We start from the raw sequence: 144,179 nt of genomic DNA, 5'->3' as shown, positions 1-144,179 counted from the left end.
TTATGTGCATCTAGGCCAGATATCATGCTTAGTGTTTGCATGTGTGCTCGATTTCAAGTGACACCAAAGGAGTCGCATCACTTAGCTGTGAAGCGAATTCTTCGATATTTGGCTCACACCCCAACTCTAGGATTATGGTATCCAAAGGGCTCAGAGTTTGATTTGGTTGGATTTTCGGATGCTGATTATGCTGGTGACAAAGTTGATCGCAAGTCTACATCAGGCACATGTCACTTTCTGGGACGATCACTTGTATGTTGGTCTTCAAAGAAGCAGAACTGTGTATCACTCTCCACTGCTGAATCTGAATACATTGCTGCTGGATCTTGCTGCGCTCAGCTTCTGTGGATGAAGCAAACACTCAAGGATTATGGCATTCATCTGAAGCAAGTGCCACTTTACTGCGACAACGAAAGCGCCATCAAGATTGCCAACAACCCAGTTCAGCACTCGAAGACAAAGCACGTTGAAATTCGTCATCACTTTCTCAGAGATCATGTTGTGAAGGAAGACATTGATATCATACACGTCAACACTGAAGAGCAATTGGCAGATATCCTCACAAAGCCCTTGGATGTGAAGAGATTTTGCAAGTTACGGTGTGAGCTAAATATCTTGGAATCCTCAAATGTCCTGTGATCAGGCACACATCCTAACACTTAAGCATATTGATGACTTAGATGTGCAACACACGAAGTAGCGTATATCTTCAAACAATGAAGACATACATTCTAAGTGTGAATACATTAATGTGGAATTTGACTTCAGAGCGCCACGATAATTGTGCGCCGTGTCTGGGTCTAATACTTCCTATACGGTGGGTAACGCCACCACCAAACGTTCCATTTTGAAGTGTTTCTCTCATGGCGTTACCTCTCAATGTCTTCACAATTGGTTTGGTTTCATTCTCAATATGTCTTCATGATTATCTTCACTGCGTTGATTATATGGATATATATGTAATGATGTTCTGTCCTCTACAGCATTCACTTATAGCTATGTCTTCTTGGTTGAATCTTTTGAACTAAGTGAATGTGTTCGGACCCTAACCTCTCTATGCTTTCTATCTCAAACTCTATCTCTCCAAGTCATATGCATTCTGTTGAAACTGTCAAATGTCTTCACTGTGTCCTTGTCAGCTGAAGACATAGTGACAACCATAAAAGTCTGTTTTTAATGCTCATTCCTCCACATAAGATCCGGAGAAGAAGGAACGACCGCCCGACAATTTAGGCGTGCGTGGGACATGGAACAAATCCCAATCTTCCTCTAACTGGCCACGCGTGCCTCAAATGCGAACCGCCAGGGGTACCTGCGTAATAGCGCAGTGCCGCCTCTATCCCTATAAATACACGATTCACTGCGGTCATTATCTCCTTCTTCCACCCTCGCACGAACCCTAGCGCCACCGCTAGCACTCGACGACGCCGGCGACGAAGCGCTTCACTGCCGCAACCTCTCCGACGCCGTTTTCACGCCGACAGCGGACATCACTCTCTCCGCCGTCGCCGTAGGTGTCTTCCGTCGCCAAGTTAGGGCACGGAGGATCGAACTGCTCGGCCTCAACTCTCACTTCGTCTAGCAGTTCCAAGTGTGGTAAATAAAACCTCTTTTTTACAGCCTCTTTTGATCCTACAGTTTAGTCACTTTCTGCCATAAGAAGTTTCTCTTCACACCAGTTAAATCTCTCGCTGCATCTCATAACATGCCTAGTATATTCACTTGTGCTTCATAAAGTAGTTAGATTCCTCACTTGTACTGATCTATGGGTTCGTACAAATCTGGAACCAACTTCTTATCTATAAGTGAATGTCTTCGCATAATGAGGTCAATGTCTTCTAAACCGATTTATCTTCAAAATCTTCTGAGAATGCATATGACCTCTTCCCCTTCCCTCGCACCTTAATGCTGTCACAGGTACATGTCCGTGGGAGAATCCTTTGGTTCTCATAGTCTGCATTCATTTGCAGAGTACTTGCAGCATCACATCAACTCGCCTGAAGCCAGTTCTTGCAAAAGGAAGCCTTTGAAGCCTTTGAACATCTTGAAGCCTTCCAAGTTATTCATGGCTTCAGAAACAGCAAGGAAGGGAGGCAGACAGCGACGTGGTGAAACGTCCAAAGATCTGCCTGATGAATTGGCAGAGATGTACAAAACTGATCCTGAAGAAAGCTATGGTCAGCGCAAGACACGAATCCAATGGATTCGAAGATATTGGGCAGAGCAATGGTTCCACTACCGCTTCATCACTCAGGAATATGCGGAGAAGTGCGCCATCAAGAGACCGTGGGGAGATGTATTATACAAAAATCTCGTACCCAGGTCCAGAGACGAAGCCATTGCTCAAGGCTTCTATCCATGCATGGTGAGAGGACCACAGCCAACTGAGGCACATCCGTCATCACTTCTCTGGTGCCGCGATGATAATCTCTTCAAGCGCAACTTTCAGTTTGCACAACAGTCAGCGAAGATAAACAAGAAGAAATTTGGGCTTGACTTCAACCCTGGTCCCTCCTCACCAAGGGCAGATGGCACACGCAACGCCGATCCCAATATCATCGGGCCGTATGCCAATCTTGCAGGCCTCATCACTCGCATCCTAGTCCAAGGGACTGCTGTGAATGACCCTCCAGCAGATACTGAGTCAGATGACGCCCCTGCTGCTCCGAAGCCAAAGCAGAAGAAGCCAAAAGCTCCAAAAGCTTCAAAGCCAGCCGCTTCTCCCAAGATCGCAAGAGTGAAGCCTTTAGCAACTGCACCTCCTGAAGCCAGTGTGCAGTCAGAAGGCTTATCACGAGTGTCCAAGCCCCAAGAAGCCAAGAAGCCTCAGCCACACACAGGCAAAGAGCTCACTGTTGCTGACATTTTGCGCTGCGAAGCAATTGATCTCTCGAGCGATGAAGATCTTGGAGATGATGCTCTTGAGCAGCTCATCAAGAGCAAGGAGGAGGCTGAAATCTTCAACAATCTGCCTCTGTTTGATGTCGCCATCATCCACAACTTCATCGATGAATGGTTTGACACACCAGACATAAGCTTCAATGATCTGCAGCTACCCATAGGCCTCAGCGTTGCCTTTCAAGGTGCAATTGCTTCAGAACTTGCAATAGCCCAGCGAATTGTAGAACTGAAGCAGAAAATTGATCATGAAAAGGCTCAGTTCAAGAAGCACGTGGCCAAGCTCAGTGTGCAAGAAGTGAAAAACTTCAAGATCATGTTGCACGAGCTGAAAGAAAACTTCCTGAAGACGCGTGCCGAAGCTCAAGGCTCGCGAGAACGCATGAAGACTTTGGCTGATCGCTGCGTGCAAGCCTACAATGAGGCAGAAAAGCGCAAGGCACTTGGGCATCCCGGCATTGACCCCAGGATGGCCGCGAAGAAGAAAAAGAAGGCGGCTGTGCCCGAACCTGAAGCGCCAAGGTCAGAAACTGCTCCGCTTGTCTTCCCCGCTGCAATGACTGGCTCGAAGCCAAAGAGTCAATCAACCGCCTCACAGCACAAGAAGACACGGACTGCAGAGGCTGAAGCTAAGAAGAGAAAACATTCTGAAGCCTCTCCTTCTGAACCCATCATCAAGAAGCGCAAGACCAAGAAATCTCGGGCTGCTCCCACAGAGCCCCTGATAGTTGAACCCCTCTGCGTCCGCTATCCTGACACAGATCGTCAGTTGACTGTGCATGAACCCAACACTGAAGACATTCCAGCAGACGAACCCTACGCTGCTGAAGACATTGGTCTCCAAGACAATGTGCAAGGTGATGCAGCCCTTCCTCAGCTTGAGACAAGCGAACAGATCAGTATTGGTCGTCCATTGACGCCAATCACACAAAATGCGTCGTGGGCAGATCGCCCAAAGGAGGAAGATGAGCCCCAACCCACTGCAACTCCACCAGCGCCTACACTCCATAGGCTTCGCAAAGGGCCAAGGGCTCAGGCTGCTGAAGACATTCCGGCTGCATCAGCCGAAGAGCAAGCAGAAATACCACAAGCTCCAACTCCCCCGCACCAACAAGAAGCAGTTCTCAAGGAGAACGTGCCTGAAGCTGAAAATGTTGAGGCTGCCACAAACAACGCCGAAGCAAATGTGGAGCCCTCCCCAACAACAGCTTCAGAAGACACCGAAGCTACTGCTCCTGAACATTCTGTGCCTGAAGCTGCTGTCGGACCACAATTCAACTATCATATTGCGCACAGGCCCCAGGTCCAGAAGCCGATCCCATGACTACCAAGGTTCCCAGGTCCTGCATCAGCTCCTGGTTCCTTCAACATCAACGGCTTCAGGGCAGATAACACGTTTTTCGACCGCTCCAAGAACCCTTATTCAAGGGAACGGATTGTATCAGATAGGTTCTGGAGCCATCAACAGCGCAGCTATTATTCATGCATCCTTTACAACCAAGGCCGCATCTTTTCTCACAAGCGCCTTGAGGTTGAAGCTGTTGCTGGTCTGCCTGGTCTGGAAGAAGCACTGGATTGCTTCAAGCAAGTGGGTTTGCTGCCATTTATCACTGATGAAGAGCACTGGAACGAAGAGCTTCTGCTCCAGTTCTATGCCACTGTGCATATCAAAGGCTATAATAGAGATCCGAAGACATGGAGTCTGGAGTGGATGACAGGCAATATCCATCATGAAGCCAATGCTTTCGACCTAATTGAGCTTACCGGCCTTCCCACTCCTGGCGAATTCTTTGAAGAAGGGTGCCAACTCCATGCTGAAGCAATTGAGAGCATATTTCAGCGTCCTGAGCCAGATATGAGTCAGATGCTCTCAATGATGAAGCCACTGCCTCCAAATGCACCCTATCCAACTAGGTTCTTCGTTGAAGACTTAGAGTACTTGCCCAGAACAATATATCATATCATAAGGCGGACTCTATGGCCTGTCAAGGGACACTCTCGATATGCGACAATTGATGGTGCAATGAAGACTCTCATCTTCTGCATTCTTCATGGCAAATGCTTCAATGCACAGGATCTCTTCATCCGTCAATTTGCAGCGTCTGCTTCAGAACTATTTGGATTAAAGTTTTATGCTCCTTGGGTTATGAGGCTGATCAAGCTTCACTCTGCAATCTCCTATCAACCCTCAGCCCGCAATCATAGGATATTTTTGCCAGATGTGGACACATCTGCTGAAGCAATATATCCAGAGCCGGCCAAGCAACCACTAAGTCTTCAGAATGCAGAACACCAGAGCTTCACTCAAAATATTGAAGGTGTTGAAGCTCTCTCCCGAGTGTATCCAATGGCTGGCACCACACGTGCCCCTGCATCAACTGAAGCCACCAACAGCACAGCTGCAAAGAGACCCAAGAAGCGCGCTCGTGCACTCAATGACAGAGAGCTTCTTGTGGCTCTTCACCAAAAGCAAGATAGGCATCACGACTGGCTCAAGAGGCAGATGAGAAGCATCATGCAAGACGTCAATCGCATCAGAAATCTGTTAACCAAGAATGCATTTGTCACACACGAGACCTGTCGCCGCACTTGGAAGGGCCTCACCATGATATGCCCTGAAGCTGAACTGCATGAGGATGGCTTCACAGAGCACTTCAAATTTGACTCCACGCCTCCAAGAAGAGCGGTGATGCGCAGCACACCATCACTTGAAGAGTCAGAGTTCTCTTCTTCTGCTGCCACCGTGTCTGCCCGGATTATTGAAGAAGAAGACGACACGACATCATCTCCACCTGCTTCAACGCGCGTCGAATCTGCACCAAGCTCGTCTGCACCGCCGCCAAACAACTCCACCGACCCTGCTGCGCCTGGGAACGCGTAGAAACCTCTATGTCTTCAAACCTTTTTGGTCATCACTGACAAAAGGGGGAGAAGCATATGATGGTAGCATATGATGGTAGTCTTCAAGCGGGTCACTATGGGCGGGTGCCTTCATATTTTGCTACATTTTGCTTCATGCTTACAACTCCCGTTTTTTTGCTACATTTGCTTCATTGAGTTGTAACACTTAGCCTTGATGGTCGTCTGCTACCTGTTTGTCACTCCGGTTTGCGAAGATAAATTCCGCACTCATCTCATTCTGCAGATGTCCATTTTCCATTATGCATGACATTATCTTCATATACTTTCACATGCATAGTGGATTGTCATAAGTTGAAGTGGATCTCCACAAGTACAACCTGCCATGTGCATTTGCATTCAAGAAGCAAATTACTTATATGCACATCTTCAGGGGGAGCCCTTGCAACTTATGAAGACAATTCTTTTACAATTTCACAAATTATGTTTCCCGTTGAAAACTTCAACTAGTTTGTCATCAATCACCAAAAAGGGGGAGATTGTAAGTGCATCTAGTGCCACCCCTAGTTGGTTTTGGAGTATTGACGACAAACCTAGTTGAGGGACTAATGTGTTTGTGAGAATTGCAGGAAAACACAGGTAGAAGTCCCTCATTGATTCGGTTTTACTACTAGAGATGACCCCTAAAAATGTACGAAGACATTGAAGACAATGGTGGTTTATGAAGATATTCATATTGAAGACAGTGACATGAGAAGACTCCCTATGAAGCTTTTGAAACTCGAAGACCTAGATCCTTCGTAGTTTTATTTCATTCATGTTGTGTCATAGGAATCACCGTACTGTTAAGTGGGGTCGAAGAGAACCAGTCAGAATGACTGAAGTGATGCCTAATTCAAATCCTATGTCTTCGAGCGAAGCCTATGAGAGAAAATCTTGTCCAGAGTCAGACAAGTCAGCTTTACTTGTAGCCCAAGTAAAGTTGCCGTGTGAGTTCGAAATCCGACCGTTGGTACACGTGTCAGTTCCTTAGTGACCCAGGGTCATTTCGGACAGATCAGGTCGGGTTGCCAAGTGGCTATAAATAGTCCACCCCCCACAACCTTAAACGGTTGGCTGCTCAGATTTCAGGGCACGGCTTTTGTCGTTTGAGAGCAACCCACCTCGAAGCCTTTGAAAGAAAAATTCCTAGTGAGGAGAAAAGCCCTAACCACCCAGAGCCAAAGTAAATTGGGCATCACTTAAGTCTTCGTGTCTGTGTGATCCGAAGACTTATTACACTTGAGGACTGTGCATCCTCCAGACGGTTAGGCGTCGCGTTCTGAGCATCCAAGAGAAATTGTGGATTGCCGGTGAACGAAGTCTGTGAAGGTTTGGGAGTCTACCTTGAAGACTTACCAGAGTGATTGGGCGAGGTCTGTGTGACCTTAGCTCAAGGAGAAAACGGTGAGGACTGGGTGTCTTGGACTAAGTGTCCTTGACTGGGTGTCCGGGACTGTGTGTCCTTTGGTTTAAATACCTAGCCGCTCCAACCAGACGTACAGTTGTCACAGCAACTGGAACTAGTCCAACAAATCATTGTCTTCGATGTGTCACTGGTTTCATCTACACTTCCTTTTTACTTACAGTTATTCATTGTGAAGCCATTGCGTCTTTGCTTTATCTTTTGTCTTCACAACATGAATGTATGATCTGTTTGGCTTCATAACTTCTTCCTACCTGATCCTTATTACACTGAAGCTGTTTGTCATTGCGCTTTCACTCTATTGAATACATGACCATGGCTGGCCTAGTGTAATCTAACTTCCGCTGCATAGTAATAGGCATAATCTTCACTGTTTGTCTTCATAACTCTCACGTTTTGAAGACTTTCATAAAAATCGCCTATTCACCCCCCTCTAGTCGATATAACGCACTTTCACTCGTCCCACATCAACGGTGTTCCGCACCTTCGTCCATACAGGGCTTCAAACGGTGCCATCTTCAAACTGGCTTGATAGCTATTGTTGTAGGAAAACTCTGCGTATGGCAAATTGTCATCCCAACTAGATCCATAATCTAGCGCAAGGCTCTCAACATGTCCTCCAAAATTTGATTGACTCTCTCAGTCTGTCCATCCGTCTGCGGTTGAAACGCTGTACTGAACTCCAATCTCATTCCCAGAGTCTGGTGTAACTGATGCCAAAACTTTGAAGCAAACTGTGTTCCTCTATCCGATATGATGGTCCTCGGAACTCCACGCAGACATACGATCCTATACATATAGATCTTGGCCAACTTTGCACTGGTATAGGTGGTTTTCACTGGGATGAAGTGAGCTACTTTGGTCAAACGATCCACTACTACCCATATGGAATCATATCCTGCTTTAGTCCTGGGTAATCCGGTGATAAAGTCCATGCCAAGTTTATCCCACTTCCATTCGGGTATCGGCATAGGCTGTAACAGTCCTGCTGGCTTCTGATGTTCTGCCTTCACACATTGACATACATCACATACAACGACATACTCGGCAATATCCTTCTTCATACCGGTCCACCAGAAACGTTCCTTCAAATCCAAATACATCTTGGTGTTTCCGGGGTGTATCGAGTATGGTGAGTCATGGGCCTCTTGAAGTATTAATTTCCTGATCTCCTGATTATTGGGCACATAAACTCGGTCCTCAAACCATAGGGTATCATCCTCATCTTCACGAAAACCTTTGGCCTTTCCTTTGCTCATCTTCTCCTTTATCTCCGCAATCTCCTTGTCCTCTTTTTGGGCTTCCCGAATCTTGTCCAGCAATGTCGACTGGACCTCCATTGTTGCAATAAATCCTCTAGGAACAATCTCCAATCGAAGTTCCATGATGTCCTCTGCTAATTCCTTCGGCAGTCCCTTACTTTCAAGGATATTAGCATAACTCTTCCGGCTCAAAGCGTCTGCTACGACATTGGCCTTTCCTGGATGATAGTGTAGTTTCATGTCATAATCCTTTATAAGCTCCAACCATCTCCTCTGTCGAAGGTTTAGTTCCTTCTGGGTGAAAATGTACTTCAAACTCTTATGGTCCGTGTACACATCACAATGGTTTCCAATAAGGTAATGTCTCCAGGTCTTCAATGCATGCACTACGGCTGCTAACTCCAAATCATGCGTGGCATAGTTCAACTCATGAGGTTTTAGTTGTTGTGAGGCATACGAAACAACTCTCCCATCCTGCATAAGCACACATCCAAGTCCTAGGCGTGAGGCATCGCAGTACACTTGGAACTCCTTATGTATATCTGGCAGTGTTAGCACTGGCGTTGTAGTCAAACGTTTCTTCAATTCCTGGAAACTTGCCTCACAATCTTCTGTCCATTTAAACTTAGTATCCTTCTTCAATAATTCCTTGATCTGTTTCTTAATTTCTTCCAGATCATTTGCGGGCATCTGATAGGGTCTCTTGGATATTGGTCCTGTACCTGGCAACAGCTCTATCAAAAACTCAATGTCTCTATCTGGTGGCATGCCTGGTAACTCCTCTGGAAAAGCATCCGGGTAATCCTTCACTACAGGCACTTCCTCCTGAACAACTCCCGTAAGGGCATTCACTTGACTCCTCCTAGGCACATGCCTAGATACATACTTAATCCTTTTTCCTTCCGGGGTGGTGAGATAAATCGACTTACTAGCACAGTCAATGCTTCCTCCAAACTTTGACATCCAGTCCATACCCAATATCACATCCAGTCCTTGTGACTCCAAGATAATTAGATCGGACGGAAACACATGTGTACCAATGGTTAAGGGTATCTGGTCACACCATCGGCTGGCCATATACTCTGCTCCGGGTGAACTTACTAAAAGAGGGGTCCTAAGGGTTTGGGTTGGTAGTTTAAACTTATCCACGAATCCCCTTGATATGTATGAATGCAATGCACCAGTATCGAAAGGAACAAGAGCGGTAAATGACTTAACCAAAAACTTACCTATTATCGCCTCCGGCTGCTCTTCAACCTCCTCCACGTTAACATGGTTCACTTGTCCTTTGTTGAATGGATTTGGCTTCTTCCCAGCGCTCCCATTTCCATTTCCATTCTTTCCTTCAGGGCACTCCGTGGCGTAGTGTCCAGTCTTCCCACACTTGAAACACATAACATGACTTAAGTCCCTTTTGGCGGGTGTGGCTAGGTTGGGGCGGTTATGATTATTGTTGGTTCCGTTCCCATTCCCATTCTTAGAACCATTGTGGTTATGCGATCCTCCTCCAGTGTGGTTGTGACCTCCATGGTTATGAACAAGTCCTCCCAAGTTCGGGGTTAGGTGAGGTTTCTGCTGAGCTTCCGAGTTATACTTCCCTTGTCCATACTTCCTCTTGCGGCTCTCAATCTGCTGTTGCTTCCCTTCAATCATAAGAGCCTTGTCTACCAACTCCTGGTAGTTGTTGAAGGTTGCTACCATCAACTGCATACTCATCTCATCATTCAGCCCTTCCATGAACTTCTCCTGTTTCGCTGCATCTGTGGCCACATCATCAGGGGCGTAGCGAGATAACTTGCTAAACTCATCCACGTACTGAGCCACAGTATGGTTCCCTGGCGTAGGTTGCGATAACTCCCGCTTCTTCATTTGCATAGCTCCAGTGGAGACATGGGCTATGCGGAAAGCTTGTTGAAACTGGTCCCAAGTGACATTGGCTATAGGAAAAGTGGCTGTGTAATTCTCCCACCATGAGGCTGCTGGTCCATCCAATTGATGTGCGGCAAAGCGCACTCTCTCAGCATCTGTGCAACCTACGGTGGTCAACTCCCTTCCAATACGGCGTAGCCAATTGTCCGCAACTATGGGATCGGTCCTACTGGAAAACACCGGCGGCTGTAACCTTAGAAAACGGGCTAGGTTGTCCATGGGCGGCGGGTTGTTGTTGTTGTTGTTGTTGCCCTGATTCTGAACTAGCAATTGCATCAACATATTCTGCTGTTGGATCAACTGGGTGAGCTCCGGTGGGAAGGAAAAACCGGTGTCACGTCTCGTAGGCATCTGAGGGGTTTAGATGGAAGAGATTTAGAATAGAAAGGAGGTCTAATGAGAAAACACTACCCATATGCACATGAGACAAACACAATCATTTCACTCAATCAATCAAGCAAGGGCATACAAACGATCTAGAACTATCGCACAAGTGTTCAACTACTACTAAATACATGGGGGAATACTAGTGATATATGGTAGTCATCTAGAAATTTTGATCGGTGGAAGACTCCATGATGTCTGCTCTAGCTTCGTCTTCATAGTCATCATCACTAGGATCGGAATCGGTGTCGTGGATGATGATGTAGTTGTCGGGGTGTATTTCCTTGGGTTCTTCTTCTTCTTCTATTGGTGCTGGTCCTCCCATGAATACTCCGATCTTCTTGACTAAGTCATCATTCTTCTCCAATAGGGTCTTGATTTCCTCCTCATATCCATCACGTGTAAACTTGAGTTCTTCCTCCAGTTCGATGATCCTAGTCTTCGCCTTCTTCAAGTCCATCATGTCCGCGCACATCTGGTTCTCCTGGCGTCGAATGTGCTGGTTTAACTCCTGAATGAAGGCTGCAATGGATCTATCCTTCCTGGTGCTGATTACTTCCCATTGCTCGTCTCGGCGCCCACATATTTGTTAAATAGTGTCCTTAAGATCCTTGTTGTAAACTTCTCCAATGCGTCCAATGGTGATGTGAGCTGTCATACTCTTTCCTAAACTCCAGGTTGTTGCTTCGAAAGAAAACTCTATGGGTTTAGAAGTTGGCTAGAACGTCCTTCATGGAACTTGTACTTGAATCATCCAGCGCTCCTCTTCAGGTAAAGTGGCGCTGTACGTCCCAGTGAAGCTTGGTATTCCAATGTTCAAGTACCTAGTGACTTCCTTCAAGTGACGTCCAAAAGGTGTGTCTTCATCCGGTTGTGTAAACTTGTTCTTCATCTCCGTCATCCTAAAGATTAGAAAATGGAGAGGAGTCGGAAATGAGAAGAGAGGTGTGACCTAGGGTTTATCTTAGTGGTCGTGTCCTACACTCAGCGTGTGCTCTGATACCATCTTGTAGCGCTCCGACCTCAGATGGTCAAGTCTCTGTGCTTCAGTGTCATCCCTGGATCGGTAATGCTGACACACACAGTACTCGAGGATTTATAACAGAGTATCAATCACACACTTATTACATCGAAAAGTCTCCAAAGAGAACTTATTACAAAAATATGGCTTAAGGCCATCTAATATGATAACAGCGGAAGGCTTGGAAGATAAGGTGAGTCCATCAACTCCAATGGCATAACTAAGCTGAAGGAAATATGCCCTAGAGGCAATAATAAAGTTATTATTTATTTCCTTATATCATGATAAAAGTTTATTATCCATGCTAGAATTGTATTAACCGGAAACATAATACATGTGTGAATACATAGACAAACAGAGTGTCACTAGTATGCCTCTACTTGACTAGCTCGTTAATCAAAGATGGTTATGTTTCCTAACCATGGACAAAGAGTTGTTATTTGATTAACGGGATCACATCATTAGTTGAATGATCTGATTGACATGACCCATTCCATTAGCTTAGCACCCGATCGTTTAGTATGTTGCTATTGCTTTCTTCATGACTTATACATGTTCCTATGACTATGAGATTATGTAACTCCCGTGTGCCGGAGGAACACTTTGTGTGCTACCAAACGTCACAACGTAACTGGGATTATAAAGGTTCTCTACAGGTGTCTCCAAAGGTACATGTTGGGTTGACATATTTCGAGATTAGGATTTGTCACTCCGATCGTCGGAGAGGTATCTCCGGGCCCTCTCGGTAATGCACATCACTTAAAGTCTTGCAAGCATTGCAACTAATGAGTTAGTTGCGGGATGATGTATTACAGAACGAGTAAAGAGACTTGCTGGTAACGAGATTGAACTAGGTATTGGATACCGACGATCGAATCTCGGGCAAGTAACATACCGATGACAAAGGGAACAACGTATGTTGTTATGCGGTCTGACCGATAAAAGATCTTCGTAGAATATGTAGGAACCAATATGGGCATCCAGGTCCCGCTATTGGTTATTGACCGGAGACGTGTCTCGGTCATGTCTACATTGTTCTCAAACCCGTAGGGTCCGCACGCTTAAGGTTTCGATGATAGTTATATTATGAGTTTATGCGTTTTGATGTACCGAAGGTTGTTCGGAGTCCCGGATGTGATCACGGACATGACGAGGAGTCTCAAAATGGTCGAGACATAAAGATTGATATATTGGAAGCCTATGTTTGGATATCGGAAGTGTTCCGGGTGAAATCAGGATTTTACCGGAGTACCGGGAGGTTACCGGACCCCCTGGGAGATATATGGGCCTTAGTGGGCCTTAGTGGAAGATAGGAGAGGTAGCCAGAGATGGGACGCGCGCCCCTCCCCTCCCTTGGTCCGAATAGGACAAGGAGAGGGGGCCGGCCCCCCTGCCTCCTCTCTCTCTCCTCCGTGAATCCTATTCCAACTAGGAAAGGGGGGGAGTCCTACTCCCGGAGGGAGTAGGACTCCTCCTGGCGTGCCTCTCCTGGCCGGCCGCACCCCCTCTTTGAGCCTTTATATACGGAGGCAGGGGCACCCCCTAGAGACACAAGTTCATCCACATGATCATATTGTTAGCCGTGTGCGGTGCCCCCTTGCACCATAGTCCTCGATAATATTGTAGCGGTGCTTAGGCGAAGCCCTGCGACATTAGTACATCAAGATCGTCACCACGCCCGTGCTGACGGAACTCTTCCCCGACACTTTGCTGGATCGGAGTCCGGGGATCTTCATCGAGCTGAACGTGTGCTAGAACTCGGAGGTGCCGTAGTTTCGGTGCTTGATCGGTCGGGCCGTGAAGACGTACGACTACATCAACCAAGTTAACGCTTCCGTTGTCGATCTACAAGGGTACGTAGATCACACTCTCCCGTCTCATTGCTATGCATCACCATGATCTTGCGTGTGCGTAGGAATTTTTTTTGAAATTACTACGTTCCCTAACAGTGGCATCCGAGCCTAGGTTTTATGTGTTGATGTTATATGCACGAGTAGAACACAAGTGAGTTGTGGGCGATATAAGTCATACTGCTTACCAGCATGTCATACTTTGGTTCGGCGGTATTGTTGGACGAAGCGGCCCGGACCGACATTACGCGTACGCTTACGCGAGACCGGTTCTCCCGACGTGCTTTGCACATAGGTGGCTTGCGGGTGACAGTTTCTCCAACTTTAGTTGAACCGAGTGTGGCTACGCCCGGTCCTTGCGAAGGTTAAAACAGCACCAACTTGACAAACTATCGTTGTGGTTTTGATGCGTAGGTAAGATTGGTTCTTGCTTAAGCCCGTAGCAGCCACGTAAAACTTGCAACAACAAAGTAGAGGACGTCTAACTTTTTTTTGCAGGGCATGTTGTGATGTGATATGGTCAAGACATGATGCTAAATTTTATTGTATGAGATGATCATGTTTTGTAACCGAGTTATCGGCAAGTGGCAGGAGCCATATGGTTGTCGCTTTATTGTATGCAATGCAATCGCGCTGTAATGCTTTACTTTATCACTAAGTGGTAGCGATAGTCGTGGAAGCATAAGATTGGCGAGACGACAACGATGCTACGATGGAGATCAAGGTGTCGCGCCGGTGACGATGGTGATCATGACGGTGCTTCGGAGATGGAGATCACAGGCACAAGATGATGATGGCCATATCATATCACTTATATTGATTGCATGTGATGTTTATCTTTTATGCATCTTATCTTGCTTTGATTGACGGTAGCATTATAAGATGATCTCTCACTAAATTATCAAGAAGTGTTCTCCCTGAGTATGCGCCATTGCGAAAGTTCTTCGTGCTGAGACACCATGTGATGATCGGGTGTGATAGGCTCTACGTTCAAATACAACGGGTGCAAAATAGTTGCATACGCGGAATACTCAGGTTATACTTGACGAGCCAAGCATATACAGATATGGCCTCGGAACACAGACCGAAAAGTCGAGCGTGAATCATATAGTAGATATGATCAACATAGTGATGTTCACCAATGAAACTACTCCATCTCACGTGATGATCGGACATGGTTTAGTTGATTTGGATCACGTAATCACTTAGAGGATTAGAGGGATGTCTATCTAAGTGGGAGTTCTTAAGTAATATGATTAATTGAACCTAAATTTATCATGAACTTAGTACCTAATAGTATCTTGCGTATGTATGTTTGATTGTAGATAGATGGCCCGTGTTGTTGTTCCGTTGAATTTTAATGCGTTCCTTGAGAAAGCAAAGTTGAAAGATGATGGTAGCAATTACATGGACTGGGTCCGTAACTTGAGGATTATCCTCATTGCTGCACAGAAGAATTACGTCCTGGAAGCACCACTGGGTGCCAGGCCTGCTGCTGGAGCAACACCAGATGTTATGAACGTCTGGCAGAGCAAAGCTGATGACTACTCGATAGTTCAATGTGCCATGCTTTACGGCTTAGAACCGGGACTTCAACGACGTTTTGAACGTCATGGGGCATATGAGATGTTCCAGGAGTTGAAGTTAATATTTCAAGCAAATGCCCGGATTGAGAGATATGAAGTCTCCAATAAGTTCTATAACTGCAAGATGGAGGAGAACAGTTCTGTCAGTGAGCATATACTCAAAATTTCTGGGTATAATAATCACTTGATTCAAATGGGAGTTAATCTTCCAGATGATTGCGTCATTGACAGAATTCTCCAATCACTGCCACCAAGCTACAAGAGCTTCGTGATGAACTATAATATGCAAGGGATGAATAAGACTATTCCCGAGATCTTCGCAATGCTGAAAGCTGCGGAGGTAGAAATCAAGAAGGAGCATCAAGTGTTGATGGTCAACAAGACCACTAGTTTCAAGAAAAAGGGCAAAGGGAAGAAGAAGGGGAACTTCAAGAAGAACAACAAGCAAGTTTCTACTCAAGAGAAGAAACCCAAGTCTGTGTTGGGGAACATAGCAGAAATTCAAAATTTTCTACGCATCACCAAGATCAATCTATGGAGTAAACTAGCAACGATGGGAAGGAGAGTGCATCTACATACCCTTGTAGATCGCTAAGCGGAAGCGTTCAAGAGAACGGGGTTGAAGGAGTCGTACTCGTCGTGATCCAAATCACCGGAGATCCTAGTGCCGAACGGACGGCACCTCCGCGTTCAACACACGTACAGCCCGGTGACGTCTCCCATGCCTTGATCCAGCAAGGAGAGAGGGAGAGGTTGAGGAAGACTCCATCCAGCAGCAGCACAACGGCGTGGTGGTGGTGGAGGAGCATGGTACTCCAGCAGGGCTTCGCCAAGCACCGCAAGAGACGAGGAGGGAGAGGGGTAGGGCTGCGCCAAGAAGGAGAGGAACTCGTGTGTGTTGGGCAGCCCAAACCTCAAGTATATATAGGGGGAGGGGAGGGGCTGCGCCCCCACCTAGGGTTCCCTCCCTAGGGGTGGCGGCAGCCCCCAGATCCCATCTGGGTGGCGGCCAGGTGGAGGGGAGAGGGAGGCGCACCAGGCATGGGCCCTAAGGCCCATCTGCCCTTAGGGTTTGCCCCCCTTCCTCCCCTTAGGCGCCTTGGGCCCTTGTGGGGGGGCGCACCAGCCCACCTGGGGCTGGTCCCCTCACACACTTGGCCCATGCAGCCCTCCGGGGCTTGTGGCCCCACTTGGTGGACCCCCGGGACCCTCCCGGTGGTCCCGGTACGTTACCGATAAACCCCGAAACTTTTCCAGTGACCAAAAAAGGACTTCCCATATATAAATATTTACCTCCGGACCATTCCGGAACTCCTCGTGACGTCCAGGATCTCATCCGGGACTCCGAACAACATTCGGTAACCACGTATATCTATTCCTTATAACCCTAGCATCATCGAACCTTAAGTGTGTAGACCCTACGGGTTCGGGAACCATGCAGACATGACCGAGATAACTTTCCGGTCAATAACCAACAGCGGGATCTGGATACCCATGTTGGCTCCCACATGTTCCACGATGATCTCATCGGATGAACCACGATGTCAAGGACTTAATCAATCCCGTATACAATTCCCTTTGTCTAGCGGTACGATACTTGCCCGAGATTCGATCGTCGGTATCCCGATACCTTGTTCATTCTCGTTACCGGCAAGTCTCTTTACTCATTCTGTAACACATCATCCCGTGATCAACTCCTTGATCACATTGTGCACATTATGATGATGTCCTACCGAGTGGGCCCAGAGATACCTCTCCGTCACACGGAGTGACAAATCCCAGTCTCGATTCGTGCCAACCCAACAAACACTTTCGGAGATACCTGTAGTGTACCTTTATAGCCACCCAGTTACGTTGTGAAGTTTAGCACACCCAAAGCACTCCTACGGTATCCGGGAGTTGCACAATCTCATGGTCTAAGGAAATGATACTTGACATTAGAAAAGCTTTAGCAAACAAACTACACGATCTTGTGCTAGGCTTAGGATTGGGTCTTGTCCATCACATCATTCTCCTAATGATGTGATCCCGTTATCAACGACATCCAATGTCCATGGTCAGGAAACCTTAACCATCTATTGATCAACGAGCCAGTCAACTAGAGGCTTACTAGGGACATGGTGTTGTCTATGTATCCACACATGTATCTGAGTTTCCTATCAATATAATTCTAGCATGGATAATAAACGATTATCATGAACAAGGAAATATAATAATAACCAATTTATTATTGCCTCTAGGGCATATTTCCAACAGTCTCCCACTTGCACTAGAGTCAATAATCCAGTTCACATCGATATGTGATTAACACTCAAGGTCACATCCCCATGTGACTAATACCCAAGAGTTCTGGGTTTGATCATGTTATGCTTGTGAGAGATGTTTCAGTCAACGGGTCTGCAGCATTCAGATCCGTATGTACTTCGCAAATTTCTATGTCATCTTGTAGATGCAACTACTACGCTACATTTGGAGCCATTTCAAATAAGTGTTCTACTTGGAGCTATTCCATTATACGTATCTGGTATCTCTACTCAGAGCTATCCGGATAGGTGTTAAGCTTGCATCGACGTAACTCTTTACGTCGAACTCTTTATCACCTCCATAACCGTGAAACATATCCTTATTCCTCTAAGGATAATTTAGACCGCTATCTGGTGATCTACTCCTAGATTACCTTTGTACCCTCTTGCCAGATATGTGCCAAGGCGCACATCAGGTGCGGTACTCAGCGTGGCATACCGTATAGAGCCTATGACAAAAGCATAGGGGACGACCTTCGTCCTTCCTCTTTCTTCTGCCGTGGTCAAGCTTTAAGTCTTAACTTCATACCTTACAACTCAGGCAAGAACTCCTTCTTTGACTGATCCATCTTGAACACCTTCAAGATCATGTCAAGGTATGTGCTCATTTGAAAGTACCATTAAGCGTTTTGATCTATCCTTATAGATCTTGATGCTCAATGTTCAAGTAGCTTAATCCAGGCTTTCCATTGAAAAACACTTTTCAAATAACCCTATATGCTTTCCAGAAATTCTACATCATTTCCGATCAACAATATGTCAACAACATATACTCATCAGAAATTTTATAGTGCTCCCACTCACTTCTTTGGAAATACAAGTTTCTCATAAACTTTGTATACACCCAAACTCCGAGATGCTTACTCCAGTCCTTAGAAGGATTGTTGGAGCTTTTCATACTTATTAGCATCTTTCAGGATTGACAAAACCTTCCGGTTGTATCACATACAACCTTTCCTCAAGAAAATCGTCGAGGAAACAATGTTTTGACATCCTATCTGCAAGATTTCATAAATAATGCAATAATCGCTAATATAATTCCAACAGACTCTTAGCATCGCTACGAGTGAGAAAGTCTCATCATAGTCAACTCCTTGAACTTGTCGGAAAAAATCTTAACGACAAGTCGAGCTTTCTTAATGGTGATACTTACCATCATTGTCCGTCTTCCTTTTAAAATCCATCTATACTCAACAGCCTTACGACCATCGAGCCATTCTGCCAAAGTCTACACTTTGTTTTCATACATGGATCCTCTCTCGGATTTTATGGCCTCGAGCCATTTATCGGAATCCGGGCCCACCATCGCTTCTCCATAGCTCGTAGGTTCATTGTTGTCTAGCAACATGACTTCCAAGACAGGATTACGTACCACTCTGAAGTAGTACGCATCCTTGTCATCCCATGAGGTTTGGTAGTGACTTGATCTGAAGTTTCATGATCACTATCATAAGCTTCCACTTCAATTGGTGTAGGTGCCACAGGAACAACTTCCTGTGCCCTGCCACACACTAGTTGAAGAGACGGTTCAATAACCTCGTCAAGTATCCACCATCCTCCCACTCAATTCTTTCGAGAGAAACTTTTCCTCGAGAAAGGACCCGATTCTAGAAACAATCCCTTATTGCTTTCGGATCTGGGATAGGAGGTATACCCAACTGTTTTGGGTGTCCTATGAAGATGCATTTATCCGCTTTGGGTTCGAGCTTGTCAGCCTGAAACTTTTTCACATAAGCGTCGCAGCCCCAAACTTTTAAGAAATGACAGCTTAGGTTTCTCTAAACCGTAGTTCATACGGTGTCATCTCATCGGAATTACGTGGTGCCCTATTTAAAGTGAATGTGGTTGTCTCTAATGCCTAACCCATAAAATATCGTGGTAATTCGATAAGAGACAGCATGGTATGCATCATATCCAATAGGGTGCAGTTATGATGTTCGGACACACCATCACACTATGGTGTTCCAGGCTGTATTAGTTGTGAAACAATTTCCACAATGTCTTAATTCTGTGCCAAACTCGTAATTCAGATATTCATCTCTATGATCATATCATAGATAGTTTATCCTCTTGTCACGACGATCTTTCAACTTCACCCTGAAATTACTTGAACCTTTCAATAATTCAGACTCGTGATTCATCAAGTAAATATACTCAACATCTACTCAAATCATCTGTGAAGTAAGAACATAACGATATCCACTACACGCCTCAGCACTCATTGGACTGCACACATCAAAATGTATTACTTCCAACAAGTTGCTTTCTAGTTCCATTTTACTGAAAACGAGGCTTTTCAGTCATCTTGCCCATGTGGTATGATTTGCATGTCTCAAGTGATTCAAAATCAAGTGAGTCCAAACGATCCATCTGTATAGAGTTTCTTCATGCATATCTACGAACAAACATGGTTCGCATGTCTCAATCCTTTCAAAAACGTGTGAGCCCAAAGATCCATCAACATGGAGCTTCTTCATGCGTTTTATACCGATATGACTTACGTGGCAGTGCCACAAGTAGGTGGTACTATCATTACTATCTTATATCTTTTGGCATGAACATGTGTATCACTACGATCGAGATTCAATAAACCATTCATTTTAGGTGCAAGACCATTGAAGGTATTATTCAAATAAACAGAGTAACCATTATTCTCCTTAAATGAATAACCGTATTGCGATAGACATAATCCAATCATGTCTATGCTCAACGCAAACACCAATCTCGATGGTAGAGGGAGCGTGCGATGCTTGATCACATCAAGCTTGGAAAAACTTCCAACACATATTGCCAGCTCACCTTTAGCTAGTCTCCGTTTACTCCGCAGCCTTTTATTTCAAGTTTACTAACATTTAGCAACCGAACCGGTATCTAATACCATGGTGCTACTAGGAGTACTAGTAAAGTACACATTAACACAATGTATATCCAATATACTTCTATCGACCTTGCCAGCCTTCTCATCTACCAAGTATCTAGGGTAATTCTGCTCCAATGGCTGTTCCTCTTATTATAGAAGCACTCAGTCTCGGGTTTGGGTTCAACCTTGGGTTTCTTCACTAGAGCAGCAGCTGATTTGCCGTTTCATGAAGTATCCCTTCTTTCCCTTGCCCTTCTTGAAACTAGTGGTTTCACCAACCATCAACAATTGATGCTCCTTCTTGATTTCTACTTTTGTGGTGTCAAACATCGCGAATATCTCAAGGATCATCATATATGTCCCTGATATATTATAGCTCATCACGAAGCTCTAGCAGCTTGGTGGTAATGAGTTCGGAGAAACATCACTATCTCATCTAGAAGATCAACTCCCAGTCGATTCAAATGATTGTTGCACTCAGACAATCTGAGCACAAGCTCAACAACTGAGCTTTTCTCCCTTAGTTTGCAGGCTAAGAAAATCATCGAAGGTCTTATACCTCTTGACGTGGGCACGAGCCTGAAATCCCAATTTCATCCCTCGAAACATCTCATATGTTTCGCGACGTTTCAAAAACGTCTTTGGTGCCTCAATTCTAAACCGTTTAACTGAACTATCACGTAGTTATCAAAAATGTGTATGTCAGATGTTCGCAACATCCACAGACGACATTTGAGGCTCAGCACACTGAGCGGTGCATTAAGGACATAAGCCTTCTATGAAGGAATGAGGACAATCCTCAGTTTATGGACCTAGTCCGCATAATTGCTACTATCATCTTTCAACTAAATTTTCTCTAGGAACATATCTAAACAGTAGAACTGAAGCGCGAGCTACGACATAATTTGCGAAGACCTTTTGACTATGTTCAGGATAATTAAGTTCATCTTATGAACTCCCACTCAGATAGACATCCCTCTAGTCATCTAAGTGATTACATGATCCGAGTCAACTAGGCCGTGTCCGATCATCACGTGAGACGGACTAGTCAACATCGGTGAACATCTTCATGTTGATCGTATCTACCATACGACTCATGCTCGACCTTTTGGTCTCTTGTGTTCCGAGGCCATGTCTGTACATGCTAGGCTCGTCAAGTCAACCTAAGTGTTTCGCATGTGTTCCGAGGCCATGTCTGTACATGCTAGGCTCGTCAACACCCGTTGCATTCGAACGTAATAATCTATCACACCCGATCATCATGTGGTGCTTCGAAACGACGAACTTTCACAATGGTGCACAGTTAGGGGGAACACTTTCTTGAAATTTTAATGAGGGATCATCTTATTTACTACCGTCGTTCTAAGCAAATAAGATGTATAAACATGATAAACATCACATGCAATCAAATAGTGACATGATATGGCCAATATCATATTGCTCCTTTTGATCTCCATCTTCGGGGCTCCATGATCATCATCGTCACCGGCATGACACCATGATCTCCATCATCGTGTCTTCATGAAGTTGTCTCGCCAACTATTACTTCTACTACTACAGCTAACGGTTAGCAATAAAGTAAAGTAATTACATGACGTTTATCTTGACACGCAGGTCATAAATAAATTAAGACAACTCCTATGGCTCCTGCCGGTTGTCATACTCATCGACATGCAAGTCGTGATTCCTATTACAAGAACATGATCATCTCATACATCACATATATCATTCATAACATCCTTTGGTCATATCACATCACATAGCATACCCTGCAAAAACAAGTTAGACGTCCTCTAATTGTTGTTTTCATGTGTTACGTGGCTGCTATGGGTTTCTAGGAAGAACGTTTCTTACCTACGCAAAAACCACAACGTGATATGCCAATTGCTATTTACCCTTCATAAGGACCCTTTTCATCGAATCCGATCCGACTAAAGTGGGAGAGACAGACACCCGCTAGCCACCTTATGCAACTAGTGCATGTCAGTCGGTGGAACCAGTCTCACGTAAGAGTACGTGTAAGGTCGGTCCGGGCCGCTTCATCCCACAATGGCGCTGAATCAGGATTGGACTAGTAATGGTAAGCATATTGAACAAAATCAATGCCCACAACTACTTTGTGTTCTACTCGTGCATAGTAACTACGCATAGACCTAGCTCATGATGCCACTGTTGGGGAACGTAGCAGAAATTCAAAATTTTCTACGCATCACCAAGATCAATCTATGGAGTAAACTAGCAACGAGGGGAAGGAGAGTGCATCTACATACCCTTGTAGATCGCTAAGCGGAAGCATTCAAGAGAACGGGGTTGAAGGTGTCGTACTCGTCGTGATCCAAATCACCGGAGATCCTAGTGCCGAACGGACGGCACCTCCGCGTTCAACACACGTACAGCTCGGTGACGTCTCCCATGCCTTGATCCAGCAAGGAGAGAGGGAGAGGTTGAGGAAGACTCCATCCAGCAGCAGCACAATGGTGTGGTGGTGGTGGAGGAGCGTGGTACTCCAGTAGGGCTTCGCCAAGCACCGCAAGAGACAAGGAGGGAGAGGGGTAGGGCTGCGCCAAGAAGGAGAGGAACTCGTGTGTGTTGGGCAGCCCAAACCTCAAGTATATATAGGGGGAGGGGAGGGGCTGCGCCCCCACCTAGGGTTCCCTCCCTAGGGGTGGCGGCAGCCCCCAGATCCCATCTGGGTGGCGGCCAGGTGGAGGGGAGAGGGAGGCGCACCAGGCATGGGCCATAAGGCCCATCTGCCCTTAGGGTTTGCCCCCCTTCCTCCCCTTAGGCGCCTTGGGCCCTTGTGGGGGGGCACACCAGCCCACCTGGGGCTGGTCCCCTCACACACTTGGCCCATGCAGCCCTCCGGGGCTTGTGGCCCCACTTGGTGGACCCCCGGGACCCTCCCGGTGGTCCCGGTACGTTACCGATAAACCCCGAAACTTTTCCGGTGACCAAAAAAGGACTTCCCATATATAAATCTTTACCTCCGGACCATTCTGGAACTCCTCGTGACATCCGGGATCTCATCCGGGACTCCGAACAACATTCGGTAACCACGTATATCTATTCCTTATAACCCTAGCGTCATCGAACCTTAAGTGTGTAGACCCTACGGGTTCGGGAACCATGCAGACATGGCCGAGATAACTTTCCGGTCAATAACCAACAGCGGGATCTGGATACCCATGTTGGCTCCCACATGTTCCACGATGATCTCATCAGATGAACCACGATGTCAAGGATTAATCAATCCCGTATACAATTCCCTTTGTCTAGCGGTACGATACTTGCCCGAGATTCGATCGTCGGTATCCCGATACCTTGTTCATTCTCGTTACCGGCAAGTCTCTTTACTCGTTCCGTAACACATCATCCCGTGATCAACTCCTTGATCACATTGTGCACATTATGATGATGTCCTACCGAGTGGGCCCAGAGATACCTCTCCGTCACACGGAGTGACAAATCCCAGTCTCGATTCGTGCCAACCCAACAGACACTTTCGGAGATACCTGTAGTGTACCTTTATAGCCACCCAGTTACGTTGTGACGTTTAGCACACCCAAAGCACTCCTACGGTATCCGGGAGTTGCACAATCTCATGGTCTAAGGAAATGATACTTGACATTAGAAAAGCTTTAGCAAACGAACTACACGATCTTGTGCTAGGCTTAGGATTGGGTCTTGTCCATCACATCATTCTCCTAATGATGTGATCCCGTTATCAACGACATCCAATGTCCATGGTCAGTAAACCTTAACCATCTATTGATCAACGAGCCAGTCAACTAGAGGCTTACTAGGGACATGGTGTTGTCTATGTATCCACACATGTATCTGAGTTTCCTATCAATACAATTCTAGCATGGATAATAAACAATTATTATGAACAAGGAAATATAATAATAACCAATTTATTATTGCCTCTAGGGCATATTTCCAACAGTCTGGACCTAAGCCTGAAACTGAGTGCTTCTACTGCAAGCAGACTGGTCACTGGAAGCGGAACTGCCCCAAGTATTTGGCGGATAAGAAGGATGGCAAGGTGAACAAAGGTATATGTGATATACATGTTATTGATGTGTACCTTACTAATGCTCGCAGTAGCACCTGGGTATTTGATACTGGTTCTGTTGCTAATATTTGCAACTCGAAACAGGGACTACGGATTAAGCGAAGATTGGCTAAGGACGAGGTGACGATGCGCGTGGGAAATGGTTCCAAAGTCGATGTGATCGCGGTCGGCACGCTACCTCTACATCTACCTCCGGGATTAATATTAGACCTAAATAATTGTTATTTGGTGCCAGCGTTAAGCATGAACATTATATCTGGATCTTGTTTGATGCGAGACAGTTATTCATTTAAATAAGAGAATAATGGTTGTTCTATTTATATGAGTAATATCTTTTATGGTCATGCACCCTTGAAGAGTGGTCTATTCTTATTGAATCTCGATAGTAGTGACTCACATATTCATAATGTTGAAGCCAAAAGATGCAGAGTTGATAATGATGGTGCAACTTATTTGTGGCACTGCCGTTTAGGTCATATCGGTGTAAAGCGCATGAAGAAACTCCATACTGATGGACTTTTGGAACCACTTGATTATGAATCACTTGGTACTTGCGAACCGTGCCTTATGGGCAAGATGACTAAAACACCGTTCTCCGGTACTATGGAGAGAGCAACAGATTTGTTGGAAATCATACATACAGATGTATGTGGTCCGATGAATATTGAGGCTCGTGGCGGATATAGTTATTTTCTCACATTCACAGATGACTTAAGCAGATATGGGTATATCTACTTAATGAAACATAAGTCTGAAACATTTGAAAAGTTCAAAGAATTTCAGAGTGAAGTTGAAAATCATCGTAACAAGAAAATAAAGTTTCTACGATCTGATCGTGGAGGAGAATATTTGAGTTACGAGTTTGGTGTACATTTGAAACAATGCGGAATAGTTTCGCAACTCACGCCACCCGGAACACCACAGCGTAATGGTGTGTCCGAACGTCGTAATCGTACTTTACTAGATATGGTGCGATCTATGATGTCTCTTACTGATTTACCGCTATCGTTTTGGGGTTATGCTTTAGAGACGGCCGCATTCACGTTAAATAGGGCACCATCAAAATCCGTTGAGACGACGCCTTATGAACTATGGTTTGGCAAGAAACCAAAGTTGTCATTTCTGAAAGTTTGGGGCTGCGATGCTTATGTGAAAAAGCTTCAACCTGATAAGCTCGAACCCAAATCGGAGAAATGTGTCTTCATAGGATATCCAAAGGAGACTATTGGATACACCTTCTATCACAGATCCGAAGGCAAGACTTTTGTTGCTAAGTTCGGAAACTTTCTGGAGAAGGAGTTTCTCTCGAAAGATGTGAGTGGGAGGAAAGTAGAACTTGACGAGGTAACTGTACCTGCTCCCTTATTGGAAAGTAGTACATCACAGAAACCTGTTTCTGCGACACCTACACCAATTAGTGAGGAAGTTAACGATAATGATCATGAAACTTCAGGACAAGATACTACTGAACCTCGTAGATCAACCAGATTAAGATCCGCGCCAGAGTGGTACGGTAATCCTGTTCTGGAAGTCATGCTGCTAGATCATGATGAACCTACGAACTATGAAGAAGCGATGGTGAGCCCTGATTCCGCAAAATGGCTTGAAGCCATGAAATCTGAGATGGGATCCATGTATGAGAACAAAGTGTAGACTTTGGTTGACTTGCCCGATGATCGGCAAGCAATTGAGAATAAATGGATCTTCAAGAAGAAGACTGACGCAGACGGTAATATTACTGTCTACAAAGCTCGACTTGTCACAAAATGGTTTTGGCAAGTTCAAGGGGTTGACTACGATGAGACCTTCTCACCCGCATCAATGCTTAAGTCTGTCCGAATCATGTTAGCAATTACCACATTTTATGATTATGAAATTTGGCAGATGGATGTCAAAACTGCATTCCTGAATGGATTTCTGGAAGAAGAGTTGTATATGATGCAACCGGAAGGTTTTGTCGATCCAAAGGGAGCTAATAAAGTGTGCAAGCTCCAGCGATCCATTTATGGACTGGTGCAAGCCTCTCGGAGTTGGAATAAACGTTTTGATAGTGTGATCAAAGCATTTGGTTTTATACAGACTTTCGGAGAAGCCTGTATTTACAAGAAAGTGAGTGGGAGCTCTGTAGCATTCTGATATTGTATGTGGATGACATATTACTGATTGGAAATGATATAGAATTTCTAGATAGCATAAAGGGATACTTGAATAAGAGTTTTTCAATGAAAGACCTCGGTGAAGCTGCTTACATATTAGGCATAAAGATCTATAGAGATAGATCAAGACGCTTAATTGGACTTTCACAAAGCACATACCTTGACAAGATTTTGAAGAAGTTCAAAATGGATCAAGCAAAGAAAGGGTTCTTGCCTGTGTTACAAGGTGTGAAGTTGAGTCAGACTCAATGCCCGACCACTGCAGAAGATAGAGAGAAAATGAAAGATGTTCCCTATGATTCAGCCATAGGCTCTATCATGTATGCAATGCTATGTACCAGACCTGATGTGTGCCTTGCTATAAGTCTAGCAGGGAGGTACCAAAGTAATCCAGGAGTGGATCACTGGACAGCGGTCAAGAACATCCTGAAGTACCTGAAAAGGACTAAGGATATGTTTCTCGTATATGGAGGTGACAAAGAGCTCATCCTAAACGGTTACGTTGATGCAAGCTTTGACACTGATCCGGACGATTCTAAATCGCAAACCGGATACGTGTTTACATTAAACGGTGGAGCTGTCAGTTGGTGTAGTTCTAAACAAAGCGTCGTGGCGGGATTTACATGTGAAGCAGAGTACATAGCTGCTTCGGAAGCAGCAAACGAAGGAGTCTGGATGAAGGAGTTCATATCCGATCTAGGTGTCATACCTAGTGCATCAGGTCCAATGAAAATCTTTTGTGACAATACTGGTGCAATTGCCTTGGCGAAGGAATCCAGATTTCACAAAAGAACCAAGAACATCAAAAGACGCTTCAATTCCATCTGGGATCTGGTCCAGGTGGGAGACATAGAGATTTGCAAGATACATACGGATCTGAATGTAGCAGACCCGTTGACCAAGCCTCTTCCACGAGCAAAACATGATCAGCACCAAGGCTCCATGGGTGTTAGAATCATTACTATGTAATCTAGATTATTGACTCTAGTGCAAGTGGGAGACTGAAGGAAATATGCCCTAGAGGCAATAATAAAGTTATTATTTATTTCCTTATATCATGATAAAAGTTTATTATTCATGCTAGAATTGTATTAACCGGAAACATAATACATGTGTGAATACATAGACAAACAGAGTGTCACTAGTATGCCTCTACTTGACTAGCTCGTTAATCAAAGATGGTTATGTTTCCTAACCATGGACAAAGAGTTGTTATTTGATTAACGGGATCACATCATTAGTTGAATGATCTGATTGACATGACCCATTCCATTAGCTTAGCACCAGATCGTTTAGTATGTTGCTATTGCTTTCTTCATGACTTATACATGTTCCTACGACTGAGATTATGTAACTCCCGTGTGCCGGAGGAACACTTTGTGTGCTACCAAACGTCACAACGTAACTGGGCGATTATAAAGGTGCTCTACAGGTGTCTCCAAAGGTACATGTTGGGTTGACGTATTTCGAGATTAGGATTTGTCACTCCGATCGTCGGAGAGGTATCTCTGGGCCCTCTCGGTAATGCACATCACTTAAAGCCTTGCAAGCATTGCAACTAATGAGTTAGTTGCAGGATGATGTATTACAGAACGAGTAAAGAGACTTGCTGGTAACGAGATTGAACTAGGTATTGGATACGGACGATCGAATCTCGGGCAAGTAACATACCGATGACAAAGGGAACAACGTATGTTGTTATGCGGTCTAACCGATAAAAGATCTTCGTAGAATATGTAGGAACCAATATGGGCATCCAGGTCCCGCTATTGGTTATTGACCGGAGACGTGTCTCGGTCATGTCTACATTGTTCTCGAACCCGTAGGGTCCGCACGCTTAAGGTTTCGATGACAGTTATATTATGAGTTTATGCGTTTTGATGTACCGAAGGTTGTTCGGAGTCCCGGATGTGATCATGGACATGACGAGGAGTCTCGAAATGGTAGAGACATAAAGATTGATATATTGAAGCCTATGTTTGGATATCGTAAGTGTTCCGGGTGAAATCGGGATTTTACCGGCGAACCGGGAGGTTACCGAAACCCCCCTGGAGATATATGGGCCATAGTGGAAGAGAGGAGAGGTAGCCAGAGATGGGCCGTGCGCCCCTCCCCTCCCTTGGTCCGAATAGGACAAGGAGAGGGGGCCGGCCCCCCTTCCTCCTCTCTCTCCTCCGCGAATCCTATTCCAACTAGGAAAGGGGGGGAGTCCTACTCCCGGAGGGAGTAGGACTCCTCCTGGCGCGCCTTGTTGGGGAACGTAGTAATTTCAAAAAAATTCCTACGCACACGCAAGATCATGGTGATGCATAGCAACGAGAGGGAGAGTGTGATCTACGTACCCTTGTAGATCGACAACGGAAGCGTTTGGTTGATGTAGTCGTACGTCTCCACGGCCCGACCGATCAAGCACCGAAACTACGGCACCTCCGCGTTTTAGCACACGTTCAGCTCGATGACGATCCCCGGACTCCGATCCAGCAAAGTGTCGGGGAAGAGTTCCGTCAGCACGATGGCGTGGTGACGATCTTGATGTACTACTGTCGCAGGGCTTCGCCTAAGCACCGCTACAATATTATCGAGGACTATGGTGGCAGGGGCGCCGCACACGGCTAAGATTATGATCACGTGAATCAACTTGTGTCTCTTGGGGTGCCCCTGCCTCCTCATATAAAGTTTCAAGAGGGGGAGGCTAGCCGGCCACCATAGGGCGCGCCAGGAGGAGTCCTACTCCCTCCAGGAGTAGGACTTCTCCCCCAATCCTAGTTGGAATAGGATTCGTGAGGTGGAAAAGAGAGAGGGAGAGAAGGAGGGGGGCGCCGGCCCCCTCTCTCCTTGTCCTATTTGGACTAGGGGGGAGGGGCGCGCGGCCCAAGCCCTGGCCGCCTCTCCTCTTCTTCCACTAAGGCCCATTAAGGCCCATTTAGCTCCCGGGGGGTTCCGGTAACCTCCCGGTACTCCGGTAAAATCTTGATTTCACCCTGAACACTTCCGATATCCAAACATAGGCTTCCAATATATCAATCTTTATGTCTCGACCATTTCGAGACTCCTCGTCATGTCCATGATCACATCCGGGACTCCGAACAACCTTCGGTACATCAAAACGCATAAACTCATAATATAACTGTCATCGAAACCTTAAGCGTGCGGACTCTACGGGTTCGAGAACAATGTAGACATGACCGAGACATGTCTCCGGTCAATAACCAATAGCGGGACCTGGATGCCCATATTGTCTCCTACATATTCTACGAAGATCTTTATCGGTCAGACTGCATAACAACATACGTTGTTCCCTTTGTCATCGGTATGTTACTTGCCCGAGATTCGATCGTCGGTATCCAATACCTAGTTCAATCTCGTTACCGGCAAGTCTCTTTACTCGTTCCGTAATACATCATCTCGCAACTAACTCATTAGTTGTATTGCTTGCAAGGCTTAAGTGATGTGCATTACCGAGAGGGCCCAGAGATACCTCTCCGACGATCGGAGTGACAAATCCTAATCTCGAAATACGTCAACCCAACATGTACCTTTGGAGACACCTATAGAGCACCTTTATAATCACCCAGTTACGTTGTGACGTTTGGTAGCACACAAAGTGTTCCTCCGGCACACGGGAGTTACATAATCTCATAGTCATAGGAACATGTATAAGTCATGAAGAAAGCAATAGCAACATACTAAACGATCGGGTGCTAAGCTAATGGAATGGGTCATGTCAATCAGATCATTCAACTAATGATGTGATCCCATTTAATCAAATGACAACTCTTTGTCCATGGTTAGGAAACATAACCATCTTTGATTAACGAGGTAGTCAAGTAGAGGCATACTAGTGACACTCTGTTTGTCTATGTATTCACACATGTATTATGTTTCCGATTAATACAATTCTAGCATGAATAATAAACTTTTATCATGATATAAGGAAATAAATAATAACTTTATTATTGCCTCTAGGGCATATTTCCTTCAGTCTCCCACTTGCACTAGAGTCAATAATCTAGATTACACAGTAATGATTCTAACACCCATGGAGCTTTGGTGCTGATCATGTTTTGCTCAGGGAAGAGGCTTAGTCAACGGGTCTGCTACATTCAGCTCCGTATGTATCTTGCAAATCTCTATGTCTCCCACCTGGACTAGATCCCGGATGGAATTGAAGCGTCTCTTGATGTGCTTGGTTCTCTTGTGAAATCTAGATTCCTTTGCCAAGGCAATTGCACCAGTATTGTCACAAAAGATTTTCATTGGACCCGATGCACTAGGTATGACACCTAGATCGGATATGAACTCCTTCATCCAGACTCCTTCGTTTGCTGCTTCCGAAGCAGCTATGTACTCTGCTTCACATGTAGATCCCGCCACGATGCTTTGTTTAGAACTGCACCAACTGACAGCTCCACCGTTTAATGTAAACACGTATCCGGTTTGCGATTTAGAATCGTCCGGATCAGTGTCAAAGCTTGCATCAACGTAACCATTTACGATGAGCTCTTTGTCACCTCCATATACAGGAAACATATCCTTAGTCCTTTTCAAGTATTTCAGGATGTTCTTGACCGCTGTCCAGTGATCCACTCCTGGATTACTTTGGTACCTCCCTGCTAGACTTATAGCAAGGCACACATCAGGTCTGGTACATAGCATTGCATACCTGATAGAGCCTATGGCTGAAGCATAGGGAACATCTTTCATTTTCTCTCTATCTTCTGCAGTGGTCGGGCATTGAGTCTGACTCAACTTCACACCTTGTAACACAGGCAAGAACCCTTTCTTTGCTTGATCCATTTTGAACTTCTTCAAAATCTTGTCAAGGTATGTGCTTTGTGAAAGTCCAATTAAGCGTCTTGATCTATCTCTATAGATCTTTATGCCTAATATGTAAGCAGCTTCACCGAGGTCTTTCATTGAAAAACTCTTATTCAAGTATCCCTTTATGCTATCCAGAAATTCTATATCATTTCCAATCAGTAATATGTCATCCACATATAATATCAGAAATGCTACAGAGCTCCCACTCACTTTCTTGTAAATACAGGCTTCTCCGAAAGTCTGTATAAAACCAAATGCTTTGATCACACTATCAAAGCGTTTATTCCAACTCCGAGAGGCTTGCACCAGTCCATAAATGGATCGCTGGAGCTTGCACACTTTGTTAGCTCCCTTTGGATTGACAAAACCTTCCGGTTGCATCATATACAACTCTTCTTCCAGAAATTCATTCAGGAATGCAGTTTTGACATCCATCTGCCAAATTTCATAATCATAAAATGCGGCAATTGCTAACATGATTCGGACAGACTTAAGCATCGCTACGGGTGAGAAGGTCTCATCGTAGTCAACCCCTTGAACTTGTCGAAAACCTTTTGCGACAAGTCGAGCTTTGTAGACAGTAATATTACCGTCAGCGTCAGTCTTCTTCTTGAAGATCCATTTATTCTCAATTGCTTGCCGATCATCGGGCAAGTCAACCAAAGTCCATACTTTGTTCTCATACATGGATCCCATCTCAGATTTCATGGCTTCAAGCCATTTTGCGGAATCTGGGCTCACCATCGCTTCTTCATAGTTCGTAGGTTCATCATGATCTAGCAGCATGATTTCCAGAACAGGATTACCGTACCACTCTGGCGCGGATATCACTCTGGTTGATCTACGAGGTTTAGTAGTATCTTGTCCTGAAGTTTCATGATTATTATCATTAGCTTCCTCACTTATTGGTGTAGGTGTTGCAGAAACAGTTTTCTGTGATGTACTTCTTTCCAATAAGGGAGCAGGTACAGTTACCTCATCGAGTTCTACTTTCCTCCCACTCACATCTTTCGAGAGAAACTCCTTCTCCAGAAAGTTTTCGAATTTAGCAACAAAAGTCTTGCCTTCGGATCTGTGATAGAAGGTGTATCCAATAGTTTCCTTTGGATATCCTATGAAGACACATTTCTCCGATTTGGGCTCGAGCTTATCAGGTTGAAGCTTTTTCACATAAGCATCGCAGCCCCAAACTTTCAGAAACGACAACTTTGGTTTCTTGCCAAACCATAGTTCATAAGGCGTCGTCTTAACGGATTTTGATGGTGCCCTATTTAACGTGAATGCGGCCGTGTCTAAAGCATAACCCCAAAACGATAGCGGTAAATCAGTAATAGACATCATAGATCGCACCATATCTAGTAAAGTACGATTATGACGTTCGGACACACCATTACGCTGTGGTGTTCCGGGTGGCGTGGGTTGCGAAACTATTCCGCATTGTTTCAAATGTATACCAAACTCATAACTCAAATATTCTCCTCCACGATCAGATCGTAGAAACTTTATTTTCTTGTTACGATGATTTTTAACTTCACTCTGAAATTCTTTGAACTTTTCAAATGTTTCAGACTTATGTTTCATTAAGTAGATATACCCATATCTACTTAAGTCATCTGTGAAGGTGAGAAAATAACGATATCCGCCATGAGCCTCAATATTCATCGGACCACATACATCTGTATGTATGATTTCCAACAAATCTGTTGCTCTCTCCATAGTACCGGAGAACGGTGTTTTAGTCATCTTGCCCATGAGGCACGGTTCGCAAGTACCAAGTGATTCATAATCAAGTGGCTCCAAAAGTCCATCAGTATGGAGTTTCTTCATGCGCTTTACACCGATATGACCTAAACGGCAGTGCCACAAATAAGTTGCACCATCATTATCAACTCTGCATCTTTTGGCTTCAACATTATGAATATGTGTGTCACTACTATCGAGATTCAATAAGAATAGACCACTCTTCAAGGGTGCATGACCATAAAAGATATTACTCATATAAATAGAACAACCATTATTCTCTGATTTAAATGAATAACCGTCTCACATTAAACAGGATCCAGATAGAATGTTCATGCTCAACGCTGGCACCAAATAACAATTATTTAGGTCTAATACTAATCCCGAAGGTAGATGTAGAGGTAGCGTGCCGACCGCGATCACATCGACTTTGGAACCGTTTCCCACGCGCATCGTCTCCTCGTCCTTAGCCAATCTTCGCTTAATCCGTAGTCCCTGTTTCGAGTTGCAAATATTAGCAACAGAACCAATATCAAATACCCAGGTGCTACTGCGAGCATTAGTAAGGTACACATCAATAACATGTATATCACATATACCTTTGTTCACCTTGCCATCCTTCTTATCCGCCAAATACTTGGGGCAGTTCCGCTTCCAATGACCAGTCTGCTTGCAGTAGAAGCACTCAGTTTCAGGCTTAGGTCCAGACTTGGGTTTCTTCTCTTGAGCAGCAACTTGCTTGCTGTTCTTCTTGAAGTTCCCCTTCTTCTTCCCTTTGCCCTTTTTCTTGAAACTAGTGGTCTTGTTGACCATCAACACTTAATGCTCCTTTTTGATTTCTACCTCCGCAGCTTTCAGCATTGCGAAGATCTCGGGAATAGTCTTATTCATCCCTTGCATATTATAGTTCATCACGAAGCTCTTGTAGCTTGGTGGCAGTGATTGGAGAATTCTATCAATGACACAATCATCTGGAAGATTAACTCTCATCTGAATCAAGTGATTATTATACCCAGACATTTTGAGTATATACTCACTGACAGAACTGTTCTCCTCCATCTTGCAGCTATAGAACTTATTGGAGACTTCATATCTCTCAATTCGGGCATTTGCATGAAATATTAACTTCAACTCCTGGAACATCTCATATGCTCCATGACGTTCAAAACGTCGTTGAAGTCCCGATTCTAAGCCGTAAAGCATGGCACACTGAACTATCGAGTAGTCACCAGCTTTGCTCTGCCAGACGTTCATAACATCTGGTGTTGCTCCAGCAGCAGGCCTGGCACCCAGCGGTGCTTCCAGGACGTAATTCTTCTGTGCAGCAATGAGGATAATCCTCAAGTTACGGACCTAGTCCGTGTAATTGCTACCATCATCTTTCAACTTTGCTTTCTCAAGGAACGCATTAAAATTCAACGGAACAACAGCACGGGCCATCTATCTACAATCAAACATACATAAGCAAGATACTATCAGGTACTAAGTTCATGATAAATTTAAGTTCAATTAATCAAATTACTTAAAGAACTCCCACTTAGATAGACATCCCTCTAATCCTCTAAGTGATCACGTGATCCAAATCAACTAAACCATGTCCGATCATCACTTGAGATGGATTAGTTTCATTGGTGAACATCACTATGTTGATCATATCTACTATATGATTCATGCTCGACCATTCGGTCTCCGTGTTCCGAGGCCATATCTGTATATGCTTGGCTCGTCAAGTATAACCTGAGTATTCCGCGTGGGCAACTGTTTTGCACCCGTTGTATTTGAACGTAGAGCCTATCACACCCGATCATCACGTGGTGTCTCAGCACAAAGAACTTTTGCAACGGTGCATACTCAGGGAGAACACTTCTTGATAATTTAGTGAGAGATCATCTTATAATGCTACCGTCAATCAAAGCAAGATAAGATGCATAAAAGATAAACATCACATGCAATCAATATAAGTGATATGATATGGCCATCATCATCTTGTGCCTGTGATCTCCATCTCCGAAGCACCGTCATGATCACCATCGTCACCGGCGCGACACCTTGATCTCCATCGTAGCATCGTTGTCGTCTCGCCAATCTTATGCTTCCACGACTATTGCTACCGCTAAGTGATAAAGTAAAGCATTACAGCGCGATTGCATTGCATACAATAAAGCGACAACTATATCGCTCCTGACAGTTGCCGATAACTCGGTTACAAAACATGATCATCTCATACAATAAAATTCAGCATCATGTCTTGACCGTATCACATCACAACATGCCCTGCAAAAACAAGTTAGACGTCCTCTACTTTGTTGTTGCAAGTTTTACGTGGCTGCTACAAGCTTAAGCAAGAACCAATCTTACCTACGCATCAAAACCACAACGATAGTTTGTCAAGTTAGTGTTGTTTTAACCTTCGCAAGGACCGGGCGTAGCCACACTCGGTTCAACTAAAGTTGGAGAAACTGTCACCCGCAAGCCACCTATGTGCAAAGCACGTCGGGAGAACCGGTCTCGTGTAAGCGTACGCGTAATGTTGGTCCGGGCCGCTTCATCCAACAATACCGCCGAACCAAAGTATGATATGCTGGTAAGCAGTATGACTTATATTGCCCACAACTCACTTGTGTTCTACTCGTGTATATAACATCAACACATAAAACCTAGGCTCGGATGCCACTGTTGGGGAACGTAGTAATTTCAAAAAAATTCCTACGCACATGCAAGATCATGGTGATGCATAGCAACGAGAGGGGAGAGTGTGATCTACGTACCCTTGTAGATCGACAACGGAAGCGTTTGGTTGATGTAGTCGTACGTCTCCACGGCCCGACCGATCAAGCACCGAAACTACGGCACCTCCGAGTTTTAGCACACGTTCAGCTCGATGACGATCCCCGCACTCTGATCTAGCAAAGTGCCGGGGAAGAGTTCAGTCAGCACGACGGTGTGGTGACGATCTTGATGTACTACTGTCGCAGGGCTTCGCCTAAGCACCGCTACAATATTATCGAGGACTATGGTGGCAGGGGGTGCCGCACACGGCTAAGATTATGATCACGTGGATCAACTTGTGTCATTTGGGGTGCCCCTGCCTCCATATATAAAGGTTCAAGAGGGGGAGGCTGGCCGGCCACCATAGGGCGCTCCGGGAGTAGGACTTCTCCCCCAATCCTAGTTGGAATAGGATTCGTGAGGTGGAAAAGAGAGAGAGAGAAGGAGGGGGCGCCGGCCCCCTCTCTCCTTGTCCTATTCGGACTAGGGGGGAGGGGCGCGCGGCCCAAGCCCTGGCCGCCTCTCCTCTTCTTCCACTAAGGCCCATTAAGGCCCATTTAGCTCCCGGGGGGTTCCGGTAACCTCCCGGTACTCCGGTAAAATCTCGATTTCACCCGGAACACTTCCGATATCCAAACATAGGCTTCCAATATATCAATCTTTATGTCTCGACCATTTCGAGACTCCTCGTCATGTCCGTGATCACACCCGGGACTCCGAACAACCTTCGGTACATCAAAACGTATAAACTCATAATATAACTGTCATCGAAACCTTAAGCGTGCAGACCCTACGGGTTCGAGAACAATGTAGACATGACCGAGACATGTCTCCGGTCAATAACCAATAGCGGGACTGGGATGCCCATATTGGCTCCTACATATTCTACGGAGATCTTTATCGGTCAGACCGCATAACAACATACGTTGTTCCCTTTGTCATCGGTATGTTATTTGCCCGAGATTCGATCGTCGGTATCCAATACCTAGTTCCATCTCGTTACCGGCAAGTCTCTTTACTCGTTCCGTAATACATCATCTCGCAACTAACTCATTAGTTGTATTGCTTGCAAGGCTTAAGTGATGTGCATTACCGAGAGGGCCCAGAGATACCTCTCCGATGATCGGAGTGACAAATCCTAATCTCGAAATACGTCAACCCAACATGTACCTTTGGAGACACCTGTAGAGCACCTTTATAACCGCCCAGTTACGTTGTGACGTTTGGTAGCACACAAAGTGTTCCTCCGGCACACGGGAGTTACATAATCTCATAGTCATAGGAACATGTATAAGTCATGAAGAAAGCAATAGCAACATACTAAACGATCGGGTGCTAAGCTAATGGAATGGGTCATGTCAATCAGATCATTCAACTAATGATGTGATCCCGTTTAATCAAATGACAACTCTTTGTCCATGGTTAGGAAACATAACCATCTTTGATTAACGAGCTAGTCAAGTAGAGGCATACTAGTGACACTCTGTTTGTCTATGTATTCACACATGTATTATGTTTCCGGTTAATACAATTCTAGCATGAATAATAAACTTTTATCATGATATAAGGAAATAAATAATAACTTTATTATTGCCTCTAGGGCATATTTTCTTCACGCCTCTCCTGGCCGGCCGCACCCCCCCTTTGAGCCTTTATATACGGAGGCGGGGGCACCCCCTAGAGACACAAGTTGATCCACGTGATCATATTCTTAGCCGTGTGCGGTGCCCCCTTCCACCATAGTCCTTGATAATATTGTAGCGGTGCTTAGGCGAAGCCCTGCGACATTAGTACATCAAGATCGTCACCACGCCGTCGTGCTGACGGAACTCTTCCCCGACACTTTGCTGGATCGGAGTCCGGGGATCGTCATCGAGCTGAACGTGTGCTAGAACTCGGAGGTGCCGTAGTTTCGGTGCTTGATCGGTCGGGCCGTGAAGACGTACGACTACATCAACCAAGTTAACGCTTCCGTTGTCGATCTACAAGGGTACGTAGATCACACTCTCCCCTCTCGTTGCTATGCATCACCATGATCTTGCGTGTGTGTAGAATTTTTTTTGAAATTACTACATTCCCTAACATGAGCTGCACGACAACGACCTAACGAACCTTACTCCACGTCTGAAAAGTCTGCAACATAATACGTTGCATCCCAAAACGGGTCAGCACATGGAATATGCAGGCAAAGTAACACAGTAGAGCAAGAACAAAATAATGCTATCACTACATGCATATTTGGCTGGTGGAAAGCTCTATGGTTACAGTTTTGCGAAAAGCCAATTTTTCCCTACAACAAAGGAATAGATTTTAATTTTTACTATCATGGTAGTTGAAACATCATTGAGAAGGTTCCTCCAACTCAATCCCAATTAAAGTGATTAACAACCCAGCAATATTAATTAAACATGATGAGATACATGTGATAACCCAAGTACTAGATACTCAAGAATTGTCCATAACCGGGGACACGGCTAACCATGATTAGATTGTACACTCTGCAGAGGTTTGCGCATTTCCCCACAAGACTCGATCGCCTCCATTGGATTTCTCGCACTACAGGGTGTTTGAGAAACGGATGACCGAGACACAGTCTTTCAGAAACATTAACTCTCTACTCCGGACAGACCATACCAAACCTACATCCCACTACCTGCTGATCTGCCTCTTCAAGAACTTCACGTAACTTACTCAACTATGCTAGAGCCCATAATAGCTTGTGGCTGCACACCAGAAATCGCGATCAGAGAAAATCGCGGATTAAATCCGATAAAAGAAAACTGACGAACTGACTAACGAACGAGCGTTCGTTAGCTGTATCTAACGGGCGAAGAACCGTTCGTTAACACGAACGTTCGGATGAATGTCCGCTAACTAGAAGAACCGAGAAAAACCGTCGATCCAAAAAAACCGGATCTAGGGTTTAAAAAAAACCGAATGGTTTTATAAAGAAAAACCGGCGGCGGATTCGGCGACTACCTCCGGCGGGGCGGGGTGCGGGCGGCGGGACGGCGGCTCGGGGGCGGCGGGGCTCGGCTGCGGCTGCGGCGGCGGCAAGCGGCGGCGGCGGCTGCGGCTTGGGGTGGCGGGGCTGGCTGCGGTGGGGCGGCAGTTTGGGGCGGCGGGGTGGCGGTTTATAAAGGGGGCGGGGCGGCGGCTTGCTTGGGCGAGGGGGCGCCCGGGGAGGAGTCCGAGCCGGACTCTCCTCGGCGTCCGTGCCGGGCACGGCGGCGCTGGCGATGGAGGCGGTGGCGCGGGTGGGCCGGCCTGGCTCGGCTGGGCCTTAGGCCCAGTCGGGCACGAGATTTTTTTTTAAAATAATTATGCCGACGGAAATAAAATCCTAGGAAAATAAATAAAAATCTAAAAATGCCAAAGCAAATTTTTCACCGTCTAAATAAAATATTTAGAACGAGATGAACATTTTCTTGGCCCTAGAATGAAATTTTGAAAACGTGCAATTTTTCTAATGCAAATAAAATCCGAATAAAATCAACTAAAATCCAATAAATGATTTTAATATTTTTCCTCCAATATTTCAATTATTTCGGAGAAGTCATATTATCTCCACTCATTTGATTTAATATGAAATATTTTTGGAGAGAAAAATTATTAAAATCAAAATCCTTGTTTCATTATTTGATAGTAAAATCAAATATGAAAACCGGGAAATCCCCAACTCTCTCAAAGGGTCCTTGAGTTGCTTAGGATTTCGAGGATGGCGGAACGGAAAGCAATAAAACATGATATGCAATGATGATCTAATGTATAACATTCCAAATTGAAAATTTGGGATGTTACATGCATGCTACGGGACTTGCAAACCTCAACACAAGTATTTATCAATTTCACAACTACTCAACTAGCATGACTTTGATATTATTACCTCCATATCTCTAAACAATCATCACGCATCAAACTTTTCTTAGTATTCAACACACTCATATGAAAGTTTTATTATTAATCTTGCATACCAAGCATATTAGGATTTTAAGCAAATTACCATGCTATTAAGAATCTCAAAATAATCTAAGTGAAGCATGAGAGATCAATAGTTTTTATAAAACAAATCCACCACCGTGCTCTAAAAGATAAAAGTGAAGCACTAGAGCAAAACTATAAAGCTCAAAAGATATAAGTGAAGCACATAGAGTATTCTATCAAATTCCAAATCATGTATGGCTCTCTCAAAAGCTGTGTACAGCAAGGATGATTGTGGTAGACTAACAAGCATAGACTCAAATCATAAAATACGCTCCAAGCAAAACACATATCATGTGGTGAATAAAAATATAGCTCCAAGTAAAGTTACCGATAGAAGTAGACGAAAGAGGGGATGCCTTCCGGGGCATCCCCAAGATTTGGCTTTTAGGTGTCCTTAGATTATCTTGGGGGTGCCATGGGCATCCCCAAGCTTAGGCTCTTGCCACTCTTTGTCCCATAATCCATCAAATCTTTACCCAAAACTTGAAAACTTCACAACACAAAACTTAAAGTAGAAAATCTCGTGAGCTCCGTTAGCGAAAGAAAACAAAAGACCACTTCAAGGTACTGTAATGAACTCATTATTTATTTATATTGGTGTTATACCTACTGTATTCCAACTTCTCTATGGATTATAAACTATTTTACTAGCCATAGATTCATCAAAATAAGCAAACAACACACGAAAAACAGAATCTGTCAAAAACAGAACAGTCTGTAGTAATCTGTAGCTAGCGCAAGATCTGGAACCCCAAAAATTCTAAAATAAATTTTTGGACGTGAGGAATTTATCTATTAATCATCTGCAAAACGAATTAACTAAATAGAACTTTCCAAATAAAATTTACAGCAGTTCTCGTGAGCGCTAAAGTTTCTGTTTTTTACAGCAAGTTCAACTAGACTTTCCCCAAGTCTTCCCAACGGTTCTACTTGGCACAAACACTAATTAAACACAAAAAACATAACCAAAACAGAGGCTAAATAATTTATTTATTACTAAACAGGAGCAAAAAGCAAGGAATAAAAATAAAATTGGGTTGCCTCCGAACAAGCGTTATCGTTTAACGCCCCTAGCTTGGCATAACAAGCAAGAATAGATCTAGGTATTGCCATCTTTGGTTTTCAATTTTTTAGCGGAATCAAGCTCGAATCTGGGAGGTTCTTTATGTTTTCCTTCATATTCTGAAATTTTTAGGTCTAAAGAATCCAACCGCTTATTGCAAAGGGTAATCAACATATTCATGCGGTGAATATTTCACTAATGTTCTTAAGAGGTTCAAGAGATTTCTGCAAGATTTTAGTAAATTCACAATTTTTTTCACAAACTTGTGTCTCTTCCTGAGTAGGATGAGGCCCCTTTTGTTGAGGTAGTGTTCCCACTATACCTTCTATAATTTCAAGTGCAATATGGGGATCAATTTCAATAAAATTGCCTTTGGCAACGCAATCCAAGAGTTGTCTATGAGACATATTTAATCCAACATAAAAATTGCGAAGCAAAATTCTCAGATTTATTTCAGAGGTACAATTATGATGAGATTCCATTATTCTCAACCAGGCATCTTTTAGGTTTTCTCCTAACCTTTGTTTAAAGTGAAAGATTTCGAACTCAAGGGTCAACGGAGAAGATAAGGGACTAGCCATAACGACAAGCAAACAAACTAACACACAAGCAAACAAAAAGCAAATGGGCAAAAGAGGCAAATAGAGAGAGAGAGAGGGAGGATAGAGAGAGAGAGGGAGAATAAAATGGCAAGGGTGAAGTGGGGGAGAGGAAAAGGAGAGGCAAATGGCAAATAATGTAATGCAGGAGATAGGGATTGTGATGGGTACTTGGTATGTTGACTTTTGCGCAGACTCCCGGCAACGGCGCCAGAAATTCTTCTTCTTACCTATTAAGCACTGCGTTGGATTTCCTCGAAGAGGAGAGGATAATGCAACAAAGTAGCGTAAGTATTTCCCTCAGTTTTTGAGAACCAAGGTATCAATCCAGTAGGAGGCTACGCGCGAGTCCCTCGCACCTACACAAAAACAATAGCTCAACGCAACCAACGCGCTTAGGGGTTGTCAATCCCTTCACGGTCACTTACGAAAGTGAGATCTGATAGAGATGATAAATAATATTTTTGGTATTTTTGGTATAGAGATGCAAAGTAAAAAGTAAAACCAAAGCAATAATAAAGTGATGGAGATTGATATGATGAGAAAGAGACCCCGGGGCCATAGGTTTCACTAGTGGCTTCTCTCAAGAGCATAAGTATTCTACGATGGGTGAACAAATTACTGTTGAGCAATTCACAGAATTGAGCATAGTTATGAGAATATCTAGGTATGATCATGTATATAGGCATCACGTCCGAGACAAGTAGACCGACTCCTGCCTGCATCTACTACTATTACTCCACTCATCGACCGCTATCCAGCATGCATCTAGAGTATTAAGTTAAAAACAGAGTAACACCTTAAGCAAGATGACATGATGTAGAGGGATAGTTTCATGCAATATGATAAAAACCCCATCTTGTTATCCTCGATGGCAACGATACAATACGTGCCTTGCTGCCCCTTCTGTCACTGGGAAAGGACACCGCAAGATCGAACCCAAAGCTAAGCACTTCTCCCATGGCAAGAACAACCAATCTAGTAGGCCAAACCAAACTGATAATTCGAAGAGACTGAAAAGATAACCAATCATACATAAAAGAATTCAGAGAAGATTCAAATATTATTCATAGATAGACTTGATCATAAACCCACAATTCATCGGTCTCAACAAACACACCGCAAAAAGAAGATTACATCGAATAGATTTCCACGAGAGAGGGGGGGAACATTGTATTGAGATCTAAAAAGAGAGAAGAAGCCATCTAGCTACTAACTATGGACCCGTAGGTCTGAAGAAAACTACTCACACTTCATCGGAGGGGCTTGGATGATGATGTAGAAGCCCTCCGTGATCGATGCCCCCTCCGACGGAGCTCCGGAATAGGCCCCAAGATGGGATCTCGTGGATACAGAAAGTTGCGGAGGTGGAATTAGGTTTTTGGCTCCGTCCCTGATCCTTTGGGGGTACGTAGGTATATATAGGAGGAAGAAGTACGTCGGTGGAGCTTCGAGGGGCCCACGAGGCAGGGGACGTGCCCTAGGGGGGGCCCTCCACCCTCGTGACCGCCTCGTGACTTTCTTGACGGAGGGTCCAAGTCTCCTGGATCTTATCTGATGAGAAAATCACGTTTTCGAAGGTTTCATTCCGCTTGGACTCCGTTTGATATTCCTTTTCTTTGAAACCCTAAAACAGGCAAAAAACAGCAATTCTGAGTTGGGCCTCCGGTTAATAGGTTAGTCCCAAAAATAATATAAAAGTGGATAATAAAGCCCAATAATGTCTAAAACAGTTGATAATATAGCATGGATCAATCAAAAATTATAGATACGTTGGAGACGTATCACCTCCCACTCACTTCTTTCGAGAGAAACTCCTTCTCTAGAAAGGATCCATTCTTAGCAACGAATGTCTTACCTTCGGATCTATGATAGAAGGTGTACCCAACATTCTCCTTTGGGTATCCTATGAAGACACATTTCTCCGATTTGGGTTCGAGCTTATTAGGTTGAAGCTTTTTCACATAAGCATCGCACCCCCAAACTTTAAGAAATGACAACGTTGGTTTCTTGCCAAACCACAGTTCATAAGGTGTCGTCTCAACGGATTTCGATGGTGCCCTATTTAACGTGAATGCAGCCGTCTCTAAAGCATAACCCCAATACGATAGTGGTAAATAAGTAAGAGATATCATAGATCGCACCATATCTAGTAAAGTACGATTACGACGTTCGGACACACCAGTACACTGTGGTGTTCCGGGTGGCGTGAGTTGCGAAACTATTCCGCATTGTTTCAAATGTAGACCAAACTCGTAACTCAAATATTCTCCTCCATGATCTGATCGTAGAAACTTTTCTTTCTAGTTACGATGATTTTCAACTTCACTCTGAAATTCTTTGAACTTTTCAAATGTCTCAGACTTATGTTTCATTAAGTAGATATACCCATATCTGCTCAAATCATCTGTGAAGGTGAAAAAATAACGATATCCGCCACGAGCCTCAATATTCATCGGACCACATACATCTGTATGTATGATTTCCAACAAATCTGTTGCTCTCTCCATAGTTCCGGAGAATGGCATTTTAGTCATCTTGCCCATGAGGCACGGTTCGGAAGTACCAAGTGATTCATAATCAAGTGGTTCCAAAAGTCCACCAGTATGGAGTTTCTCCATGCGTTTTACACAGATATGACCTAAACGGCAGTGCCACAAATAAGTTGCACTATCACTATCAACTCTGCATCTTTTGGCTTCAACATTATGAATATGTGTATTACTACTATCGAGATTCATCAAAAATAGACCACTCTTCAAGGGTGCATGACCATAAAAGATATTACTCATATAAATAGAACAACCATTATTCTCTGATTTAAATGAATAACCGTCTCGCATCAGACAAGATCCAGATAGAATGTTCATGCTCAACATTGGCTTCACTAGTGGCTTCTCTCAAGAGCATAAGTATTCTACGGTGGGTGAACAAATTACTGTTGAACAATTGACAGAATTGAGCATAGTTATGAGAATATCTAGGCATGATCCTGTATATAGGCATCACGTCCGTGACAAGTAGATCGAAACGATTTTGCATCTACTACTATTACTCCACTCATCGACCGCTATCCAGCATGCATCTAGAGTATTAAGTTAAAACAGAGTGACGCCTTAAGCAAGATGACATGATGTAGAGAGATAATTTCATGCAATATGAAATAAACCCCATCTTGTTATCCTCGATGGAAACGATGCAATACGTACCTTGCTGCCCCTTCTGTCACTGGGTAAGGACACCACAAGATCGAACCCAAAGCTAAGCACTTTTCCCATGGCAAGAACTACCAATCTAGTTGGCCAAACCAAACGGATAATTCAAAAAGACTTGTAAGGATAACCAATCATACATAAAAGAATTCAGAGATGATTCAAATATTATTCATAGATAGACTCGATCATAAACCCACAATTCATCGGTCTCAACAAACACACCGCAAAAAGAAGATTACATCGAATAGATCTCCACAAGAGAGGGGGAGAACTTTGTATTGAGATTCAAAGAGAGAGAAGAAGCCATCTAGCTACTAACTATGGACCCGAAGGTCTGAGGTAAACTACTCACACTTCATCGGAGGGACTAGGATGATGTAGAAGCCCTCCGTGATGACAACCCTCTTCCGGCGGAGCTCCGGAACAGGCCCCAAGATGATCTCGTGGATACAGAAAATTGCGGCGGTGGAATTAGGTTTTTGGCTCCTGTTCTGATCGTTTGGGGGTACGTGTGTATATATAGGAGGAAGAAGTACGCCGGAGGAGCAACGAGGGGCCCATGAGGCCGGGGGGCGCGCCCTAGGGGGGGCGCCCCCCACCCTCGAGACCGCCTCTTTTGTTCCTTGGAGCAGGGTCCAAGTCTCCTGGATCACGTTCGGTGAGAAAATCACGTTCCCGAAGATTTTATTCCGTTTGGACTCCGTTTGATATTCCGTTTCTTCGAAACACTGAAATAGGCAAAAAAACAGCAATTCTGGGTTGGGCCTCCGGTTAATAAGTTAGTCCCAAAAATAATACAAAAGTGGAAAATAAAGCCCAATATAGTCCAAAACAGTAGATAATATAGCATGGAGCAATCAAAAATTATAGATACGTTGGAGACCTATCAGGCGCCGCCCCCCTCTCCTTGTCCTATTCGGACTAGGGGGGAGGGGCGCGCGGCCCTTGCCTTGGCCGCCTCTCCTCTTCTCCACTATGGCCAATTAACCCCTCCGGTACTCCGGTAAAATCCCGATTTCACCTGGAATACTTCCGATATCCAAATATAGGCTTCCAATATATCAATCTTCATGTCTCGACCATTTCGAGACTCCTTGTCATGTTTGTGATCATATCTGGGACTCCGAACAACCTTCTGTACATCAAAACATATAAACTCATAATATAACTGTCATCGAAACGTTAAGCGTGCGGACCCTACGGGTTCGAGAACTATGTAGACATGACCGAGACACGTCTCCGGTCAATAACCAATAGCAGAACCTGGATGCTCATATTGGCTCCCACATATTCTACGAAGATCTTTATCGGTCAAACCGCATAACAACATACGTTGTTCCCTTTGTCATCGGTATATTACTTGCCCGAGATTCGATCGTCGGTATCTCAATACCTAGTTCAATCTCGTTACCGGGAAGTCTCTTTACTCGTTCCGTAATACATCATCCCGCAACTAACTCATTAGTTGCAATGCTTGCAAGGCTTAAGTGATGTGCATTACCGAGTGGGCCCAGAGATACCTCTCCGACAATCGGAGTGACAAATCCTAATCTCGAAATACGCCAACCCAACAAGTACCTTCGGAGACACCTGTAGAGCACCTTTATAATCACCCAGTTACGTTGTGACGTTTGGTAGCACACAAAGTGTTCCTCCGGTAAACGGGAGTTGCATAATCTCATAGTCATAGGAACATGTATAAGTCATGAAGAAAGCAATAGCAACATACTAAACGATCGAGTGCTAAGCTAACGGAATGGATCAAGTCAATCACACCATTCTCCTAATGATGTGATCCCGTTAATCAAATGACAACTCATGTCAATGGCTAGGAAACATAACCATCTTTGATCAACGAGCTAGTCAAGTAGAGGCATACTAGTGACACTCTGTTTGTCTATGTATTCACACAAGTATGATGTTTCCGGTTAATACAATTCTAGCATGAATAATAAACTTTTATCATGATATAAGGAAATAAATAATAACTTTATTATTGCCTCTAGGGCATATTTCGTTCAGCGCCCGCTCCTTCCTTTTCTTCTCTCCTCTTTCCCTTCTTCTCCTTTTTGGACTAGGAAAGGGGGAAACCTACTCCTACTAGGAGTAGGATTCCTCCCCCCTTGGCGCACCCCTTGTGGCCGGCTGGCCTCCTCCTCCCCTCCTTTATATACGGGGGAGGGGGGCACCCCATAGACACACAAGTTGATCTTTAGCCGTGTGCGGTGTCCCCTCCACAGTTTTCCACATCGGTCATATTGTTGTAGTGCTTAGGCGAAGCCCTGCGTCGGTAACTTCATCATCATCGTCAACACGCCCTCGTGCTGACGGAACTCATCCTCGGCCTCAGCTGGATCAAGAGTACGAGGGACGTCACCGAGCTGAACGTGTGCAGATCGCGGAGGTGCCGTGCGTTCGGTACTTGATCGGTTGGATTGCGAAGATGTTCGACTACATCAACCACGTTACTTAACGTTTTCGCTTTCGGTCTACGAGGGTACGTAGACACACTCTCCCCTCTCGTTGCTATGCATCTCCTGGATAGATCTTGCATGATCGTAGGAATTTTTTTGTAATACTGCATTCCCCAACAAGGTAAATGCTTGGTGGCTTGGGAATATGTGTCTATGCCACGGTGCTCTGGCGGGCTGGGTGTGCGAGATGTGATTGCTCATAATCAAGCTATATTATGCAAGTTCACGGCCAAAGTTCTGCAGTACTCAGATATTCCTTGTTTCCTATGGTTCCCTTCACAATACTGTGATCGTCGTATTGCATTTGGGGCACAGAGCAGAGACATACCTATTTGGAAGGGATTCAAACGGTTTATTCCTATGGTTCTCGCTGCTTATAGATGCTCTATGGGTAATGGGTGTCGTCTCTCTTTTTGGCATGACAAATGGATTGAAGTTGGGCGTCTTAATCATGAGTTGCCGACTCTCTACACATTCGCAAAAGATAGTTCTTGCTCGATTGCTTCGCAGCTCTTTGCTGGTGGCGTTTGGGATGTTCGGCTGCACCGTAATCTTACCCGATCGGCAGCCCAAGAACTGCAGCTCTTGCACTCTCTTCTTTTGGGCATTTAGCCTGCACCTCTTGACAAGGACACTTGTTCTCCCTCCCTGCATGGAAAGGATTTGAGCACTGCATACTTTTATCACCTTCTCACCTTTCGAGGGGTGGGCAGCAAGTTCAACATGTGGGTTTGGGACCCCATAATTCCGCTTAAGTGTCGTATCTTCTTATGGCTGGATTTTTGGGGTCGTCTGAATACAAGGGATAACATGGTTAGGAAACAATGGACCTCTGTGGTTTCTCATGCTGATTGCGATGTCTGCCCATCCTGGGAGTCCATCGATCATATCATTCTACGTTGCTTTCTCGCCTCTGCTGTCTGGGACAGGTTTGACATGGCTGACTCTGCTTCACGCTTCGTCGATCTGCTGGAGTTTATGCATCACACTCAATCACGTTGCCCGTCGTCGGCTGCTTGGCATGTCCTCGTTGCTGCTGCTGCTGTCACTCTCTGGCACGCCCGAAATGACAGGGTTTTCAACAATAAGCTTTGGTCTCCATCCTATGCTCAGTTGTACACATCAAATCTTCTCATGCTCTGAAGCCACCGGACAAGGAGAGCCGAGCGCAAAGAAGTTGTTCTGCTTTGGATGGAGAGTTTACGTGCATAATGTAGATCACGCTGTTGTTTTGGCTTTTGGCTTCTGTTCTTGCTCCTTCTGCTTTTCTTCCTTTTCGCTAGGCAGCTTATGCCTACACACCATGGTGCGGAACCTAAGCTTCATGTAATGGACTTACGGGCTCCGGGCTACGGCCTGTTTTGAAATATATAAGGTAGAATGCGATCTACCATTCATTTCAAAACACTATCGTGGACAACATCCTGAAAATATAGATGATCTAGCCAAACACCACGAGCTCGGAGGCATGCAGATCTTTCATGAACGGACTCCAGAGACTACCAAGGGTCTTACCTATGCAAGTTCAAGTGCATGGCGTCCGTGGGAGGGATCGAGCGAAAAATTATGGGATCGGCTAGGGGTCAGTCGACTCAAAACTGATTATTCGCTTTCAGCCGCCAGATACAAAACCAAACGATCATCCAGTTAAACTGGAAAATCATATACTTAGGCACTCCCCCTCAAGTAACCCCCCTCGGAATTTTGGTGTGTGCCCTCTCCCTCCAACTAGATATGGCCACCTCAATCTGTAAGTTTGATTCCGTGAGATTAGCCTGTTGGTGTAACAAAACTCAAATCGTGCCGTAAACAATATCACAGTTTATACCCCTATATACTCTGACATTCGGATTGATTTTCATCGTTGCTGTGTTATCTCAACTAAAAATTCCAGATGTGTTATATAGGCTTATAATTTTCTCTCATTCTGCGAAGTGTGTCATTATGGGGTGTTAGAACCTCTCTAATAATAGACAAATAAAATGTAGCCCCTACACAGTATATTGCCTTGTCCCCGATTTTTCAGCCAAAAAAAGCATCCAAATCCAGCAATAGCCCCTTTCCCAAAAACCATATTTCACTTATGACATGTGGGTCCCGCGAGCTAGTCACTTATTTTTTAATTTCCATTTCTTTTCTCACATCTTCTTGCCCATGCTAGATCTCCCATGTCCATTTCTCACCCACCACCTCCTCCCACCTCCATCTCCTCTCCCCGCAATTCCTCCCTACCTTCGGTGTAGGACCTGCCCGAATGGTGCATGTGCAAGGAGGCCTGGCGTGAGTGTCCCCGAATGCCTCCGGCGTGCCATGCCTAACGAGCATGGAAACCCGACGACTAGGTAGAAGCATGAATGCGGTGGCATGCGCTAGAGGCACGACAGAGCTCCATGAGGTGAGTATGCGGCGAGTGGGAGGGGAGGGGGGACTCTTGACGTTGGTGGTCATGACATAGCCATCGTGGAGCCTGATTCCGGTGGCAGAGGATACCGATTTCTAAGGTTACAACATGAATGGAGGAGGCACAAGTGGGCAACAGATATGCATAGTCCGGTCAAGCTATAGGGAATGGCAGGAGGACGTCGGAGGCGGCCATCGGCATAATTAGTCAAAAGAGGTGTCCCACGGCATAATTTTTGTGACATATAGTTTATGTTTTATTAGTTAAAATTTGAACAAAAATAAGAGGAGCGTAATAAAGCCCGACAAAGGAAGTACCAAATCTAAGAAGACAATATAACCTAAACAACATTCCAATGCCCGGTTTGCAATTTAATGGCAGCAATGTGGACTTCTCTCGTTCCAGAAGTGACCATATAGCAATACAGACTACAAAGGACAATCTTGTCAAAAAGGCTTTCGCAAAAGTTTGGTAATTCTATTCTTGATTTTTTGCAATGGACAAATATAATGAAACAAGGTTTTCAAGGCTAGGAAACACATGCATACTATAAATCGCAATGTTATCAAAAAAGAAGTTCTTGCCAAAGTTTGTTAATTCCATTCTTTGATTTTGCAACGGACAAATATAATGAAACAAAGTGTTCATGGCTAGGGAACACATACAGTGAAAGAGGGAGTAAGCACTTACTACACCCTACTTGGTTGCATCGTAAACACCTAATGGCTCAGAAGTCCTCACGTACGCAAAGGTTTGGTAGTTAGAACCGTAGTTATCATCTTTCATCTTGGCAACCCGCCTCCCCTTATCCTTGTGACTAACCTTCACGACGCCGGACTTCCGTGAGTACCCCTACAACAACCTGCCCTCAAGCTTCAAGAAGTATTCGCCGTGCGCGAAGCACGGGCGTGGAATCTGCTGCCATTTGCACCTAAGCACGTACCGGCAGATCCACTTCCCCTGCTCCCGAACCCACGCCTCCCTTGTCCCGGAGGGGCTGCGGATGACGACCCCCAGCCTCCCGTCCACCTCGGTCAGGTTGTAGTCGTCAGGCTTGTCCGGCAGAGAAGGCAACTCTATGGTGGAGGCGGCGACGTGCTCATTGTCGAGGTCGAACGAGACAATCCTCGCGGTGCCACCGTCTGTGACCCAGTATGTCACGCCGTCGACACTGACGACGCCGGCCTGGAGGTTGCATCTCTTGCCATTGGTGCCCGGCGCCTCCCCCAGCGTGAGCACATGCGCGGCGTCGTAGTCGCAGACCCGGTCGAAGCTGCAGGGGACGTGCACCACCTTGTACTGCCCGGACGTCGGGTGGTAGGCGAAGCTGTACGCCCTGTCCCACCTCTGGCAGTGGTAGTCCAGCGCGAACTGGGCGGCGCCCGGTAGCGGCGGGACGGGCAGCTTCTCCCCGCTTGCCGGGTTGACGAGGGTGACGGTGCCGCCGGTCCTCTCGCCGCGGTTGTCGCATATGCAGAGGAGGCCGTTGCAGGTGCCGACCAGCTGCACCTCATCCGGGTAGTAATACGTGCGCTCGCCGGGCACGCGGGCGATTCGCCACAGCTCCGTGTAGCTCCCCGTGGAAGAGGAGGAGCGGTCGTCGACGACGTAGGCGGCGGCGGAGCCGGCGTGCCAGAGGAGGACCTTGGCGCGGCTCTGCATCTCCGTGGTGTGCTCGGCGACGAGGTCGCGCCAGAGTTTGCAGACGAGGCGGGCGCGGCGGCGGGCGCTGGGCGGGAGCCGCAGCAGGATATCCACCAGCAGGTCGCTGGGGAGGAAGCACGCCTCCATTGGATTGGGTGTGCTACCTGTCTCTGATTTGTTCTCGATCTTCCGGTTTGTATGCCCACTATTTTCGATCCTTTTAACGGGATTGGATTGGATCCTACTTGGTCGTGAAGTTCCTTTGTATCCGGAACTTACTTGGCTGCCAAGCTTGGATCCGATTTTCAGGCCACAATGGATCCGTCAATGCTTGAACTGAAATCATTCTAATACAGATCGATGCGACAAATCATTCTAATACAGATTCATGCATGAGGGCTACACCTTTTTTTTCTTGCGAGGGATGAGGGCTACACCTTGGCACAAGCTCACGTAGCAATAATAGCATTTATGTTTTATAGGCTATAAACAACCTGACTTTCTATCGGCTGGAGAAAAGAAATACTAATCTTTTTATTGGTACCATCATGATCGTATCCCTACTTCGGGAGTACATGTTACAAATGAAAGAAACTCATTTCGAGGATCACAAGTACTCTACTCCCTCTAGAACCATGCAATAAAAGGTACTCCCTTAGTGTCGAAAACGTCTTATGTCATCAGGCAGAGTGAGTATATATATTTGTATTATTTGCCTCTGTCATGGACTCTTTAATTTGTCATATATAGTTGTTACCTTCAATTTGTTATAATTGTTGGCATGGTATTTGTCGGATTTCGGGTACCGGCAGACCCTTGAGGTTCGAACACTGGGTGCGCACGGAGATCTCTTCCCTACCGATCTACGTTCAATCTCCTTGCGTGATCTAAGCTGGAAACAACGAACAACACAAGGGACATAAGGTTTATACTGGTTCGGGCCACCGTTGTGGTGTAATACCCTACTCCAGTGTGTGGTATGGTGGATTACCTCAGTGGGCTGATGACGAACAGTACAAAGGAAGAACAACCTCGCGAGAGGTGTTCTTGAGCTGGTGCGATGAACTGCTTCGGTGAGTTCAGTCGCCTCTCTCTCTCTCTGCTAGGATTCTACCAGATCTCTCGATCCACCCTACTCTGTGGTGGCTAGCTCTATTTATAGAGGCCCTGGGCCTCTCCCCAAATAATGAGCGGGAAGGGCGCCCACAATTGGCCATTTTGAAGGGGAACATATAGTACAAGTTATCCTGACCAAAGGTGGTATTCGGCTGCCAAAAGCATTAGTGATGACGCCGTCTTGGGCTCCACGGTGACCTCCGTCCTGCCGCTCTGCTGGTCTTGGTCTCGTTGCACCGGAATGGCAACCTTTGCCCGGTGCCTTGGCCTGTGCTTGCCCCCTTTGCACCAAAGGGGAAACAAGGACAGTGCGCAGGCCGGCGCCCGCCTGGTCTCGATCGTCATGACTTGCGTCACGGGTTCCTCGCGAGGTACCCCCGCCTTGATCTCTCCGCCTCCTCGCGACCCTGCCTGATGAGGTTGCCTCTGAGGAAGCTTTCTGTCGCCCGCCCCGCGACGCTTGGCCCCTCGCGAGGGTCTTGAACTTGAGCTGATGAAGACGGGCCGCGCTGGGCCCCCACTTGAGCCACGCCGCAGGCCGCAGGCAGGCAAGTTTGGGGACCCCCGTTCCCAGAACGCCGACAGTAGCCCCCGGGCCCAAGGCGCGCCCGGGCTTGGCCTAGCAGGAAAGCGAAGGGGCAAGCGCGAAACGCCGCGGGCCCTAACAGCCTGCGGCCTTGGGCGCCGCGTGGCGATTGATTGGACATGGGCGACTGCGCTTCCCCACGACGCATCGGCGACCGCACGACTTGATAAGTCCCTGCATGCAGAGAAACCGATCATGATTACCTGCGATCGTGGTGCTCGGCGGTTGGCCTCCTCCGGCTATAAGTACGGGGCCACGCGAGCCCCTTCAGCTCATCCCTTCCTGCTGCTCCTTTTCTTCTTCTTGGCTACTCACCGTCCCCATGGCTCCAAAGAGGTTCTCGACCGCAGAGAAATGAAAGGCCCCCCAGACAGGGCCTGACTTCCCCCCGACCAAGCGCGGCCGAGGCCGCCCTCGCAAGTATACCACGATCCCCGTGGTGGCCTCCCGCGGCCATGCAGGCGGTTCCCTGTGCAGTGGTGAGCGCCCGGCTGCCGACAGGGGGCACGCCGTGGGTGTGCGCCCCCCTAGGCCACGCTTTCGCTTTGCGGAGGTGCTGCCGGAGTTCGTCGTGTGGACGGCGGACCCATCCATCACCAGGCTCCAGCTCCCCTGTTTCTTCGTAGATGAACTGCCGGCCAGCGCTCGGTGCGGCTTTTGGCTCCAGGCAGACGGCTGCTGCAGCAGGGCCTCCTGGGCTTTGCTGGAGGTCTCCGTCTCTGGAAACGTTTGCCCGCGCGCGGCCTGGGCCGGTGGTGTACCCTGTACTTCAAGTTCGACGGCGACGCCACCCTCTATGTGAGGGTGTTTGGGGAAGATGGTCGCCGTGCCGGGTGCTGCCCTGAAGACGACGACCGCGGCTGCCTGCCCACCCCCGGCACTGACCAGGATGAAGATGGCGACTGGCGTACAAGCGGTGCTACTCGGGGTTCGCTGAGCTTCGGCGACCCCCTCTCAGGCAGTAGCTCCTCCAGCGGTGGCCGCGAGCAGCTCCCGCGCCGTCGCGCCCGCCTGGGTGAAGGTAGCGGGTCAGCCCGCCGTTGCGCCCCGGTGAAGCGGGAGGAGGGATCCGCCCGAGCCCCACGAGCAGCTCGAGCCTTCGCTGTGGGCTGGCGCAGGACGAATCGCGCCCGTTTTGTTTTCTTTCTTATCCTGCGTAGAAATAGAAAGTAATGTAGGACCCCGCGGGGGCGTGTTAGAACCGCTGCTGTTTAACCATCGTGCTGTTTCCGCTACTTCTGCGCTGTGTTTCCGCGCCGCGCACCCATGTGCAGAACTATTTTAGCTCGGTGGGGCTTGGCGCGGTCCTCGCCTCCTGAGGTTGTGGCCTCGTCGTGCGCTTCGTGCCCTGCAAGGATCAGTAGGAGGGGTAGCTTACGGCCTTGATTGTGGGGGCGATCGGCCTAGGTCCTGCGCTCGTGTCGCGATGCCCGTGGGGCACGGACTGGGAGGGGTGCTCCCGCAGAGGACTCGGATAGGAAAGCTCCAAATGATCGGGGCAGAAAACACTCGCGAGGGCGCCCGCGACTCCCTCGCGAGACCTGTGCGAGCGAAAACAAGGCAAGCAAGCGCGAAAGACAAAGAGTCACAAGCTATGAACGTCAGCAACTCCAATAAAACTTCAAACGGGAATAAACAAGCCAACTGCAGAAAGCAAATGGGAAAGCCGCGTCCGGCACCTATTCTAGTCTTCGACGGCTTCTCACCAGCGCGGAGCTAAGTGCTGCCACTGGGCGTGGCCGGGAGCCCCCGAGGCCCGAGGGCGGTACTCCGGAGACTCCGGGGCGTGAACAGTCGCACTCATTACGTGAGAGTGTCACGGGCGGCGAGCTTCACAGGCATTTGCCTTCTTCACAGGCACCGGGCCTTTCCAAAACGCAGCAGCTTCACAGGCATTCGCCTTCTTCACAGGCATCGGGCCTTTTCCAAAACGCAGCAGCTTCACAGGCATTCGCCTTCTTCACAGGCACCGGGCCTTTCCCAAAACGCAGCAGCTTCACAGGCATTCGCCTTCTTCACAAGCACCGGGCCTTTCCCAAAACGCAGCACCTTCACAGGCATTCGCCTTCTTCACAGGCACCGGGCCTTTCCCAAAACGCAGCGGCTTCACAGGCATTCGCCTTCTTCACAGGCATCGGGCCTTTCCCAAAATGCAGCGGCTTCACAGGCATTCGCCTTCTTCACAGGCACCGGGTCTTTCCTAGGCGCTAGGCCTCGCTCAAGGATAGAACCTCCGGAGATGTTGAATGTTCCACGCGTTCTGGATGGGTACCCCCTCCGTGGTCTCCAAGCGCGCGGAGCCAGGCCTGGAAATATGAACAACCTTGAATGGGCCCTCCCACATGGGAGAGAGCTTGTGCAGCCCCTCCCTGGAGAGAACCCGTCTGAGCACGAGATCCCCTACCTCAAGAGTTCTGGGGCAGATGTTGTGGCAGTGGTATCGTCGCAGCGCCTGTTGATACCTTGCCGCTCGCAGCATGGCTTCTCAACGGCGTTCCTCCCCCAGCATGAAATACGTCCCCCGCATGGCGTCCTGCTGTGTCTCGTCGAACGCCAGGACCCGTGCGGAGCGATGCCTGACCTCGTGAGGGAGAACAATCTCTGCTCCGTAGACGAGGAAGAACGGGGTTTTGCCAGTCGGCTTGGTCGCAGTTGTGCGGATTGACCACAGCACGGACTGGAGCTCGTCATACCAGCCCCTGCCGCAGGCTTCTAGCTTCTTCTTGAAGGTCCTGGCTTTGAGGTCCCTCAGGACCTCCGCGTTGGCCCGCTCGGCCTGGCCGTTGCTCCGGGGCCGTGCTACCGAAGCGTATCATATCTGCGTTCCAAGGTTAGCACAGTATGTTTTGAAGAGATTACTGGTGAATTGCGAACCGTTGTCGGTGATGATGCGGTTGGGCACCCCAAATCGGCTCACGAGGCCCTTGATGAATTTGACCGCTGAGCCTGCCGGGATTGTGCGGACGGCTTCCACCTCAGCCCACTTGGTGAATTTGTCCACGGCGACGTAGAGGTAGCGATAGCCCCCTGGCGCCCGAGGAAACGGGCCCAGAATGTCCAACCCCCAAACTGCGAACGGCCATGAGAGGGGTATAGTCTGTAGACCCCCCGCAGGCTGATGGATCTGCTTAGCGTGAAACTGGCAGGCCTCGCAAGCCTTCACAAGCTCAACGGCGTCGTTGAGCGCTGTGTGCCAATAGAATCCACTACGGAACGCCTTGCCGACGAGGGTCCGTGACGACGAGTGGTGCCCGCAGTCTCCGCCGTGTATGTCCGCCAGTAGCTCCTTCCCTTGCTCTCGGGAGATGCAACGTAGGGACACGTCATTTGGTTGCTTCCTGTAGAGCTCTCCATCCCTGATGCAATAAGCCGTGGCCTGCCGCGCCACCGCTTCCTCCTCATTCTCCGGCAGAGTTCCTTGTATCAGGTAGTTCTTGAGCTTCGGGATCCAACACCCTTTCTGAGGCTCTAACGCCAGGAGCAAGCATGCCCCTGGGGCTGGGCCACAGAGGCTCCTGAGGCAGGCGGCTGAGGGAGCTCCTCCCTTGGTTGCGCTGTGCTCGACAGTGATGGCACCGCCAAGGGTTTGAAGAGCCGCTCCTCAAAGACGCCAGGCTCCTGAGGCAGCCGCCTAGATGCCCTCTTGGAAATGTCATCAGCCTCCTGATTGGTGTCGCGAGGCACATGCTGCAACTCCAGCCCCCAGAACTGTTTCTCCATCTTGCGAACCTCAGCGAGGTAGGCTTCCATGTGCTCGTCCTTTCGCTCGTATATGTTATTGGAGAAGTTGACGAGGAGCTGCGAATCGCCCTTGATGATGAGACGCTTCACCCCTAAGGCAGCTGCGGCCTTCAAGCCTGCTATTAGGCCTTTGTACTTCGCTATGTTGTTGGAGACTTTTTCTCCGTGCTGGAAGCAAAGTTGTATGGCGTAGTAGAGTTTGTCCTGGGTAGGGGATACGAGCACTGCGCCAGCTCCTGCACCGTGTCGGGAGAACGCCCCATCAGACTACATGACCCAGCCATCCGGTGCTTCACTTCCCGGGGAAAGTGATCGGTCTTCGCCTGCCTCGAGACCCGGCGCTTCTGCCCATTCTGCCACGAAATCCGCAAGGGCAGCTCCCTTGATGACTCTGGTCGTACTGAATTCCAGCTGAAATGCCTGTAGCTCGATGTTCCATTCAGCAACCCTTCCAGCTGAGTTGGGGCTCTTGAGCACTCTTTCCAAGGGGTATGCTGAGACGACTTTGATGGGATGTCCTTGGAAGTAGTGGCGCAGCTCGCGTGAGGCCACTAGTAGCGCGAGGAGGAGTTTTTGAGGCATGGGATACCGTGCCCTTGCGTCCCATAGCACCATGCTGACGAAGTACACGGGATGCTCGACGAGGCTGAGGGTGCTGGCGCTTCTTGTGTCCTCCAGAGTTCGAGGCGTCTCTTGAGACGACGGAGCTCCCAGTGCTTGGTCGCCTGAAGAGGCCTCTCCTACTCCGGGTGCGTTCTCCTGCTGCGGCTATTCCTTTCCAGCTGTGGTTGCGGCCTTCGCGAGGCCCTCCTGGCTCTGCTTTGCTTCAGTTCGGACGGTCGATGTGGCCTTGGCGCAGTGCTCCTCCCTGACCGCTACCAGGGCTGCGCTAGCGGAGTAGGGGGTGGCCGCAAGGTAGAGCACCAGGGGCTCCCGAGAATGCGGAGCTACCATCACTGGTGGACTGGTAAGGTACCTCTTGAGGTCTTGGAATGCCTTGTCGGCCTCTTCAGTCCATTAGAAGGGGCCCTTTTTCTTCATCATCTTGAAGAAGGGCAGCGCTCGTTCCCCCAGCTTGGAGATGAAATGCCCCAGCGCAGTTATACGCCCGGTGAGCTTCTGCATTTCTCTGAGGGTCCTTGGGGGGCTCATGTCTTCGGCTGCCTTGACCTTCTCCGGGTTGGCCTCGATGCCCCTGTGGGATACGAGGAAACCCAGGAGCTTGCCCGAGGGGACTCCAAACACGCACTTCTCCGGGTTGAGCTGTAGGTCCACTTCGTTGAGGCTCGCGAAGGTTTCTTCCAGGTTCTGTATCAGGGTTCTTGCCTCACGAGAGTTCACCACAAAGTCATCGACGTAAGCTTCAGCGTTGCTCCCGAGCTGCGGGCCTAAGGCGATGTGCATCAGCCGCTGAAAGCTCGCGCCTACGTTGCGCAATCCAAACGGCATGCACGTATAGAAGTACACTCCACACGGGGTCAGGAAAGCCGTCTTCTCCACGTCTTCTACCGCCATCTTGATCTGGTGATAGCCCGAGAAGGCATCCAGGAAGCACAATAGGTCACACTCTGTGGTGGATTCGACTATCTGGTCAATGCGGGGGAGCGGAAATGGATCCTGCGGGCAGGCCTTGTTGAGGTTGGTGAAGTCGACGCACATGCGCTCCTTTCCTCCCTTCTTCGGCACAACGACCGAATCAGCCAGCCAATCAGGGTAGCGGACCTCGCGGATAACTCCTACCGCCTCTAGCTTCCGGGTCTCTTGAACGATGAAAGCATGTTTCTCAATAGACTGCCGCCTTGCCTTCTGCTTCACGGGGCGCACATTGGGGCACACGTTGAGGTGATGCTCAATCCCTTCCCTTGGGACCCCTACTAACTGATCAGGTTCCCACGCGAACACCTTCTTGTTCACACGTAGGAACCTGATCAGGGCCTTCTCCTGCTCGGCTTCGAGGTTGGCCCCTATGGTGAAGGTGGCGCTAGCGGACCCGTCCTCGTCGACTAGTACCTGCTTGGTTTCCGCCTTGTCTTGGGTGAACAACTGCTTCTTTTTAGCCGGTGCAGCTCCCTTGGTCTCAAGGGTGTCGGTGCTAGTGGGCTGCGCCACCGCGGCCACCCTGAAAACAAGCTGGAGCACCTGCAGCGCATCCCTTGCGTCTCCTAACACGATGACGACGCCACTCCTCTCAGGCATCTTCATGAGGTTGTACGCCGGGTGAGTTGCTGCCATGAACGGAGCCAAGGCCGGATAGCCGAGGATGGCGTTGTAGGGGAGGCCAATGGGGGCGATGTTGAAGTCGATCAGCTCCGTGTGGAAGTTGTCGCAGATGTCGAAGGTCACTGGGAGGCGGATCTGTCCCAAGGAGGCGGTGGAGCCGGCTCCGACGCCCGAGAAAGGCCTGCAGGGTTGGAGCCGCTCTAGCAGCACGTGGAGGAGGCTGAAGGCTTCCACCGAGAGCACGTTGAGGCCGGCACCACCATCGATGAGGGTCCTGGTGACGGCCACTTGGCAGATGGTGGGGGTGCACAGCATCGGGAGCGCGCCCGATCCAATGGGGTTGAAGAGGTGGTCCTCTGAGTCGAAGGTTAGATCGGCCTCGGGCGCCACCCAGCCCGGGGGGCTTCTCAGCGCTTGGAGGCGATGCTGATCCGGCGGGTGAACAGCTTGACGTGATGGCTCGAGGGTGGTGCCTGGGAGCCACCCAGGAGAGCTGCGATGACGGGCGGCGCTGGTGCGGCGAAACGGGCGAGGAAGAGGTCGCGCAGCTCCTCCGAGGAGGTGACGGAGGCCGTCGGCAGGTGGAGGAGCCACACGCGCGGGATGCCGGTGAGGTCCATGGGTAACCAGTTGGCCATCACCCGGTCGTCGTCCCCGGCTCTGAGGACGGCCTCCTCGTACGCCAGCAGGAAAATCATCGGGTCCGTCGCGCCGTCATAGCGGGGCGGCGTCTCGGGCCTAAACTTGCGCGGCCACTGCACCTATCACAAGGCGGGGGCCAAGGCCCGGAACCCCCTGGCCCCCGTGTCGACATCCGTTGCTGGAGCGGGCGGCGCGTTGTCCGTCATGAGGGCGGGATGCGATGTTGGGGGAGAGCGGGTCGTCAGGAGGGAGGACTCCGGTGCACCCCTATCTGGCGCGCCAAATGTCGGATTTCGGGTTCCGGCAGACCCTTGAGGTTCGAACACTGGGGTGCACGCGGAGATCTCTCCCCTATCGATCTACGTCCAATCTCCTTGCGTGATCTAAGCTGGAAACAACGAACAACACAAGGGACACGAGGTTTATACTGGTTCGGGCCACCGTTGTGGTGTAATACCCTACTCCAGTGTGTGCTGTGGTGGATTACCTCAGGCGGCTGATGACGAACAGTACAAAGGAAGAACAGCCTCGCGAGAGGTGTTCTTGAGCTGGTGCGATGAACTGCTTGGGTGAGTTCAGTCGCCTCTCTCTCTGCTAGGGTTCTACCAGATCTCTCGATCCCCTCCTACTGTGTGGTGGCTAGCTCTACTTATAGAGGCCCTGGGCCGCTGCCCAAATAATGAGCGGGAAGGGCGCCCACAATTGGCCATTTTGAAGGGGAACATATAGTACAAGTTATCCTGACCAAAGGTGGTCTTCGGCTATCAAAAGCACTGGTGATGACGCCGTCTTGGGCTCCAGGGTGACCTCCGTCCTGCCGCTCTGTTGGTCTTGGTCTCGTTCCACCAGAATGGCAACCTTTGCCCGGTGCCTTGGCCTGTGCTTGCCCGCTTTGCACCAAAGGGAAACAAGGACACTGCGCAGGCCGGCGCCTGCCTGGCGCCCACCTGGTCTCGATCGTCATGGCTTGCGTCACGGGTTCCTCACGAGGTACCCCCGCCTTAATCTCTCCGCCTCCTCGCGAGCCTGCCTGATGAGGTTGCCTCTGAGGAAGCTTTCTGTCGCCCGCCCCGCGAGGCTTGGCCCCTCGCGAGGGTCTTGAGCTTGAGCTGATGAAGACGGGCCGCGCTGGGCCCCCACTTGAGGCACGCCGCAGGCCGCAGGCAGGCAAGTCTGGGGACCCCCGTTACCAGAACGCCGATAGTGTTTAGCCACATGGAAAATCCTACGTTCAACATAAACCGACCTATTCTCAAACAAATAAAAACATAAGCTGACCTAAATCACCACTAGTAAACCAATTATGTAACAATAAAAACACAATCAGACATCTTTCCTTGACATAAAAATTATGGAAACACTAACGCCCATACGTGTGGGCGTTACCCAACTCGCCCACACGCCTGGATCGTCGTTCGCTGTCTTTTGCACGAATCCTGACACGAAAAGGTGGATTTAATGTGCCACGTAGGATGGGGCTGGTGTGTGGGCGTTGGAGAGTTTGCCCACATTCCCGCACCACGCTGTTTGCCAGCTGTGCTGTGTGGGCGAACTAGTTTCTGCCCACACAGCCACCACCTAGGTCATGCGCGTGTGGGCGAACTACTTTTCGTCCACACGACACTCCTACGTTGTGGATGGCAACTGCAGTTACGCGAACGTGGCAACTAGGTAAATACACATGGAAACTGTGATTCTTTGCTAGATGGCAACTGCAGTTGCGCGTATGTGGCAACCAGATAAACACACATGGCAACTGTGATTAACAATACATGACAACTATGGTTGGACCACACGTGGCAACTAGGCAAACACACATGGCAACTACTGTTTGACAATATGTGGCAAGTAGTTAATCACACACGACAACTACGGTTTGATTACATGCGGCAACTACCATAAATTAGACATGGCAACTATAGTTAATCAAAACAGATAGAGTTAACATGCTTTTACAACTAAACTTGCCATCCTGAATAACTACATCTGCCAACCAGGATGGCAACTAAATCATCATCCCGCGGGGTATCTAACGTAGATGCGCCAGGACGTGTGGGCATTTTTGCTTCGTGCCACACGCGCGGGGTGGAGATGAATAGTACTTATTGGGCGTGTGGCACGAAGTAGCCGCGCCCACACGTGTGGGCAATTCTAATGTCCACCCACACACAGCCCGTGTGGGCTGCCTCCTGCTCACACCACACACGGTGTGTGGGCGCATGTCGAATATACCACACGTGTGGCAGTTAACGGCGTCCAAAAATTAAGCCATTGCGTTTGTTTTACCCCCAGAAATTAAGCCGTTGCTACTAATAATAATCGCTACTAAGCGATCTATGAGGCTAGTCATAGTGGGGAGTAACTTATACTAGTGTCATGCATATGACACTAGTCTAAGTTACTACCTTCATAATGCAAAATAACATAATAGTAGTATCATAGATGGCTTCATTTATTATCTCGTAGACTCATCTTGTTTTGGAAAGCGCTATGTTACAGTAACATATTATGTTACCATCTCTCATTAATTACTTGCCACATAAGCAGAATTTTCTCGAAGTGCGCTATGTTACTAGCTAAGTTACTCCCACTATGACTAGCCTGAAGGAGAGGGAGATGGACATACATATTGCATTAATATGTTGTCTATTAGGACTTAATTAGATCTTCCTTGGTTGGCTTTTAAGATGAACCTAATAAGCGAAAATGATGAAATTATAACAATCCAAACTACAAAGTGCGAAAAATAAATCAATAATTGCATTCTTGATTTTTGGAAAGGACAAAACTACATTGAAATTTAGTTTCTCGAGTTACACATATCTAGTGAAATCAGAGGAGAAATATTAACTAGACTTTACTTGCCCGTGTAATAAACACCTAATGGCTCTGAGGTCTTGACATATGCAAACGTCCGGTAGTTAAATTCACGCCTCTTGCCGTTCATCTTGGCCACTAGCATTCTCTTATCCTTGTCACTAACTTTCAGGACATCATACGGCAGTCTCCGGTTGAATGACGACAATGTGCCTTTTCGTGGGTACCGATACAACAACTGCCCCTCAGTCTTCAAGAAGTAGTCGCCATACGCGAAGTGCGGCCGTGGAATATCATGCCATGAACAAGTGAGGATGTATCGGTGGGTCCACCTTTCGTCCTCTCAAACCCATGCTTCCCTCATCCCTGCCGGATTGCGGATGACGAGTCCCAACCTCCCGTGCACCTCAGCCAGGTTGTAGTCGTCGGGCCTGCCCGATTTAGAGGGCAACGGTATGGTAGACGCGGCGACTTGCTCGTTGCCGAGGTCAAATGAACCAACCCTCAGGACGACACTGTCCGTGACCCAGTGTGTCACACCGTCGACGCTGACTATGCCGGCGTCGAGGTCGCACCTTTTGCCGCCGGGGGCCGGCACCACACGCCACCCCTTCTGCCCTAGCGTGAACACGCGCAGAGTATCATGTTCACAGACCTGGTCGAAACTGCTGGGGACGTGCACCAATTTATACCACCCGGTCGTCGGGTGGTACGCAAAGTTGTACGTCTTGTCCCACCTCCATTGGTGGCTGACCCGTTCCGCGCATGGCAGCGGTGGAATTGGCAGCTTCTCCTTGGTCGCCGGGTTGATTAGGGTGATGTGGACGGCGGTCGAATAGGTGTCGTTGTCGCAGAGGCAGAGCAGGCCGTTGCAGGTGCCGCACAGCTGTAGCTCGTTATCCCTGTTGAAAAACGTTGAGGATCTACTGTTGGAGATACGAGCAAGTTACTACAAGATTTAATCCGAATAATTAGAAGATAAATCATGACTACAGTAGCAGAGATTAAACTAATCATGCGAACTAGCATAGTAGATGAACAGATCACATCAAGCGCACATACTAGAAACATGAATTCTACCACGATCTCGAACAGGAAGGATAGAATCACATACGGTGCAGCGGGAGCAGCACCGCCGGCGTTGACGTTGTCGCCCATGTCATCGAGGATGAGGTTGCTGAGGTCGGGGAAGAAGTCGTCGTTCGCAAAGTCATCGCTGCCAGCAGTCACGTGAGTGCGCTCGCCAAAAACCTGATCGCCCCTCTCCCGCACAGGATCACGAGAGGCGGGGTTCCGGAGGCCTGCTGTCCCTTCTCCCGGTGCACGCCAAAAGGAGGGATGGAGAAGACTTGCTTGGCGGCGCAATGATCTGGAACGGTGGTGAGAAGCCATACGAAGCGGCAGCGGCTAGGGTAGACGTCTGCCTGACTATATAGTGCGGGCCGGGTAGGTCGTGGGAGTAAACCCCACGTCCGAGTCGTCATGATCCAAAAGAATCAGAAACGGTTCAATAATTAATGCGTCCGTTAATTATTAATTAATGACTCATTAATTTTTCCCGAGCAGCAAAAATATAGACAACGTGCATAGCTCTGTCCTTGGCTCGGCTCGGCTCAATCACGCAACCCGCGGCGCGGCGCGGCGCGTTGTGACGAGGCATGGCGTGGTGAGGCGAGCGAGGAGGAGCAGCGCGCGTGTAGGTCTCCTCTTCTCATGCTCATACAAGTGGTAGAAGAGCTCACCTTATAAAGAGGTGCAACTCTCTCTCAACTTCCGGGGTGGGACTAAACTTTAGCCTCACTCACTCCACTCACATGTGTGCATGAATGGGCCAAGAGAATTTCAGAATTTTAGTTGGGCTTTGGTCCAAAGGCCTACTAGTAAAATTCCAACAATCCCCCACAAAGTCTCATTTGCACATCTCATCATTTAGTCCCAAAACATTGTTTATATACCGGTGCTTAGTGGAGACTGTGAAGTTGAACTTCCACTTAGAGATTTAAGCTACACTAGATCACAACTTGAATAGTGGACTATGCCTTGAACTATAAGTTTTCTGCGAGACTAGTTTCACACAAATTCTTGACTGATACTGGGCTGCCGCAAGGCTTCCCCGCGGGTGGAGCGTATACGTCATACTCCAGGGCCTTTTCATGAATTTATTAGAGAACACCCAATTCTCACAGACTGCAACGTTAACAGTCAAATTCATATAGGTGTGTTCCTCAGAAGATGTTCTGCAGCACAACATCTCTGCTTACCCGAATAAGCCACTTGGAACACATTAAGATAAGTATCAACCTGCCATGCAGATCAGGAGAGTATTGCATCTTCATGGAGTGGGATAGGTAATATAGGGATACTCTCCTCCCAGCTGACCAACAGCTTGTCTCCCACTTGTACTTCACGAGATCTCCGATCACATTGAGTGGGTTACCACTATGGACAACTCATGTGGTGGGCCTATGACCCATCTCCATCGATGCATTATCTATCACATTATTTGATAGACCCTTTGTGAAGGGATCTGCCAAATTTTTCGACGTTTGGATATAATCCAACGTAATAACTCCGGAGTTCCTCAATTTTCTGACAGATTTCAGTCTCCTCTTCACATGCCTTGAGGACTTCATATTGTCCTTTGAACTATTTATTTGGACGATTACAGTTTGATTATCACAGTTCATCAGGATAGGGGGTATTGGTTTTTCAACCATAGGTAAGTCCATCAAGAGTTCACGAAGCCACTCTGCTTCAATAGTGGCAATGTCTAATGATGTGAGTTCTGCTTCCATAGTTGACCTCGTTAAGATGGTCTGCTTGCAAGACTTCCAGGAAACAGCGCCACCACCAAGTGTGAAAACATAACCACTTGTGGCCTTAATCTCATCAGCATCAGATATCCAGTTTGAGTCACTATAACCCTCCCGTACCGTTGGATACCCAGTGTAGTGAATCCCATAGCTCGCGGTGCCTTTCAAATAGCGCATAACTCTCTCAAGCGCATGCCAATGATCATCTCCCGGTTTTGACACAAACCGACTCAGCTTGCTCACAGCAACAGAGATGTCAGGCCTCGTGGCACTCGCCAAATACATAAGCGAGCCAATAATCTGAGAATACCTCACTTGATCTCTAGCAATTCGTCGGTTCTTTCAAAGCAACACACTAGCATCATATGGAGTTGGAGAAGGCATGCAGTCGCTATACCCAAAACGACTCAAGACCTTTTGCACATAGTGAGACTGAAGCAGTGTGCTCCCACCATTCTCATCTCTCAAAAGCTTGATGTTTAAGATAACATCAGCTACTCTTAGATCCTTCATCTCAAAACAACGAGATAAGAAATCCTTAACCTCCTTGATTAAATCAAGTTTGGTTCCAAAGATCAGTATGTCATCGACATACAGACAAAGAATAACTCCTTCGCCCCCACCATAGTGATAGTACACGCACTTGTCACCATTGTTTACTACAAAGCCGGCAGCAGTTAATGTTCTTTCGAACTTCTCATGCCACTCCTTAGGAGCTTGTTTAAGGCCATATAAATACTTTAATATCTTGCACACCTTTCCTTCATGACCAGGTGTCGGTGTCAAAACCGGCGGATCTCGGGTAGGGGGTCCCGAACTGTGCGTCAAGGCCGGATGGTAACAGGAGACAAGGGACACGATGTTTTTATCCAGGTTCGGGCCCTCTCGATGGAGGTAATACCCTACTCCTGCTTGATTAATATTGATGATATGGGTAGTACAAGAGTAGATCTACCACGAGATCAAGGAGGCTAAACCCTAGAAGCTAGCCTATGGTATGATTGTTGTATATGGAGTTGATTCTGTCCTACGGACTACAACCCTCCGGTTTATATAGACACCGGATATGGTTAGGGTTACATAGAGTCGGTTACAATGGTAGGAGATCTTGAATATCCGCATCGCCAAGCTTGCCTTCCACGCCAAGGAAAGTCCCATCCGGACACGGGACGAAGTCTTCAATCTTGTATCTTCATAGTCCGGCTGAAGGTATAGTCCGGCTACCCGAACACCCCTAATCCAGGACTCCCTCAGTAGCCCCTGAACCAGGCTTGAATGACGACGAGTCCGGCGCGTAGATTGTTCGACATTGCAAGGCGGGTTCTTCTCCAAATCTTGTGTACCTATAGGAATAATGTCCGTCTTTCGTAATGTAGTGCTCCTCGGCTTCCACGCCCAATAATGGCTGTCTTCCACATGTCAAATGAATGCGAAAAGCCGGGGCGTTTTTACACCCACACCCCTAGCCATATAAACGAGCCGCCTATTTAACGGGATGGGGATTTAGGTCCAAACCACATCTCCTCCTTTCCACGAGTTATCATCAGAGCGCTTCTAGCAAAGGTCCATTCCAACATGGCCAGCCGTCCCAGCTCCTCCTCTCGCCCTTCAGTCCTAGACCTGGAGACTGGGAGAGGTGCTCCATCCCGCACAGCGAGCTAGTGTCGCTTCAGGCCAAGGGATTTCTCCCTCAGGCCTATATGGTCCCGGTCCGAGCCAGACTCGCCACCTATAATGGTGGAGAGCAAGCAGAGAGCACCCCCAATCCCTCTAAAGGAGAGCGGGTGTGCCTCGTCCCCTATCTAATAAGGGGACTGGGATTTCCAATTCATCCATTTCTCCGCGGGCTTCTGGAGTTCTACGGCCTCCAGCTGCACAATCTCACGCCCGCCTCCATATTGCATATTGCGGGTTTCGTCGCCCTTTGCGAGCTATTTTTAGGCGTTGAGGCTCATTTCGCGCTGTGGAAGAGGTTATTCTGCCTGGTGCCCCGTTCTCAAGAGGGGTCTATATACCAAGTGGGCGGAGCCGAAGTATGGCGCATCGCCGGGACCGGATACCTATCCAGAACCCCAAAGAAGGCGTCCGAGGACTAGCCTTCGGAATGGTTTTACATAGATGACGTCCCGCTACCGGACCCTATCCGGGTCGGTCTCCCTGAGTTCAACAGCGCTCCATTGAAGAAACGCTTGAGCTAGCGTCCGCGGAGCTCTCAGAGAGAAAGCGACAGAGACGTCCTTTACCTGATGGGCCGGATAAGACTGTTGGCTCATTCCGGGCTAACCATGATTGGAGTCATGGCCGCATGCATTATGCGGGGGGTGCAGCCGCTTCAATATAGAGGCCACCCCATGTGGGATTTCAACGGGGAGGACGACGCCACCCGCTACGGCCGTAAGGGGCCGGATTCGGCTGCCGCTCTACAAAAGATCTTGTCCACTTTGTATAAGGGAGAAGAGGAGGAATTCCTCCGGGTCAACCCGCGGGCCGGATTCAGTATGTACGATCCTCCAAGTTAGGTAAGTGAACAATTGCGCTTGCCCGTTTGTTTTATACTCCCATGGTTAGATAGGTAGTCTAACGACTTCAATGCAGGAACTGCGATAGGAGGTAAAGGATATAAACAGCCGCCCTCCACAGCCCGAGGACCCAGAACGGTCCCTCAATCCAGACTCCGAAGAAGATCCAGACATATCGGTGGATTTTATCGACGGGGTGTTCTATCAGCTAAGCAAGGACAATACCTTGGTAGCCATCACGGCTGATTACCCAGGGTTAATCCCGACCTCCTAGGTGACAGAAACCGGAATCTCATTCCCTTGAGAGAGATTCCACTCTCACGTATTCCGGTGTTTCTGACGGTAACCGTGTTTTGCAGGGGAGATTTCCGAGGCAGGAGGCCGAACCTGCGGCGGCTAGCCAACGAGGGGCCGCAGGGCCCCGTGGGACAAAAAGGAATGCAGTCCGGACTGAGATGCTAGCGCAAAGGTATAGTGCACCCTCTCTTTCCCTGGTGTTTATTCTGTCAGGGCATATTAACGTTCGTGCCATCTTCAGAACAAAGAGACCTCACCGGACTACATCCGGAGAGGTTGCCAATCGCGCCTCCACCAACCAGGCTCCAACGTCTGGCCAGGAAGCGGAGGCGAGCACAAGGCGCGCACCAGACGCTCCTCTGACAGAGGATGCGGACAGGCTGTCTGCCACAAATTCTGAAGTGGAGAGTGCCATGAACCACAGGCGTCGCCGGACAGTTCTACGCGACGCTTGTTTCTCCCAAGAGGCTTTAGATGCCTTTAATTCGGGAGATGCGTACCTCCGTGCCGCTCAAAATGGTTTAGCCAGAGCCACGGAGCAGTATGTAAAAGACATACGGGTAAGAAAATTTTGGTTAAACATATATATGCCAGTAGCCCCCGAGACTTGAAGCAGTTAGAGCAACTGATCTAAGGACCATTTAATATGCAGGTTCTTACAGAGAAGAATACCGTACTGTCCCAGGAGTTGGAAAAGTGCAAGGCCCAACTAGAGGCCGCACTAGCCGCAGCAGGGGAGCCCAAAAAGACCCCCTCAGGTAAGATACACTTCGAAAGATTAGTATTGTGCGGTGTGGGTGCACATCTGACAAATCATATTGCAGATGGTGCCGGACTCGATCCGGACAAGCAACAACTCTTATGCCGGCTAAAGGCCGGTGAGAGTATGTTGACAAAGGTGAGGCGAGAGTAGAATGATCTTCAGGATGCCAACACCAAGCTGGACGTCGAACTTAAAGATGTTCGCGGCCAGCTGTCGGACTCCACGAAGGAGAATCAGCGGCTTCGACGCGGCATTTTTAGTAAGTGCTTGAACGAACTTCGAAAAAAAAGTTCGGCGAGGAAGTCGACTAACAGAGTAATGTCTGTAGGTATGCTCACAGGTCGTCCTGCAGAGGAGATGCCCGGTTCTACGGGTGACATTCTTCCCGAGCTCTTGCAACTGCACGAGCGAATTCGGCAGGCTATGCGGGGTATTGCCCAAAGCCTTATGGCCTGCCCACTCCGTGCCCGAGGGCCTTGGAGAGCTTGCGGAGAAGCTGAAGGAAGCTCGGCGGCGCTTCCGGTTGTGGAAGATATCGGCCTGCCGACAAGGCGCTAGGGAGGCCTGGGCCATGGTGAAGATCTGTTTTACGAAGTCTGACCCAAACCACATGGCCGAGGTCGGACCAGTGGGGCCTGACGGGAAGGACATCCCTGTGAGCTTAGTATACGGCCAAGTAGAGTTGGTCGCGAAGTATTCCCAACAGGACTGTAAATTAGACAGCCTGTTAGATGGTATAGAAGAGGAATACAATCAGTCAGAATGACTGTGTAATTTTGAATTGACATGTATAATGCCTTCTAGCCAGATTGTAGATCGTTTGTCGTTCCCGACCTTTTCGCTTCAACCTCGGGACCTGACGGTCCGGAGTGTGTCCGAATACCCTAGCGGTTATATAAGAACCTGGGTATGCGTGGAGACCAGGCGTAGGGGTCATCAGTGATTTATCAGACAAGTGCCCAACTAGTTATGTTATATTACATGGTTAGTAAGAAACATCTTCCAGAGAGAATAGTTCCGTTAAGGGTTCCTTTCGCTGGGAGGCATGCCCTAAGGTGCATGTCCGGACTGCGTGAAGAGACGCAGAAAAAAAAGCATCTGGGGCTGCATAAAATGAGTAAAAATATCATCTTTTATTTCACCGACCGAATATTCCCTTAAGAACGCTAGCTTTCGGCTTCACCCAGTCTGAGGTACACATCCGGCTGACCCGGCAGTAACAATCGCAGAGGTGCTCCCTTTACCACCTAGCCGAACAATCGGGAATGTAGGGGTAAGCACAGGAGCCAGGCAACCTAGCTTGGCCAAAACTTAAGTCATATCGATGCATATAATGGCGAAGAAAAAGGTACATGCGGAAGTTTAACGCATGTGTTGGGCATGAAGCCCGTATGAATAAGCTTCTGTTAAAGAAGCCCCCAGGTTTAATGAGCGCGAGTGGCGCGTCACTAGATGAGCCTTTAAGGGCTATAAAAGAAAAGAAGGGAAGGAGAGAAATGTAAGACGGAAAAATGCAAAAAATGGACAGAGGAAGGAGACGAACACAGAGTCCGACGCTAGGCATAGAATCTTCGGAGGCGGGTGGCGTTCCACGGGTTCGGCTCGAGTCGGTTATCCGACGCATCTCGCAGGCGGTACGCCCCACCAGTCAGGACTTGGTCGATTATGAATGGACCTTCCCACTTGGGCTTGAGTTTGTCCTTTTTCTTATCCGGCAGGCGTAGAACTAGTTCGCCAACATTGAAATTTTTGGCCCGTACTTCTCTGCTTTGATATCTTCGGGCCTGCTGTTGATAAAACGCGGAACGGGCTTTTGCCACGTCACGCTCCTCCTCCAAGGCGTCCAAGTTGTCCTGCCGATCGAGCTCGGCTTCTCTTTCTTCGTACATGCGCACTCTAGGTGAGTCATGAATTATGTCGCAGGACAGAACTGCCTCTGCGCCGTACACCATAAAAAATGGTGTGTATCCGGTGGTGCGATTTGGCATGGTCCGCAGCCCCCATAGCACGCAGTCGAGCTCCTCTACCCAGTGCGTGTTAGATTCCTTGAGGGACCACACCAGTCTGGGTTTAATGCCGCTCATGATAAGACCATTTGCACATTCGACCTGGCCGTTGGTTTGTGGGTGATAGACGGAAGCATAATCGAGCTTGATGCCCATGTTTTTGCACCAGAGTTTTACCTCGTCGGCGGTAAAGTTTGTACCGTTATCGGTTATGATGCTGTGGGGGACGCCGTACCGGTGTACAACCCCGGATATAAAGTCTATCACAGGTCCGGATTCGGTCGTTTTGACAGGCTTGGCTTCTATCCATTTGGTGAATTTATCCACCATGACCAGTAGGTATTTTTTCCTATCGGTCCCACCTTTAAGGGGTCCGACCATGTCAAGCCCCCAGACCGCAAAAGGCCAGGTGATGGGTATAGTTTGGAGTGCGGTGGGTGGCATATGGCTTTGGTTGGCAAAAAGTTGGCAACCAACGCATCGTTGGACTAGGTCCTGAGCGTCTGCCCGGGCCGTCGGCCAATAAAAGCCTGTACGGAAAGCCTTGCTAACAAGGGACCGAGCAGCGGCGTGGTGACTACCGAGTCCGGCATGAATTTTAGCCAGAAGGTTCCGCCCTTCCTCTTTGGAGATGCACCTTTGAAGGACTCCGGTAGTGCTTTTCTTATAAAGCTCTCCCTCGTGGATTCTATAGGCTTTAGATCGCCGCAGTATGCAGCGGGCCTCGTTTTGGTCCTCCGGGAGTTCCTGCCTCGTAAGGTAGGCTAGGAATGGTTCTGTCCACGGGGCGATGACCGCCATTATTACGTGGCCTGAAGGTGTAATTTCATTGGCAGAGCCTCCAATTATGTTAGATTGTTCGGCGTCGAGTGGTGCGGCTGGGTCCGGGCTGTTATTTGCGGGTTCCCCCTCCCATGCTACGGATGGCTTGAACAATCTTTCCAAAAAGATGTTTGGGGGGACTGCATCGCGTTTTGCTCCGATGCGTGCCAGGACGTCCGCTGCTTGATTGTTTTCTCGGGCTATATGGTGAAACTCCAGCCCTTCGAACCGAGCTGACATTTTTAGGACGGCGTTGCGGTAAGCTGCCATTTTTGGGTCCTTGGCGTCGAAGTCTCCATTTATTTGGGATATCGCGAGGTTTGAATCCCCGCGTACCTCTAGGCGCTGGATACCCATGGATACTGCTATCCGGAGACCATGTAGGAGGGCCTCATATTCGGCTGCATTGTTGGAATCCGTGTACATGATCTAGAGCACATATTGGACTGTGTTTCCTGTGGGGGACGTCAGGACGACACCAGCCCCCAGTCCGGCCAACATTTTGGAGTCGTCGAAATGCATAAGCCAGTTTGAATATGTGCCGTACTCTTTAGGGAGCTCGGCCTCTGTCCATTCTGCGATGAAGTCGGCCAAAACTTGCGATTTAATAGCTCGTCGTGGCTTATAGGTTATATCGAATGGGAGAAGCTCGATGGCCCATTTTGCAATCCGGCCCATTGCATCGCAGTTGTTGATAATATCGTTGAGTGGTACTTCCAAGGCTACTGTTATGGGACACTCTTGAAAGTAGTGTCGTAGCTTCTGGGATGCCATGAATACCGCATATGCAATCTTTTGATAATGCGGGTACCGTGATTTGCATGGAGTGAGGACAGTGGATACGTAGTAGACCGGCCTTTGAAGGGGGAATTTGTGTCCATCCATTTCCCACTCGACAACGAGCACTGCGCTGACAACTTGATGTGTTGCTGCAATGTACAATAACATTGGTTCGCCGGTGTTCGGCGCGGCCAAGACTGGGTTTGTTGCCAATATGGCTTTTATTTCATCAAGTCCGGCCGTGGCGGCATCCGTCCACTCGAAGTGTTCGGTGCGCCGAAGGAGGCGATAGAGGGGTAGTGCCTTTTCTCCCAAGCGGGAGATAAAGCGGCTTACAGCCGCCACGCATCCGGTTAATTTTTGTATTTGTTTAAGGTCCTTTGGGACATCCAATTATGACAAAGCTCGGATCTTGGCTGGGTTTGCTTCAATTCCTCTACCGGATACAATGAAGCCCAAGAGCTTTCCGGCTGGAATGCCGAAGACGCATTTTTCTGGGTTGAGCTTGATGTCATATTTTCGGAGGTTATCGAATGTAAGCCTCAAGTCGTTTACTAGGGATTCGACATGTCTTGTTTTGACGACCACGTCATCCACATACGCCTCCACTGTTTTGCCGATCTGGTTTGCCAGACATGTCTGGATCATGCGCTGATATGTTGCACCGGCGTTTTTCAGCCCGAAGGGCATTGTGTTGAAGCAGAATGGGCCGTATGGTGTGATGAATGCTGTTGCAGCTTGGTCTGATTCTGCCATCTTGATTTGATGGTAACCGGACTATGCGTTGAGGAAGCACAACAAATCGTGTCCTGTAGTGGCGTCGATAATTTGATCGATACGTGGGAGGGGGAGGGGATCCTTTGGGCAAGCCTTGTTAAGGTCTTTAAAATTGACACACAGGCGCCAGGATTTGTCCTTCTTTGGTACCATCACCAGGTTTGCTAGCCAGTCCGGATGTTTTATGTCTCTAATGAATCCAGCCTCCAATAGCTTGGCTAGCTCCTCTCCCATGGCCTGTCTCTTGGGTTTGGAAAAACGCCGAAGGGCTTGTTTGACAGGTTTGAATCCTTTTAGGATATTTAAGCTGTGTTCGGCCAGCCTGCGTGGGATCCCTGGCATGTCTGAAGGGTGCCAGGCGAAAATGTCCCAGTTCTCACGTAGGAACTCTTGCAGTGCGGCGTCTACATCAGGGTTCAGTCGTGCCTCGATGGAAGCTATTTTATTGGGGTCCGTTGGATGGACCTAGAATTTGACTATTTCGTCAGCTGGCTTGAAGGATGTGGATTTGGATCTCTTGTCGAGTATCACATCATCCCTGTTAACCATGGAGCGCAGCGCAGTCAGTTCCTCGGCCGCTAAGGCTTCGGATAGTGCCTCAAGGGCTAATGCGGCCGTCTTCTTTTCGGCGCGGAGTGCTATGTCCGGATCACTAGCTAGAGTGATAATTCCATTTGGCCCGGGCATCTTAAGCTTCATGTACCCGTAATGGGGTATTGCTTGGAAGATTGTGAATGCTTCCCGCCCTAGTAAAGCGTGATATCCGCTCTTAAACGGGGCCACCTGAAACGTGACTTCTTCGGACCTGTAATTATCCGGCGTGCCGAACACCACATCTAGTGTGATTTTTCCTGTGCAACGCGCTTCCCGACTGGGGATTATTCCTCTAAAGGTTGTGCTGCTTCGCTCGACGCGGTTCCAGTCTATTTCCATTTTTGAAGGGTTTCCTCATAAATGAGGTTCAGTCCGCTGCCTCCATCCATGAGCACCTTGGTGAGGCGAAAGCCATCCACTATGGGACTGAGGACCAATGCGGCTGGTACTCGGGCTGTTCGGAATATAGGTTCATCACTTGCGTTGAAGGTAATGGCAGTGTCGCTCCATGGATTTATTGTTGCAACTTGATAGACTTCGGCGAGGCTGCGGAGTGTTCTTTTTCGCACATTGTTTGATGCAAAAGTCTCGAAGACTGTGAGAATGGTACTGGTGTCCTTGGGCTGGCTTTCTACGGCTTCCGGAATTAAGAGGTGTTCGCCGATTTTGGCCACCTGCCGGAGTATCCAACATGTTCTAAGGCTGTGAGTTGGTGTGGCGTCCTCTGTACAGGGTCCATCAAGCCATCTTTCCAGTACGGTTCCATGCCCTGTAGAGGGTTTTGGCTTTTTGGTGTTTATCCCGGGTGTCCTGTGATAATGCACCCTCTTAGTTCGGACGGGATTACTATTCAAGGCCGGATTATCCCAAAAATTTATTTCGGTTTTCCAGGCGCTTTCCATCGCACAGTATTTTTGTACTATGGATGCCAAGTCAGCGAAGCGTGTGATATCACGACGACTTACGGCGTTAAGGATTCCCTTGTCCGTGCAATTACTGCAGAAAATTGAGATTGCGTCTTCCTCGCGGCAATCCTTTATCCTATTCATAACCAGGAGGAATCTGGCCCAGTAATGATGTACTGTTTCCTCGGGACTTTGCCTGATTTGGGAGAGATCGCTTATGATCGGGTGGGCGGTGTCGTTGAATCTGAAACCTCGCCCAATCCAAGATTCGGAGGCCGAAGAGTTTCCGAACTCTGAAGTTCGGATTCTTGGATGTTGTCCAGTGAATCTGGCCCGTTGCCTGATCCTAAGCTCAGGTCTTGAGTTACATCTCCCCCTCCGCAGGTATCCGGCTTGGAGGGGTCGGTAATTCGGACGTAGCTAGTCCTTAAAATAGATGAAGGGTCGCCGCACTGCGTCTCTACCACGGCAACGTGGTGGGTGACTTGGGGAGAGTTAATTTCTCTTAGATCGGGTTTAAGCCCAACCTGGTCGTAATCCGTAGCGACCCCCAGGGCGGCAATGCGATCCAAGAGCTCGTTTACAGAAGAGAGCTCCGTTGGATCTAGCTGCTCGACAAGCTCCGAGCTGACGTGTAGGTTGCTATTGATGACCCGAGAGGTCACCATCGGCGCAACAGCCGAACATGCGGTCATGAGGAAACCACCTAGCCGAAGGGTTTGGCCGACAGCCAAGGCTCCCTTAGCAACGGCGCCGTCTTTAAAGACGGGAGGAGGCATCCTTCCTGATTGTGACGCCATAGAGGAACTCTCAATGAAAGCACCAATGTCGGTGTCAAAACCGGCGGATCTCGGGTAGGGGGTCCCAAACTGTGCGTCAAGGCCGGATGGTAACAGGAGACAAGGGACACGATGTTTTTACCCAGGTTCGGGCCCTCTCGATGGAGGTAATACCCTACTCCTGCTTGATTAATATTGATGATATGGGTAGTACAAGAGTAGATCTACCACGAGATCAAGGAGGCTAAACCCTAGAAGCTAGCCTATGGTATGATTGTTGATATTGTTGTATATAGAGTATATTGATGGTATGGTTTATATAGACACCGGATAGGGTTAGGGTTACATAGAGTCGGTTACAATGGTAGGAGATCTTGAATATCCGCATCGCCAAGCTTGCCTTCCACGCCAAGGAAAGTCCCATCCGGACACGGGACGAAATCTTCAATCTTGTATCTTCATAGTCCAGGAGTCCGGCTGAAGGTATAGTCCGGCTACCCGAACACCCCCTAATTCAGGACTCCCTCACCAGGTACTACAAAACCATCTGGCTGATCCATGTAAAATTCCTCCTTCAACTCTCCATTCAGGAGAGCTGTCTTAACGTCCATTTGATGAACGAGAAGACCATGTGAGGCAGCCAGTGATAGTAGCACCTGAATTGTGGTCAGTCTGGCCACGGGTGTGTAATTGTCAAAGAAGTCTTCACCTTCTTTCTGGGTATAACCCTTGGCCACAAGCCGTGCCTTGTACTTTTCAATCGTACCATCAGGTCTAAGCTTCTTCTTGAACACCCACTTACATCCGACAGGTCTGCACCCATAAGGACGGTCAGTGATCTCCCAGGTACCGTTAGCTAAGATGGAATCCATCTCGCTACGTACAGTTTCCTTCCAGTACTCAGCATCAGGAGATGCATAGGCTTCTGAAATAGTCTTGGGTGTGTCATCCACGAGGTACACAATGAAATCATCACCAAAGGACTTTGCAGTCCTCTGTCTCTTACTCCTCACAGGAGTTCTATTGTCACCCTCAACAAGATTCTCAACGTGTTCCATCACAATGGTGGGTTCAGGAATTACAGTGAATTCCTCACTAGATGGAGTAGGTATCTCCTGATTTGATGAACTCGACATATCCTTCATAGGAAAAATGTCCTCAAAGAAAGTTGCATCATTCGACTCCATCATCGTACCAACATGCATGTCGGATACCTCAGATTTTATTATCAAAAATCTATAGCCGATGCTATGAAAAGCATAGCCCCGAAGAATACAATCCACGGTTTTTGGTCCAAGCTTGCGCTTCTTGGGAATTGGTATATTGACTTTCGCCAAACAACCCCAAGTACGTTGGTAAGAGAGTTTCAATCTTTTCCTTTCCCATTCCTCAAACGGAGTCATGGTCTTATGCTTTGTGGGAACTCGGTTTAGGACATGACACGCAGTCATTAGCGCCTCCCCCCACCATTCCTTGGAAAGACCCGATGTGTCTAACATGGTGTTAACTATATCAGTTAGAGTTCGGTTCTTTCTTTCGGCTACCCCATTTGACTGAGGTGAGTAGGGAGGCATCCTCTCATGGATTATACCATGTTCCACACAAAACAGATCAAATTCATTGGGAAAATACTCTCCACCACGATCGGACCTAAGCCGTTTAATTTTTCGATCAAGTTGGTTCTCTGCCTCAGCTTTATAGTTTTTGAAGAAAGTTAAAGCCTCATCTTTTGATTTCAGGGGATACACATAACAATATCTAGTGGAGTCATCAATCAATGTCATGAAGTATCTCTTTCCACCTTTTGTCAACATGCCATTCATCTCACAAAGATCAGAATGTATAAGCTCTAGTGGCGCCAAGTCTCTTGCCTCTACAGTCTTATGGGACTTGCGAGGTTGCTTAGCTTGCACACATACTTGGCACTTAGAGCCTTTGATAGTAGAGATTTTCGGAATTAAATTCATATTGGCTAGCCACGTCATGCAACCAAAGTTAATGTGACAAAGTCATGAATGCCAAATATCAGACTCATTGTTGTGGCAAACATTATTAATAACTTTAGTGCAAATATCTGACAAAGACAGGCGGAACAAGCCTCCGCTCTCATAGCCTTTTCCAACAAATTGTCCATACTTAGAAATTACAACTTTATTGGATTTGAAAACCAACTTAAAACCATCTCGACATAAACGGGAACCGCTAACGAGATTTTCATTTATGGACGGCACATGATGAACGTTCTTCAGACGCACAGTCTTCCCCGAAGTAAACTTCAAATCGACCGTACCAACACCTCGAACGATGGCATGTGACCCGTTCCCCATCAGCACGGGTGAAGTCCCTGTTGCCTGGTAAGAAGAAAACATGGAGGCATCAGCACAAACATGTACATTGGCACCGGTGTCAATTAACCAATCAGGGGATTGAAATACTGAAAGGATGGTAGGAAAAATACCGTACCCTGATTCCTTCATATCAATACCACCAATGACAACATTAGCGGACTTGCCGCTCTTCTCATGTTCGCGCTCCTCAAAGCGGTTAGGACACTTCGGAGCCCAGTGATTAGGATCACCGCAGACATGGCAAAGTCCCTTCCATTTCTTATGAGAATTCTTCTTGAAGTTGGTAGAATGTGATGGCTTGTTCTTTGTATCAAACTTTCCTTTGCCCTGAGTTTTGTTCTTATTGTTTTTGAACTTGTTGGGCTGGGAGTTCTTCTTCTGTACCATTTGGGCACTAGAACCTCCCTCGGCAACTCGAGCACGTGTGTCCTTTGCTCTCGCCTTCTCTTCAACATCAAGAGTACCAATGAGATCCGCAACGGAAAACTCCTGTCTCTTTTGTTTCAGGGAAGTAGCAAAATTGTTCCACGAAGGTGGAAGCTTGGCAATGATGCCTCCGGCAACAAATTTGTCTGGCAACACACACTTGAAGTACTCAAGTTCTTTTACGAGCAACTGTATCTCACGCGCCTGCTGTACAACAGGGTGCTCATCAGTCATCTTGTAGTCATAGAATTGCTCCATGACATACAACTCGCTGCCGGCGTCCGAGGCACCAAACTTGGCCTTGAGCGCAGCCCACATGTCCTTGCCGTTGTCAAATGACATATATGAATCCACAATGGAGTCATCAAGAACACTCAGAAGAGCGCCTTTAAAGAGGGTATCGATCTTCTCGAAAGCTTCCAGCTGTGCTGGATTAAGATCGCCCTCAGGCTTGCCCTTGGTGGTGTCATAGCAGCCCATGGTCTGAAACCAATAGACTGCTCTCGTGCGCCAACTCTTATATTGCGCCCTGTCGGTGTCAAAACCGACGGATCTCGGGTAGGGGGTCCTGAACTGTGCGTCAAGGCCGGATGGTAACAGGAGACAAGGGACACGATGTTTTTACCCAGGTTCGGGCCCTCTTGATGGAGGTAATACCCTACTCCTGCTTGATTAATATTGAGGATATGGGTAGTACAAGAGTAGATCTACCACGAGATCAAGGAGGCTAAACCCTAGAAGCTATCCTATGGTATGATTGTTGTATATGGAGTTGATTCCCCCCTACGGACTACAACCCTCCGGTTTATATAGACATCGGATAGGGTTAGGGTTACATAGAGTCCGTTACAATGGTAGGAGATCTTGAACATCCGCATCGCCAAGCTTGCCTTCCACGCCAAGGAAAGTCCCATCCGGACACGGGACGAAGTCTTCAATCTTGTATCTTCATAGTCCAGGAGTCCTGCTGAAGGTATAGTCCGGCTACCCAAACACCCCCTAATCCAGGACTCCCTCAGTAGCCCCTGAACCAGGCTTCAATGAGGACGAGTCCGGCGCGCAAATTGTCTTCGGCATTGCAAGGTGGGTTCCTCCTCCGAATTCTTCATAAAAGTTTGTAAACACCAAGAGTAGTGTCCGGCTCTGCAAAATAAGCTTCCACATATTGCCGTAGAGAGAATATTATTAACACAAATCAAATCTGCTGACGTATTCCGCAGTGCGTCATCACACTACAGCCAAGTCCTTTACTCAAATCGATTTCATCTTTCCACCTCAGTGTGTTTTGCAAGGCAGTTTCCTTGGCACGTCTTGTCAAAGCAGAGATCGTGTACCCCCCCTTTTACGGGATTCTCATCAATACGAACGTGGGTAACCCAATCGTGCCCGTTAGCATGTTTTCTCGATTAAAGGCGAGCCCCAAACGGTTACGGGGAGGGCTCCTGGTATTCAACCTCTTATAAAGAGACCAGGGCCTTACTCCTTTTTTTCAATCTCAAGCGAGTTCGCCTGTCGCCTCGAGTTCCAACACCCTAGGCTCCAGATTCCAGGCACTTCGGACCTTCGACAATGTCCGGTTCTGACCTTCAAGGCCGATGGATGCCCTCCTCCGTCACGGAGGAGGACGTGCTAAAGTTGAGAGAGGCTAAGTTCTTGACCGCCGAAATTTCGCACAGGTTGCCTGCCCAAGGGCAGGCTATCCCCAGTCACCAGTACGGTGAGAGCGTAGTGTTCGTGTCTCACTTCCTTCGGGAGTTGGGCTTCCTGATGGATCCCTTTGTGAGGGGACTGCTTTTTTATTACTGGCTGGAATTTCACGACTTAGCTCCGGAGTCCATCCTCCATATCTCCTCGTTTATCGTTGTATGCGAAGCATTCCTCCGTGTTACCCCTCAGTTCGGATTGTGGCTCAAGACTTTCAAAGTGGAGCCGAAGATGATCAAGGGACGACACGCAGAGTGCGGAGGCGCTGTTATAAGCAAAAATGCTGATGCTCCATGGCCCGAGGGCTCTTTTCAAGAGGAGCTAGGCTTGTTGCAACGAGAGTGGTTTTATATCACTGCTCCCCGGAGCGCCAAGTGGGTGGCGCTTCCTGCCTTTCGCTCGGGTCCCCCACCACGGCTAGCGTCATGGGTTAACAGAGGGTTAAATTGGGGTTTGCCCAAAGACGTGCCCTTGTTACAGGGCCGCATTAAGGATCTCTTGGAAGGAGGCCTCAGCCTGGTCAAGGTGACGCAGGTCATGCTGATTTGCCGAATATTGCCCGGCAAACGTCGCTCCCTTCGCCTGTGGGAGTTTAATCCAGAGGGACCGCGAGCTCTCCAGAATTTCATGGGCGCAACGCCCGCGGAGATGTATAAACTGTTCTTCGGATCACAAGAGATGTGTCCGGATTTAACCGAGGACGCAGGTCTAAGCTGCAATCGCCCGGATACTCAAGTAAGCCACCTTGTGCCCGGACCTTCTATCTGTATAATTGTCATAAACTTGCTCCTAAAAGAGCCGTCCTTTTAAATAGGAGTGGATAGCCAAGGCAAAGCTGATCAGGTGTTTGGCTCCCCTTCCTGAGACCAGGCCGGATCTCGTGCTAGTCAGGATGCTGGAGATAATGCCTTTGGAGGGGGAGGACAAGGAAGCTATGGCCTCCTCGAAGGAGGCTGCCCCAAAGGGAGGAACCGACAATTCCTCTCCTAAGGGGAAGAAGAGAGCCACCTCTCACGACCCGGAAACCATGGCCTCGAAGCGGGGGAGAAAATCCTCGTCAGAGGGTCCGACGCCGGGGAGTTCCTCGGCCGGACTACGCCCTCAAGGGGATCAGCCCTCCAGCGAGCCGTAAGTGGAGAAAAGATTTTCGTTTTGAGGGATGAAGGAAATCCTTGATTTATATCTGAGAAGATTAACCGAATTTTTACCTTGTAGCTCGGACCTCAGCCCTTCTCAGCAGAGCTCGTCTTCGGGGGATCTCCTTCCGGAGATGATGGAGAGCGGGACGCCTCCCCCTGCCGTGCCGCCTAGCGAGGCGGGCGACCCTGAGGTGTCGTCGCGGAGGGTTTCTCCGAATCCGGCAGGGGCGGAAGATAGCTATGTGCCCCCCCGAGGTTCTCCACGTTCGGCCTTCGAAAGAGGCCGTGGGACAAGTCCGGCACCGTCTGGTGCTCGGCCGGAGGAGCTAAAGATTCTGCTGGGGTGAGCTTCTATCTCGGAGGAGCGCCGTGCATTGATGTGCACGGTGATTGAAAGGATCTCATCCGCAGAGAGCGGATTGCATGAGGCCGTCAAAAGTTTACTGACGGGTTTTGAGGTATATTAGATAGTGTACACTTTTGTCAGTTGCGCATGAATAAGATGCGCCTTGTGTAGATAGTAGCCCCTGAGGCTCTGCGCGTCATCAAGAAATGACGGAACGCGGAGGATCATAATCCCAGGTCTAAGATGTCGCCTTTGAATGTAGGCGGCAGGGTGTCCGGAATCGAGCCGAACTGATGATTTTGCCGAACTAAAGCGGCAACTGGACGTGGCAGATGCCGACATCGCGCTTGTCAGCAAGCGGCTTGATGGGGCTCAAGGTATGTAATTCCTCGGGCAGCATCAGGTAAGAAGAGTTTTATGCCAGTGTCTTACGATGTGTGTGCTTGACGCAGATGGTGCGGCCGCCGTGGAGAGTCTTAGGGCGGAACTTGCCCGAGCTAAAGAAGAAGCCAGAGAAAGTGATGCGGCTGCCAAGAGAGCCCTTGAAGAGCTGAGAGCCGAACAGGCTGCTCATTGCCGAAGCAAGGAAGAGATGGCCGAGATGGCCGAAAAATTAAAGAGTGTTGCAGACCGTTGCAGGCTTCTTGAGAAAGAAGACCAGGCGAAACAGACGGACTTAGAGAAGGCCGTTGCTGATGCCAAGGACGCGCGCTCTGTGATGAGAGCTGCGAAGGAGGAGCTGCATCAGGCCGAACAGATTGCGGCTGGAAAGCCCTTTATGCTGCGAAGGAAATTTTGCGATCCGAAGTTTGCTCCGTTGGACCGGATGTGGAGTGTGGAGGATACCTATCTGGATTTGGCAGCGAGTGCTGCTGATGCGACCGAACACTTTCGAGATCAGAAAGATCGCGAAGTGGAAAAGCTTTTCTGGTCGCAGTTTCACAATCCAGAGCGTCCACTGTCAGTGGACGATCGTTTGGCTCAATGGGCCGAACTGAATAGGTTGTCCGGACTCGCCATGAAGTACGTCATGGGTCATCTGTGGCCGGGGAGATCGGAGCCGAAGAGTTATTTCAGCTTGGTGCAGCAATTCCTTGACGCGGTGCCGCGTATTAATGCAATGAAGAGGTCAGCGTGCATAGAGGGCGCAAGGATGGCTCTTGCCCGTGTCAAGACATACTGGGTAGAGATGGAGACCACCGTTGTTGCGTCCCGAGATTCAGACGAAAGCCGAGTACCCTCCGAGCACTATTTTCAGGAAGTCCTTGAAGGCGCTCGTGTAATAGAGACGCAGTGCTCGAAAGATGCTATGTTATGATAGCATATGTAATTATAAAGTAATATTTTGATAAACTGTAGTGGCCTTTTTATACTTGTGCCTTCAAGTATTGGGAACACCTCCTGTGCGGCCGTTTTAAGATATATACAAAATCTGAAAGATGGCAGTCGTTGGCTTCAGCCCCCACGCACATAGTGCGGGGGTGCTCGCAGAAGACGCATTTTCACACTTAACCCAACGTCTTGGTCCTACAAAGGAGGTGATAGCGCAGCGGGCCAGGCAACCGGACTATAATGCTTTAACACTTTCACTTAGCCATAGGAGCTTGACAGTGAGACTATTTAGGTAGCCCCTTGGTGGCGACTGTGCTTGCCCGAGTTCGGGGCACGTATGTGCCTGACCCGGAAGCGGCCCTTCGTTAAAGCGGAGGAATCCGATAGATTCCGATAGGTCATCGAGTGGCTGACCAGTCTCACGCTACATCATGACAGTCAGTTTTCGGCTTTCTCTACTGAGGTGCTCGCCCGGCCGAACCGGGGCACAATCGCAGTAGTTCTCCTAGTGCTACCTTAGCCGATAGAGTGGAACGTAAGGTAGCCGAACTCAGGAGCCGGGAAACCCAACATTTGACCAAAGACATGAGTCGGAGTTGATGCATATAATGCCAAAACTCGCGACGCCGAACACTCCCTAAGGTGTTCGGTCTTTATGAGCATGGGCGAAACAGCACTCTTTATTAAAAAAAGCCCCTAGTGTCCAGGTACGTGCAAAAATTCTGACGTGGCCACATGCCAAGACGCCAACCTCCTCCTTTGGTTATATCAGAAAAAACTAGGGGATGTGTATCAACAAGAGACAGTAAAAAAGGTTTACGCAGGGTCTTAATCTAAAAAGAATCCTTTAGGACGGGTCCCTACTGCACGTCTGCGCCTGTGTCTCCGTTGTGCCGTATCCTGGACGGGCGCCGCACGACGTTCATCTGTAAAAGAGAGGAACTGAGTTGAAAACTGGTCGTGCCGAACAAAAGTTTAAAATAAACAAAGTATGAAGTAAAATATATAAGATTGAGCTTTATTCTCTTTTATTGTATATGCATGGAGCCCCTAGTGGGGGTATATGGCCACTAAGCCTGCATCAATGATGATTTTGTCCCGAACTCGTCTATCCACGTTCGTGGTCTTTAATGACCTATTTCGAAGTTTTTTGGCCGGTGAGGCCATTTTACTGTGGGGTTGTCAAAGCGGCCGCACAGTCCTCCGCTTGGGGAGGCGCACTTTAGTACTTCCCATTCAAAGAGATGATGCCTCGTGGACCGGGCATCTTAAGCGTGAGAGATGCATAATGCGGTATTGCGTTAAAGCGGGCGAAAGCTTCGCGTCCCAGTAGTGCTTGATAGCGACTTGAGAACGGGACGATATGGAAGGTCAGCTTTTCACGGCGGAAGTTATCGGCAGAGCCGAATATGACTTTGAGCCAGAGAAAACCCATACAATGGGTGTCCGGACCAGGTGTTACCCCTTGAAAGGAGGTTTTGCTGCGGCGGATTCTTGCTGGGTTTATCCCCATGTGATGGATTGTATCCTGATATATCAGGTTTAGTCCACTACCGCCGTCCATAAGGACATTTGAAAACCGGAGTCCGCCAATTATTGGATCGAGTATCAAGGCAGTCCGGCCTGCATTCTTGATATTTCTAGAATAATCTAGCTGATCGAAGATGATTGGTTTTGACGACCAGTGGCGGGACCCTTTGGGGATAGACCGTGTGGTGCGTACCTTTATGGGCGCCGCACGTTTTGTTATGTGAAGTAAGTTCACTGTTTTTACTTCCTGTGGGAAGTTCTTTTGTTTCCTGGTGCTCTGCTTTTGGGGTTCGTCCTCGTCTTCGCTTGGTGTGTCGAGCCCCTTGTGTTCGGCATTGAGTCTGCTGGATTGTTTGAAAACCCAACAATCTCTATGGGTATGGTTAGCAGGCTTCCCGGGAGTACTGTGTATCTGACATATCCTGTCCAGGATTTTATTTAAGTTGGATGGATCGTCCCTGTTATCCTGGGGGGCGATTTTGCCTGATTTTGTCGTGAGCCTTTGACTCCGGCATTGACTGTCGTGCTCTTCGGACTTTTGTCCTTAGTCCAGCGACGGTCCTTGTTGCGTCGCAGTTTTCCGTTTCCATCCCTAGTTTCGGATGTACTTGGGTCGCTGGGGCTACACCTTGCCAACCAGCTGTCCTCCCCTGCACAAAAGCGGGTCATGAGGCTTGTTAGTGCGGCCATTGTTCTTGGCTTTTCTTGGCCGAGGTGTCTGGCAAGCCATTCGTCTCGGACGTTATGCCTGAAAGCTGCTAAGGCTTCGGCGTCCGGACAGTCGACTATCTGATTCTTTTTAGTGAGGAATCTATTCCAGAACTGCCGAGCTGATTCTCCGGGTTGTTGAGTTATGTGACTAAGATCGTCTGCATCCGGAGGGCGGACATAGGTCCCTTGAAAGTTTGCTCGAAAAGCATCCTTGAGCTCTTCCCAGCTTCCAATTGTGTTTTCGGGAAGGCTTTTAAGCCAATGCCAGGCTGGCCCTTTAAGCTTAAGGGGTAAATATTTTATGGCGTGGAGATCATCTCCTCTAGCCATGTGTATGTGGAGGATATAATCCCTGATCCAGACTCCGGGGTCTGTTGTTCCATCATATGCCTCTATGTTTACGGGTTTGAATCCCTCTGGAAATTCATAGTCCAGGACCTCATCGGTGAAACATAGGGGGTGTGCGGCGCCCCTGTATTTGGGTGTGCCGGATTCTGATGATGGCTTCGTAGCGTTGCTTACGAGAGCTTTCTTTCTTGGCCCATAAATGGACCTGACTGGGCCATGATGCGAATCCTTAAGTGGGTCACATGCCGATTTAGGTGCGGCGCCGCTTGCCGCTTTATGGGGTCGTCTATCCGACCGTGTGGCTTTCTCATTTTTTGAATGCGAGGGCTCTAGGGCCTCTTCGTTGAATTCAGGCAGTAGCTTTCTTTTCGGATAGCTTTTAGTGCGGCGACTGTCGCCATCTTTATCTGCGGTATTGATTACCTTGCTCCATCTAATCCGGAGTGCATCTTCCGCTGTTTTTAGTTTCCGCTTCTGCTTTTTTAGGCTGCGTGCAGTTGCAACGAGCCTCTCGTGGAGATTCTTCTGCTCCATAGGTTTATCCGGCGTGAGATCGTCCGGAATGCCGTTTTCGCCGGGGGAGGGATGTTCGGTTTCTCTATCCGTGTTGCCTTGTTTGGACGGTTGCTCTAAGGCCTGCTCGTCGTCTACCGGCTCGTCCTGCTCTATGGCTGGGTTTTTGTCGAGGCGGGGCTTGGGTCGGCGTTTACGCCGACGCTTTGATTGCTTTTCGGGGGGTCGATCTCCCGTCCCTTCCCCTTTTTCCTCGTTGTCGCTTCCTTTAGGGGTATCCACCATGTACACATCGTGAGATGCGGTGGCTGTCCAATGCCCTATGGGCGTTGGTTCGTCGGTATCTCCTGCCTCGTCATCCATGCTGTCGATGTCTCCGGAGTCAAAGTTGAGCACGTCGTTTAAATTGTCGACAGTGGCTACCAAGTGGGTGGTGGGTGGGCTTTGAGTTTCTTCATTGTCCGTATCCCATCCTCGCTGACCGTAATCCGGCCAGGGCTCTCCTGATAAAGAGAGAGACTTAAGAGAATTCAGGATGACGCCAAAAGGCGAGTGCTGAAACATGTCTGTGGCGGTGGACTCCATTATCGGCGCCCAATCGGATTCGATCGGCAGGGGCGCTAGGGGTTCGGAGTCCGGGGAGGAGTCCGGATCCTCGGAGTCACGGGTCGTGCAGAGTGCGGGGCTGGAGTTCAGTTCAATCGCCTCTGAGATCGCAGCCCCTGAGGCAGCGTCCAACCGCTGATCCTCGAACAGCGCAGTAGGCTCCGAATCGATGGTCAGAACCGGTGCGTGTGCGGCCTCCAAAGCGCTGTTCGGCGGCAGAGCTAAATCATGCCCATCGAGACAGTGCGGCGCGCTTGGCTGTGGCTCGAATCCGTCGAAGATCAAGTCCCCGCGGATGTCAGCCGTGTAGTCTAGGCTTCCAAACCTGACCTGATGGCCAGGGGCGTAGCTTTCGATCTGCTCAAGGTGGCCGAGCGAATTGGCCCGCAGAGCGAAGCTGCCGAAGACGAAGATTTGTCCGGGGAGAAAAATCTCACCCTGGACCGCATCGTTGTTGATGATCGAAGGAGCCATCGGGCCTGAAGGCGACGGCACAGAGGAACTCTCAATGAAAGCACCAATGTCGGTGTCAAAACCGGCGGATCTCGGGTAGGGGGTCCCGAACTGTGCGTCAAGGCCGGATGGTAACAGGAGACAAGGGACACGATGTTTTTACCCAGGTTCGGGCCCTCTTGATGGAGGTAATACCCTACTCCTGCTTGATTAATATTGAGGATATGGGTAGTACAAGAGTAGATCTACCACGAGATCAGGGAGGCTAAACCCTAGAAGCTAGCCTATGGTATGATTGTTGTATATGGAGTTGATTCCCCCCTACGGACTACAACCCTCCGGTTTATATAGACACCAGATAGGGTTAGGGTTACATAGAGTCGGTTACAATGGTAGGAGATCTTGAACATCCGCATCGCCAAGCTTGCCTTCCACGCCAAGGAAAGTCCCATCCGGACACGGGACGAAGTCTTCAATCTTGTATCTTCATAGTCCAGGAGTCCGGCTGAAGGTATAGTCCGGCTACCCGAACACCCCCTAATCCAGGACTCCCTCACGCCCCCTTAAAGGCAGGCGGCTTCAGATGCGCAGCAAAACCACTCGGTGTAAATTGCCTATAATCAGGTTTTTGGATTGTTGGAAATATGAGCAAGTTACTACAAGATTTAATCCGAATAATTAGAAGATAAATCATGACTACAATAGCAGAGATTAAACTAATCATGCGAACTAGCATAGCAGATGACACAGATCACATCTAGGGCACATACTAGAAACATGAATTCTACCACGATCTCGAACAAGAAGGATAGAATCACATACGGTGCAGCGGGAGCTGCACCGCCAGCGTTGACGTTGTCGCCCATGTTGTCGAGGATGAGGTTGCCGAGGTCGGGGAAGAAGTCGTCGTTCGCAAAGTCGTCGCTGCCAGCAGTCGCGCGAGTGCGCTCCCCAAAAACCTGATCACCCCTCTCCCGCACAGGATCACGAGAGGCGGGGTTCCGCAGGCCTGCTATCCCTTCTCACGGTGCACGCCGAAAGGAGGGATGGAGAAGACTTGCTTGGCGGCACAATGATCTGGAACGGTGGTGAGAAACCATACTAAGCGGCGGCGGCTAGGGTAGACGTCTGCCTGACTATATAGTGCGGGCCGGGTAGGTCGTGGGAGTAAACCCGACGTCCGAGTCGTCACGATCCAAAAGAATCGGAAACGGTTCAGTAATTAATGCGTACGTTAATTATTAATTAATGACTCATTAATTTTTCTCGAGCAGCAAAAATATAGACAACGTGCATAGCTCTCTCCTCGGCTCGGCTCGGCTCAATCCCGCAACCCGCAGCGCGTCGTGACGAGGCATGGCGTGGCGAGGCGAGCGAGGAGGAGGAGCGCGCGTGTAGGTCTCCTCTTCTCATGCTCATGCAAGTGGTAGAAGAGCTCACCTTATAAAGAGGTGAAACTCTCTCTCAACTTCCGGGGTGGGACTAAACTTTAGCCTCACTCACTCCACTCACATGTGTGCATGAATGAGCCAAGAGAATTTCAGAATTTTAGTTGGGCTTTGGGCCAAAGGCCTACTAGCAAAATTCCAACAATCCCCCACAAAGTCTCATTGGCACATCTCATCATTTAGTTCCAAAACATTGTTTATATACCGGTGCTTAGTGGAGACTATGAAGTTGAACTTCTACTTAGATATTTATGCTACACTAGATCACAACTTGAATAGTGGACTATGCCTTGAACTACAAGTTTTCTGCGAGACTAGTTTCACACAAATTCTTGACCGATACTGGGCTGCCGCAAGGCTTCCCCGCGGGTGGAGCGTATACGTCATACTCCAAGGCCTTTTCATGAATTTATTAGAGAACACCCAATTCTCACAGACTGCAACGTTAACAGTCAAATTCATATAGGTGTGTTCCTCAGAAGATGTTCTGCAGGACAACATCTCTGCTTACCCGAATAAGCCACTTGGAACACATTAAGATAAGTATCAACCTGCCATGCAGATCAGGAGAGTATTGCATCTTCATGGAGTGGGATTGGTAATATAGGGATACTCTCCTCCCAGCTGACCAACAGCTTGTCTCCCACTTCTACTTCACGGGATCTCCGATCACATAGAGTGGGTTACCACTATGGACAACTCATGCGGTGGGTCTCAGACCCATCTCCATCGATGCATTATCTATCACATTACGTGATAGACCCTTTGTGAAGGGATCTGCCAAATTTTTCGACGTTTGGATATAATCCAACGTAATAACTCCGGAGTTCCTCAATTTTCTGACAAATTTCAGTCTCCTCTTGACATGCCTTGAGGACTTCATATTGTCCTTTGCACTATTTATTTTGACGATCACAGTTTGATTATCACAGTTCATCAAGAGTTTGCGAAGCCACTCTGCTTCAACAGTGGCAGTGTCTAATGCTGTGATTTCTGCTTCCATAGTTGACCTTGTTAAGATGGTCTGCTTGCAAGACTTCCAGGAAACAGCGCCACCACCAAGTGTGAAAACATAACCACTTGTGGCCTTAATCTCATCAGCATCAGATATCCAGTTTGAGTCACTATAACCCTCCAGTACCCTTGGATACCCGGTGTAGTGAATCCCATAGCTCGCGGTGCCTTTCAAATAGCGTATAACTCTCTCAAGTGCATGCCAATGATCATCTCCCAGTTTTGACACAAACCGACTCAGCTTGCTCACAGCAAAAGAGATGTCAGGCCTCGTGGCACTCGCCAAATACATAAGCGAGCCAATAATCTGAGAATACCTCAGTTGGTTCTTTCGAAGCAACACACAAGCATCATATGGAGTTGGAGAAGGCGTGCAGTCGCTATACCCAAAACGACTCAAGACCTTTTCCACATAGTGAGACTGAAGCAGTGTGATCCCACCATTCTCATCTCTCAACAGCTTGATGTTTAAGATAACATCAGCTACTCCTAGATCCTTCATCTCAAAACAGTGAGATAAGAAATCCTTAACCTCCTTGATTAAATCAAGTTTGGTTCCAAAGATCAGTATGTCGTCGACATACAGACAAAGAATAACTCCTTGGCCCGCACCATAGCAATAGTACACGCACTTGTCACCATCGTTTACTACAAAGCCGGCAGCAGTTAATGTTCTTTCGAACTTCTCATACCACTCCTTAGGAGCTTGTTTAAGGCCATATAAAGACTTTAATAACTTGCACACCTTTCCTTCCTGACCAGGTACTACAAAACCATCTGGCTGATCCATGTAAATTTCCTCCTTCAACTCTCCATTCAAGAAAGCTGTCTTAACGTCCATTTGATGAATGAGAAGACCATATGGGGCAGCTAGTGATAGTAGCACCCGAATTGTGGTCAGTCTAGCCACGGGTGAGTAAGTGTCAAAAAAGTCTTCACCTCCTTTCTGGGTATAACCCTTGGCCACAAGCCGTGCCTTGTACTTTTCAATCGTACCATCAGGTCTAAGCTTCTTCTTGAACACCCACTTACATCCTACGGGTTTGCACCCATAAGGACGGTTAGTGATCTCCCAGGTACCGTTAGCTAAGATGGAATCCATCTCGCTACGTACAGCTTCCTTCCAGTAGTCAGCATCAGGAGATGCATAGGCTTCTGAAATAGTCTTGGGTGTGTCATCCACGAGTTACACAATGAAATCATCACCAAAGGACTTTGTAGTCCTCTGTCTCTTACTCCTCACAGGAGTTCCATTGTCACCCTCAACAGGATTCTCAACGTGTTACATCGCAATGGTGGGTTCAGGAATTACAGTGAATTCCTCACTAGATGGAGTAGGTATCTCCTGATTTGATGAACTCGACATATCCTTCATAGGAAATATGTCCTCAAAGAAAGTTGCATCATTCGACTCCATAATCGTACCAACATGCATGTCGGATACCTCAGATTTTATTATCAAAAATCTATAGCCGATGCTATGAAAAGCATAGCCCAGAAGAACACAATCCACAGTTATTGGTCCAAGCTTGCCCTTCTTGGGAATTGGTATATTGACTTTCGCCAAACAACCACAAGTACGTAGGTAAGAGGGTTTCGATCTTTCCTTTCCCATTCCTCAAACGAAGTCATGGTCTTATGCTTTGTGGGAACTTGGTTTAGGACATGATACGCAGTCGTTAGCGCTTCCCCCCACCATTCCTAGGAAAGACCCGTTGTGTCTAACATGGTGTTAACCATATCAGTTAGAGTTCGGTTCTTTCTTTCGGCTACCCCATTTGACTGAGGTGAGTAGGGAGGCGTCCTCTCATGGATTATACCATGTTCCGCACAAAACAGATCAAATTCATTGGAAAAATACTCTCCACCACGATCGGACCTAAGCCGTTTAATTTTTCGATCAAGTTGGTTCTCTGCCTCAGCTTTATAGTTTTTGAAGAAAGTTAAAGCCTCATCTTTTGATTTCAGGAGATACACATAACAATATCTAGTGGAGTCATCAATCAACGTCATGAAGTATCTCTTTCCACCTTTTGTCAACATGCCATTCATCTCACAAAGATCAGAATGTATAAGCTCTAGTGGCGCCAAGTCTCTTGCCTCTGCAGTCTTATGGGACTTGCGAGGTTTCTTAGCTTCCACACATACTTGGCACTTAGAGCCTTTGATAGTAGAGATTTTCGAAATTGAATTCATATTGGCTAGCCGTGTCATGCAACCAAAGTTAATGTGACAAAGTCGTGAATGCCAAATATCAGACTCATTGTTGTGGTAAACATTACTAATAATTTTAGTGCAAATGTCTGACAAAGACAGGTGGAACAAGCCTCCGCTCTCATAGCCTTTTCCAACAAATTGTCCATACTTAGAAATTACAACTTTATTGGATTCGAAAACAACCTTAAAACCATCTCGACATAAACGGGAACCGCTAACGAGATTTTTATTTACGGACGACACATGATGAACGTTCTTCAGACGCACAGTCTTCCCCGAAGTAAACTTCAGATCGACCGTACCAACACCTCGAACGATGGCATGTGACCCATTCCCCATCAGCACGAGTGAAGTCCCTGTTGCCTGGTAAGAAGAAAACATGGAGGCATCAGCACAAACATGTACATTGGCACCGGTGTCAATTAACCAATCAGGGGATTGAAATACTGAAAGGATGGTAGGAAAAATACCATACCCTGATTCCTTCATATCAATATCATCAATGGCAACATTAGCGGACTTGTCGCTCTTCTCATGTTCGCGCTCCTCAAAGTGGTTAGGACACTTCGGAGCCCAGTGATTAGGACCACCGCAGACATGGCAAAGTCCCTTCCCCTTCTTATGAGAATTCTTCTTGAAGTTGGTAGAATGTGATGGCTTGTTCTTTGTATCAAACTTGCCTTTTCCCTGAGTTTTGTTCTTATTGTTTTTGAACTTGTTGGGCTGGGAGTTCTTCTTCTGTACCATGTGGGCACTAGAACCTCCCTCAGCAACTCGAGCATGTGTGTCCTTTGCTCTCGCCTTCTCTTCAACATCAAGAGTACCAATGAGATCCGCAACGGAAAACTCCTGTCTCTTGTGTTTCAGGGAAGTAGCAAGATTGTTCCACGAAGGTGGAAGCTTGGAAATGATGCCTCCGGCAACAAATTTGTCCGGCAACACACACTTGAAGTACTCAAGTTCTTTTGCGAGCGACTGTATCTCATGAGCCTGCTGTACAACAGGGCGCTCATCAGTCATCTTGTAGTCATAGAATTGCTCCATGACGTACAACTCGCTGCCGGCGTCCGAGGCACCAAACTTGGCCTCGAGCGCAGCCCACATGTCCTTGCCGTTGTCAAACGACCTATACGAATCCACAATGGAGTCATCAAGAACACTCAGAAGAGCGCCTTTAAAGAGGGTATCGATCTTCTCAAAAGCTTCCAGCTGTGCTAGATTAAGATCGCCCTCAGGCTTGCCCTTGGTGGCGTAGCAGCCCATGGTCTGAAACCAGTAGACTACTCTCGTGCGCCACCTCTCATATTGCGCCCCCTTAAAGGCAGACGGCTTCAGATGGGCAGCAAAACCACTCAGAGTAAATTGCCTATAATCAGGTTTTTGGATTGTTGGAAATATGAGCAAGTTACTACGAGATTTAATTCGAATAATTAGAAGATAAATCATGACTACAGTAGCAGAGATTAAACTAATCATGCGAACTAGCATAGCAGATGAACAGATCACATATAGGTCACGTACTAGAAACATGAATTCTACCACGATCTCGAACAGGAAGGATAGAATCACATACGATGCAGCGGGAGCACCACCACCGGCATTGACGTTGTCGCCCATGTCGTCGAGGATGAGGTTGCCGAGGTCAGGGAAGAAGTCGTCGTTTGCAAAGTCATCGCTGCCAGCAGTCGCGTGAGTGCGCTCCCCAAAAACCTGATCGCCCCTCTCCCGTACAGGATCACGAGAGGCGGGGTTCCGGAGGCCTGCTGTCCCTTCTCCCGGTGCACGCCAAAAGGAGGGATGGAGAAGACTTGCTTGGCGGCGCAATGATCTGGAACGGTGGTGAGAAACCATACTAAGCGGGGGCGACTAGGGTAGACGTCTGCCTGACTATATAGTGCGGGCCGGGTAGGTCGTGGGAGTAAACCCCACGTCCGAGTCGTCACGATCCAAAAGAATCAAAAACGGTTCAGTAATTAATGCATCTGTTAATTATTAACTAATGACTCATTAATTTTTCCCGAGCAGCAAAAATATAGACAACGTGCATAGCTCTGTCCTCGGCTCGGCTCAATCCCGCAACCCGCGGCGCGTCGTGACGAGGCGTGGCGTGGCGAGGCGAGCGAGGAGGAGGAGCGCGTGTGTAGGTCTCCTCTTCTCATGCTCATACAAGTGGTAAAAGAGCTCACCTTATAAAGAGCTGCAAATCTCTCTCAACTTCCGGGGTGGGACTAAACTTTAGCCTCACTCACTCCACTCACATGTGTGCATGAATGGGCCAAGAGAATTTCAAAATTTTAGTTGGGCTTTGGGCCAAAGGCCTACTAGCAAAATTCCAACAATCCCCCACAAAGTCTCATTGGCACATCTCATCATTTAGTTCCAAAACATTGTTTATATACCGGTGCTTAGTGGAGACTATTTAATTGAACTTCCGCTTAGAGATTTATGCTACACTAGATCACAACTTGAATAGTGGACTATGCCTTGAACTACAAGTTTTCTGCGAGACTAGTTTCACACAAATTCTTGACCGATACTGGGCTGCCGGCAAGGCTTCCCCGCGGGTGGAGCGTATACGTCATACTCCAGGGCATTTTCATGAATTTATTAGAGAACACCCAATTCTCACAGACTGCGACGTTAACAGTCAAATTCATATAGGTGTGTTCCTCAGAAGATGTTCTGCAGCACAACATCTCTGCTTACCCGAATAAGCCACTTGGAACACATTAAGATAAGTATCAACCTGCCATGTAGATCAGGAGAGTATTGCATCTTCATGGAGTGGGATAGGTAATATAGGGATACTCTCCTCCCAGCTGACCAACAGCTTGTCTCCCTACTTCACGGGATCTCCGATCACATAGAGCGGGTTACCACTATGGACATCTCATGCGGTGGGTCTCAGACCCATCTCCATCGATGCATTATCTATCACATTACGTGATAGACCCTTTGTGAAGGGATCTGCCAAATTTTTCCATGTTTGATATAATCCAACGTAATAACTCCGGAGTTCCTCAATTTTCTGACAGATTTCAGTCTCCTCTTCACATGCCTTGAGGACTTCATATTGTCCTTTGAACTGTTTATTTTGACGATCACAATTTGATTATCACAGTTCATCAGGATAGGGGGTATTGGTTTTTCAACCATAGGTAAGTCCATCAAGAGTTCACGAAGCCACTCTGCTTCAACAGTGGCAGTGTCTAATGCTGTGAGTTTTGCTTCCATAGTTGACCTTGTTAAGATGGTCTGCTTGCAAGCCTTCCAGGAAACAGCGCCACAACCAACAGTGAAAACATAACCACTTGTGGCCTTAATCTCATCAGCATCAGATATCCAGTTTGAGTCACTATAACCCTCCAGTACCCTTGGATACCCGGTGTAGTGAATCCCATAGCTCGCGGTGCCTTTCAAATAGCGCATAACTCTCTCAAGTGCATGCCAATGATCATCTCCCGATTTTGACACAAACCGACTCAACTTGCTCACAACAAAAGAGATGTCAGGCCTCGTGGCACTTGCCAAATACATAAGCGAGCCAATAATCTGAGAATACCTCAGTTGATCTCTAGCAATCCGTTGGTTCTTTCGAAGCAACACACTAGCATCATATGGAGTTGGAGAAGTCGTGCAGTCGCTATAACCAAAATGACTCCAAGACCTTTTCCACATAGTGAGACTGAAGCAGTGTGATCCCACCATTCTCATCTCTCAACAGCTTGATGTTTAAGATAACATCAGCTACTCCTAGATCCTTCATCTCAAAACAGCGAGATAAGAAATCCTTAACATCCTTGATTAAATCAAGTTTGGTTCCAAAGATCAGTATGTCGTCGACATACAGACAAAGAATAACTCCTTCGCCCCCACCATAGCGATAGTACATGCACTTGTCACCATCGTTTACTACAAAGCTGACAGCAGTTAATGTTCTTTCGAACTTCTCATGCCACTCCTTAGGAGTTTGTTTAAGGCCATATAAAGACTTTAATAACTTGCACACCTTTCCTTCCTAACCAGGTACTACAAAACCATCTGGCTGATACATGTAAATTTCCTCCTTCAACTCTCCATTGAGGAAAGCTGTCTTAACGTCCATTTGATGAACAAGAAGACCATGTGAGGCAGCCAGTGATAGTAGCACCCGAATTGTGGTCAGTTTAGCCACGGGTGAGTAAGTGTCAAAGAAGTCTTCACCTTCTTTCTGGGTATAACCCTTGGCCACAAGTCGTGCCTTGTACTTTTCAATCGTACCATCAGGTCTAAGCTTCTTCTTGAACACCCACTTACATCCTACAGGTTTGCACCCTAAGGACGGTCAGTGATCTCCCAGGTATCGTTAGCTAAGATGGAATCCATCTCGCTACATACAGCTTCCTTCCAGTAGTCAGCATCAGGAGATGCACAGGCTTCTGAAATAGTCCTGGGTGTGTCATCCACAAGGTACACAATGAAATCATCACCAAAGGACTTTGTAGTCCTCTGTCTCTTACTCCTCACAGGAGTTCCATTGTCACCCTCAACAGGATTCTCAACGTGTTCCATCGCAATGGTGGGTTCAGGAATTACAGTGAATTCCTCACTAGATGGAGTAGGTATCTCCTGATTTGATGAACTCGACATATCCTTCATAGGAAATATGTCCTCAAAGAAAGTTGCATCATTCGACTCCATAATCGTACCAACATGCATGTCGGATACCTCGGATTTTATTATCAAAATTCTATAGCCGGTGCTATGAAAAGCATTGCCCAGAAGAACACAATCCACGGTTTTTGGTCCAAGCTTGCGCTTCTTGGGAATTGGTATATTGACTTTCGCCAAACAACCCCAAGTACGTAGGTAAGAGAGTTTCGATCTTTTCCTTTCCCATTCCTCAAACGGAGTCATGGTCTTATGCTTTGTGGGAACTCGGTTTAGGACATGACAAGCAGTCATTAGCGCCTCCCCCCACCATTCCTTGGAAAGACCCGATGTGTCTAACATGGTGTTAACCATATCAGTTAGAGTTCGGTTCTTTCTTTCGGCTACCCCATTTGACTAAGGTGAGTAGGGAGGCATCCTCTCATGGATTATACCATGTTCCGCACAAAACAGATCAAATTCATTGGAAAAATACTCTCCACCACGATCGGACCTAAGCCGTTTAATTTTTCGATCAAGTTGGTTCTCTGCCTCAGCTTTATTGTTTGAAGAAAGTTAAAGCCTCATCTTTTGATTTCAGGAGATACACATAAGTATATCTAGTGGAGTCATCAATCAACGTCATGAAGTATCTCTTTCCACCTTTTGTCAACATGCCATTCATCTCACAAAGATTAGAATGTATAAGCTCTAGTGGCGCCAAGTCTCTTGCCTCTACAGTCTTATGGGACTTGCGAGGTTGCTTAGCTTGCACACATACTTGGCACTTAGAGCCTTTGACATTAGAGATTTTCGGAATTAAATTCATATTGGCTAGCCGCATCATGCAACCAAAGTTAATGTGACAAAGTCGTGAATGCCAAATATCAGACTCATTGTTGTGGCAAACATTATTAATAACTGCAGTGCAAATATCTGACAAAGACAGGCGGAACAAGCCTCCGCTCTCATAGCCTTTTCCAACAAATTGTCCATACTTAGAAATTACAACTTTATTGGATTCGAAAACCAACTTAAAACCATCTCGACATAAATGGGAACCGCTAACGAGATTTTTATTTATGGATGGCAAATGATGAACGTTCTTCAGACGCACAGTCTTCCCCGAAGTAAACTTCAGATAGACCGTACCCACACCTCGAACGATGGCATGTGACCCGTTCCCCATCAGCACGAGTGAAGTCCCTGTTGCCTAGTAAGAAGAAAACATGGAGGCATCAGCACAAACATTTACATTGGCACCGGTGTCTATTAACCAATCAGGGGGTTGAAATACTGAAAGGATGGTAGGAAAAATACCGTACCCTGATTCCTTCATATCAATATCACCGATGACAACATTAGCGGACTTGCCGCTCTTCTCATGTTCGCCCTCCTCAAAGCGGTTAGGACACTTTGGAGCCCAGTGATTAGGATCACCGCAGACATGGCAAAGTCCCTTCCATTTCTTATGAGAATTCTTCTTTAAGTTGGTAGAATGTGATGGCTTGTTCTTTGTATCAAATTTGCCTTTGCCCTGAGTTTTGTTCTTATTGTTTTTGAACTTGTTGGGCTGGGTGTTCTTCTTCTGTACCATGTGGGCACTAGAACCTCCCTCAGCAACTCGAGCACGTGTGTCCTTTACTCTCGCCTTCTCTTCAACATCAAGAGTACCAATGAGATCTGCAACAAAAAACTCCTGTCTCTTGTGTTTCAGGGAAGTAGCAAAATTGTTCCACGAAGGTGGAAGCTTGGCAATGATGCCTCCGGCAACAAATTTGTCCGGCAACACACACTTGAAGTACTCAAGTTCTTTTGCGAGCGACTGTATCTCATGAGCCTGCTGTACAACAGGGCGCTCATCAGTCATCTTGTAGTCATAGAATTGCTCCATGACGTACAACTCGTTGCCGGCGTCCGAGGCACCAAACTTGGCCTCGAGCGCAACCCACATGTCCTTGCCGTTGTCAAACAACATATACGAATCCACAATGGAGTCATCAAGAACACTCAGAAGAGCGCCTTTAAAGAGGGTATCGATCTTCTCGAAAGCTTCCAGTTGTGCTGGATTAAGATCGCCCTCAGGCTTGCCCTTGGTGGCGTCATAGCAGCCCATGGTCTGAAAACAGTAGACTGCTCTCGTGCGCCACGTCTTATATTGCACCCCCTTAAAGTCGGGCGGCTTCAGATGCGTAGCAAAACCACTCGGAGTAAATTGCCTATAATCAGGTTTTAGGATTATTGGAAATATGAGCAAGTTACTACGAGATTTAATCCGAACAATTAGAAGATAAATCATGACTACAGTAGAAGAGATTAAACTAATCATGCGAACTAGCATAACAGATGAACAGATCACATCTAGGGCACATACTAGAAAGATGAATTGTACCACGATCTCGAACAGGAAGGATGGAATCACAATCGGTGCAGCAGGAGCAGCACCGCCGGCATTGACGTTGTCGCCCATGTCGTCGAGGATGAGGTTGCCAAGGTCGGGGAAGAAGTCGTCGTTCTCAAAGTCGTCGCTGCCAGCAGTCGCGTTGTTCGCTCCCCGAAAACCTGATCGCCCCTCTCCCGTACAGGATCACGAGAGGCGGGGTTCCGGAGGCCTGCTGTCCCTTCTCTCGGTGCACGCCGAAAGGAGGGATGGAGAAGACTTGCTTGGCGGCGCAATGATCTGGAACGGTGGTGAGAAACCATACTAAGCGGCAGCGGCTAGGGTAGACATATGCCTGACTATATAGTGCGGGCCGGGTAGGTCGTGGAAGTAAACCCCACGTCCGAGTCCGTTAATTATTAATTAATGACTCATTAATTTTTCCCAAGGAGCAAAAATATAGACAACGTGCATAGCTCTCTCCTCGGCTCGGCTCGGCTCAATCCCGCAACCCGCAGCGCGTCGTGACGAGGCATGGCGTGGCGAGGCGAGCGAGGAGGAGGAGCGCGCGTGTAGGTCTCCTCTTCTCATGCTCATACAAGTGGTAGAAGAGCTCACCTTATAAAGAGGTGAAACTCTCTCTCAACTTTCGGGGTGGGACTAGACTTTAGCCTCACTCACTCCACTCACATGTGTGCATGAATGGGCCAAGAGAATTTCAGAATTTTAGTTGGGCTTTGGGCCAAAGGCCTACTAGCAAAATTCCAACAATCCCCCACAAAGTCTCATTGGCACATCTCATCATTTAGTTCCAAAACATTGTTTATATACCGGTGCTTAGTGGAGACTGTGAAGTTGAACTTCCACTTAGAGATTTATGCTACACTAGATCACAACTTGAATAGTGGACTATGCCTTGAACTACAAGTTTTCTGCGAGACTAGTTTCACACAAATTCTTGACCGATACTGGGCTGCCGCAAGGCCTGCCCGCGGGTGGAGCGTATACGTCATACTCCAGGGCCTTTTCATGAATTTATTAGAGAACACCCAATTCTCACAGACTGCAACGTTAACAGTCAAATTCATATAGGTGTGTTCCTCAGAAGATGTTCTGCAGGACAACATCTCTGCTTACCCGAATAAGCCACTTGGAACACATTAAGATAAGTATCAACCTGCCATGTAGATTAGGAGAGTATTGCATCTTCATGGAGTGGGATTGATAATATAGGGATACTCTCCTCCCAGCTGACCAACAGCTTGTCTCCCACTTCTACTTCACGGGATCTCCGATCACATAGAGTGGGTTACCACTATGGACAACTCATGCGGTGGGTCTCAGACCCATCTCCATCGATGCATTATCTATCACATTACGTGATAGACCCTTTGTGAAGGGATCTGCCAAATTTTTCGACGTTTGGATATAATCCAACGTAATAACTCCGGAGTTCCTCAATTTTCTGACAGATTTCAGTCTCCTCTTGACATGCCTTGAGGACTTCATATTGTCCTTTGCACTGTTTATTTTGACGATCACAGTTTGATTATCACAGTTCATCAGGATAGGGGGTATTGGTTTTTCAACCATAGGTAAGTCCATCAAGAGTTCGCGAAGCCACTCTGCTTCAACAGTGGCAGTGTCTAATGCTATGATTTCTGCTTCCATAGTTGACCTTGTTAAGATGGTCTGCTTGCAAGACTTCCAGGAAACAGCGCCACCACCAAGTGTGAAAACATAACCACTTCTGGCCTTAATCTCATCAGCATCAGATATCCAGTTTGAGTCACTATAACCCTCCAGTACCCTTGGATACCCGGTGTAGTGAATTCCATAGCTCGCGGTGCCTTTCAAATAGCGCATAACTCTCTCAAGTGCATGCCAATGATCATCTCCCGGTTTTGACACAAACCGACTCAGCTTGCTCACAGCAAAAGAGATGTCAGGCCTCGTGGCACTCGCCAAATACATAAGCGAGCCAATAATCTGAGAATACCTCAGTTGGTTCTTTCGAAGCAACACACAAGCATCATATGGAGTTGGAGAAGGCGTGCAGTCGCTATACCCAAAACGACTCAAGACCTTTTCCACATAGTGAGACTGAAGCAGTGTGATCCCACCATTCTCATCTCTCAACAGCTTGATGTTTAAGATAACATCAGCTACTCCTAGATCCTTCATCTCAAAACAGCGAGATAAGAAATCCTTAACCTCCTTAATTAAATCAAGTTTGGTTCCAAAGATCAGTATGTCGTCGACATACAGACAAAGAATAACTCCTTGGCCCGCACCATAGCAATAGTACACGCACTTGTCACCATCGTTTACTACAAAGCCGGCAGCAGTTAATGTTCTTTCGAACTTCTTATACCACTCCTTAGGAGCTTGTTTAAGGCCATATAAAGACTTTAATAACTTGCACACATTTCCTTCCTAACCAGGTACTACAAAACCATCTGGCTGATCCATGTAAATTTCCTCCTTCAACTCTCCATTCAAGAAAGCTGTCTTAACGTCCATTTGATGAATGAGAAGACCATATGGGGCAGCCAGTGATAGTAGCACCCGAATTGTGGTCAGTCTAGCCACGGGTGAGTAAGTGTCAAAAAAGTCTTCACCTCCTTTCTGGGTATAACCCTTGGCCACAAGCCGTGCCTTGTACTTTTCAATCGTACCATCAGGTCTAAGCTTCTTCTTGAACACCCACTTACATCCTACGGGTTTGCACCCATAAGGACAGTCAGTGATCTCCCAGGTACCGTTAGCTAAGATGGAATCCATATCGCTACGTATAGCTTCTTTCGAGTAGTCAGCATCAGGAGATGCATAGGCTTCTGAAATAGTCCTGGGTGTGTCATCCATGAGGTACAAAATGAAATCATCACCAAAGGACTTTGTAGTCCTCTTTCTCTTACTCCTCACAGGAGTTCCATTGTCACCCTCATGGTCTGAAACCAGTAGACTGCTCTCGTGCGCCACCTTTTATATTGCGCCCCCTTAAAGGGAGGCGGCTTCCGATGCGCAGCAAAACCACTCGGAGTAAATTGCCTATAATCAGGTTTTTAAATTGTTGGAAATATGAGCAAGTTACTACGAGATTTAATCCAAATAATTAGAAGTAGCAGAGATTAAACTAATCATGCGAACTAGCATAGCAGATGAACAAATCATATCTAGGGCACATATAGAAAGATGAATTGTACCACGATCTCGAACATTAAGGATATAATCACATACGGTGCAGCGGGAGCAGCACCGTCGGCGTTGACGTTGTCGCCCATGTCGTTGAGGATGAGGTTGCCGAGGTCGGGGAAGAAGTCGTCGTTCGCAAAGTCGTCGCTGCCAGCAGTCGCACGAGTGCGCTCCCCAAAAACCTGATCGCCCCTCTCCCGTACAGGATCACGAGAGGCGGGGTTCCGGAGGCCTGGTGTCCCTTCTCCCGGTGCACGCCGAAAGGAGGGATGGAGAAGACTTGCTTGGCGGCGCAATGATCTGGAACGGTGGTGAGAAACCATACTAAGCGGCGGCGGTTAGGGTAGACGTCTGTCTGACTATATAGTGCGGGCCGGATAGGTCGTGGGATTAAACCCCACGTCCGAGCTCTGTCCTCGGCTGCATAGCTCTGTCCCGCAACCCGCGGCGTGTCGTGACGAGGCGTGGCGAGCGAGGAGGAAGAGCGCGCGTGTATGTCTCCTCTTCTCATGCTCATACAAATGGTAGGAGAGCTCACCTTATAAAGAGGTGCAACTCTCTCTCAACTTCCGGGGTGAGACTAAACTTTAGCCTCACCCACTTCACTCAAATGTGTGCATGAATGAGACAAGAGAATTTCAGAATTTTAGTTGGGCTTTGGGCCAAAGGACTACTAGCAAAATTCCAACATCTACCACTCCTCCAAAGCTCCATGTAGCTCCCCGTCGAAGACGAGGACAGGTCGTCGACGACGTAGGTGACGGCGGAGCTGGCGTGCCCGAGGAGGACCTCCGCGCGGCTCTGCATCTCCGTGGTACGCTCGCTGATGACATCGCGCCAGAGTTTGCAGACGAGCCGGACACAGCGGCGGACGCTCGGCGGGAGACGCAGCAGGATCTCCGCCAACACGTCCGGGGAGAGATCCAAGGCCGGATGCGTGCTGTTTTTGCTAGCTTTATTTCCGATCTTCCGGTTGCATGCTCACGTTGCCATCCGTAGTTTCCGTTCCTTTTAACGGGGTTGGAAATGAGTCCTTGATTTTTGCTACTCCTTGGTCGGTTTATGTTACCCAAAAAAGAAAACTCCTTTGGAGGTTCACAAGTAAATCCACGTGTTTGTTGCAAGGGTAAACTTGAGACAAAACCGACTTAAATCGTCTCTACAAAACCTCTACTGAAAAATTAGGCATCTTTCCTTTACAGAAAAAAAAATCAAGTCATCGCTACCAATTAATATGTCATCCTAAACTTAAACTAGTCAATGTATACGTGCAATACACGTTAAGTTGAAAGTATATAAGTGTATGCGCATATTAAGTATAATATTATTTACGTGTTATTATGTAATTAGAATTATATTTGGCATGAAATTAACTGCATGCTAAACGTGTTGACCGCTCGACATTGAAGCAGTCTAGGTCGTTGGATTGACATGCTTTGATGACCGAGATTAATTGAATCTGCTTAATTTTATGCTAAATATAGCACTAATTACATAAGCAAACGTTTGGGAACGCCGAACCGGCCCAACCCCTCCGCCGGTCCCGCGCGCGCCCTTGATCGCTCGTGATCCAGCGTCATGCGTTGCGCCATCTCGCCTTGGCTTCCACAACATGCGCGATTATGTGTGTCCAGCACAACGCTCGCGAACCGCACCATCTCCTCCCAGATCCCCATTCTGTTTCTCTTCCCCGGCGTATCTTACCGCGCTTGGGTCGGCCGCCAATGCAGCATCCGATGGCGCGGTTCCAGCTCGCCGATGTCGCCATTGCAGCTCCCACGGTCGCCCGTCGTCGCCATTGCAGCTCTGCCAGTGTCGTCGTCCGTCGCCATTGCATCTCTGCCAGTGTCGCCGTCCGTCGCCATTGCAGTTCTTCAGCACACCGTGCTCGACGTGGTCACCCCGTTGCATCATCTCGTGTGCACGGTTCCAGATAGCCATGACAACCGTTGTAGCAAAAAATCCAGCACGCAATGGTCACCGTGGTCACCATTGTCACCGTTGCAGCATCTCACGAGCATGGTTTCAGCTAGCCGCGGTGACCGTTGTAGCAAAAATCCAGCGCTCTCCGCGAGATGCAATCCACGGCGGTCGGCATTCAGCGTTGTTGGAACCATGGGTCTACGGTGGTGTAACGGGCCATCTATTTTGCCGCAATCAACGGGAGACGATGGTATGGTACGCTATGGTGCCAAATCATGGTGCCACCAGAAAACAGCAATGCCGGAGAGGGCTGCAACCGACAATCTTAGAAGCTGGAACCGGTAGAGTTTTTGGCGCACAGCATTGGACGAGACTTGCCTGCTTTCTCGGTGTGTGCCCATCCATGTTCCCGCATATGTGGCTTGATTTGATTGGAACAAAATAAGGCCTGAGCTCACCCCCTTAAAATCAGGAGGAGATGATTAGATTAGAAAGAAAAGAGAAAAAAAGACAATCGTAGGATGAAGTAGGAGCACGGATGGGAGCATGGGGAGGGAGCAGACAAGTCGGATCCCGGCCATCACATAATAACATGTAAATAATATCCTACTTAATATTTGCACGTACTTAATATACTTCCAAATTAATGTGTATTGCACGTATACATTGACTAGTATAGATAAATTAGACACTATATATCTAGAATTTTAGAGCATCTATCACTGGACTTGCCAAATCCGGTCCCTCAAACGCCCGATCCATACTACCCATGCACACGTTGATCTATTCTACGTGATCAAACAAGGAACACAAAATTGAGCTGCAAAGGAACACAAGATCAACTGCAAACGGACATAACATACTTCACCACATCCAAGAGATCATAGTTCGTTCACGGACAAGTTCATAAACTTCTACAACTAAAAACGATATAAACATTGAGGTGGAGGGGGGCCGGTATTACCACTTCCGCGTCGGCCCTTTGCCCTTCCGATCGCCGGCGCAGCTGCAGGCGTCCGCGGCTGGTGGAGGGTCTTGGTCATCGGGCGACGAGGTGCAGCTGTCGTCGTCGTCGGAGTCGGAGTCGGAGAGGATGATGGGCCCCTTCGTCCGACGGACCGTCCTGTCCTGCTCCCGCTTCAGCCTTGTCACCCGAGCCTTGTTCGCAACAGCCACCTTTACCTCGTGCTCAGACTGCTCAATAGCTAGCCGGAGCGCCTTGGTGTTCTTTCGCCGGAGGCGACAAGCGTCCGTCTCCGCCGTCGTGAGGGAGCGGCGGTACACCGAGGCGAGGAGATGCGCGTCCTCGTCAGCGGCCGGCTCTGTCCAACGGTGACGGCGCGTGGACTGCTCCATCACATCCCTCTCCCGTGCATGCTGCCTCCCGCGGCACGCGGCGTGCGCCTCCGACTCCGGAGTGCCCGTGCGTGTTGAAGGAGGGGCACAAGCACTCAGCGCTGGCCGCATGAAGGAGCGGGCGACAGGGGAAGGAGACGCCACGGGGCCGGCACAGATTGTGTTGACCGGGCGCAGCTGCGTGCGGGCTGGGAGGGTCCAGCTCCGGCGTCCGCGCTGCAGCGGCGCGGGAGGTACGGCGACGCTCCAGATCCGGAGCTACCGTCGGTCTCCACCTTGGACCGCTCCAGCGCAATGCAGAGGGCCATCTCCTCCTCGTAGTCGAGCTTCGAGCCGGAGTTGCTGCCGGAGCTACTCATCGTGGTGGATGGGATCAGAACCGAAGAGGGAGATGAGTAGGTGGACCGAGAGAGGGAGACAGTGAGCTAGGGTTTGAACGCGGTGCCTGGATTGGGATATTTTGTGGGGACCATGGTGGGCCGGGCATGTCAGGTGGATGCGCCCTGGCGTGCCCCATATCCGCCCTATATTTGGGTTGGATATGAGGGGCGCCGGTAAACCCAGATGTTTGTCGGCGGTTTGAGATATCTGATTGGGTCAATTTTTTGTGACCGATCACTGACCGGACGGCCTGTGCGGGTGTTTGAGACGGGTATAAGCGACCTGGCTGTAGATACTCTTATGGAACGGATCATTTTTGGTTTGTGCGATTTACAAAGTGCTCATGAATTCACATACTCTTCCAACATAAAATTCATGCAGGCTAACGCTACCTCCTAACCAAGATTTTCCTATGGTAATTGGAAAGGAAAATACTTGTAATTTTTCCAAAAAGAAAAGAAACACTTGCAATCACTTGGTTGATACTTCTTCCTTTTCTTTTTAGTTTGCATATAAGTTTGACTAGCTTTGTAGAAAAATATACCAACATATACACTATGAAATCAATATTATAGATGCATGATGAAATTAATTTTCATAACATATAACTTTTGTATTATAGATGTTGACATTTTTTTTATAAAGTTAGACAAACTTTACAAAATTTGACTTTGATCAAATCTTATATGCAGACTATAAATAAACGGAGGGAGTACAAGCGCAAGCATCGACGTTTTCTGCGAGTGACATATGTCTGGCTGGACGCATGTGCGTCATCCCCATCCCTCCCCAGAAGCCTTGACCGCACGTGCATTGTCTTACTATATCTCTACTTCTAATGGAGCAGTTGGTAGTCTCGCTTCCAGGGTTTTTTTCGTTCCATCTTTCATGGTTTTTTTGGTATCTCCTCCCACCTTCGTTGGTTTTTTTCGTAGATTTTTTTCGTCCCCTCCCCCACTTCATTGGTTTATTTTCGTATCACTCTCTCACACAACGAAAGAAATCTGAACAGATCAGAACTTTTCATACTGGCACAAGTTATTTAGTAATGTAAAATCAATCACGAACAATCTCTAAAGATCAAATCTAAATTAATTAATCTTACCTTAAATCACTCAATCACATTAATTAGAAAACAAATAATTGATTTTCAGAAAAATCGCTCAATCACATTAACCTAACCTTAACTCACGGATGGTAATCAATCTCCAAACAAAGAAAACAATACATCGAGGGAGCAGTAAATAAACTCCCTTTCTTATGACATGCATATGATCTTCCCTTCCCTCTTCGTTGTCGAGCGTTCTTGATTCTCGAGGCCCATGATTGGGCTGCGTCACTGGGTCCGACGGTGCCGGAGGACGAGGACGGCGAGGCCGGGTGCCGCGTGAAAGGATCGATATGATTGACTAGAGGGGGGGTGAATAGGCAACTAACAATTTTAGCTTTTCTTTAACAATTTAAACTTTGCATCAAAGTAGGTTGTCTAGATATGCAACTAGGTGAGCAACCTATATGATGCAACAAGGATAGGAACACAAGCAAGCAAGATATATGAAACAAATAAGCCTGCACAAGTAAAGGCACGAGATAACCAAGAGTGGAGACGGTGGAGACGAGGATGTGTTGCCGAAGTTCCTTCCCTTTGATAGGAAGTACGTCTCCGTTGGAGCGGTGTGGAGACACAATGCTCCCCGAGAAGCCACTAGGGCCACCGTATTCTCCTCACGCCCTCACACAATGCGAGATGCAGTGATTTCACTATTGGTGCCCTTGGAGGCGGCGACCAAACCTTTACAAACTAGGTTGGGGCAATCTCCACAACTCAATTGGAGGCTCCCAACGACACCACGAAGCTTCACCACTATGGATTATGGCTTCGCGGTGACCTCAACCGTCTAGGATGCTCAAACATCCAAGAGTAATAAAATCCGCAAGGGATTAGTGGGGGGAATCAAATATCTCTTGGTGGAAGTGTAGATCGAGGCCTTCTCAACCACTCCCGAGCAAATCAACAAGTTTGGTCGGCTAGGGAGTGAGATCGGACGAAAATGGAGCTTGGAGCAATAATGGAGCTTGGGGGTGGAAGAGGTAAGTCAATGGGGAAGAAGAGGACCTCTTATATAGTGTGGGACAAAAATCCAACCGTTACCCACCAACCAGCCCGCGGCTAGCGGTACTACCGCGCCTGGCCAGCGGTACTACCGCAAGGCCGCGCGGTACTACAGCTTGCAATCAAGCGGTACTACCGCACGGCTGTGCGGTACTACCGTACCGACCCACGGTACTGCCGTAACCCCAGCGACAGTAAAGATAAATAGACGCGCAGGAACTGGGGGCGGTACTTCCGCAAGCGCGGTACTACCGCGCCCCCCATGCGATACTACCGCAAGGCAAACCCCCCCCCCCAGCCAGGGGGAAGGAAACTTCCGTGCCTACTTCCGCAAAGAAATGGAAGTAGCAAAAACCCGACACAGTAGTACCGCCGAGGGGTGGTACTACTGCCTGACTGCATAGCGCGGTACTACCGCGCGGCGAAAATGGTACTACCGCGGTAGGTGCGGATTTAAAAAATTACATCCGCCCCTATTACCGCGAAGGGGCGGCACTAGCCTGGTGGGCAGCGGTAGTGCGGCTTCAGGGGAGCGGTACTACCATGCGCACCTGCGGTACTACCGCGCCACCGCGCGGTACTACCGCGTATGCCTACAGTACTACCGCTTTCCTGGGAGCAGTACTACCGCGACCAACCACAGCAGCCAGACAAGGGAGGCAAGAAAACGGAGGAAGCTCCAAGGAAAAAGGAGGGGACAAGAAGGAGACGTGTACGTGATGATTCCACCCAAGTCTTTCCAACGCGGATCCCCTCTTAATAGTACGGCTTTCCTACGACTTAAATCCATCAAAAAGAAACGTAGAAAAGACGCCGTCTTCATCAGTCTTCTAGGGGCACCCAACCGTCTTGTGCCTAGCAATGGAGTGTCTGGAATACTCAAGGCACACGATTAGTCCGCAAATGCGTTGTCATCAATCACCAAAACACTTAGGGATAAATATGCCCTTACAATCTCCCCCTTTTTGGTGGATTAATGACAATACGGGATTTGCACAAGGAAAATAATATTAAGTAAATGCAAACCCCTCCTCTCTAGAATATAGACGGGCTCTCCCTAGATGTGTGCCACCTGGATGAGTGCTTTGGACTGCACAGCACACGAATACTAGGATCAAAGCTCCCCCTATATTACAGAGACAAGGCATATCTATCACTAGACAAGATAGCACAAACATAAGTTAACTACGATAGATAAAGTGCATATGTCTTACACCATATGAGGAAAGGTCTCGAAAGCACAAACCAAACAAGAGCAAACAAGCACAAACGAGGTCCAAAAGACAAAGCAAATAAACGCACCAAGCACGACACAACGCAAATCCCTACACTCTCTCCCCCTTTGGCATCAAGACGCCAAAAAGGCAGAGAGGACACCTGCACACACGGGGTGGCTCAGGCAGAGAAGTCGTCCCACTGCTCCTCGTCAGACTCAGCGGAGGGGATAGTCTCCTCGAAGTCATCCTCTGAACTGGTCCACTTGTATCCCTGCTTTGACATCCAGGCAGCCTCAGGTATGATGACGTCCTCAGACCCGCCAGACACATCCTCTCCAAAGAGCCTCATAACCTTCTTGTCACGGCGGCGACTCTCCTTGTCTGCCATGTGAGCCCTGTACTGTCCCTTTTCCTGCATGCAGAAGAGAGTCTTCATCTTGTCCTTTAGCTTCTTGGCCCATGACGGCTCAGAGGAAGGAGTGGTGGACCTAGCAGCACGGTCCTCAGCAACATTCTTAGCAGCAGCCTCCTCCTCACCAGCAGCCCTCCTAGCAGAAGAGGCCTCAGCACGGGTAGTGGTGTTGGCCCAGTTGGGCTTGACGCGGAGGCTGATGGACTCATGGCGAATCCAGTCTGGAGCAAGGAACTCATCACCAGGGTACATCTTCTCCCAAGTGGTGGAGAACAGCAGAAATAGGTACGGTCCATAGATAGGTACCTTGCGAGTGAACACCGCAAACCGAAGCTCACACCACATGATGTGTGAGACATCAAGTGGCTGAGTCTGAGAAGAACGTGCCTCTGCACACAGGAGCAACATGTCCACTAGATATGCATGGATCTTGTCCTTGTCGCCAATGCGTGGGAACAGAGTGGTGCGGAAGATGCGATGCATGATATCCAGAAAGGAGTTCAACACCCAAGTTAACTTGCCATTGGGGAGCACCTTCTCAATAAGGAAAGGCTGAAGCAGATTCTTGTTGGCAGACTCAGAGTTGGCATGGGGGCGAACACCAACGGGGGTGTGAAGCCCGTCATCAGGAATGTGCAGCAGATCCATGAACTCTTTCCATGTAGCAGTCAGCTGACGGCCGTTGGTCATCCTGGTCATCCTCCGCTCCTCCCCGGGATGAAAGTACACTGAGGCAAAGAACTGACAAATGAGCTCAGGGTCATAGTCAAGGTGAAAAGAGATCACCGGCTCAATAGCAAACTGCTCCACCAAGTCCAGAGCCTCTCCAAAATAGTCACGAAACTTGTCCTTCCGCATGTGATGCATGTCTATCCACTTGACATCCACAAATGTATTCTGCTTGCTCTTGATCACATCCAGATAGATGAGAACCTGTTGCTTGTTCTAGAACATCTCGGTGCCTCTGAGCATAGCCCGAGGAGTCACATAGGGATTGATCCTCGGGCGTTCGACATACTCAGAGACAGAAATCTCGTCTATGCCCTTAGCAGGTTCCTTTTGCTTGCTGGTAGTAGTCTTGACATTGCGCTTGGGGGCATTGGAGCCCTCTGGGGCTTCATCTTGGGGGTTGCGCAGACGCTTGGAGCCAGTGTCACGACTGGGATTGGAACGGCGAGAGCCACCACCTGAGACACAAAAACGCAAAACACCCACAACAACCAAGAGGGATTAATGCAAAGACCACAATAAAGCAAGAGAAACAAGCAGAAAGCACACATGGTAAATGCCTAGAGAGAGATTTGATCTCTACGGTAGTATTGCCAAGTGCCGCGAAGCTAAGATAGTAGTACTGCTCTTAGACGCGGTAGTACCGTGCAAGGTCACGGTAGTACCGGGTCTAGGAGCGGTAGTACGATCTTAGCGCCTCAGCTAGCGCGGTAGTACCGCGTCTTCTGAGCGGTAGTACCGCACAAGCTAGCACGGTAGTACCGCACCTGACGGGCGGTAGTACCGCAAGAGCGGTAGTACCGCACATCAGACACGATAGTACCACACCGCGTCAGATCTGAACAAGTTCAAATCTGAGAAAAGCCCGCGAAACCGCGGCGGTACTACGGTTGGACAAAGCTACCACAAGACAGCATATCAAGTATGATTCCTACGCATCACGACTCTCCTACATCCTACTCTTGCATAGATTTGGCCTAAAATCTCAAGAACAATAAGTTTCTCCCCAAAAACCTAGAAGTAAGAGAACAACCAAGAAAAAGAGGGATTTGGGGAAAAACCTTGGTCCATGATAAGAGGAAGTGGTGGGGAACGATCCCACCGGTCGGAATCCGAGGAGAGTGGCCGGAGAAGGAGATCCGGCGAGGGCCTCCGGCGCCATTCTTGAGCGAGAGAGAGAAAGAGAGAGAGAGAGAGAGAGAGAGAGAGAGAGAGAGACGTGGGGAGAGAGACAAATGAATGGGTATGGGGAGTTGGAACTCCCCTGCCCGAGTCATAACCCCCACGCTCCCTCGACGGCGCGGTAGTACCGTGCCCCAACGCGGTAGTATCGTGCCCCAACGCGGTAGTACCGCCCGGCGCGGTACTTCCGAAGTACCGCACCTGAGCGGTAGTACCGTGTTGTGGTGCGGTAGTACCGTGCCTCCCAAAGCGGTAGTACCGCCGCCAGCCGCGGTAGTACCATGGGCTCAAAAAGATGCATGTTTTGAGCACACGAAAAACGGGGTCTTTGCACAAACACTCCGAGCCAACACGACACCACAAGACCACGCTACACACAAAGCCAGAAAGGCACACGACAAACGAAACAACCACGAGACACCACCTCTCCAAAGAGAGGGCGGTGGCCGTAGCCACCTATGTTTGAGTCAATTGGTATGGCACCGCAAAGAATTATCCTTGGGTCCATGACCAAAACTCGTCTTTGAAGCACAAGTACCATCAAACATGGCTAATGTGAAAGACTTGATCCGTTTATGCATAATGGGGGGAGGGAGAGTTCATTGAGAGAACATCACTCCCCCTATGTCCATGCCTACATCTAAACAAGACAACACGTTGAGTATGGTGGGGTGTGCAAGGGTTCAAGCAACATTGCTCGAATCAATGATATTTAGCTCATGCCTTAACTCGCGAAATCTTGCTTCATCCAAGGGCTTCGTGAAGATATCTGCAAGGTTATCATGAGTGTTGACATAGTTGAGATCGATCTCTCCTCGCCTAATGTGATCCCGGATGAAGTGATACCGGATCTCAATATGCTTCGTCTTGAAGTGTTGCACCGGGTTGAGAGAGATCTTGATGGAACTTTCATTGTCACACCAAAGAGGCACTTTGTCACAAATGACACCGTAATCCTTTAAAGTTTGCCTCATCCATAAGAGTTGTGCACAACAACTACCGGCCGCCACATACTCCGCTTCGGTGGATGAGAGAGACACACAACTTTGCTTTTTGGAAGACCAACTTACCAAAGAGCAACCAAGGAATTGGCACCCTCCGAAAGTGGACTTCCTATCCACTTTGTCTCCCGCCCAATCGGAATCCGAATACCCTACAAGCTTGAAGTTTGCTACTCTTGGGTACCAAAGGCCAAAGTTTGGGGTATGAGCCAAATATCGAAAGATTCGGTTGACCGCCACATAGTGACTTTCCTTAGGTGCGGCTTGAAACCGTGCACAAATTCCCACACTCAACATGATATCCGGTCTAGATGCACAAGGGTAAAGCAAGGAACCTATCATGGAGTGATATACCTTTTGATCCACCGCTTTACCATTGGGATCTATGTCAAGTTGGCACTTGGTGGGCATGGGAGTGGAAGCTGGCTTGACATCACTTAGCTTGAATCTTTTGAGCATGTCTTGAGTATATTTGGCTTGATTGATGAAGGTTCCTTCTCTTCTTTGCTTCACTTCGAACCCTAGAAAGAACTTCAACTCTCCCATGGAAGACATCTCGAACTTTGAGGTCATGAGAGCGGCAAATTCCTCATTGAAAGCTTTGTTAGGGGAACCAAAGATAATATCATCAACATATAATTGGCACACAAACAACTCCCCTTTGACCTTCTTAGTAAAAAGAGTGGGGTCGATTAGCCCAACTTCAAAACCACGGTCTTGTAACAACTCGGTAAGGTGGTCATACCACGCACGTGGGGCTTGTTTAAGGCCATAGAGTGCCTTATCAAGTTGATACACATGATCGGGAAAGTAGGGATCCTCGAACCCGGGGGGTTGCTTGACATAAACCAAATCATTAATGGGACCATTAAGAAAAGAACTCTTCACATCCATTTGTTGTAACTTAAAGTAATGATGAGAAGCATAAGCAATCAACATGCGAATATATTCAAGACGAGCAACGGGGCAAAAGGTTTCACCGTAGTCGATACCCTCGACTTGGGAGTAGCCTTGTGCTACCAACCGAGCCTTGTTGCGAATGATAATCCCATGGGCATCTTGCTTGTTCTTAAATATCCACTTGGTTCCGATGACATTGTGGTTCCCTGTCGGTCTTGGCACCAATCTCCACACTTTGTTGCGCTCGAAGTTGTTGAGTTCTTCATGCATGGCATTGAGCCAATCCGGATCTTCTAGCGCCTCATAGACCTTGTGGGGTTCCACACAAGAGACAAACGCGTGATGCTCACAATAATTTGCTAATTGTCTACGAGTGCTTGCCCCCTTTCTTAAGCTTCCAAGCACATTCGTCATGAGATGATCCATGGTGGAGAGCTTGGAAGCAACCTTGGCGGCACGATGCTCTAATTCCTCCTCGGGGTAAGACGAGGAGTGGTCACTTGATCATCTTGAGCGTCGTCTTGAGCTTGTTCTTGTTCTTGAACTTGCTCGGAGGAGAGAACTTGACCTTGGGAATCACTTGATGTGTCAACACCGTCTTGAGCGTGATCTTTCCCTTGGTCATGTTCTTGAGGATGAGGGCCTTCATGTTGTTCTTCGGAAGCGTGTGGGCCTTGGGTTGGTAATGGCTCCGCTTGACTGGAGCTTTGTCCTTCTCCTTCGGCCACAAGGGGTTCCTCAATGGGTAGGATAAAACCAACACCCATTCTTCTTATGGCTTGGGGAGGAATTTCATCACCTACATCACAAGTGCCACTTTGCTCCACTTGGGAGCCGTTACACGTCTCATCAAACTCCACGTTACACGTCTCCTCAATAAGTCCTGTGGATTTATTGAGGACACGGTAAGCATGAGAGTTTGAAGCATAACCAACAAATATGCCCTCATAAGCTCTAGCCTCAAATTTAGACAACCGAACACCTTTCTTGAGAAAGAAACACTTACACCCGAACACCTGGAAGTACTTGAGGTTGGGCTTGTTACCGGTGAGTATCTCATATGGAGTCTTGTTCAAGCCCTTGCGGAGGTAGAGCCGATTGGATGCATGACACGCGGTGTTGATGGCTTCGGCCCAAAAGTTGTACGGAGACTTGAACTCTGCCATCATGGTCCTTGCCGCATCCATCAACGTCCGGTTCTTCCTCTCCGCAACACCGTTTTGTTGAGGGGTGTAAGGTGCGGATTATTGATGCTTGATCCCCTCATCACTAAGAAACTCATCCAAGGTGTAGTTCTTGAACTCGGTGCCGTTGTCACTTCTTATTGTAAAGATCTTTGCATTGTGTTGACGTTGTGCTTCATTTGCAAAGTCAATGACGGTTTGTTGGGTCTCGCTCTTCCTCTTGAAGAAATACACCCAGGTGTATCTTGAGTAGTCATCCACAATCACCAAGCAATACTTCCTACCCCCAAGACTATCGAAGGTTGGAGGCCCAAAGAGATCCATGTGAAGGAGCTCCAAAGGCCTCTTTGAGTAAATGATAGTCATGGGAGGGTGAGCCTTCTCATGTAGCTTCCTTCGATACAAGCACTGCAAGCACGATCTTTAGCAAAACTAACATTCATTAGTCCACGGACATGGTCCCCCTTGAGGAGACTTTGCAAATATCTCATATTGACATGGGCTAAACGGCGATGCTAAAGCCATCCCACATCAACTTTAGCCATTAGGCATGCCGCGGTCTTAGTGGGTCGCTCCAAAAAGTTAATCACATATAGACCATTCTCGACATGCCCAACAAAGGCTACTTTAAGAGTCTTGCTCCACAAGAGGGCCACGGTATCGATATCAAAGAAAGTGGCAAAACCCATGATTGCAAGTTGACGAACGAAAAGTAAATTGTATGCAAGGGACTCAACAAGCATGACCTTCTCGATCGTGAGATCATGAGAGATGACCACCTTGCCAAGTCCCAATACCTTGGAGGATGAGGCGTCACCCCACTCGACATTGGTGGGCATAGATGGAATCTTGTGCACATCCACCACCAAGTCCTCACTTCCGGTCATATGATTCGTAGCTCCGCTATAGAGCAACCATGATCCCCCACCGGAAGCAAACACCTACAAGAGATTAATGCTTGGTTTTAGGTACCCATTTTGTAATGGGTCCTTTGATGTTAGTAACAAGGGTCTTTGGAACCCAAATAGACCATTCAATATATTCATGAAGAGAACCAACGAATTTGGCATAGACATGCCCATCACTAGCACGTCATAACACATAAGAAGGATTAAAGTCACCGGCTTTGATGCGAGGAGTGACATTGTCCCTTTTGACAACGCCACCCTTCGCGTTGTTCTTCTTCTTCTCCTCAGAGGCACTTTCTCCCTCCTTCACAAAGGTTTGCATGAGAGGAGGAGGTCGTTTGGTCTTGTCATTCTTCTTCTTGTTCTTGGAGTCGGGCACGTACCCAACCCCTTCCTTGGCTACAACTCCCTTTTGGTTGATCAAAAGATCGTTGAGGTTCTTCTTGCCTTGTATGCAAGTCGCAAGACCTCTCTCAAGTTTTCCCTTTAGCTTAGCGTTTTCCTCAACGAGATGCACATGCTCACAAAACGGGTTAGTAGCATTTGCATTATCAGTTAACATCATATGAGGAAAAGTGGTTTTTTCCTTGGTTAGCCTTACTTGAAGTTGATCATGAGACTCTTTGAGGCTAGCATGAGCACCCTTCAAGACCTTGTGAGCCTTGTCAAGTAGATCAAACTCCTCTTTGAGTTTAGTAAGATCAACCTCAAGTTCGGCCTTCTCGGAGTTTAGCCCATGAGAAACAATGAGGACATGATCATAATCTTTCTTTAACTTAGCATGATCAACATTGTGTGACTCCTCAAGAGCCAAACGAAGACCACGCTCTTCCTCAAGAGCATTGGAAAGATCTGAAATCTCATCGGCATAGTCACGACTATGCCCTTCCATCTTAGTAATGGTGTCTTCGTGAGCCTCGATCATGTCATTGGCTTCACCAAGTTGTTCCAAGAGAGCAACAAAGTACTTCTTGGATTTTACCTTGAGTTTGCCCATAAAGGCCTCAAACTCATTTGCCTCCACATTAGCTCCCTCAAGTTCATATAATGCTATCCGTCGGAGAAGTATGATTAATGATGGTATTTTTGATGTTGGGGGTTACCTTGTCGGTGGCTTTAGCCATAAGGCACTTGGCGGTGATGCTTTCATTGGATGAGTCGAAGAGAGACACCCGTGGAGTCATCGCAATGGCAACAGAGGCCATGGCAACCGACTCGTCACCTTCATCATCGTCATCATCCTCATTGTACTCTTCTTGTACCACCAATGCCTTGGGAGGAGTCTTCTTGGTGAAGTTGCTCTTGTTGGGGAATGACTTGGCCTTGTCCTTTCGGATGAGCTTGCCACCATTGTCTTCCCTCTTCTCATACGGGCACTCTGCAACAAAATGACTCACGTTGCCACAATTGTAGCAAGTCCTTACACGTTGCATGCTCTTCGTGCCACTTGAGTTGTTTTTGCTAAAGTTTGGCCTCGAGTTTTTCTTACTCCAAAATTGCCTTGAAGCAAGTGCCATGTGTTCATGATACGCATACTTCGTATCTTCGGGGTTGCTCTTCTCTTCTTCCTCTTCTTCTTCTTCAACGGTGAGATTGGCCTTCAATGCAAGGTTAGGCTTCTTTGCCCTTTGAGAACGAAGCACCGCATTGTCGGCGGTCTTGTCCAAAATGTTCATGGCCACAAACTCATCCAACACTTCGCTTGAGGTCAAAATGTGGAAGTCCGGTCTTTGACGAATGACGAAGGACATGGCCTTGTGGTAGGGCATCATTGCCTTGAGGAATTTGCGCTTGATCCAATTGTCATCCATGTCCTTGCTCCCGTGATCTCGTAGTGAGACCGCGAGTTTGGTTACTCTCCGATAAAGCTCATGAGGTTCTTCATCTTCTTTCATTGCAAACTCATCGGCCTCATCTTGCACCACTTCATAGTTGGAGCGTTGAATGCTTGCGCTTCCCCGGTAGAGAGAGACAACACAATGCCATGCATCTTTGGCCAAGGCGAAGGGACGAAGATGAGGTAGGTCTTCGGGTGGAATTGCATCTTGAATGATGAAGAGAGCATTCTCATTGAATTGATTATCCGCGGTTTCTCGAGGAGTGAAGTTGCTTGGATCATGCGGATAGAAACCTTCTTCAATGATTCTCCAAAGGTTAGTGTTCACATGATTTAAATGACGTTTAAAGTGGTAAACCCAAGAATCAAAGTCCTAGTTTTTCACAATCTTAGGGGGAGGACCGGCATGATTCAAATGAGTGGAAGGAACCGGTCCACCATAAACAAGCGGTGGTTCCACATGAGCAAAGATGTCGGTGCCATTTTTACCACTAGAAGAAGGAGCCTTTTCACTACTAGCTTCCCCCTTATTGGAGATAGCATCCGTCACCTTGTCGGTGGGATCACCCACTTTCAATGGTGCGGTGGATAGTTTAAACCCCTCAAGGAATTTAGTAAACATGCTTTCAACCTCGGTTGTCATGGAGGTTTTCAATGTCTCCAAGGCCACATTGAACTCCTCATGAGAGATCGAGGTTCCCCCATCGCCCGTAGACGAGGTCGGATTCGCAGCGGAGTGTTCCTCCACACCGTCTACGGTATCAACCATACTCTTCGGACAGTAAAGTCCTTAATAAAGAGATGAGGCTCTGATACCAATTGAAAGGATCGATATAGTTGACTAGAGGGGGGTGAATAGGCAACTAACAATTTTAGCTTTACTTTAACAATTTAAACTTTGCATCAAAGTAGGTTGTCTAGATATGCAACTAGGTGAGCAACCTATATGATGCAATAAGGATAGGAACACAAGCAAGCAAGATATATGAAACAAATAAGCTTGCACAAGTAAAGGCACGAGATAACCAAGAGTGGAGACGGTGGAGACGAGGATGTGTTGCCGAAGTTCCTTCCCTTTGAGAGGAAGTACGTCTCCGTTGGAGCGGTGTGGAGGCACAATGCTCCCCAAGAAGCCACTAGGGTCACCGTATTCTCCTTACGCCCTCACATAATGCGAGATGCAGTGATTTCACTATTGGTGCCCTTGGAGGCGGCGACCGAATCTTTACAAACTAGGTTGGGGCAATCTCCACAACTCAATTGGAGGCTCCCAACGACACCACGAAGCTTCACCACTATGGACTATGGCTTCGCGGTGACCTCAATCGTCTAGGATGTTCAAACACCCAAGAGTAACAAGATCCGCAAGGGATTAGTGGGGGGAATCAAATATCTCTTGGTGGAAGTGTAGATCGAGGCCTTCTCAACCACTCCCGAGCAAATCAACAAGTTTGGTCGGCTAGGGAGTGAGATCGGACGAAAATGGAGCTTGGAGCAATAATGGAGCTTGGGGGTGGAAGAGGTAAGTCAACGGGGAAGAAGAGGACCCCTTATATAGTGTGGGACAAAAATCCAACCGTTACTCACCAACCAGCCCGCGGCCAGCGGTACTACAGCAAGGCCGCGCGGTACTACAGCTTGCAATCAAGCGGTACTACCGCACGGCTGTGCGGTACTACCGTACCGACCCACGGTACTGCCGCAACCCCAGCGACAGTAAAGATAAACAGACGCGCAGGAACTGGGGGTGGTACTTCCGCAAGCGTGGTACTACCGCGCCCCCATGCGGTACTACCGCAAGGCAAAAACCCCCAGCCATGGGGAAGGAAACTTATGTGCCTACTTCCGCAAAGAAACGGAAGTAGCAAAAACCCGACACAGTAGTACCGCCGAGGGGCGGTACTACTGCCTGACTGCACAGCGCGGTACTATCGCGCGGCGAAAACGGTACTACAGCGGTAGGTGCGGATGTAAAAAATTAAATCCGCCCCTACTACCGCGAAGGGGCGGCACTAGCCTGGTGGGCAGCGATAGTGCGGCTCCAGGGGAGCGGTACTACCGTGGGCACCTGCGGTACTATCGCGCCACCGCGCGGTACTACCGCGGATGCCTACGGTACTACCGCTTTCCTGGGAGCAGTACTACCGCGACCAACCACAACAGCCAGAAAAGGGAGGCAAGAAAACGGAGGAAGTTCCAAGGAAAAAGGAGGGGACAAGAAGGAGACGTGTACGTGATGATTCCACCCAAACCTTGCCAACGCGGACCCCCTCTTAATAGTACGGCTTTCCTACGACTCAAATCCACCAAAAAGAAACATAGAAAAGACGCCGTCTTCATCAGTCTTCTTGGGGCACCCAGCCGTCTTGTGCCTAGCAATGAAGTATCTGGAATACTTAAGGCACACGATTAGTCCGCAAATGCGTTGCAATCAATCACCAAAATACTTAGGGATAAATATGCCCTTACACCGCGGCACCGTGTTGGCCGCGGCCGGTGAAGGGGACGAAGAAGGGCGCCTTCCCTGGCCCTGGCCATGGCCGTGGCCCTGGGAGTTGGTGCGGTGGAAGCGGCACTTGAAGGACCCGGCGTGGGTGGCCGGGGCGCAGACGCACTTGGAAGCGGGCCCGTGCCCGCGCCGGTCGGCGCCGACGCCGACCCGGGCCACCTCCTCCGCGTATTCTTGGAGCTGTGGCTGGCCGATTTACATGAAATTAATTCCCTCAGTTGTGGTTGCAAATATAGTACACATAATCTATATTATTATGCACTAGCGTGTGTGTGAAATAAATGGATTATGGTCATTTACCCAGTAAAATGGATATGCGTGTGTTAGAGAGATAGAGAAGGAGGGGGAGAGAGAGTGAGGAAGAGGAAGGGAGAGAGAGTGTGTGTGTGAAAGGATTTGATGGTAAAAAAGGTCGTCAATGTCATTTGATATGTATGAGAATATTAATATTGAACTCTTAAAGTTATTATGGTCCCGTTGCAACGCATGAGCGTTCTTCTAATGTTATTGTTGTGTGTGTGTTCTTGCAACAAAACTCTTAGGTTGTGTTGTGTCTAAGATGATGGATGAGTATGATGAGATGACAACTATCTGTCATGACCAGACAAATTTCAGAGACACATACTCGACTACAGCCTTATCAGATGAACGTGTCCTCGATGGGTGGAGGCGGATACTTGGCTGTGTAAACACCCAATGGTTCCGCCGTCTCAACATGCGCAAATGCTCGGTAATGGGAGGCCGCACCCTTCATATTGGTGATCATCATCCCCTGGTCCTGGCCCCCGTGTTCGACTTCGATGACAGCGCACGGCAGCTTCCCGCCGGAGGACGGCACGGCTTTTCGCCGGTGCACGTACAAGGATGCTCCTTTGGCCTTGAGGATGTAGTCGCCGTACGCGAAGTATGGACGTGGGATGTACTTACTCGTCAGCGTGTACTGCTGGCTCCACCTCCTCTCCGCCCGGACCCAGACCGTCGTCCGAGAGCCCACAGGGACGACTCCGAGCGAAAACATGTTTTAGAGCCTATGCATCCGGGTATTCCTTATTCAACCACTCATTTCTGTATCATGATTCGTGTAAATAATTTTTTTTTATTTCTCTCATATAGAACATGTATTTATACTTTAACTTTACAGCACAACAAAGCTTTCTATGTAGAATGTGGGATAAAACTTACAGATTTTTTGGTCCAACATAAATATACAAAATGAGATTTGTTTGATTAAAAAAATCTTATTTTTCATATTTATGTCGGACAAAAAAATCTGAAAGTTTTATCTCACATTCTAGTTACAAAGTTATGTTGTACTATAAAGTTTGAAGTTCAAGACATGTTTTATATAAGAGGAACAAAAAAAAATCATATAATAAGATAGTTGTGTAGCACAGATTTCAAAGCAATATTGAAGTGCTAGGATAGTGAGGCCCGGGTGCATAAGCTCACAAAATCTGCATTCCGACTCCGAGCCTCCCGCGTACCACGGTCAGGCTGTAGTCCTTGATCCGGAGCCGGGCGATCATCGACGGCATTGCGAAAGAGCGGACGCGCTCGTCGTCGAGGTCGAAGTAAACGACTCTTGGGGCGCCACCCCCCTGACCCAATACGTGGCACCGTCGACGCTGACAACGCCGGCGTCCAGCCTGCACCTCGTCCTGGCGTCGCGGGACGCCGCCACCTCCCGCCACGACGCATCCTCCTCCAGCGTGAGCACGTGCACGGCGTAGGTCGCCTCAATGCCCCAGCTGACTGTCCACGGGAACGTCGGGGCGTGCACCAGCTTGTGCCGCCCCGTCGTGGGGTGGTACGCCAAGCTGTACGCCATGTCCCACCTCCCATGCTGCCAGTACCCGGACCCGACGACCTCACCACGCGGAAGCGGTGGCACGGGCAGCGTCGCGCCGGTCGCCGGGTTGACCAGGGTGACGGTGCCGCCGGCCCACCCGCCGCTGTTCTCGCACAGGCAGAGGAGGCCGTTGCACGAGCCGACCAGCTGCAGGTCGTCGTCCGCGTCCACGTCCTCGAAGCGAGCATCTGGGAGGCGGGGGTGGGGGGTTCCTCCACAGCTCCCTGCACCTCCCCGTCGAGAGGTCGTCGACCACATAGGCGACGGCGGAGCGGGCGTTCCAGAGGAGGGCCTTGGCGCGGCTCTGCATCTCCGTCGTTCGTTTGTCGACGGCGTCGCGCCAGAGCCTGCAGACGAGGCGGGCACGGCGCCGCGCGCTAGGCGGGAGCCGCAGCAGGATGTCCACCAGCATGTCCTTGTGGAAATTCGAACCCATGGCACGGCGGAGGAGCTGTTTCTGCTTCCGGCCGGTTGCCCACGGCAGCGCGCCACGCTCCGCCTCCCCTTTTTATTGAACGAGCTGGCGAGTCGTTTCCCTGATGGGATTGCCAAAATGATACACTCCGTCCATGGGATTGGAGTCCTACTCGGTTGTCAAGTTCTTCCGTATACCTGTCAGGTTTGTATCCGGCATGAGACCGCAACGAATCTGTTCAAAACCTCGAATTTACTCAGCTCTCTCAGGCTAAATGATTCTGAATTTTGAGATCACTAGACCGCCTTGGAACCATGAATTTTACGGCTTCCTTGTTCTATAGTTTTGTACTTCCTTCATACCAAAATATAAGATCTTTGCAATTCAAATTTAACCGCAAAAACAACTTATATTTTGATACAGAGGTAGTATATTTTAAGTAGGTTATGTTGATGCAGTTTGTCTACAGCACAACTGGTACACATTAGAGCATCTATATCCGTATATGATAAATATGACCCCTTAAACGTACGTGAACACGCTCAGACGCATCACCGAGCACTGACTGGGCACTCCTCAAATTAGCACAACTGTATCCGGACATCTCATACTAGATTCTCAAATGCATACAAAAGCATGCAAACGAAAAAACCTAGGACGACGATAACTGTCACACGTGTGGGCGTTAAGGAGTCTGGTCACACGTTTTGTGTGATGTCTAAGAGGACCAGCCCACACGCCTATGTGTGGGCAAAAGAAGTAATGCCCACACGTCTTTTCCTTTCCTCGCGCTCCCTCTCACACGCCTACGTGTGGGAAAAATAGATAACGCCCACACGACCTCTCTCAGTCACCTACCTCACGGTCCCGCACGCCCCGCGTGACAGTCACCACACGTCCCAAGCAGTTGTTGGGGAACGTAGTAATTTAAAAAAAAAAATCCTACGCACACTCAAGATCATGGTGATGCATAGCAACGAGAGGGGAGAGTATGTCCACGTACCCTCGTAGACCGAAAGCGGAAGCGTTAGCACAACGCAGTTGATGTAGTCGTACGTCTTCACGATCCGACCGATGAAGTACCGAACGCACGACACCTCCGAGTTCTGTACACGTTCAACTCGATGACGTCCCTCGAACTCTGATCCAGCCGAGCTTTGAGGAAGAGTTCCGTCAGCACGACGGCGTGGTGACGATGATGATGTTCTACCGACGCAGGGCTTCGCCTAAGCACCGCTACGATATGACCGAGGTGGATTATGGTGGAGAGGGGCACCACACACGGCTAAGAGATCAAGAGATCAATTGTTGTGTCTATGGGGTGCCCCCTGGCCACGTATATAAAGGAGTGGAGGAGGGGAGGGGCCGGCCCTCTCTATGGCGCGCCCTAGGGGAGTCCTACTCTCACCGGGAGTAGGATTCCCCCTTTCCTAGTAGAACTAGGAGCCTTTCCAAGTAGTAGGAGTAGGAGAGAAGGAAAGGGAAGGAAAAAGGAGAAGGAAGGAAGGGGGCGCCCCCCTCCCTAGTCCAATTCGGACCAGCCCATGGGGAGGGGTGTGGCCACCCTTTGAGGCCTTTCTCTCCTTTCCCGTATGGCCCATTAAGGCCCAATACGAATTCCCGTAACTCCCCGGTACTCCCGAAAATACCCGAATCACTCGGAACCTTTCCGATGTCCGAATGTAGTCGCCCAATATATCGATATTTACGTCTCGACCATTTCGAGACTTCTCGTCATGTCCCCGATCTCATCCGAGACTCCAAACTCCTTCGATACATCAAAACACATAAACTCGTAATATAACCGTCATCAAACTTTAAGCGTGCGGACCCTACGGGTTCGAGAACTATGTAGACATGACCGAGACACGTCTCCGGTCAATAACCAATAGCGGAACCTGGATGCTCATATTGGCTCCTACATATTCTACGAAGATCTTTATCGGTCAAACCGCATAACGACATACGTTGTTCCCTTTGTCGTCGGTATGTTACTTGCTCGAGATTCGATCGTCGGTATCTCAATACCTAGTTCAATCTCGTTACCGGCAAGTCTCTTTACTTGTTTCGTAACACATCATCCCGCAACTAACTCATTAGTTGCAATGCTTGCAAGGCTTATAGTGATGTGCATTACCGAGTGGGCCCAGAGATACCTCTCCGACAATCGGAGTGACAAATCCTAATCTCGAAATACGCCAACCCAACAAGTACCTTCGAAGACACCTGTAGACCACCTTTATAATCACCCAGTTACGTTGTGACGTTTGGTGGCACACAAAGTGTTCCTCCGGTAAACGGGAGTTGCATAATCTCATAGTTATAGGAACATGTATAAGTCATGAAGAAAGCAATAGCAACAAATTAAACGATCAAGTGCTAAGCTAACAGAATGGGTCAAGTCAATCACATCATTCTCCTAATGATGTGATCCCGTTAATCAAATGACAACTCATGTCTATGGTTAGGAAACTTAACCATCTTTGATCAACGAGCTAGTCAAGTAGAGGCATACTAGTGACACTCTGTTTGTCTATGTATTCACACATGTATTATGTTTCCGGTTAATACAATTCTAGCATGAATAATAAACATTTATCATGATATAAGGAAATAAATAATAACTTTATTATTGCTTCTAGGGCATATTTCCTTCAGTCTCCCACTTGCACTAGAGTCAATAATCTAGTTCACATCACTATGTGATTTAACACCAATAGTTCACATTACCATGTGATTAACACCCATAGTTCACATCGTCATGTGACCAACACCCAAAGGGTTTACTAGAGTCAATAATCTAGTTCACATTGCTATGTGATTAATACCCAAAGAGTACTAAGGTGTGATCATGTTTTGCTTGTGAGTGAAGTTTAGTCAACGGGTCTTCCACATTCAGATCCGTAAGTATTTTGCAAATTTCTATGTCAACAATGCTCTGCACGGAGCTACTCTAGCTAATTGCTCCCACTTTCAATATGTATCCAGATTGAGATTTAGAGTCATCTAGATCAGTGTCAAAACTTGCATCGACATAACCCTTTACGACAAACCTTTTGTCACCTCCATAATCGAGAAACATATCCTTATTCCACTAAGGATAATTTTGACCAATGTCCAATACTCCTAGATCACTATTGTACTCCCTTGCCAAACTCAGGGCAAGGTATACAATAGGTCTGGTACACAGCATGGCATACTTTATAGAACCTATGGCTGAGGCATAGGGAATGACTTTCATTCTCTCTCTATCTTCTGCCGTGGTCGGGTTTTGAGTCTTACTCAACTTCACACCTTGTAACACAGGCAAGAACTCCTTCTTTGACTCTTCCATTTTGAACTACTTCAAAATCTTGTCAAGGTATGTACTCATTGAAAAACTTATCAAGCGTCTTGATCTATCTCTATAGATCTTGATGCTCAATATGTAAGCAGCTTCACCGAGGTCTTTCTTTTAAGAACTCCTTTCAAACATTCCTTTATGCTTTGCAGAATAATTCTACATTATCTCCGATCAACAATATGTCATTCACATATACTTATTAGAAATGTTGTAGTGCTCCCACTCACTTTCTTGTAAATGCAGGCTTCACTGCAAGTCTGTATAAAACTATATGCTTTGATCAACTTATCAAAGCGTATATTCCAACTCCGAGATGCTTGCACCAGTCCATAGATGAATCGCTGGAGCTTGCATATTTTGTTAATACCTTTAGGATTGACAAAACCTTCTGGTTGCATCATATACAACTCTTCTTTAATAAATCCATTAATGAATGCAGTTTTGTTTATCCATTTGCCAGATTTCATAAAATGCGGCAACTGCTAACATGATTCAGACAGACTTAAGCATAGATACGAGTAGAAACTCTCATCGTAGTCAACACCTTGAACTTGTCGAAAACCTTTTTACGACAATTCTAGCTTTGTAGATAGTAACACTACTATCAGCGTCCATCTTCCTCTTGAAAATCCATTTAATCTCAATGGCTCGCTGATCAATGGGCAAGTCAACCAAAGTCCATACTTTGTTCTCATACATGGATCTCATCTCAGATTTCATGGCCTCAAGCCATTTCGCGGAATCTGGGCTCATCATCGCTTTCTCATAGTTCGTAGGCTCTTCATGGTCAAGTAACATGACCTCCAGAACAGGATTACCGTACCACTCTGGTGTGGATCTCACTCTGGTTTACCTACGAGGTTTGGTAGTAACTTGATCTTTAGTTACATGATCATCATCATTAGCTTCCACACTAATTGGTGTAGTAGTCACAGGAACAGATTTCTGTGATGAACTACTTTCCAATAAGGGAGCAGGTACAGTTACCTCATCAAGTTCTACTTTCCTCCCACTCACTTCTTTCGAGAGAAACTCCTTCTCTAGAAAGGATCCATTCTCAGTAATGAATACCTTGCCTTCGGATCTGTGATAGAAGGTGTACCCAACATTTTCTTTTGGGTATCCTATGAAGATGCACTTCTCCTATTTAGGTTTGAGCTTATCAGGTTGAAACTTTTTCACATAAGCATTGCAACCTCAAACTTTAAGAAACGACGGCTTAGGTTTCTTGCCAAACCATAGTTCATACGGTGTCGTCTCAACGGATTTAGATGGTGCCCTATTTAATGTGAATGTAGCTGTCTCTAATGCATAACCCGAAAACGATAGTGGTAAATCGGTAAGAGACATCATAGATCGCACCATATCTAATAAAGTACGGTTACGATGTTCGGACACACCATTACAATGTGGTGTTCTAGGTGGCATGAGTTTGTGAAACTATTCCACATTGTTTTAATTGAATACCAAACTCGTAACTCAAAAAATTTCCTCCACGATCAGATCGTAGAAACTTTATTTTCTTGTTACGATGATTTTCCACTTCACTCTGAAATTCTTTGAACTTTTCAAATGTTTCAGACTTATGTTTCATCAAGTAGATATACTCATATCTGCTCAAATCATCTGTGAAGATCAGAAAATAATGATACCTGCCGCGAGCCTTAATATTCGTCGGACCACATACATCAGTATGTATGATTTCCAACAAATATGTTGCTCGCTCCATTGTTCCAGAGAACGGAGTCTTAGTCATCTTGCCCATGAGGCATGATTCGCAAGCATCAACTGATTCATAATCAAGTGATTCCAAAAACCCATCAGCATGGATTTTCTTCATGCGCTTTACACCAATATGACCTAAACGGCAGTGCCACAAATAAGTTGGACTATCATTATTAACTTTGCATCTTTTGGCTTCAATATTATAAAAATGTATATCACCACGATCGAGATCCAAGAAAACATTTTCATTGGGTGTATGACCATAGAAGGTTTTATTCATGTAAATAGAACAACAATTATTCTCTAACTTACATGAATAACCGTATTGCAATAAACATGATCCAATCATATTCATGCTCAACGCAAACACTAAATAACATTTATTTTAGGTTTAACACTAATCCTGAAAGTATAGGGAGTGTGTGATGGTGATCATATCAATCTTGGAACCATTTCCAATACACATCGTCACTTCACCCTTAACTAGTCTCTGTTCATTCTGCAACTCCCGTTTCGAGTTACTATTCTTAGCAACTGAACCAGTATCAAATACCGAGGGGTTGCTACGAACACTAGTAATATACACATCAATAATTTGTATATCAAATATACCTTTGTTCACTTTGCCATCCTTCTTATCCGCCAAATACTTGGGGTAGTTCGGCTTCCAGTGACCAGTTCCTTTGAAGTAGAAGCACTTAGTCTCAGGCTTAGGTCCAGACTTGGGCTTCTTCACTTGAGCGGCAACTTGCTTGTTGTTCTTCTTGAAGTTCCCCTTCTTCCCTTTGCCCTTTTCTTGAAACTAGTGGTCTTGTTAACCATCAACACTTGATGTTTTTTTATTTCTACCTTCGTCGATTTCAGCATCACGAAGAGCTTGGGAATCATTTCCGTTATCCCTTGCATATTATAGTTCATCACAAAGTTCTAGCAACTTAGTGATAGTGACTAGAGAACTCTGTCAATCACTATCTTATCTGGAAGATTAACTCTCACTTGATTCATGTGATTGTAGTACTCAGACATTCTGAGCACATGCTCACTGGCTGAGCAATTATCCTCCATCTTGTAGGCAAAGTACTGTCAGAGGTCTCATACCTCTCGACACGGGCATGAGTATGAAATACCAATTTCAACTCTTAGAACATAATATATGCTCTGTGGCGTTCAAAACATTTTTGAAGTCCCGGTTCTAAGCCGTAAAGCATGGTGCACTAAACTATCAAGTAGTCATCATACCGAGCTTTTGTCAAACGTTCATAATGTCTGCATCTGCTCCTGCAATAGGTCTGTCACCTAACGGTGCATCAATGACATAATACTTCGGTGCAGCAATAAGGTTAATCCTCAGATCACGGATCCAATCCGCATAATTGCTACTAACATTTTTCAACATAGTTTTCTCTAGGAATATATAAAAATTAAACGGGGAGCAACATCGCGAGCTATTGATCTACAACATAGATATGCTAATACTACCAGGACTAAATTCATGATAAATTAAAGTTCAATTAATCATATTACTTAAGAACTCCTGAGGGAGTCCTGGATTAGGGGGTGTCCGGATGGCCGGACTATACCTTCAGCCGGACTCCTGGACTATGAAGATACAAGATTGAAGACTTTGTCCCGTGTCCGGAAGGGACTTTTCTTGGCGTGGAAGGCAAGCTTGGCGATACGGATATGTAGATCTCCTGCCATTGTAACCGACTTTGTGTAACCCTAACCCTCTCCGGTGTCTATATAAACCGGAGGGTTTTAGTCCATAGGACAACATATAGAACAACAAATCATACCATAGGCTAGCTTCTAGGGTTTAGCCTCTCCGATCTCGTGGTAGATCTACTCTTGTACTACCCATATCATCAATATTAATCAAGCAGGACGTAGGGTTTTACCTCCATCAAGAGGGCCCGAACCTGGGTAAAACTTCGTGTTCCTTGCCTCCTGTTACCATCCGGCCTAGACGCACAGTTCGGGACCCCCTACCCGAGATCCGCCGATTTTGACATCGAGATTGGTGCTTTCATTGAGAGTTCCTCTGTGTTGTCGCCGTTAGGCTTGATGGCTCCTACGATCATCAATAGTGATGCAGTCCAGGGTGAGACCTTCCTCCCCGAACAGATCTTCGTCTTCGGCGGCTTCGCACTGCAGGCCAATTCACTTGGCCATCTGGAGCAGATCGAAAGCTATGCCCCTGGCCGTCAGGTCAGATTTGGAAGTTTAAACTACATGGCTGACATCCGCGGGGACTTGATCCTCGACGGATTCGAGCCACTGCCGAGCGTGCCGCATTGTCACGACGAGCATGATCTTGCTCTGCCGCTGAAGAGTGCCCTGGAGGCCGCACCCGCATCGGCTTCAACCCTTAATTCGGAGCCAACTGCGCCGATTGAGGATGGGTGGTTGGACGCCGCCTCGGGGGCTGCGATCCCAACGGCGATCGAGCCGAACACCAGCCCCACACTCCGCGAGACTCGTGACTCCAAGGAGCCGGACTCCTCTCCGGACTCCGAACCCTCCGCGCCCCTGCCGATCGAATCCGATTGGGCGCCGATCATGGAGTTTACTGCCGCGGACATCTTTCAGCACTCGCCTTTCGGCGATATTCTGAAGACACTAAAGTCTCTCTCTTTATCAGGAGATCCCTGGCCGGACTACGGCAGCAAGGTTGGGATACGGACGATGAAGAAATTCAAAGCCCACCCACCACCCACTTTGTAGCCACTGTCGACGATTTAACCGACATGCTCGACTTCGACTCCGAAGACATCGACGGTATGGACACCGATGCAGGAGACGATGAAGAACCAGCGCCTATTGGGTCCTGGAAAGCCACCTCGTCGTATGACATATACATGGTGGACACTCCAAAAGAAGGAGATGGCGATGGAACAGCGGAGGATGACCCCTCCAAGAAACAGCCTAAGCGCCGGCATCAGCGGCGCCGCTCAAAATCCCGCCAAAGCAAATACGGTGATTCCAGCACGGGAGATAATAATACTCCGGAGAGTGCCGAAGAAAACCCCCTCCAGCAAGATTCAGCACGGGAGGACGGAGAAGCCATCCCTCATGAGAGAGAGGCAGACAGAGAGGTCGGGGACGATAATTATATGCCTCCCTCCGAAGACGAGGCAAGCCTCGACGACGACGAATTCGTCGTGCCAGAGGATCTCGTCGAGCAAGAGCGTTTTCAACGCAGGCTTATGGCCACGGCAAGAAGCCTCAAGAAAAAACAGCAACAGCTTAGAGCTGATCAAGATTTGCTAGTCGACAGAAGGACTGAAGTCCTTGCGGCCGAAGAGCATAAACTCGAACGCCCCTCCAAGAGCTACTCAAAGCGCAGGTTGCTACCCCGATTAGAGGAGGAAGCACTTAAACCTACATCACCAACACTTGATACGGCCGACCGGCCACCTCGTGGCCGCGATAGAGAGGCCTCTCGGCCCTCCACTCAAGCCGCACCTCGTACCAAGGCATGGGAAAATGCGCCAGACCTGCGAGATATGTTGGAGGACAAGGCAAGGCAAACAAGATCGATCTACGGATCGCGTGGGCGCCCCACTACTCGAGACGGTAACCGTCATGCCGGACACAAATCCGGTAGGGCCGAACACAGTAGACAAAGCTCATTGGAGCTACGTCGTGATATAGCCCAGTACAGAGGTGCCACACACCCACTATGCTTCACAGACGAAGTAATGGATCATCAAATCCCCGAGGGTTTCAAACCCGTAAACATCGAATCATATGATGGCACAACAGATCCTGCGGTATGGATCAAGGATTATCTCCTTCATAGCCACATGGCCCGCGGCGATGATCTCCACGCCATCAAATACCTCCCACTCAAGCTTAAAGGACCAGCTCGGCATTGGCTTAACAGCTTGCCAGCAGGATCAATCGGTTGTTGGGAGGACCTGGAAGCCGCATTCCTCAATAATTTCCAGGACACTTATGTGCGACCACCAGACGCCGATGACCTAAGCCACGTAATTCAGCAGCCAGAGGAATCGGCCAGGCAATTCTAGACACGGTTCCTAACAAAGAAAAATCAAATATTCGACTGTCCGGACGCAGAGGCCCTAGCAGCCTTCAAGCACAATATCTGTGACGAGTGGCTTGCCCGGCACCTTGGACAGGAAAAGCCAAAATCTATGGCAGCACTCACGACACTCATGACCCGCTTTTGCGTGGGAGAAGACAGCTGGCTTGCTCGTAGCAACAATATGACCAAGAACCCTGGTAATTCAGATACCAGGGAGAGTAGTGGCAGGTCGCGTCGCAACAAGCAGAAGCGCCGCATTAACGGAGACAATGCTGATGATACGGCAATTAATGCCGGATTCAGAGGATATAAAACCGGTCAGCGGAAAAAGCCATTCAGAAGAAATCCTAGGGGCCCGTCCAGTTTGGACCAAATACGCGACCGCTTGTGCCAGATACATGGCACCCCCGAAAAGCCGGCCAATCACACCAACAGGGATTGTTGGGTGTTCAAGCAGGTAGGCAAGTTAAATGCCAAAAATAAAGTCACGGGGCTGCATAGCGATGACGATGAAGAGCCCCGGCCGCCGAACAACAGTGGACAGAAGGGTTTTCCCCCACAAGTGCGGACAGTGAACATGATATACGCAACCCACATCCCCAAGAGGGAGCAGAAGCGCGCGTTAAGGGACGTATACGCGGTAGAGCCAGTCGCCCCAAAGTTCAACCCATGGTCCTCCTGCCCGATCGCCTTTGATCGAAGGGACCATCCCACTAGCACCCGTCATGGCGGATTCGTCGCATTGGTTCTAGACCCAATCATTGACGGATTTCATCTCACTAGAGTCCTTATGGACGGCAGCAGCAGCCTGAACCTGCTTTACCAGGATACAGTGCGGAAAATGGGCAAAGATCCCTCGAGGATTAAGCCCACCAAAACGACCTTTAAAGGCGTAATACCAGGTGTAGAGTCCAACTGTATAGGCTCAGTCACACTTGAAGTGGTCTTCGGATCTCCGGATAATTTCTGAAGCGAGGAGTTAATCTTCGACATAGTCCCATTCCGCAGTGGCTATCACGCACTGCTCGGGCGAACCGCATTCGCCAAGTTCAATGCGGTACCGCACTACGCATACCTTAAGCTCAAGATGCCAGGCCCTCGAGGAGTAATTACGGTCAATGGAAACACCGAACGCTCTCTCCGAACGGAGGAGCACACGGCGGCCCTTCCAGCGGAAGTACAAAGCAGCCTCTCCAGGCAGTTCTCCAGTCCGGCCATTAAACGTCCGGACACCGTCAAGCGCGCCCGGAGTAACCTACAACAAGACCGCCTGGCACGTTCCGAGCAGGCGTAGCAATGCGGCCCCAACCCGAGTCCTCGCAAAAATGCGACACCAGTACTTCGCGTACATAACTACGCTCTAGAAATACCATGGTACAGGGGGAGGGGCACCATCACGACACACCCGAAACACGGCTTAAACCGCATCAGGGGTTGCCGATTTTTTAATTTTCTCTTACTTTCAGGACTCCACTCTTCGGAAGGCCTGTTCGGCAGTTCAATTGCCGCACAAATGATGCAAGAACCAGGGAAGCAGACAAGCCAGGCCGCATTACGGAACTCCCAGGTGGTCTTTATCACGAGCAGTATACCTGTTTCGCATACCATTCCGCAGCCTGCCCCTGGAACGGACATGTTAAATAGTCCAACCTTTTGCTTATCGCATTATTTGTATCGTTCTACTTTGATCGCAGCCCTTTTTAATAAACAATGCATAGCTTTTGTCTCTCTTTGCATTACTCTTTTTTTTACAAATATATGTTCCTTAATGACATGTTGCACCCGTACACTTTGGTACGGCCAAAATACGCCAGGGGCTTTAGTACCCCTCAATATGGTGTGAGAAGTCCGAACACTTTAACAAGTGCGGCACCCCGAACTTATAGGATTATATGCATCGGCTCCGAATCATGTCTTGGGTCAATAGTTGGGTTTGCGCGGCTCCTATGTTTTGGTGCCTTACGTTCCGCTGTGTCGGCTAAGGTAGCACTAGGAGAACTACTGCGATTGTGCCCCAGTTGAGCTGGGTCGAGCACCTCAGTAGAGAAAGTTAAAACTGACTGTCATGATGAAGCGAGAGCTGGTCGCTGTTCGAGAGGTTTTTCGAGTCCCTAAAGACTTATGCCGCTTAGAGCGAGGAGTCGGCTCTGTCCGACCAAGGCGTGGATAGCACCCTGAACTCGGTCTTCTGAATACCAGGGGCTTCGCCGAAATTTAAAGTTATAGAATTCTATGGCTAAGTGAGAGTGTTCACGCATTATAGTCCGATTGCCTTGTTCGCTGTGCTGAGCGCCTCCCTCGAAGGACCCAAACATGGGAAAAAGAGCGCTCTGGTTTATCCCCGAACACCCCAGCACTAGCGGCACGGGGGCAGAAGCCGACGACTCGCCATCTCTCAGAATTGATAAACAGCCACACAGAAGGTAATATTTTAAATTCCAGGAGCATTGCTTAGCGCATATGAACAAGTTTTCAGCGCACAGGACAAAACGAGCGAGTTTTACTCAAAAATTACATCCCTGGAACATTCATCTGCCACAAGGCGGGCACCCTTCAGAACATCCGTATAGTAATTCTCGGGCTTGCGATGCTCTTTCCCCGGCGGTGGCCCGTCCTTCACAAGCTTCTCAGCATCCAGCTTGCCCCAGTGCACCTTAGCATGGGCAAGGGCCCTACGGGCACCTTCAATGTAGACGGAGCGCTTGATGACTTCGAGCCTTGGACAGGCCCCCACCAGCCGCCGCACCAGCCCGAAATAGCTCCCAGGCAGAGCCTCTCCAGGCCACAGCCAAACTATGAGGCCCTTCATGGCCTGTTCGGCCACCTTGTGGAGCTCGACCAGTTGCTTCAGCTGGTCGCTTAGGGGCACGGGGTGTCCGGCCTCAGCATACTGAGACCAGAACACCTTCTCTGTCGATCTGCCCTCCTCGGCTCGATAGAATACGGCGGCATCGGACACGCTACGGGGAAGATCTGCAAACGCTCCTGGAGAGCTCCGGATTCGGGTAAGTAACAAGTAACTCACGTTTATGTGTTTGCTTTGCATAAAGAATGCCTTACCCGCCGCTATCTTTTTCACCTCATCCAACTCCTGGAGGGTCTTCTGGGATTCGGCCTTGGCAGACTTGGCATTTTCAATAGCCATCGCGAGCTCGGACGCTCGCGTCTTTGCGTCAAGCTCCAAACTCTCATGTTTTTTCATGAGAGCCTGGAGCTCTTGCCGCACCTTGCCAACCTGGGCATCATACTTCTCCCGCTCAGTGCGCTCTGTGGCCGCCCTCTTCTCGGCCTCGGACAACGCTTGCTTAAGGGTCGCCACCTCAGACGTGGCCCCTGACGAGGACATGTATTAGGGGTAGGGTAACAGGCTTGACCTAAAGGCCCTACCCATGGACACCGTATACTTTGTACTGGGCCCCTGGGCCAGATCGCCGTCCAGATGTACCGCAACTTGAAAGTCACTCGGACGGCGATCACCACTCGGAGCACGGCACTTCACTCGACGAGCTCATTCCACTCGACCGTGTAACTCACTCGGATATGCAAAGACCAATAGTCAGCATGACGGTTTTGTAGTGGGCAGGCATTATGGCATTGATGCTCCACCGTGTAACATAATGGGTGAGGGGGTGGCACACTCTATATAAGCCAGCCCCCACCACTAGACTAGGGGGCTTTTTTCTGCCACCTCTCTCTCTCTTTCTCACCATTAGTCTCAGGACATAGCTCAGGCATGGAGATCCGCTCTCCCCTCTCTCTCTCTCAAACACACATTGTAATCTCCGGATACATACTCAGATAAAACAAAGCCTCTCTGGAGCACGAGACGTAGGGTTGTTATCTCCACCGTGAGAGGCCCGAACTCGCTAAAACCACCGTGTCACCCATTTGCATCTCGATAGATCATGCTCCTTTATCCTACCCCCCTCTTATTGTCGGAATCGTTCCCACGACAGTTGGCGCCCACCGTGGGGCATGGCGTCTGTCGAGCCATGATGCAGATGGTTTTATTCTTCAATCGCCGGCAACAGACTAATTTCTGCACGCGACCCAAGCTTTCTTGGGATGATCTCCCGAGATCAAACAATCACCGCTACCAATTTTGACTATTGGAGTCCCAGCCATCACACGAAATACTCCTCATCATACAAAAGGATCAGGGAGTTGCTCATATCAACTTATTCTCTTTACAATCAAACATTACAATGATCTAACTATGGTTTGTTCTTTTTCTGTATGCACACGAGCTCATACAAAAGGATACCTCCCTTTGTACCGATTGGTGGCTCAGCTCCCGGACGATGAAGCGCCGCTGTCCGCCGTCATCCCTGGCCTCATCTGCGAACGTCATCGTCGAGCGCCCATACACGCACAGCCGCTAATGCTTGGCCTGGCTCCTCGGCTGGCGGAGGACGATGACCGGCGGTCGACCCGGCTATCGGGCGACGAGGCCCGGCTGCCGGCACTCGGCTCAGCTCCGCGGGCGTTGAAGTGCGACTCCAACCGGCGCACGGCTCCGGTCCCTCGAGCAGTGAAACGCGACCACAGCGCTCGCACCGGCCTCGCCCTTGGCTGTGCTGGCCTGCGACTCCCGCGCCTGGACTGTAGCCAACTGCTTATCCTCCTCATCGCCATCTCTCGATTGCCGTCAGTTCCGGCCTGACCGGCAGTTTTCACCGCAGCGGAGCTCTCCGGACTCCGGGCTGCCTTCACAACTCTCCTAATTTCAACCCGCATCACATGCAGAAACTTCCATGTTTTACTTCTGGCTTAATTAGCGCTAATTAATGCCTCTTACATGCAGATTCTACGTGCTCCTACATGGTCAGGACGTGAGCTGTTTCTTCCATCAATTAACGGCATGCAGGAATATTTGGAAACGGAAGGAATCTTCAACGCCGGATTAATTGGCTGCCTCATTAATCAGCCATTCAAGTAAGGTGCGTTGATTCATTTTTTTCCCGCAGCCACCTGCACCAGCCTCCAGCGCACACGCAACTTGCGTTGACTTCAAGCTGGCCCACCCGGTCCGCTACTCCGAGTGGGTACTCTGGTACGCTCGGACAAGTGCAAGTCTACACTCGACATATGCTATACTCGGGCATGCATCATTTTCTTCGACACGTTCAGGCGACTAATGTGCAGGCACTTGATCATTCGTGTGTTCCCACTCGGTCGGATGCCTCCTCGACGACATGCTCAACTCGACCGTCACATAAGGTGCCACTCAGTTGGACGCGTCCTCGACACTCAGGCCACCCATGCGTCGTCACTCCGCGGGGACACGCGTCTATTTCACTCGTATGCCCTGCGCATCGTCACTTCGCGGGACTTGTCTATTTCAGTCGGACGCCCCGTCCATCGTCACTCCGACAGACGCCTCATCACCACTCGGCCGCCCCGCGCGTCGCCACTCGGTTGGTCACCTCATAACCACTCGGCCGCCCCGCGCGTCGCCATCGGTTGGTCACCTCATAACCACTCGGCCGCCCCGCGCATCGCCATCGGTTGGTCACCTCATAACCACTCGGCCGCCCCGCGCGTCGCCATCGGTTGGTCACCTCATAACCACTCGGCCGCCCCGCGCGTCGCCACTCGGTTGGTCACCTCATAACCACTCGGCCGCCCCGCGCGTCGCCATCGTTGGTCACCTCATCACCACTCGGACGCCCCGCGCGTCGCCACTCGGTTGGTCACCTCATAACCACTCGGCCGCCCCGCGCGTCGCCATCGGTTGGTCACCTCATAACCACTCGGCCGCCCCGCGCGTCGCCATCGGTTGGTCACCTCATAACCACTCGGCCGCCCCACGCGTCACCATCGGTTGGTCACCTCATAACCACTCGGCCGCCCCGCGCGTCGCTATCGGTTGGTCACCTCATAACCACTCGGCCGCCCCGCGCGTCGCCATCGGTTGGTCAGCTCATAACCACTCGGCCGCCCCGCGCGTCGCCACTCGGTTGGTCACCTCATAACCACTCGGCCGCCCCGCGCGTCGCCATCGGTTGGTCACCTCATAACCACTCGGCCGCCCCGCGCGTCGCCATCGGTTGGTCACCTCATAACCACTCGGCCGCCCCGCGCGTCGCCACTCGGTTGGTCACCTCATAACCACTCGGCCGCCCCGCGCGTCGCCATCGATTGGTCACCTCATCACCACTCGGCCGCCCCGCGCGTCGCCACTCGGTTGGTCACCTCGTAACCACTCAGCCGCCCCGCGCGTCGCCATCGGTTGGACACCTCATAACCACTCGGCCGCCCCGCGCGTCGCCATCGGTTGGTCACCTCATCACCGCTCGGCCGCCCCGCGTGTCGCCATCGGTTGGTCACCTCATCACCACACTGATTTTAACAGTTTTTTCTGAAATAATTGTTGTTGCTTATACTTGTAACCAAAATCCCACAGTAGGTGACTTAGCTGTGAATCTGTTTCGCCTAAGTTCAAGAAATCCTACCGAGTGATGAGTCAGCCTCTTACTCAGGGGCTTAGCTGCGAATCTGTTTCGCCTAAAGTTTGAAAAAATCCTACCGAGTGGAGAGCAAACCTCCCACTCGGGGGCTTAGCTGCAGTTCAGTACTCACCTAAGTTTGAAAAAAATCCTACCGAGTGGAGAGAAAACCTCCCACTCGAGGGCTTAGCTGCAGTCCAGTACTCGCCTAAGTTTGAAAAAAAAATCCTACCGAGTGGAGAGCAAACCTCCCACTCAGGGACTTAGCTGCAGTCCAGTACTCGCCTAAGTTTGAAAAAAAATCCTACCGAGTGGAGAGCAAACCTCCCACTCGGGGGCTTAGCTGCAGTCCAGTACTCGCCTAAGTTTGAAAAAATCCTACCGAGTGGAGAGCAAACCTCCCACTCGGGGGCTTAGCTGCAGTCCAGTACTCGCCTAAGTTTGAAAAAATCCTACCGAGTGGAGAGCAAACCTCCCACTCGGGGGCTTAGATGCAGTCCAGTACTCGCCTAAGTGTTTGAAATCCTACCGAGTGGAGAGCAAGCCTCCCACTCGGAGGCTTAGCTGCAGTCCAAGGACTCGCCTAAGTAGCCAAAATCCGACTGAGACAAGAGCAAACCTCTAACTCAAGGAGCTGCATCACAAGTATAATGTGCGCTCCATCCCTATCCGCAAGGACACCGAGACGAAGGTCGACTGTCACCATTGCCTCGTCACCACTCGGCCACTCGCGCTCCTTCAGACAGCTAAGTCATTTTACATCCTGTTATTTCCGTCTTCCCGAGTGTCTCATAATTCACACATCATGTTCACTCGGAGGCCACGCCACCGAGTGTACCTCAACGCTCGGCTGCTTATTTTCACATACTTGCTTAGTACTGGTTATGTGACTCACGAGTCCAGCTTCCATTTTTTCGCATACATCATTCACGAACACCATGTGTCATTCTTCATTTCGAGTTTGCATCGGTCCTCCGGGGCTGTAACTCAGTTGAAACACTACACTTCCATTTTATTTTGAGCCAGTATTCCAATGAGTTTAGTCGGATCTGTCGCTTCAACAAATTCGAACGGATCCTTCGCTCTTTCAGACTCTTGCTGGTTAACCAGCAAGCCCCTTGCACTCCCAACGGGTGTCTATGGGTGTTATTCACACAAATCATTTCAGCACACATCAAATTTCCTCGAGAAATTGTCTCATTGGCTTGTGCCATTTTTACACAAGTTACGCGATCACTCGACGTCCCTATGCGCCAACTTCATTGCTGCTCGGACTCGGTCACCGTACCGGTCCTAGCGCACCACAACACCGGCCTTGTCGCTCTGTTGACTTCAAACACATCCAGTCAACCCCTCTGTGGAATCCTCTTCATCGTATCAATGATATAGACCCCGCCAGGTATGAGACAGATAAGTCCCTTTTACAATTAAACTTCACACTTCACTCCTTTGCGAGTTTGCCTCTTTCGAGCATCACTCAGAAGCTTCTCCTCATCTTTACCCGAGTCTGACTCGATAAATTACAAATTATCCATTCAACACTATATTTCTCGTATTTCGACATGTCCGTTGTCGAAGCCTGTAGTACGCTCGGGGGCTACGCCACACTCGGGGGCTGCATCTCATTTGGAATGACACTCTCCTGAGTAGTCGAGTACTTCATCACCAGTCAGATCCTTCACTTCAACAAGTGCATTTGATCCGCCACTTTGACAAGCTTTATAATCACCCAGATGCTATGCGCGCCATCTTCATTCCTACTCAGACTCAGTTGTCACGCCGGTCTTGTTGCGTCGCAACCACACTACATCAATCTCGTCGCTACATTAACTTCGAAAGCATCTCGCTAACTCCTTCGAAGACAGTTTCATCCACTCGGCTGGACACGTAGTCCTTCACTCAGCCACCTCACGTATCTTCGCTCGGCCGTCCCGCACGTCGCCACTTGGTTGCGCACGTCTTCACCGCTTGGTCGCTCCGCGCGTCGCCTCTCGGTTGTGCATGCCTTCACCACACGGCCGCCCCGCGCGTCACCCGTTGGCTGGACACGTAATCCTTCACTCGGACGCCTCGCGCGTCCTCACTCGGCCGCCCCGCGCATCGCCACTCGGTTGTGCACATCTTCACCACTCGGCCGCCCCGCGCGTTGCCACTCAGTTGTGCATGTCTTCATCATTCGACCACCTCGCACATCATGACTCGGCCACTCCGCGCGTCGCCACTCGGTTGTGCATGTCTTCACCACTCAACCGCCCCGTGCGTCGTCACTCGGTTGTACATATCATCACCCCTTAGCCACCTCGCGCGTCACCATCAGTTGGGCATATCTTTACCTCTACACCCCCAGCACGGGAACGACTATGTTACTCGTATGATCAAACCTCATATCACACCCTGTAGCAAGCTTACCTCTTTCGAGCATCACTCGGGGGCTACGCATAGCCGTTGTCCATGCTGCCCTCAGGGGTTACACCCATTCGATCAACCCATTGACCACATCAGGAATATCTTTCTGACCATACATGCTCGTTTTGCCGAACATCTATAAGGGTAGTACTGTCCACTCGGACGATCGCCCAAATCATTTCTTGAAGTCATCTTAAGGACTACAAAAGGGTGAAAATGGCGGTCCTCTACGGATACACTTGGCCCTTATCCTAGGCTCCAATGCCTCAGTTTCACAAACTTGGACTCAGAGATGGCATGTGCTAGTGTTCCCCCGGGATAATGAGTGGCGTCTCTCAGGATAGTCAGCCCACACACTAGCCTCGCCACTCGGGTTTCATGGCACGTCCACGTCAGACCACTAGTCTATCTCCTTCGGGAGAAATACGAGTGCCACCGAGTTTTTCCTTGCAGTCAACATACCCTGATCAGTTGGGAAGCACGTCCACTCGGACAAATACCCCTTTCATGCAAAAGGGTGAAAATGAAGCTCCTCTGCGGATACAGTGTACTCTTACAAATACCCCTTTCACGCAAAATCTAACGGTAGAAGTACTAATGGAAAGATTACTCCCTGGAGTGTCCAGCTTTTTTCTACAGTCGGCAGTTTCAAAGCCGAATTCATTCACCGTGCCGAGAGCACGAAGATTCACATGCTTGACCGAGTTCCAGGCTGAATTTATTCCGTGCCGAGTGCACGAAGATCATTCCGACTGACTCAGCTCCAGGCTGAGCTTATTTACCATGTCAATCACCTGAAGATGCCTCCGATTGATTCAATTTCAGACTAAAAAGATATTTACCGTGTCGACTGCGTGGAGGTTTACCAGGAGACTTAAACCCTCTGCCCGACTCATCTAGTCCGTCAGAGGCTCAGGGACTACACCCAGTGGGTGCACTCAGCGTGCCCCCATTGGAAGAGAACTCGGAAAGAAACATTTTGCGCGATGCAAAACCAGCTCCAGAATTACTCGACCTCCGAGTCAGAGAAGAACAAGTTCGATCAGTACCATCTAAGAAGAGTTTTATTTCTCTCAGACCCCCGCCGACTGCCCGCAGTCGACGACGGTCTCGGGGACTACACCCAGTGGGTGCACTCAGCGTGCCCCCACTGGAGTAATCTCCACTCGGTACGGCCTGACCAGTCCGAGTGATGAACAACAACAAAAAAGATAGGCTCTAAGACTCCCGCCGACCGTTGGTATCCACTCGGAACGGTCCGCCCGGTCCGAGTGACGGCCAAACAACAACAAAAAAGATAAGCTCTAAGACTCCCGCCGACTGCCCGCAGTCGATGGCAGTCTCTGGGACTACACCCAGTGGGTGCACTCAGCGTGCCCCCACTGGAATGGTATCCACTCGGAACGGTCTGCCCGGTCCGAGTGACGGCCAAACAACAAAACAAAGACACGTTCCAGGCGTGAAGAAATTCCGAGTAATCAGTTACTCAATGCAGGACTAGCTCCAAATCACTCCAAAAAAATTGCTATAAGGTGAGTTTAACGCTCCTCCGCGGACCCGTTTGAGCTCATTTCACTCGGACACCATACAGTCTGGAATCCGTCAAGGCAACATGCGGAGATAAGATTGCTAGGTGACCAGAGGGAGTTCATAAGTGCCTCCGCGGCACTCGACTCATCTGGGAATTCACCTCGACTCGACCCGCTCAACCTCGACCGATTCGGGGGCTAATGACGAGGACATGTATTAGGGGTAGGGTAACAGGCTTGACCTAAAGGCCCTACCCATGGACACCGTATACTTTGTACTGGACCCCTGGGCCAGATCGCCGTCCAGATGTACCGCAACTTGAAAGTCACTCGGACGGCGATCACCACTCGGAGCACGGCACTTCACTCAACGAGCTCATTCCACTCGACCGTGTAACTCACTCGGATATGCAAAGACCAATAGTCAGCATGACGATTTTGTAGTGGGCAGGCATTATGGCATTGATGCTCCACCGTGTAACATAATGGGTGAGGGGGTGGCGCACTCTATATAAGCCAGCCCCCACCACTAGACTAGGGGGCTTTTTTCTGCCACCTCTCTCTCTTTCTCACCATTAGTCTCAGGACATAGCTCAGGCATGGAGATCCGCTCTCCCCTCTCTCTCTCTCTCTCAAACACACATTGTAATCTCCGGATACATACTCAGATAAAACAAAGCCTCTCTGGAGCACGAGACGTAGGGTTGTTATCTCCACCGTGAGAGGCCCGAACTCGCTAAAACCACCGTGTCACCCATTTGCATCTCGATAGATCATGCTCCTTTATCCTACCCCCCCCCTCTTATTGTCGGAATCGTTCCCACGACAGCCCCTACAATAGCCACGATAATCCTGTCATTTTTTGCAATTGCACTTTTTATATATATTTAAAACAAGGTATTTCTTACCTTCCTTGTCCTCGAGCTGCTTCTTGGCACGCCCGAGCTCTTGCTTGGACTGCTCGAGGTTCTGCTTTAGCGTGTCCACTTCCGCAGTCAGTGCGGCGGACGCCAGCAGAGAAGCCTGCATACGCATATTGACTCCTTTTTGTTAGACTCATGCGAATTTTATTTGATCCTCTATTCGGCTTTTCTTCCCGAACGCCCAACAGAGCATCAGGGGCTACTGTCTATGCGGTAATATTATTTACACATTCTTTACTTACCTCAAAGCCTGTTAAAAGGCTAGCACAAGCTTCAGTCAGTCCGCTCTTGGCGGACTGAACCTTCTGGACCACCGCACTCATAATGGTGCGGTGCTCCTGGTCGATGGAGGCGCCTGTGAGCACCTCCAACAGATTGTCCGGCGCCTCCGGTTGGATGGGGGTCACCGGCACGGTGGGCTTGCTCCTCCTGGAAGGAGGTCACCCGCCGGACTTTGGAACCCTTGAAGGTTCCGGAGCGGTGTCCGGCCTAGGGCCGGACTTGGAGCCCTGGGGGGTTTTATCCCCTTTACTCCTGGAGTCCGGGAGGTCGCCTTGCGGCGCCTCCAGGACCACCCCTCCTGGCTTGGAACCTGTTGGGACAATACTTCGGCGTCGTCCGTAGGGCGGGGGGAGGTGGCCGTCGGAAGCGAATTCACATCCGACGAGTCCAGTGAACCGCTCGACGACGCGTCGAGCCGGTCTTTGGGTGGGCTGCATAATCATATTCGACATAAGGGAAAGCTGTGCAATAAAGGAATACTATGAATTACTCTGGTATCCGAATACTTACAATTTTGCCAGGGGCTTGGCCCTGAGCGGCCACTCCTCTCTGCTATCGCCGGCGTCGGTGGAGTAGTCCGGAGGAAGGGTTTTCCCCTTCTTGGATCCTTCGGCCTCCCCGGTGAGGGCGGCCTTCCTTTTCTTCTCTCCCCCCGCTGGAGGAGGAGAGGTCTCTTCTTCCTCCTCCTCGTCTTCACGGGAGGAATGCGCCTTGGAGCCGTCGGATGATGAACCCGACACCTCCTGGCGCCGGGCACTTTTTCGAGTCCCCGTGGCCTTCTTCGTGGCCTTCTTCTCCGGCACCACATAGGGTGCCGGAACCAGCAGCTTCGCCAAGCGGGCATCGGCTGGGTCTTCGGGCAAAGGAGCCGGACATTCGATCTATCCGGACTTTGCCTGCCAAACCTGTCAAAGGTAAGGGAACTTAGATCCCGCATAGAGTTAAACTATGAAAAACTAATACCCTGTAAAAGGTACAAACAACTTACCGCGCTAGCGTGACGCTGCGCGCTGAATCCGCGATCCTCGGTAACGGATGCGGGAGCCTCGGCGCCCTTGAAAAGCACCTTCCAGGCATCTTCGTACGTCGTGTCGAAGAGCCTGCTCAAAGTTCGGTGCTGCGCCGGGTTGAACTCCCACAGATTGAAGGCCCGTTGTTGACACGGGAGGATCCGGCGGATGAGCATGACCTGGACTATGTTGACAAGCTTGAGCTGCTTGTCCACCAGGGTTTGGATGCATGTTTGCAGTCCAGTCACCTCTCCTTTTCTGCCCCACGACAGGCCCGTCTCTTTCCAGGACGTGAGCCGCGTTGGGGGTCCGGACCGGAACTCGGGGGCTGCGACCCACTCAGGGTCGCGCGGCTCGGTGATGTAAAACCACCCCGATTGCCACCCCTTCAGGGTCTCCACAAAGGAGCCCTCGAGCCATAAGACGTTGGGCATCTTGCCCACCATGGCGCCTCCGCACTCCGCCTGGTTGCCGCACACCACCTTCGGCTTGACATTGAAAGTCTTGAGCCATAGGCCGAAATGGGGGCGGATGCAGAGGAAAGCCTCGCACACGACGATAAACACCGAGATGTTGAGGATGAAGTTCGGGGCCAGATCATGGAAATCCAGGCCGTAGTAGAACATGAGTCCCCGGACGAATGGGTGGATAGGAAAGCCCAGTCCGCGGAGGAA

The 144,179-nt window shown here is 48.5% G+C and overlaps 2 protein-coding genes and 1 pseudogene across 2 annotated transcripts; all 3 read right to left on the bottom strand.

The window, feature by feature from the left end:
- Positions 1 to 50,302: 50,302 nt before the first annotated feature.
- LOC147972305 (F-box protein At3g07870-like) lies at positions 50,303 to 51,512 on the bottom strand. The gene has a single exon (XM_087523028.1). The coding sequence runs from the start codon at positions 51,503 to 51,505 to the stop codon at positions 50,567 to 50,569; it is 939 nt and encodes a 312-aa protein (XP_087379154.1). The 5' UTR covers positions 51,506 to 51,512; the 3' UTR covers positions 50,303 to 50,566.
- Positions 51,513 to 62,823: 11,311 nt separating this feature from the next.
- On the bottom strand, positions 62,824 to 103,739 carry LOC147972304 (uncharacterized). Its single transcript, XM_087524291.1, has 2 exons — positions 103,579 to 103,739; positions 62,824 to 63,382 (listed from the first exon to the last, which is right to left on the bottom strand). Exons 1-2 carry the CDS (start codon positions 103,737 to 103,739, stop codon positions 62,824 to 62,826), a joined length of 720 nt encoding a protein of 239 aa, XP_087380417.1.
- A 17,232-nt stretch (positions 103,740 to 120,971) lies between these two features.
- LOC147972303 (uncharacterized) lies at positions 120,972 to 121,811 on the bottom strand (annotated as a pseudogene).
- Positions 121,812 to 144,179: the final 22,368 nt, after the last annotated feature.

Source organism: Triticum urartu, chromosome 5A, assembly GCF_056163025.1.
Source record: "Triticum urartu cultivar PI428250 chromosome 5A, HENAU_Tu73, whole genome shotgun sequence".
In the NCBI taxonomy this organism is placed as follows: domain Eukaryota; kingdom Viridiplantae; phylum Streptophyta; class Magnoliopsida; order Poales; family Poaceae; genus Triticum; species Triticum urartu.
The sequence above is the reverse complement of the archived record's forward strand: the minus strand, read 5'-3'. Positions and strand labels throughout refer to the sequence as shown.

Coding starts and splice junctions, on each gene's coding strand:
- LOC147972305 (XM_087523028.1), bottom strand. CDS start 51,505: ATGGAGGCGTGCTTCCTCCCCAGCGACCTGCTGGTGGATATCCTGCTG.
- LOC147972304 (XM_087524291.1), bottom strand. CDS start 103,739: ATGGCGACGGACGGCGACACTGGCAGAGATGCAATGGCGACGGACGAC. Junction 63,383..103,578: donor TGGCGGCCGACCCAAGCGCG/GTAAGATACGCC, acceptor GTTTTTCAACAG/GGATAACGAGCTACAGCTGT.